This window comes from Blastomyces gilchristii (genome assembly GCF_000003855.2).
Source record: "Blastomyces gilchristii SLH14081 genomic scaffold supercont1.3, whole genome shotgun sequence".
Lineage (NCBI taxonomy): Eukaryota > Fungi > Ascomycota > Eurotiomycetes > Onygenales > Ajellomycetaceae > Blastomyces > Blastomyces gilchristii.
The window spans coordinates 2,131,353-2,257,417 of record NW_003101680.1 but is presented as its reverse complement, the minus strand read 5'-3'; the positions used below and the strand labels follow the sequence as shown (position 1 = coordinate 2,257,417).

Below are 126,065 nucleotides of genomic sequence, written 5' to 3'. Positions count from 1 at the left end.
ACGAAATGCACAGACTTCAGAGAAGTCAGATATCAGAGTATATATAATTATAGTAAAGTCTTAAGAGCTGGCTGTCTGCATATGTAATTAGATACTTCTCATAAAGCTGTATTTACTTCTTCAGTTATACTGAAGTATTCAGCTCAGAAATAATTGAGATACAGAGAGAGAGCTCATCTGTTCAGATCAACTCTTATTATGAATTCATAACATTCACATTATCTTAATTATCTGAATTTTGCAGATACTCAGAGACTTATCTCTTATTAATAATGAAATTGTGAAAATATGCTGCAGTGTGAGAATTATTAATAGAAAATCTAGATATATTTACATATATCTGATCAGAGATTATGTAGACAGAGAGAGAATGATCATAGATCTGCAGAGCTGTAGAAGACACTGATAACACTGAGAGCTTTATAAGAACTGTTAGCTAGAATCTGTAAGAAATTACTTACAAGAAGACTTACAGTAAAGAGAAGAACTGTGCTACTTAGAGTCAGAGACTGATCTGAAGAAGATATAGAGTTAACTGCTGATCTGAAGATTGAGTGTGATAACAGAGCTGAAAGAGATAAAGACACTGTTGTAAGTGATAGCATTTCTACTTCATTAGTCAGTAAAAAGTGATCAGAGAAGTTACAGAGATATCTATAAGAAGCTCAGCAGCAGTCAGACATTATTTACAAAGATATTAGAATTGAAAAAATTTTTATTCTTGAAAAGTTCTTGAATTAATATATAAATATTGTTAGAAACACTCTCTCTCTATCATCTGAGTGAAAACACTTTATGAATGAATAAGAATACTCACAGTTTATAAGAATGAGAGCTGTTATAGAAAAAGAAAAAAGAAGATGAGATTTCATAGACAGATCTGAGATATTTATACTACTCTAGAGAAGTTTACTTACACTGTAAGTGATTCTATAGAATAGTCAGATCACTCTAATAAATAAAAAGTAATTATGAATTACAGATCTGAATCTTTCTATATGACTATAAAGAGTGATTACAGACTGTGAATATCTTGATTCTACAATTTTACAAAGTTAATGAAAGAATGAAAAATTCCTCACAATTTTACAGTGTTAAAGAACAATAATTCATAAGAATAAATGAAAGATTAACTTATGAATACTTCTTTTTAATAAGAATAATCTCACAGAGAGTGATTCATCTATAAGATGAATTTATATAATAATCACATAAGAATCTTGTAAAAATGATTGAGAGTTAACTGAAATTCTTCTATATAAAAGATATGAGATGAATCTGTGTAATAGTCAGAGAAGAATCTGTAGATTATAAAGAATCTCATGAAATAAGAAACTGAGTAACAGACTCTTTTCTCTTCATAGTAATAAGAGATTTTTCCTCACTGAGATTTTTTATAGATATGAAGAATTTTTAGTAAGTATCACTACAGTGCTGAGCTGATTCTATGAAGTCACTCAGTGAAAGACTTCACAGACAAAGTCTTAGAGAGAAGAAAGTATGTAAGAAATCTCACTTCTTATAAATTCTTTATTTCTATTTCTATCTCTCATATAATCAATAGAGTTAGCAGCTCTTGACTATACACAACTATATAGACTAGAGTTCATGAATACTATTCATAACTCAGCTTGAATGCTATTATACATTTGATCTCTACATTTTATCTTTCTATTATGAATACTTCTAGTAGTTAACAGTATATATTACATCAAGCTGTAAACATCTGAATAATCGCCTGCAAGCACTTATTCTTACAATTAACTAGTCACTGCTTCGGTTTCATCACATTACAACTGAAATGATACAGACTATGTATAACTGTTTTATAGTCTGAAAGAATAGATCTCTTTCAATATTTAATAGTTTAATTATACTATTTAATAGTCTTTCTGCCTTGATAGTTCTTTGTTGAATATAATATTTAAAATTTAACTTGAAATTTAATCATACTTCTAATTATTTAACATTCAAACTGAGTTTAATCTCTTTATTCAAAAGAGTTAGATATAGTTATTTCTTATTAAATCTAGAAAAGAAATGAATTAACTCAGTTTTATTCATATTAAATTAAATTTAATTAATATCTACTCTAATAAAGATTTTCTTTACTGCTTTTTCAATTACTTCTAAATTCTCTTTGATTGTTTTTGAACTGTAAACTAGATCAATATCATTCATATAACTTGAAGATCTTACTATTTTCATATCTCTATTCTTGAATAGATATGCAGTGTATATTACAAATAAAATGAGTGAGATTGAAGATTTTTAATCATACTTCTAATTATTTAACATTCAAACTAAGTTTAATTATTTAAAAGAGTTAGATATAGTTTTTTCTCATTGAATTTAGAAAAGAAATGAATTAACTCAGTTTTATTCATATTAAATTAAATTTAATTGATATCTGCTCTAACAAAGATTTTCTTTACTACTTTTTCAATTACTTCTAAATTCTCTTTAATTGTTTTTGAACTGTAGACTAGATCAATATCATTCATATAACTTGAAGATCTTACTATTTTCATATCTCTATTCTTGAATAGATATGCAGTGTATATTACAAATAAAATGAGTGAGATTGAAGATTTTTACAGTACTTCTATTTTTATCTCAGTTCTATCTTATTTCATTTTATCAAAGAATAGCTGTATGATTCTTTTAAATATAAAACAGTTAACTCATTTTATTAGAGAAAGTGACAGTTTTAACATCTTCAAAGTCTGAATTATCTTTGACTTTAAAACATAATTAAATGCATCTTTTATATTAATAAAAACTACAGTTGAGATCAAGATCATTATACTTTATTATTTAAATATTATGAACAACTGAGAGAATAGTGTTAATTACAGAACATTGAGTTCTATTTCTCATTTATTTACTAAATAGAAGAGAATTATTAATAGAGCTTATAAAAGATAGTCTAGTAGCTATTATCTTTTCTAAAATCTTTCTCAGACAGTTCAATAGAGATATTACTCTATATAACTTAGAAATTGAAGCTTTTCTATTAGGTTTTATAAGAATCACTTCAGTGACTTCTCTTCAGCATTTAGAATGATAATCATTTTTCAGAAGATTGAAAAAGAGCTTAAAATATTTATTCTTCAAGTAGAAATATATATTTTGAATGATTAAGTGATTGATTGAATCAGACTCTGTAGCAGTTTTAATTGAACTTGAGAAGATAGCTGACTCTAATTCATCTTGTATAAGTTCAGATCATTCTCAGTTATTTTCATTAATATAGTTATAAAGTGATATATTCTCTTTCTATGAATCTGAATCTGATAAGTTTTGAAAGAGAATTTTCATAAAAGCTTGACATTTTTTCTCAAAAGAATTTGCTGTATATGATTCATTCTGAAACTTATATTTTAAGACTGAAAGTTTTACTATACTTCTTATTTTAGTATAGTTGAAAGCTTTAAAAACTTCTTTTTCTTATACTTCTTCAAGAAATTTGTTTCAACAGTCTGTTTTAGCTCTTTTAATATCTGAAAAATATTCATTTCTAACAGCTTTGAACTCTTTATAAGATATTACATCATTTTTTCAATCTCTTCTAGCAGTGATTAATTGTTTTCTTTAAATATAATATTCTCATTTCATCAAGGTTTGAAATACTCAGAAGACTTTTTCTTTATTAATATCTTCTTAAGCATGTTAATCTTTATTCAATTCTCTTAAGATTAATCACCTACTTCTAGAATCTTGATATCAAAGTCAGAAATAAATATTATAAGAGAAGTATTTCTTTATCAGATACTTTATAATTAATTTAATATCTTCTATTATATAGCAGTGTCTCTGAATAGAATATTGAAATATTTAATAATATTATCAGAGATATATAACACTGATTCATATATTTTCATTTATAAATAAAACTTCTGTTTTATATAATCTTTCAATTTAATATATTAATCTTAATTAATTAATAAACTGATGACATCTTTATTGATATTTAGTTTCATAAGTATATTCAATCTTTATAACAGATAGAGAGTAAGATCAGAAGTATTAAAATATATAAAAGTATTTAAATATTTCTTCAGTACTTATATTATATTTATATCTGATTTAGTTAATATTGAAATTATCTATACAGAGATTTCTTATTAAGTTAATTATTGAATTTCTTTGTATTAACATTATTAAGTTATATATATATCAGCTATCTGCTGTTATTATAATTTCAATATTACTCAGAGTTACTACAGTACTGTGTTGCTCTGATGACTGAATGATTAATGCAGCAATCTGATAGCACCTTAGCATGAGAAATCAAGATGTGTGAGTTTGAAACCCGCAGAGGATACATTAAATCCGGAACTCAAGCACCTCAGGTTTCTAATAAATACAGAGATGTACAAATCACTTTAATAAAATCACTCTATGTTTCTGAGCTGGGAAGTTATTATCACATGTATCTAATTGTCACTCCTTTGTATTTCCTATGTTCTTGTTATCTTGGCATGGTCTCAACACCTGTTATTATTATTATTATTCTTCTATTATACTCATATACAAGCAGCTTATGATGAGTCCTTGTGTGATGTTAAATACAGGTCAAGTGTTGATTATACAGAAGGAAATACAGGTGTTGAGACCACGCCAAGATAACAAGAACATAGGAAAATACAAAGGAGTGACAATTAGATACATGCGATAATAACTTCCCCAGCCCAGGAACATAGAGCATTCATTGGAGTGATTTGTACACCTCTGTATTTATTAGAAACCTGAGGTGCTTGAGTTTCGGGATTTAATGTATCCCCTGCGGGTTTCGGACCCACGCGCCTTGGTTTCCCACGCCAAGGTGCTACCAGGTGGCTGCATTAACCATTCAGCCACCGGGGCTCTCAACACCTGTATTTCCTCCTGTATAACCAACACTTGGCCTGTATTTAACATCACGCAAGGACTCATCATAAGCTCCGCTTGCATATGAGTATAATAGAATAATAATAATAATAATAATAATAATAATAACAGTACTGTGTCTATACTTGTATTTAAGAGTTCTCTTATATTATCAGTAGACATAGCTATATTATTCATCAGATATATAGTATCTGTGTTTAAGAGTTCTTCAGAATCAGAAGAAGTGTATATATATAAATATCTTATATATTTAAAATATCAGAACTCTCAGATCTTTCACTGATATTCTCTTTATAAGATCTTATTACAGAGTCAGAGTAGCTGGTAAGCAAGCTTATATTTAGAGACTCAGTGTTTACTTAACTGATTATTCATTTCTTTATTATTATTATACATTGTTATGTATTTAGATATCTTTTTAATGAGTAATCATTTCTAATAAGAAGATGATAAATGTTTTTCAAGTATAAGAGGCCTATGCTAAATAGATTGACATTAAGATATAGATCTTATATAACAAAAGTGGAAAACATTAGAGAAGAAAGAAAAGAGAAAGTGTGAGAATCAGTGATTAAAGCAGATATTTATACATGTATGAGGTGTAGCTTCAGAGCAGAAGAATAGAAACTCTGTGAGTTTCTCAGCTGAGAATCAGTGACTGAGAATCGGAGCTTTCAGCAGGAATCTATGGAGTGTAATGGAATAGTCTATTATGATCGGGCGCAGCCCGCCACAGTTATTCATAATTTAAATAGCTATTCTTGAGTGTCTGCAGTAGAGTTTGCAGAGATTGAAGTATATTTTTTAACAGTTACTGATTGACAGAGTTTGAAATATAAGAATAAATACTTATAGATGATTATTCAGAGATTCACAGTAGAAAGATAAAATGTAGAAATCAAATGTATAATAGTATTCAAGCTGAGTTGTGAATAGTAGTCATGAACTCCAGTCTATATAGTTGTGTGTAGCCAAGGGCCAGTGGGCCACTAACCCTATTCAATAGGTTACGTGAGAGATAGGAATAGGGGTAAAGGATCCGCGAGGAGCGGGATTTCTTACATTTACAGTGAGTAAAGCTTGTTTTTTTTTATTCATATTTGAATATCTTTATAACACTGTAATAATGTATATCAACTGATTTCATATTTTTTAGCAGTCTCAGTGTAATTAGGGATCAATTGCATGTTCAAATCATCAATTGCTACTTGTATAACTGCTTCATGATGCATGTTGTCAGTGTTTGAAGATGGATGAAAAAATGAAGATTGGGCGGGTGTTGGGTGGTTGATCACGTTAAAAGGGCCTCGACTTCTGAGAGAGTCGAATGACCTTTGCCAACCTTTTTTTTTTTTTTTTTTTTTGCTCTTTTGCTTTTTTCCTTTAAGCTATTGAAGGGGAAAATTTCTTCGCGCCGCTCAGTGGACAGAGAGGCTGTATCTTTTTTTTTTTTTTTTTTTTTTTTTTTTGGCTTAAATAGTGAATTTTCTCTTTGTGCTCACTGCACTTTTCGTCTATCCATGACTACTCTGGTTTGCCTGCGCTTAGTTGTTGGACATTCAATCATTATCAGCTGAAATGTGAGCTGCGAACAAAAAGTGCTCATGGGTACATTCAATGACACTGCTTGTTGAATCAACGTGCTGAGAAGATTCCATCCAGCCTCTCTCTGGCTATCAAGTACAAAATATCTTTCTCCTGTACTCTCTGTTTTCTTTCCACTACTGATTATCTGCTTTCTCCCGTCTGCCACTGCTGCTTCCATTGTGTTTATTTTGCCTCTCCTTATGCCATCGCTACATGTAGTTCTGAAACTTGGACATCGCCCCGCGACTCTACAGGTCTTACGAGCAATGCGAAATTCGTCTGATTCTCCAGATCATCCTGTTCCTGGAGGGCGTCTAGGAGATTTGTGGACTATAGAACAGGACCAAAGTTTGCTAAAACTCCGCGAGGAGCATGATTATATGAACTTAGAGGATTTTCAAAAGGTCGGCGCTCATTGCCAGAAAATACGAGTTGCTGTTGACACCGCCTAAACTATGCCAAATCGTTAGGCATTCTTCCATGACCGTTCTCGTTACGCGGTATCCAAGCGGTTGTCAGTGCTGAAGCGAGCAGGACAACAGGTGATTGATTCTGGACAACAATATGCATGCAGCGCGCTAATGACATGGGCAGAAGGCTTCTCTTGGCAATTCACCGTTGGCTGGTGGATCGAACAGCCCTCGCCGTCAACCAAGTACCATCGAATACATATACTCTGACGATGAGTCCCAAGCCATGTCTCTCGATAGTCGATTAGAGGCTGAGGAAGTTGGCGGAGAGTGTACATCAGAGCAAAGAACTTCTTCCCAGGCAAGTTAGAATCTTGGTATCTTGCTACTATCCCGCAGAGCATACTAACTTGTGGGTTGTTCTGCATATCCAGACGGACGACGTTTCTAATCCAGTCTTGAGTAATACACTCAAAAGGAAACCTTCAGTTGACAATGGCGCATCTCGCCCAAGTCCTTCAAAACTCTCCAGGGTTCCAACGGTGCCCATCTTCGCGTCGACGGAGCTATGCAGCACAGCGTTTCCATACCTGAATACGCCAACGACAAGCAATGCTAATACAGTTGTGGATGTCACTGATAATCCTAACAATCATAATCATAGGAATAATACCCAAGTATCCATCTTCAATTCCAGATCCACCTGGATGGACCTCAGAGATGAAGACATACTACATATGTACCACCAAGCCAAGAAGTGTACAGAGGAAACGAGGCGCGCAGAAGCGCTAGAATTAAAACTATCGAGTTCAAACGACATTCTAACCCGTTGTCGCGATGAGAACAGGGCACTCCTGGACCTACAAAAGCAGCATGATGATGAACTTGAGGAAACCATGGAAAACCTTCTCAAGGAACGGAAAGCGGAACAAAAGCAGCTGAAAGCGTATAATGAAGCCAAGCTGAAGCTGTTGGAGCAGATGGATCAGCTCAAGACAGAATTCAACAAGATTAAAGTTGGCGCTTCAAAAGTCATACACCCTGGCATGTGGAAGTCTGGTGGGATGGATGCCGCAGCTGCTCAAGTGATAAAACTTGCAGCGCAAATTGAGGAGACGCTAAAGGTCATAGTATCTTCAGAAACCAGATCGCCATCGCAAGTTCCTTCAGGAGATCACATGTTTCTAGGTACTCCGTACTTAGAACCTAGGCCTTTTCTAGAGGGAAATGGAATGAGCGGGTAAAATAAATATTGAGTACAAAGAGCTTGTGAGTTGAATGTGGGATGGTTGGTTGCAAAATGTCTCTTTTCTGCTTCTTTTATCTTATTTTTCTATTTTTAATTTGCAGTTATTTTCCCTTAATTTTTGATTACTTGTTAAATAAAAGCAATAGAATCTCACTCAGTGAGTAAATATTAAAATTTCTGTATAAAGTAATAGAGGGGGAAAAGTTTCTGATTGTAAACTGAGGAATCAAGAATCTGCTGTCACAGAAATTGAGAGATATTCCTACTTTGTGATCTCTCCCCCTATACAAATTTTTGCTTTTTCTTTCCTTCTTTGATAAAATGATAGAATGAGCTAAACTGGGATCTTGCCTTGCTAGTGTGTTTTATGAACTCTGAAAAACACATATGCTGTAGAGTACATATCTAGATACATAGTATTACATGTGTTACTTATCTTCATAAGCCTTTCCTGTGTTCTAGAGTTCAGAACTAAAATAACCTGTAGGAGAGTATTGACTTAACTATTTAAAGAGAGAGTGAAATACTCAACAGAATGAATGTATACAGTAAAGCTGCCATATTATATAGGTGTGGAGATAGTAGATACAATGTAAATTCCGGTTGATGCTGAGAAACCTCTTGAAACAAAACTATGAGAGAAAGAAAGTTCACCAATGAGACAAATCTCCTGATTTGAGTAAATATAAAGAATGATCAGTTGTCTATGTGATTCTGGTTGCTATGAAAGCAACAAAGCCTGTGTTGTTCCATCACAGATATAAAATCAAGCCCCCTTTTCTTCTTCATCTTCTCTTCTCCATTTCCTATCAACCCTTTCTCTCTAATCCTCTCCCACAACACCCATAAGGACATCTCGAAGCTACAAAGCTCTTAACTTTCAAGGGGAAAATAATAAATAGCTGGTGAGTAACTCATATGGTTTTCTTTAATTCTCTCTCTCTTTTCATTTTGTTACTTTCGATGCCTTTTGAGGGCTGATCGCTCTCCCGATCCATGTCACATACCTGTTCACTCCTCCCCCACAACACCACACCTACCTAGGGCCACACAAAGGTGTTTCCTCTAGACTCTATTGTATGCTGATCAGCCTAACAGTGATCTGTGACCAAGGCTCTCTCTCTCTAAGGTCGTGCAAGTCAAGAAATCATGAGTTGGAACGCGGGAGGCGTCGATGGTAAGTCGAACAATGCCCCTGGTTGCCTCAGCAAAACCCCGTATCATACCACACAATCCACAAACCAGAGGGATTCTTTAGCTTGCTGTTTTGTAGACGAGACCTGGAAACTGGATACTAAACATGGTCAATGTGTTAGATGCCCACTGGAACGAGGGGGGTGAAACATGGAACGGTACGGTGGAACAGATTGGATATGATGTCGGTGACTTTGGTGAAAATGAGGTTGGAGGCAAAGATGATGCTTGCCGCAAGTAAGCAGAACCTAGAATCTAACATCAGAAGAGTGCCTAATAACAAAATTTTCTACCAGTTGTGGTCAGTCTGGCCATTTCGCCCGCGACTGCACTGAGCCTCGCAAAGCCACCGGAGCGTGTTTCAACTGTGGTGAAGAAGGGTAAGTCATGGATTCTATTTTGGCAAGAATGGAGATTTGATTATTGATATCTGCTCCTTAGCCACAACAAGGCGGAATGCACGAAGCCTCGTGTTTTCAAGGGGCACTGTCGAATATGTGAGAAGGAAGGCCATCCTGCCTCTGAGTGCCCCGAAAAACCGGCGGATGTCTGCAAGAACTGCAAGGAGGAAGGTAAATTTTGTCACCCTAGCTGACTGCGAGCAAGAAGTTATGCAACTGTTAATTTCACCCTCAATCGGAAATAGGCCACAAAACTATGGAATGCACCCAGAATCGCAAGTTCGACCAGCACCATATTCCAGATAAACTCCCGGAACAGGCATGGGCGATTCTCAAGAAAGCTAGCGACGAAAAGGATCTTGAGGACTTTCGTGAGGTAAAATATTTAATACCTCTATTGCTAATCCCGCTTCTTCATTTCTGATATATCGGCGCAATAGGGTATGAAAGTATACTCCAAGGCAGTTCCGCTGGCGACGTTCGACCAAATTGAGAAGAAGATGCGAGAAGAGAACTTCAAGGTGTATCTCATTGGCCTCGTAAGATTGCCCACACAATCCTACGGGTTATTTGAAATATGAAAATGTTAATAACTGTGTCCTGTATAGGAGAAGGAGATCACCGACTGTCATACTCTGATTAATCTTCAGGGAAAGTTGAACTGCAAATACGTTGTCGGTTACTACTTCAGTGATAAACCCCAACGTCCCAGCCTCAAAGAGCGCTGGCCAGAATCACCCGAAGAGAATCTAAAGCGCCTTGTCGATGCTGGCATCCCGCTTGACCGCCAGATTCCTAAATGTGGCAACTGTGGACGTAAGTTCTCCGTCAATCCAGGTTAATCCAACAGGGTATCAAGCTGACTGTGCATTTTTCTAGAAATGGGACATGGACCGCGCGCATGCCCAGACGAGCGTTCAGTCGTCGAGAAGGTCGAGGTTAAGTGTGTTAATTGTAACGGAATAGGACATCGTGTTCGTGATTGCACGGAGAAACGCGTTGACAAGTTTAGCTGCCGTAACTGCGGGTGAGGGACCTGGTTTTGCGCTTCACAGGGAACTCGCTGATCGCTAACCGATCCTCTCCTAGTCAACCCGGTCATCGTTCGTCTGAATGTACCGAGCCCCGTTCAGCTGAAGGAGTGGAATGCAAAAAATGCAACGAAGGCAAGCCTGATGATGCCCTCCGATGCACCTGGGGGAAGCTTCTGACATTCTCGATAGTTGGCCATTTCGCTAAGGACTGCCCTCAGGGCGGCTCCAGAGCCTGTCGCAATTGCGGGTTGGTTTAGTCCCCAAAAATACCTTGCCCTAAGATAGAGACAAGACCGCTGACTAAAATACGGTTCTGCAGCGAGGAGGGTCACATTTCCAAGGAGTGTGACAAACCTCGCAATCCGGATACAGTTACCTGCCGTAACTGCGAAGAAGGTGAGGAAAATCGTCCCTACCACTTTAAATAGTATATGAAAATATCCAGTGTGGTCGTATCTAACAAATCATTCTCCCCGCAGTTGGTCATTTCAGTCGCGACTGCACCAAGAAGAAGGACTGGTCTAAGGTTCAGTGCAACAACTGCAAGGAGAGTAAGTACCCATCAACCGCAAGACATGTTCCCTCATTTTAGCAATACATCCCACTGATGAAGCTCGACCTGTTAACCTCATGATGATAGTGGGCCATACGATCCGGCGCTGCCCCAAACAAGCAGAAGAAGGCGATGGCTACGGCGACGGCGGCTTCGCCAACAACCCAGTGGACGACATGGGCTCAACCTGGCAAGATGATGATGGGGTCCAAGATAACACACCTAGCTGGATGAATGCCGGCGATGGCGGCACGACTGTCCCCGCCTGGTAGATCGGCTCAAACGGGCCGTTCCATTAGCGCGGCAAATTGAGCTGAGCAACTGCCTTTTGCTCTGATGGTGGAGGTTGGCAAGCCTGGCTAGAACCGAAGGGCCAGTGTACTTTGCTAGGGCTAATTAGAATGATGATGAAGGACAGGGAGGAGGGAGCGAGTACTGAGAGGCCTCGGAAATGTGGTTGGTGGTTAACACGAGAAAAAGAAAAAAAGAAAGAAAAAGAAAAGAAAAGAAAACAAAAAAGAAAAAGAAATTCACAGAAAAAAGCAATGAAAAGTTCAGGGGGGAAAAAAGAAAAAGGAGAAGAGAGTGAGAGGGGAAAGGATCATGTCACAAGACAAACATGCTGGGAATATATGGCTGGGTTAGTCTGACCATCTTCCAATAGAGCAATGAAAATGATTCCCTGGTCTGGAAGTGTCGCAGCACCTTCACCCATCCCCGCAATCGGCTGGGAGAGCGCGCAATTCGGCTTCAAGGCAGGGGGGGTGTGCGTTTTGAAACCGAGCTTCTCGGAAGCCATGTCCAACAATGATTCATTGATCGCTGGTTCACATTCTTCGAGAAGAACAAGTTGTTCTCCGAAGAATACCGGGAGAGCGAAATACAAAAGCTGACCACATCGTAGAAAAATGATTGGCCGTTCGTCCACAGCCGTGGCCGTGTTTCAAGTCGAAGCTCAGAACAGCAGCCAGCAAATAAAAATGTTTATTAGACTTCATTTCCCCCGCAGCTCATGCATGGATGGGCATGGCTTGAGAGTGAAGAATTGTGAATATTAACTTAACTTTTTCACTAGCTAGGATCTGGCGCCGTTAGAGTTTTTTCTTTCTTTTTTTCTGCACCGCCGAAAAAGCATATATCAATCCCGAAAGGGCTTGGGAGGATTGGCTTCTGGCAAATATATCTCAGCTCGCTAGTTGACGCTACGCTCAGCAACCATTTCTGGCTTCTCTACTCCGTACTGTGTATGTATGTTGTATCAGGTCTAATGGAACAGACAGAGTTCATCAGGACATTTGATAAATAAATAGGAGCTAAATAATGGTGCTTGGCTTATGCTAGACACGCGCGCTGCTTGCCACCGCAGTTTTATTCTCCCGCCATACGGGCCCATTTCCACCGCTTGGAATCTCCTCGCAGTGAGATCAATTCAAGTTCGTCGTCGAGCTAATCCGCTAGTGTCATAAATTAGTTATATCTGCTCTGCCGAATAAATGGCTGGACCTTCTCGGCGACATTTTTAAGTAAAGAGGCTCGCCCGAAATGGTCAGTTGCAGGGACATGGGCAAAGAATGTTAACATTTATTCAATAATGCTGACATCTCCGCGACCTTTTCTGAAATCCGAATAGCATTGACAGAGTGCGAGACGTGAGGCAGAGAAGTCGCATGTTTTGCAGAGAGAAAAGCAATTGCTCTCCAACGCGATGATAACCTATCATTTAAGTGTTTTCATTTATCATCGTCGTTTAACACGTTATCTTTACTCGTGCTGTGACAGGCAAGCTGCCCGCGGCCCAGCCACGGTGACTCCTCGATAGTCTTGTTGAAGCGGTTCGACAATTCAATTAATTGGACACACAAAACACGAATAACGCATCTAGTCAATGCAAAGTGAGTAGCGGATATATATTGGCAGAAGAAATAGCTGTACCCAGACATACATCAATTGTTCGCAAAGGAAGCAAAGCAATCCAGTCGCAGAACAAACCAATTGATCAAGCTCCTACAATATTAAACCACCATGCTATTTTCTGCGTCAATGTTGCTAATTCATTGCGCAGGCTTCAATTATCTATAATACTTCCCAAAGCACGAAGAAGTAAGTATACTGGGCACCCTTTCTCTTGTGGAGTGGCAGAGAGGAAGAAGACCTTAGTGTCGCGATTTGATTTGGATCTCTAGATTTATCGGCTTAATCAAATCGTGGTGACTCCTGTGCCTGAAAAGAAGAAGCAACTCAATTCTGTCAACTGGCCAAATCTGTCTGCCGTTCGGTGCTAGACAGTACAATTGGAAAATCTAGAATCTGCCGTCTATCGCTTTTTTCCGCAGCTCAATTGCCGGGCGCGGTGAGAAGCAACTGTGAACGGTGAATCCTGGTTAAGGGACATTCCTATCGGCCACTACTGTGTTACGATGGACAAAGTCACGCCTGAAAGGGAGGTCCACGACGACCAGGGAGAAGGAAATGTCAAAGACGACAATTCGACCAACCTACATGATGTCGAACAAGGGGATGAAGTCGATACAGAGACAATCGATCGCATCTATAAGTATGTAAATGCTCGTTCTCCTGAATCCTGATAATACACCAAACACATACTCGATGGGGATGAATGGAATGCTCTCTTGGTGGAAGGCGAGACAATAAATGCCAAAGGGGGGAAAAGAAATAATGACAGCTAACAGTACTTTCTACCTAGAAAAATTGATTGGCGAATCATCCCGCCATTTTGGACTTTGTATTTCCTTTGCGCAGCGATCCGTTCAAATATCGGGCTAGCCCAGACCATGAACATTGAACAAAAACACGACCTTGGCAACGAACTCAACATATCTCCGCAACAAGTCTCAACTAGTTTGGCTCTGTTCTATGTCTGCTACGTGCTTTTTGATCTGCCGTCTAATCTGATTATGACGAGGCTAAGCCCTCGGGTCTGGATGAGTCGCATTGTTATCAGCGTTGGTATCATTGGATGCTGCTTTGCTGCGGTCAAAGCTGCGTGGAGTTTATAGTAACTATCCCTTCCCTTTATATGCTTGCCATATTGCACATGCTATACTGTAATGGAGCGTCCCAAAGTAATTCAATTTCCCTAGTTTACTTCGGCTCCTCCTTGGAATTGTCATTGCCGGCATGTGGCCAGGAATGGCCTATTATCTCACTCTCTTCTACCCGCCCTCCCGCACCGGAAAACGGATAGGCCAATACTTCACCGCAGCGCAGGTATCTGCCGCAGTTGTCGGTCTCGTCTCTGCAGGCTTCCAGGAAATGGACGGCTTGAAGGGCCTTGTCGGATTCCAGTGGATGTTTCTTCTATACGGCATCGCAGGCACTCTCACCGGAATCAGTCTTCTCTGGTGGCTTCCAGAACGGCCCCTGCCCCCTGGACAAAAATTGCCTCCAAGACGACGATATTTAAGATGGATACCTCAAACGCGTCCGGTACTTAAGGGACGAGATGCGGAGATACATTACCATGATTTGAAACGTGTTTACCACAGCACCCAATGGACCATGCGAGATCTTGCTGGCGTGTTGATGGACTGGCGGCTGTGGCCTCTTACGCTCATGTACTTTGGCGTCGTTGGCGTGGGAATCGGCGTGCAGAATTACGGAACCGTTATTATTAGAGGGGCCAATCCGTCACTTACGGGGGTTCAACTAAGTTTACTATTCGCTCCAATTTGGATTGTACGAAGAATCCTTTTTCTTTTTTCCTTTTCCTTCTCCTCTTCCTCCTTAGCTTTGCTCGACCCCGTATCTCCAAACCCAATTAAAAAACACAAGAAAAATCCAAACCCATGAATAAGAACCATGAACAGCTGCTAACGCCATGAACAGATGGACCTCATCGCCATCGTCCTCGTAACCCCTTTCTCCGACCGCTTCCACCACCACCGCGGCATCTTCTTCATCGTCCCCGTCCTCTTCCAAATCCTCGGCTTACTCCTGACAACCTATGCCGGCTCCGTCACGAACGCCTGGCCCCGCTACGGCGGCCTGCTGATCGTCGGCTTCGGCCTCGGCCCTACCGTGCCCATAACCATGACATGGACGAACGAGCTCTTCCAACCACGCCACGGTGAGGTGGGTGTCGCCGCGGCATCCGCTCTGGTCTCTGGCTTGGGCAACTTGGGGAGTATCCTCACCACGTACGCGCTGTATACTGGCTGGGACAGCGACCGCCAGGCGACGGGGATGAAGAAGTATCGGAAGAGTAATTTGGTTATGATTGGGATTCTCTGTAGTAGTGTTGTGGCCGCGATTACGTTGGAGGTGTTGTTGAGGATATTTGGAGGGAAGAAAACAGGGGCGGGTGGGGATGTGGATGGAGTGAATGGCGATGGTGCAGCTAAGAGAGAGGTGGAGCAGAGAGGACTGAAGGGATTATGGCTTCTGAAGCTGTTCGGGAAGTAGGTGCATTTTTTTTTTTTTTTTTGTTTTGAGATCTGAAGGTATTTAAAAATAAAAATAAAAGGAGGATTGTTTGATCGATCAGAATGGCATTTTGGAACTAGGAGAAACGAACAACATTAACTATTTTGTTATTAAATTATTCAACGTAGCCAGCTTCGTTTAGTGAAAATTGTACTTATTTTTTGTACTACGGGGTATGACTGACTATATGCAATTTCGATTTCCCCGAGTGTCTTTTATCAAGCGGGCAATCATCATCTCCTTCCAACGCTCGTATCCACCACACACATACGGATAATTGCCGCGCGCTAAAGCCAACAAGTAAGTCCAAGCTGCATCCCACATTCACTCCAGAACCTCACGGGGAGATGCTGATCATGCCAATTCCAAATAATAGGATCCATATTCAAGATCTAGCTACTAGTTTTCTACATCTTTACGTCGTTTTGATCAGTTTTCCACACACATATTGCGATGCTGGCGCGCGCGTTTAAAATTGTCTCCCGTGGATGTCTGCGATAGCCTCAAAAAGTGGCCAAGACTGATATCTACATCAGGAAAAACAGCAACATGCAAAATCGGGGCATCTATATCCCTTATAACTAACCCAATCAACTTGCCCTACCCATCTCAAGAAAAGAAAAAACGAAAAGAAAAGGGTTAAACCCAACAAAAATCAAAAATGGACCGCCTACCCACTCACTATCTCAACATGCTCAGAACTCCTCTTGTTCTTCTCATCATCGCTCACTGCAGCAGCAGAAGCAGCAGCAGAAGCAACAGCATCCGGACCTTTCCGACTACTCTTCTCAGCCGACCACTTCAAGAAATCCCTCGTGGGGACATTATGCTCAAAAAGCAGATCCAATTCCGCGGGAGACCTTCCGCCCATCTCTGGCACAAGCATCCAAATCAAACCGCAGCTCAGGACAGATAGACCAAAAAATACAAACCCGGTTTTAGCTCCAAGATTACCTTTGTCGGTGTTGTAAATGTATGGCAATACAACTGCAAAGATGCATGCATATATGCCGTGCATGGCCCAGCCGACAGCTTGCGTCCGACCACGGAGTCGAAGGGAGGATGTCTCTGCCGTGGCAAGGACAGAGACGGGCCAGATTCCGTTTCCACAGACAAAAATGATGACGATCATACCTGCGGCAGTGATCCTAGGAAATCAAAAACAAAAAAAAGAAAATTCAGAGATCAGCATGCCATATCTTCAACTTTCAGGAAACGAGGGGAAAAGGAGACGATTGGCAGTTTCAACGCGGCGCGCATGATACATGAATTGCCAAAGGAGTGGAATGAAAAAGCAAAAAACGTACCATTTCGTCACCGGGCTATCAAAACATCCCGAAATCCCTATTGCGCCCCAAAACAACCCAGTGAGACCAAGCGTCCACAGCATAAGCGGCCTCCGCTTCGCAACAGATAATGTCCACACAGATATGATATTCGCGACCAGGCCCACCGCAATACCAATCTCCAACAACAGAACACTCAAGAAAGGGGGGATGCCAACAGTCTGCGCAAAGTAGCTGGCAGTCGAGAGCAAGCCCAGTCCGAAGTTCTGCGGCATCATATGGCACACCAGCACAATAATGGTTCTCCGCAGATCAATCCCTCTAAAGCAATCGATGAACCGCACCTGCGAACCCAGCCTCTTCATCATCTCCCGCTCCTGCTCCAAAATCTCAACAAGCTTATCCACCATCTTATCTGTATCAACTTCTTTCCGATGAAGACGTCGCTGCGCCTTGCGCGCTTGATCTATCTTACCCACACGGATAAGATGCGGCGGGCTCTCAGGAATGAAAATCGTAATAAAAAGCAATATTACAGAAAACAACCACTGCGACGCCACGGCAATCAAATACCCGTCCCGCCCCTTGACAGACAAGCAAGCAAACACAACCAACGCGCCGATAAGTTGCCCCGTCATCGTCATCACGGGTAGCAGCGCCTGACTGGAACCCCGCAGCGCTCGCGTCACGATTTCAGAGGTGTATATCTGCACGGTACAGACCACCTGTCCCGCCGCGAAGCCCTCCACAAGCTTGCCCACCAAGAATATGCCCCGACGGGCGTCGATGCCGGCCGCGAAGGCGGATGCAAAACAAATGGCGATGCCAATGGCGGATATCAGGGCGCCCAGCATGAGCGAAAAACGGCGGCCGAAGCGATCGCATACCCAGCCGGCGACGGCTGCGCCAGCAATGTTGCCTATGGATGGTGCGGCGGTCCATACTCCCAACCATGCGGAGGGGATAATGGGCTTTCCTCGGAGTACTTCACCAAAGTCGCGTCTGTTGTGAAGAGAAGGGAGAAAGGGAGAAAGGGAGAAAGTTGGCTTTTGATCGAGACACGGATAGTTTTGAGAGGAGTTTTGTGCGTTTGTTGAGCTAAAGGGGGATGGATGGCAATAGGAAAAGAAAGAGGGGGTGGTGGTGAAGAAGAATACCAAACTACTCACTGGAACTCAGGCATTGCAGTCAGAGTGCTGACGATGACCATGTCGAATCCATATAGCAATATACCAGGGCATGCGGCAAAGACATATCCGACGACTCTAGGGAATCGTTTGATAGACTGCAGCAAGGTCAGTTCGGCAGGATCGGCATTGTCGACCTCGTAAACGCCATCGTTGCCGTCGTCGCTGGTATCATTGATATTGGTGAGACTATTATTGCTAACGATAATACCATCATTACTATCACCTGTCGCTACCAGCACCGTCGTCGCCGTCGTCTTAGCGGGGACCTTTTCCTCGTCCACAGCCATGTGTCGGTTGTCGGTTGATAGACTACCAGGATCGAGGCACAGTGTGTTCTGCTGCTGACGGGAGCAGGAACTAAAGCTGGGAGGCGGCAGGGGATGGATCGCGCTTGCTCAATCAATTCTTCTCAGGCTTATAGTACCACTCAGGTAAGGAAGGTTCAACGGGGTATATGTGTAATACAAGCGACTGACGACTGCGCAAAAGAGCAACGGAGTAGGTCCCTGATATATATAAAAACAACACCGAGTCTATACGCTATGTATATATTTTTTTTTAAAAAAAAAAAGGAAGAGTGGATTCGATTTCAAAATTCAATTCCAATTCCAACCCCGCATATTCCCTCGTTATAAACAACGACGACCGGGAACAACCTACGGCCCTCAGTCCTTTCAATAAATGAGAGGAGGAGGAGGAAGAAGTGGAGGAGAAGTAGGCGTAGGTCACAAGCTCCCACAAGCCGCTCTCTACCAGTAATATATATATATAAAAACGAGAGAGAAGAGAAAGCAAACCCTTTCCTTTCCTCCCCAAGCAAGATCTAAAAGGGCCGGCACAGGCGATCTATTTATTAAATACTCGGACAAATAGTTAACCTGCAGAGGAAGAAAAAAGAAAGAAAAAAAAAGGAAAACCGGCGGTAGGGGTAAGGTAGGGGACCGGACCACCACCCTTTCCCTTGAGCAGTCTAGTCTAAGCAAGGGTCGCCCCGAAGAAAGGGCCTACGCAGTTAATAACCACTGCACTAATAATTGCCGGGGCTGTCGTCCTTATTATTCAGGGTCTGCGATCCCTAAACCAAACCGACAGCGCATTCCCCGCTAGCAGCAAAATTAACCTTTTTGTGGCTGGCCGGCGTAGGGCGCTCTGAACGTTGTTGGCCTTGCAATGGGACCCCCCTTTTTTTTTTCCTGTCGCGTCGCCGTTCGGGGCCGGGCCAGAGGTTCGACGCACCGCCTGCATATAAAGCGGAAAAAGAAAAAAAAAAGCAAAGGCATGTTCCGCCGCGCGGCATATGCGTAGAAATCACAAAGAAATAAAGAGGTCAGGAAAGGGAGAAAAGTCTTGTTCAGCTGCGACTCTCCTTGGAAAGATCTTAGTTAGGGGGGCCAAAACATCCCTTTGGAAAGGTGGGTTTATTTTAATTTTTCTTCACCTTTTGTTTGGCGTTGTTATGTAACTAGTTAGTTACAGTTTGGCGGCGGAATTAGATTAGATTCCTCTAGAATTCGTCAGGCTGTGGCATGAAATAACAATAGTAGTTCAAGACTATCTCTCGACGATTGCTAACTTAAATAATTATTCTTAATCCCCATGAGGCCAATTTGGCCCCCGCTGAGGAGTCAGGACAAAGTTGTTTCAAAACTTTTCATACTTGCGCGCGAGATGCACGCCGCTGACAACTCCCTGAAAGGCTGATGATAGATAGCGCTGACAACATACAAGGGGGGTGTTTTAAGCTTATTAATATGAGGTCGGTGACTTTTTGTTTTATACATTTTAGTTACACATCAGTTAACTATATAACTATAACTACGGAGTATAGCTGACTGTAAAGAATCAAAGCCAAACCTCCTCCCTCTGGTAGGTTCGGTACTTTGACATCATCCCATTTCATTCCACGGCCCTCTTTTCACATGGAATCCTCGTTTCCCGTTTCCCCCCTCCTCCCGGCCCCCCGGCAATTGTTTATTAGTAGTGATCACTGACTCCGTACTTGATTGAGAAATGCGGAGAAGTTGAGCTTTTTAAACGTGTCAAAATGGACCCATCGATTCACGCGGCCACCTGCCGAAATATGCCAACCTGCCCGACGACTTGCACAGTAGAGTAGCCTGTCCTGTCCCTAATCTGAATCCTTTCTGCTAGGTTGGTTAGTTGGATGCTGGGGTAGTTAAACGAGTTAGCTACTATAAGTTACTAGTTAAGTTAGTTACTGGGCCCGCGTGTCGCTTAACTTCAGAGCTTCGTCGTTTGTTTGAACCTGGGGCTCCCATCCCATCCCATCCCATCCCACATCCGGTGGCGGGCAGCGGCGGGGGGCTTGAATGAATTCGGAAGTTATGTATGTCATGGTCATGGTGGTCATGATTCGATTCGCTTCGGCATAAAAAAAAAAAAAAAAAAAAAAAAAAAAAAAAAAAAAAACGAGGAGCGGATGTTCCGTGTCCCCTTCTTTCTTTTACCGAGGGCGAGAATAAATCGTCTCATCACAGAGCCAAAACCTGCTCTGCTCTGCTCTGTTTTGCTCAGCTGCGCGCCCTTTTTACTCCCTTCAAAGGTTGATGCTGGATGGAAACCTCACCACATGCCTCTTGTGCTAGCAGCAGCCCGCTTTCCCTCCCCTCTCCCCTCTCCCCTCTCTCCCCTCTTTCAACCTCATGCCGAAATCCCGGATGGATATATAACATCTGTCTTCCTTTGCCTAGGCACATAAACCCGCCGACGGGCGCTGGACCGCTGCTTGGACGATGTGGGATGATGCGCGAGCGGAGATGGTGCGGGGCAAGAAAACACCGCTATACATCCATCCATCCATACATACATACATACATACGTACCATACGTGGGATGGACACGAGAGACGCGGAGGCGGGAGGGGATGTTTTGATTGCTTGTACTCTGCTGATTTTGGATGACGGAAGCGGGATTGGCCCGTCTAAGCTAAGGTAGTGAGTGAGTGAGTGAGTGAGGTGGTCTGTCAGGGTAGGGTAACTAGGTTAACCAGGCAGTCAGTCATTCGTCACTCCGGCTCTTAATAAATGACTAATAACTAGTTAACTAAGTTGGTTTGGTTTGGTTTGGTTAGTTAAATCCTGACTCATTTTGCGGGGGAATATGGCTTCGGTGGAAGTGGATTGGAGTGGATTCAATGGCGATGTTCTATCTGTCGGTCCCCGCAAGTTTCTGAGCTGAGACAGCTGTGACGGTGCAAGCGAGGAGGGGAGGGAGGGGAGGATTGGATAATAGATAGATAGACAACAGAACTCCTACTGTACTAAAAATGCCTACAAGGACTCTTGATTTACACACACACACACACACACACACACCCCTCTCTATACAGTACATACTTCTCTCCATCATCCTCTATGCGTCTTGTATACATGTACAAAATATAGACATTTACATTCACACCTATTTAAAAACAAAGCGGACCCAACCGAAGAGAATACACACACACAAAGACCGAGAGAACGAGGTTTAACAGTCCACCAAAACGAAAGGTCCCATTCTGTATCTAATTTTCAATTCGTGCCTCCTTTCTCCCAGTATTTTTTTTTTATCCGTCATGGGCCAACGCAAAACATATTTGACACCATAATCTATCCCCGTAGAACAATTTAATTAAAAAGAAAAAGAAGAAAAGAAAAAGATAGGAAGGCCCGAGCCCCATCATATCCCATTCTTAATAACATCCATTATAAACAGTGAAAAGAGGGAACAAAGTCTGCCATCAACATCGGCGGAAAGCAAAAGGAAGGGGGAGGGAAAAAAGAGAAAAAGAGAACAGGACATTCTAAAACTGAAAACCAGAGAAACGGCGCCGGAGACAACAGCAACCTATTAAATAGAATCTGTGACATTATCAACAGTTTGGAAAAGGGAAAAAGAAAGGAAAAAAACGACCAACACCGGGCCCACTGACTTCTAGTTACGTATTGATATAGTGGGATGAAAAGAAAAGAAGACAAACGAACCCAAACGAGAACCAAAAAGAGGGTAGGAATGAAAACCCCAAAACACGGAACAAACAAGACCATGTCTCATTACATATATTAATGAACGAAAAAAAAACAAAACCAAAATTAACATAGAACGAAAAAAAGGCGATTACGATGCGAAACTTTGGTGTGCGGTGCAAGGTGTGGACGGGACGGGTTGCTTGGGTTGCTGGGCTGGTGGGTGGCGCGTGCGGACAATGATGACTTAACAAGACGACACTGACGGCTTCAAATCATATACAAAAAAAAAATAGTTTTCCCCTGACGCGATTGTGGGAAAAACGACTGGGAAGCTCTCTCTCTCTCTCTTGTCTATCTTGCATCCTCTCCAAGTCCCAGTTAATTTTTTTTTCCTGTTTCATCGACATCCACACACCACCACACCACCCACTCAGACGGTTCGTCGCCCGAAGGGTATAAATAAAATATTGCGGGGAAACAACAAAGTAAATTCATCGATTTCACTTCTTCCGGCATCCTCAGACTGTTCCCAACTATGAAGCGCCGCAAAGCTATTGAGGGAATATTCGGTTAGTACTTGTTTCCCCAAACACACAGAGCCTTGGAACTGAAAACCACAAAACTTACAGTCTCAACAATAATACCCGTAATTTGATACGGGTCAGCGTTGGAAGCCGGTCTTCGGTCCTCGAAGTAGCCCTTGCCATCCTTCGCGACCTGGCGGGGGATACGGACGCTTCCGCCGCGGTCAGCGACACCATAGCTGAAGGTGTCGATGCTGCCGGTCTCGAGGCGGCCGGTGAGACGGTCCTCGTTACCCTCGCCGTAGACGGCAATGTGTTCTGAGTGGCGGGCTTCGAGTTTCTTCATGGCAGCCTCGATGACCTTCATGCCACCCTCGGAACGCATGGCCTCGGTCGAGACATTGGTGTGGAGGCCAGCACCGTTCCATTCGCCGGGGATTGGCTTGGGGGCGAAGGATATTATGGCGCCGAATTCTTCAGCGACGCGGGCAAGGAGGAATCGAGACATCCAGAGCTGGTCACCGACTGTTGTTCGAGGATGGGTTAGTCCATCCGACACAATTCAAAAAAGGGGGGGGAATTGGATAACATACGGCTAATGCCCTCACAGGGTCCAACTTGGTACTCCCACTGAGCAGGCATAACCTCAGCGTTGATGCCAGAGATGTTGATGCCAGCATACAAACAAGCCTTGTAGTGGGCCTCGACGATATCACGGCAGTGGACCTTGCCAGTTCCGACACCGCAGTAGTACGGGCCCTGAGCACCTGGGAAGCCACCCTTGGGCCAGCCATATGGCCAGCCATCAGCGCCGAGGAGGGTGTACTCCTGTTCTAGACCGAACCAAAAGTGTTCGTCTTCGTGTGCGCGCATGAGCCTGGCAGCCTCATGGCGGTAGTTGAACTTGTTGGGCGATCCATCTGAGTCCCAGGTTTCGCAGAGGACGAGGATGTTGTCACCACGGCGGAAGGGGTCTGGGAACATGGCGATGGGGCGAAGGTAGACGTCCGAGTTCTCGCCAGGGGCTTGGCCTGTTGATGAGCCGTCGAAGTTCCATTCTGGAAGCTCCTCGACTGACTTGACGGGTCCCTTGAGTGTCTGTTGTCATGAGAAAGATTGTTAGTACGTTGTTCCTACGTTGGAAATCATCTCCATTCATTGTGGCATTGTGGTGTGGTGTGCAGACATAAGGACATACCTTCGTTTTCGATCGGACACCACTGGAGGCATCAATCCAGACATACTCTGCCATAACATGGCCCCGCTGGTCAAGACTCATATACTTCATGAGCTATACAATGGCAAAAGAAAAAAAATAAAAAAAAAAGCTATCAGTCAGCTTTCTGTGGTTGTTCTCAAAATGCCATCTCAGCTGTTTATCGAACGAAGTGGCAAGAAAAAAGAAGGGTTCACAGCAACAATAACAAAAAACGTACATTCTCCGTATTGGAGAGATGTGTCGAAGGTAAAGGGTACGCCTGTTCCAAACGCAGCAGGAGCCATCGTGTTAGCCTCGATATAGCTATTAACATCGATGGCGGGTGGGAATTGAGGCTGTTCGGGCTTACCATGACTGTTGATGTGTGAGTGATCTTTTGTTGTGTGTGGGATGAAAAAAATATCAAAGTGGCGAACGAAGAGCAAATCGACTAGCTTCGAGAGTAGAAAAGCGAGTGAGTGATGGTGATGGTGATGGTGATGGTGATGGGATGGATACAGCACCGACTTGGGAGTCAATGAATGAGGATAGAAGAGGATGAGGATAGAAGGGAGAAGGGAGAAGGGAGATTGAGAAACGGGAGAAGGGAAGAGATAACGTATATAAGAAGAAGAGGAAGCAGAAAAAAGGCTGGAACGAGGAAGAAGAGCAGTAATAATATACCGCTGTACCGGGCCCGGGCCCGGGGGTGGGGGAAGGGAAGGTATTTCGTTGCGTCCTGCTGTATCGTCACGTCACGTCACCAGCGCCGTATTGTTCCGTCTGTTTTGCCGTATCGACGAGCCACACGCTTGAGTTTTTCGCATGGGGCGGTGCAAAAAACAGGTTTTCTTGTTTCTTGTTGCCTCAATAATAATAAGTAGACTGGGGGGTTTTTTTTTTTGGTGGTAAAACTCGATCAAAAGTAACTCCCTTTTTTATTCTAACTACAACAACAGCTGTAGAGGTTTACTGTTTATTTTACTGATTTTATTATTCCCCTCGGATGATTTTGTTGAAATCACATCGTGTGTGTGTTCTGTTGTCGAACAAGGGATTGGATGCAGTGCAGTACGTACAGTACGTGGTAAGGTTTTAGATACGTGTACTGCAGCGTATATAAAACAACCGCACAGTAAAAATAAATAAGCTCTTTTCTCTTATCGTAAACAAACCAAAACTTATCCATCTCATCTTGTTTGCGACAAAAACCTCAGACTTCCTGACGTTCCCCCCCGCGTGGAGGAATTGGAATTGCTGCAATCAATCAGGAATTATTATTGTTGATGAAGATATTTACTTCATCTGCATGTGAGGAACAACAATCCGATTGAAACCGGGGTAAAATGTCGATATTCTTTTTTTCCTCTTTATTATATTTTAGTGTTTTTTGTTGAGCAGCTGAAGAATTTTTTTTTTTTCCTCCCCGATGATAGGCCAGGGTTCTGCTCGTATCGTACTAATCCAATGCAAGGGGGAGGGGAGGACAAGCCCCCAAGGGAGCAAGAGAGAGAGAGAGAGAGAGAGAGAGAGAGAGAGCTTGCTTGTTCCTGGTTCGGATCCTTGACATTGTCATCTCGCCCCAGCTAGCTCTACATACACATATAGACCTCCCCCCGGGTCCCCTGCTAATTCAAACATAATAATAAGCCCGTCGTCCCGCGATTCATGCGAATTATTACTGTCATTATTTCTCATCAAACATGATTATTGCGAAGGACTTTCCCGCCCAAGTTCGTTCCTGCTAAGTACGGTGACAGTGACAAGCGCGCCGGCTCTGCACCACACACCCCGCTATGCTCGGGTGGAGTCGGGATAGAAGATAAGGGCCCGAAACAGCGGTGGCCGAGTAATCGGCGGGCTGTGGCAATTAGTAGCAACCCCCCACCTCAACCACCACCTTGTTTTCAAAGCTGGGTGCCTCTGCGTGAGGCTTCACCCAGGTATGATGTCATAATCAGAGGGAACAAGTTTTTATTATTATTTGTCTGCCTGTCTGCGGCCATTCTTCCGTAGATTTTTATTTATTATTATTATGTGATTTTATACAGAGTCAAGTCCGATGTAATCAGCTGCTTTCAAGGCCTTGATTTTTTTTTTTTTTTTTTTTTTTTTAAAAGCTTGTAAACAGTTTCAACAGGTGAAATAATCCAGAGCCAGACTGATACTAACCTTCTCAATATTAAATAACCTCTCTATATAACCTTGGAACCTACCTAATTCCCCCACGTCACGTGGAACTTAGGCTTACTTCCACTGCCCACCGCTCACCGCCCACCGCCCACCGCCCTTCTGCTCAGAAACCAGGTTCTGGCAGGTTCTATCTAGCCTTTGAGCCTGGTTTTCACTCGCCGCCAGCTGCAGGATAGAACAGTATAGTATGTATGTATATATGTATGTATATATGTATGTATATATGTATGATATCGGCCAATTGCAGCCGTTGAAAATGTCAGACACATTGCAGAAATACTCTGTATATGTATAATAATAATACCACTTGTGCAATCTGCAAATCAATGGAAGAAGGGAAATGGGATGTAGCATTTTTAGATTGAGGGTTTTGGAAATTGAATGAATCTATGTTGAAAATGCTGTTTCTCTCTTTATACTATTATTCTATCAGATATTGATGTGGTGATGTTTTCTCTAACTCACTCTCCTGCTAGAATATTTACTCAGAGCCGTTCGTTCGTTTCGTCAACTGGAGGAGAATAGTGGTTTGTTTGTTTGATTGAAGCAAAAAAAAAAGAAAAAAAAAAAAAAAAAAACAGAAATCAAACTAATGCACAACCTCTATGAATGTATGTAGTAAGCTAAACTACTCAAGCTCCACCCCCCCAGCAAGCCAAAAAAAAAAAAAAAAAAAAGGAAGGAGAGGCGGTTTGATTGAATGTGCAAAAATAACTCACTAGTACTGTTAAAAATCCCTCATCTCATATCAACGACAACGACGATTCCTATGAAACCTCCTCCTCCTCCTCCTCCTCCTCCTCCTTCTTCTTCTTCTTATCTGGGAGAAGGGAATGAATCATCCCTTTTTTCAACTGATTATTACGATAATGAAAACAAATTGTGTGTGTTAGAGTTGTTCACTGTGGTTTTTGATTATTGAGCAGAAAACTCTAGTTCCATGTAAGTTAGAGCAGAGCAGAGCAGAGCAGAGCTTGCATTTTCCCGCCGGCTAATAATCAATTCCATTGGGGGGGGGGGGGGCGCGCGGACAAGGCGGTGGACGCTAGGTTAGACCAACTTGGCTATTCCATCCTACCCTACCATTTCCCTACCTTAACCCCTACCCTACCCTACCATTGATAATTTTTATATCAATAGCAAGCATCTCAGATAACCTGATATATATCTGATATTCATAATCCATCATAATCCATAATAATATTAATCTACCATCCGAGCGTAGCAGCGAAATACTACAGTGCCTGTCACGGCCGACGAACGACCAAGGGGCTTGAAAAGATATAAAACTCTTCTTTTTTCCCAGCGCACAAGAAAGTGACAAGCCACAACACAACTTAACCCTAACTCATGCAGGTTTATTATCTTCATGTATTTATTTATTTATGTACATGTATGTACATACATACATTACTATACGGAGTATCTTATTATTCTTTAATATCTCCCCCCCCAAAAAAAAAAAAAAAGAAAAAAAAAGAAAGCAAACGCACACAAAAGAAACAATTTATATTTAGCTAACAAACTCCCCATCCATCCCCTTTCCATCCTGTCTCATCATCCATCTTCAGCTGCTGTTTCACACCCACACACACACCGCCGCCAGCCGCCAAGTCAGTTCATCCCATTCGTACATAAATACCATACTTACATACCGTACAATACATACCGTACCATACTATACCAAAAATGGCCTCCCCTCCCCGCCCGAAGAACGAACTTCCAAGGTTTGGCCTGGGCTTCCTTTTCCCCTGTTTTTTTTTCGTTACTGCCTGGTTTAGGTTAGGTTAGGTAACTTTAGGTCTCCACTTTTGTTTCTTTTTTTAGGGTTCGGTTATCTGTCGCCTTATCGGGCGGCTGTTATTGGCTGGTTGATTACGGAGTACTGGAGAACAAACAAGTGTAAACACAAAAATGATGTGAGAGTAATGGTATTGGGTATGGATGGATGGGTATTGGGTAGGTATGGGGGGGGGGGGAAGGCAAGGGAAGGGAAATTGTGGGGTTAAATAATGATATATATCTCTCCTTCCATGGGATAGATAGTTGTTGAAACACGCCTCCTTTCCCTCCCATCGGACAAAGAAATCGTGCGCTGCTTGAGGGAGTTATGATAGATAGATTAGACATATTGGAATAATGTAATAGTACAGTACAAGTAACATCTATCTTCGGCTTTCCAAAAAAAAGGCCCCCTTCCTTCGCACGGCCACCTGGGGCTGCCTACCTAGATCTTCGCGTCCGCATTATTCACGGCAAGTTTCATCGAATTCGGGGACCCCGGATTCTCTCAACCCCAACCCCACTGTTTCAGAGAAATCAAGAGCGGGTGACGCGGCTACCTCTCACTTGAGGATTGATTGCCGTTTTCGACACTAGACTAGACTGCGCGGATCCGGGAAAGTATGGGCAACAAACAAGCGTTTCATCTGCGGTTTCATCTGGGTCATAGATTCATTCATACGCCTGGCAGCAGGTGAAGGGGGGGGGGGGAAGGGGGGGTTCGCGCGTAGTTCCAGGACATCACTGTTTTGCCGATTGTGGATAGGCGGCTGCTGCCCTGTGGAATGAAGGATGAAGGAATGAGATGTGCTTGGGATAGGGATACCATAGTTACTAGACAGGCATACGCCACATCTTAATCAAAAAAGAAAATAAAAAAAAAAAAAATTACGACTTCTGCTTCCGCATCCACTTCAAGACCCATTCCACCAGCATTCCAAGATCCTCAGAAGTCTGTAGCACTCTTGCGAGTTTTCTGCTGAGGTCCCGCGGTCCTGCTCCGGGGGCGTCGTCTGTGAGGCCCCCTCCGCTGTTGCTACGATCATCGCACATCCCGGCAACCCGCGAGACCGTGATGTTGCCGTTGAGTCCGATATCTACATTGATTGTGATTGTTGTCGGGTTTTCCATGGAGATATTTGGGTTTCTGTTGGGCGCGTTGAATAATAGCAACAAGGAAGGTGGTCCTGATATTGGAGTTCGCAGAGATATGTCCACTCTCCGATCATCATTTGATGGCGAAGGGGTGGAAGATGATACGGCAAATTGAGCGTCAAAGCCGCTCCTTTTATCGTTCCTGGGTTTGGGATCGCTGGAAAGCATCGAGTTAAGTTTGGATACTACAGGCTTGATGTTGGTGATGAATGTGACGTCAGGCTTAGATGTCTGTTTTGACGTAGTCGAGCCCATCGGGTTAGGCGGGAAAGACTTGTTGCTTGACCCGACAGTTTTGTTGTCTTGATTGGCAAATACTCTGTCAAGAAGGCTAGACAACAATGCGTATTGGCGTAAGATCTAGAAATAATCGTTAATAATAATTACTCTTGGAGTATACACAAGAACAAAGGAAAGAACGTGGAAAGGGGCAAAAAATCTATGCACTCACAGGTAGAATATCAGCTAGCTGTCGTGGGTGAGAAAAGGGGAGGTCACGAATGGTGCGTCCGACAATATGCTCAAAGGGATGGAAAGTATAAATATGCCGGTGTTGTTTCGGTTGGTTATCGTCATCAAAGCTATACACGACCCTTTCTTGAACTCTTCCGTTAGATGGTGAGGAGCTATTCTCATCTTGGCCGTCTCCTGTCGAAACAACATTGGGTAGTGGAACTACAAGCCCGTCATATGTAACCGTTTTCGGCTCCGGGGGCATGTTCAACCCAAGCACCCTGTATACCTCCGCTGCTGCAATTATAGGTATATGGATGGGGGGTTCCAGGCGCGCAACAAAGCGCCGATTTGGTGTTGTGGTGCCCAAGGCGGTAGAATCAAGTGTAACGTCATTTGGGCTGGTGACGAGGGTGGCAGGAGGGTCCAGCCAGTTGATCAACAGAATCTCAGAGTCGTTTCCATTAGCAGCTGAAGACGACCCTCCAGTGTTCATAGTCGTAAATGGTTCAGCCGCGACCCATTCGTTCGACACGCGTAATGATGGGTAGCCTTCTTCACACTCGATCGCTGCGCTCCATATTTTATGCTTATTGACAGGGGTTGAATTTTGATCGTCTGGAGTGGGTTGGTCGATACTCATGGCATTCGGAATGACCTTATGGTTTGAATCCAAATTCCGTCTCTGCTCAACCCAATACTGAAGACTCAAACCGATTCTTTTGTTTTGGTGTAGACCAGGTTGGCCTACCTGACTTGTGCAAACATGTTCCCAATGGCTCTTCTCTGGATGCCGGCTTAATTCGCCTTCCCATACTCGTTTTAAACTCTCATACAGCCCTGTCACTGCTTCGAAGCAGTTGACATCACGACTGAGCTGATCCAATTTGGCTAGTCTATGCAAATTTGAATGAAACGCATCGAGGCTCTTCCAAGGCATCTCGTCATGCTCTCCAGTAGACTGCATAAGATCCTGTTTTAGAACCGCAGTGGCCTCCACTCTCCTTTCTCCCTCCACGGTGCTTGGAGTAGTATAATTTAAGCTGACATCCTTAACGTTCTCTGCGCCGTCTTCGAACTGGATCTCCAGATCCACAAAGTTCCCGGCAATGCTTAGGTCATTTTCTTGCCACAAACACTCGAATCCCTCAAACTTCCCTAGCCTCTCCATACCCTCGCGGCATACGCCTCTTCCAGAAACACGGGTTCTGAGTAGTCGGATAACTTCCTCCATTCGGCGAGTTTTCTCTTCATCAGTGTCCCGTGCGCCACTCATGCCTAGGGTCGACATCCCCATTGAATGGATGCCATTATCGTTGATCCCTGATCCAGCTAGAGCATCGTTTCCTGCTGGAGATGGCGTGATACCGCCTAAACCAAGAGCCAACAGCGCTGATGGTGAGCTGAATGCGATAGTATCCTCCACGGAGGCAGGGACAGCCATGGGGGTCGGATACTGATGCGAAGAAACACTGGGATGATGTCCATGGCCAGAAGCAGAAGGCGTCCGAATAGAAGGGGACTTGTGGGAAAGCGGACGACCCATAGGCACTGCTGATGGGTGAGGGGGTGAGGTTGGGTGAGGTGTTTGCCCAGGGTTGTGCTTGGATGAGGGGGTAGCCATGATGATAGATTCGATGCCAACAAGTAGATTTCAAAGAACGACAAATGATAGAAGTCAGTGCGACACAACAACGAACTGGTTTGAGAATATCTAGTCGCATAAAAGGGCCATAAAAGGTCCTTTTATACAGCAGCAGAAGCTGCCACGGCAAGTCACAGCTTCGATTGTGAGGTACAGCTCAATCGTAACCAGAGTCGAGACAACCCTATGCAATCATTTTTCTTTAACAAAACTAACGTCGCTCAAAAATGTGAGCGCCAAAATATCCGGTTTGGATAAGCCTTTGGATTTTGCAGTTCCATCTTGAGCTATTATTGGGGTGAATACAGATTAGTATGAAGTTGAGTGAAGCCTCAGGCTTCAGCTTTGGCGTTGAACGCGAAGTCATGTGATTTGTGATCAAACCTACAAGTGACATATAATCTACTCCGTACGGAGTACGAGCTTCACACTTTTATTAAACGCCTTTTACTCCAATTGCACAATTATCGAGCTAGCAGAAGTATATATATCTCTCTCTATCTCATGGAAACAATTATCTGGAGCGCGCGCCGCGCTATTTTCAACCCAACGCGATTTTACTTTAGATCTTTGACTACCTTGCAGGGCAACTCACATATCGTATGCTTGATATAAGCCCTTCAATTCCAGTTACGCATTAGAAGAACAATTGTGGAAAAAGTGCTGATACTAATTATTCCCACAGTTCGTTTTCCCAAATCCCCAAACCCCGAATAGCTATATACTCTCTCTTTTACCTACAGATCCTCCGAAACCCAACCTTGCGATCGGAGTGACGTCCAAACTTCCTCCAACCACTAACTCTTTGAAAGAAAATCCGGCGTTTCTAAACACGCTCCAGTCAGTCATTGCAGAGCATGCACATGAGGATCCTGAGGTAGTGTCGCAGGCGCAAGTAATGGCTTACACGAGTGGGGTAAATCTTGCTACTGGTGGCCGGGGGCAAAGGCAGCGGAGACGTGGCGCTACCAGTTCAAATGAAGGCTTTAAGGATAGCACAAATTCCACTAAGAGAGGTGGATGGATTCATATTTTCGATACGAGGAATCCCCCGGAGTTTGCTAGGATCGCATGGTAAGATTTCAATCTCGTAGCTCATGTCACCCTAAGACATTAATTTTTTCTCCCTCCCGCAGGCCAGAAGATATATTCGGCAGCCTGGAAGTTGATGGGAACGGAAATATTGAAGGGAATTACCAGCCCAGTGGTAAGTCTATAAAGCGTACCCGGTGTTCGCCCGTCGCTTTTAGTAGGACTTGCTGGTTAAAACAGTGGAATGCTAGGTACCTACCGGGTCATCACCTCGAATGGAATGTACGTGCTAATCCCTCCTACGAGATAATGTTCACCACTGACAAGCATGTGCAGCCTTGGTCTCAGTCCATTTTTGCGAGAGAAGCTTGTTCAGCGCCTTCGATCAGAGGAGAATAATTAGCGCAGCTAGACGCTAGAAATTTGCATTTAGGCAAACCACTCCACTCCTAATATATGAACCCCCATGGTGTGAAACATGGGATTGCCGAATCATTTATGGCAGGCCACTGCGGCACCACGAAGGTTTAGTGCTCTGCATATTTGGCTGCTCAATTGAAACACCTTTGCGTGGACCCTTATAAGGATCATTCTCTTATACCCTCGTTGTGTTAACAGTTGTGCCATTTTTGCCTGGATTCCTTCAATATTCATGATGGGATTGCCTGTGCATATACCGCGACAGCATCATAGGAGCAACATATAGTTTATGTCTTATAGGCTTGCATGCACAGCGCGGGAATATATCAAATATTTCTCGAATCGTGGCTCGGCTTACAAAACCTGCCAACACTGTATTGTGGACAAACCATAGCACGGTCGTATCTCGTTATGGCCCTTCTTTAAACAAGTGGCAATTGAGACAATGCACTCAATTCGCTTGTCCTTTATCCTTTCCAACACTCATCCCATGGGGAATCAATCATATCTGTGAGAAAATGTTTACATGTGAAAGGAAGGAAGAATAGCAGCTACAAAAATGACCTGTGATGTCTTTGTCAACCCACTGACAGAATGGGCCAGAGTGCAACCTGTTTAGACTACTATATAACCACTTAAGCTGCTGCTTTTGGTGGGCGCAGGCGACGAGTGGCTCAATTAGTGGATTTCTTTCATGAAACCCAGAACATAGCACGTTACCAACATAATAAAGATCATTAGAGAATTCGTGAAGAAACAAATATCCAGCGTACACATGTGAAAATGACAGCAGCGGGGGCGGGTACAAGACAACAAAGCTTAAAATCAAACGCGGGCATAAACCTGTCAACCAAGGCTAGCTCTCCTGTGTGTATTCAGCCCCTCTTCCTCCAGTGTTAGCTGGTGGTGGTTGAGCTCTTTTGCCCCAGTAGCTGACAAAACCAGGTTCTTTGCGGCAACTTTGGTCTTCTCTTCTTCCGCCATAGTGGGCAGCTATGTACGGTTTAGTCCCTGTTCCGGTTCCGCCCTTCACTTCACATATTCCGGTGATGAGAACACGCTAAAGAAGCATCCCTTTCTGCGCCATCTCCAAAAGTCCACAACTTTTATACTGAGGCTTTATGTATGTGCATTTAGAGTCAAATATCCCACGATGTCAATAAGAAAGAACTCCATCGAAGCAAATATTTGTAAAAATTTCATTGAAGTTGAAAAGAATCAGCAATATGTCGACATTAATATATGTAATTGATCCGTAGGCAGTAGAGACAAATGTACAGGTTCCAAATGGTATCATAGTAAACAAAGCGAATGAAGAAGACAACTGAGAATGCGGCCGGCCCTTTCCAGCATCGTTATTTTTTGAAGAAACTAGTAATTCGTTGCGTCCCGCTTGTCGTCCTTTTGGCACCCCCCTGCTTAGGAGTTGACCCGTTGCTTGTGGCACTCCTCATTTTTCTACCAATGGGCTTTGTGGGGGAGTGGATAACATCTTTCTTAGGAGATGGCTGCACAGAGTCTGATTGCGTTATCTTGGGGAGTTTGGCAGTCACATCAGTGTCCTCAGCAGCCTTCGGAGATCCCCGTTTTCGTTTGACCGCCGGGGTTTGCGAAGCGGATGGGGCATCGGAATCTGACTTGAACGAAGTCAAATATATTGCATCTTTGTTACCCTCTTCTTCTTCTTTCTTTACTTTGCTCTCTTGATCAAGCGCTGAAACATTCTTTGCTCCTGGTTTTTCACCGCTAGATTTGCTGATATCGCGAATTTGGGATTTCTGTCCAGGCTTGCCTTTGCTCCCAGCACTGGCGAAAAAGTTCGCAATGTTGCTTTTATTCTCCTTGCTGTTTACTGGGATAATGAAGTCTGGAGAATTGTTTCCTACTTTCCCTACTTCTTTGCTGACGGGGTAGCACTCGAGCTCCCCTTCGTACGGTTTGAGGATGGATTGGAGTTCCTTTGACCAAGTCACGCGATGGGGATCCAGCCATGTAGCCATTTCAGGGCTACCTTGATCGAGAATGACAGGCATTCGATCATGAAGAAACTTAAGATAGGGATTCGAATCAGTGGTAATTATAGTGTACGTGTAGAGTTTCTCATCAGAGCCTATGCTTGGTTGTCAGAAAGTGGCTTCTGAGTGCTATTGTATTTGAGACGCCGGAACACTGCAGAATTTAGAATGGAACCCATACCTTCATACTGAACACAGTCCCACAGACCCGCGAAACACATCAAATCGCCGTCCTTTCGTCGGACATAGTGGGGAACTTTCTCTTTCCCACCGGGTCCCTTTTTCAGCCATTCGTAAAAGCCTTGACAGACTACAACACAGCGCTTCTTTTTCTTCATTGACGTCCACATTCCCCTATCCTCGATTAAAGAATCGTCGCGACAGTTGATTGTTTTCAGCATGGAGCCGTAATCAGGGGACCTTTTGGTCCAAAATGGTATTAAACCCCATTTCATGCTTTGAAGTTTATAATGAGTTCTGCGCTCTGTTGTCTTCGTAGAGCCATCATTTGCCCCTTGATCTTCCACTTGCTCATTGCTGCCGGTGTCATCGTCCTGGGAACCAACAGCGCCACCGTGATCAGAAGCGTCTGCGCGATAAACCGCGCCGTAACTCCCAGGGGCAAAGTTGTAAGTTTGCCTCACGTCATCGTCATCTGCGGCCTCATCCACAGGATGGCCACGTTGTTGTAATTGGTTTCGGATGAACGCGAGGCGCTACACAAAAAGGATCATCATTAGACGGCCAGAAAGAGCCTGAAGGGAGGTAGAATGACTTGACACTCCGTAAAGGTGGCGGGTTACATACAATACCCATGGCATACCGGCCACACATCTTGAATGTAGTTTTCCTTATATACCAATGTGCGTAGTATAAAAAAGCTGGAAACGGTCTTGAGGTTTTGCACTGGAAATAGCAGTTGCCGTTGAGACATGATATTGCCAAGACGTCATTGCCTTGGGGTGGAGCGGAGTGGAAGGGAGCTCGGACCATTATGCCAAGAACGGACAAACAGAGCAAACAGACCTGATATCAATCTATTTTCCCGCAGCTCTTCCACCCTGAATTCTTCAAAAAAAAGCTTCGATGCATCTGGCGAGTTATTTCCGTTGAGCCCTGCCATTGATGCTGCATTCTGCGTATGGAAACACATCTGCGTCGTCTATGCTGAATGGTTTCAAGAAATTCGTCTTAAAAATTCAATTTACAGTACGCAGCCTATCGGCCATGTTCCGGCTGATACCAAAGCGCATCAGCGCCTCTCCGCCCCTCCGCCAACCACAAACCCTCCCCTCCGCCGTACGATTCCTCTCCACCACACCTCGATCTCATCCTAGGCCTCAAATAGCCCCGTTACCGAAATATCGACTGATTTCCAACCCGCCGATACAAGTCCGGTTCAACAGCACCTCGCGCTTCCAAAAATTCAGGCAAGATTACAAGGAAGCGTGGGGTAAAATATGGCAAACAAACCCAATTGGCTTCCCGCTCACTCTATTATTCGTGGCGGTGAATGCGGGGTTACTTGTATACATCATATACGACCGGGTTACTCGGGTAGACCCATACCTTAACAGATTTCCGCCAGAGGTGGCTGCACCCCTTCGCAAAGCGCTTCACCATTCTGAAATCCGACCAGATCCTATCTTGGCACTGCAGCTGTTTAGGGAGGCACTTGTTGTTGCCGAACATGTTCAGATGCACCCATTCTCTGACGAAGTCCTGGGTATAAGAATCGCAGCCGCTGAAATGTTGGAGAAAAATGGGCTGATCAAAGCATCCATTGACATGCTTGAGAAGACTCTAGCAGACTGCAAAGAGTGGGTAACCAATGGGAGGAGAAGGCAAATGATAATTGATAAACAAAGAGTCCACAATCCCCCCGTTGTACCTGTTGACCCTGAAGCTGCGGAAGCAGCAAAAAAGGCACTCGAAAAGGAAGGAATGGAGGCGAAGCTTCGTGACCAAGTTATGAAAAAGGTCATTGGCATTAAAATTAAACTAGCAGATTTATACTCGAGTAATTCCGTGCAGGATATGGACAAAGCGGAGAATTCCCTCATTGGTGCGGTTAACGAGAGTGCTGGGGAGGTCCGAAGGCGCAGAGAATTGAATCTGCCGGTTTCGCGCGACGATGGAGATGACTATGTTAACCTCACTGAGATTGCTGCGTCGTGCAATGACCTGGCTGATTTATATGCCAAAAAGGGCAAACACCACCTCGCTGCGACCTTATACATACAGAGTCTAGGTTTGATCAAAGAAGAGGAGGGCCAGTCGACGACGTGCGCGCAGGTTGTTCTCCTTAACAACATCTCTTCCCAGATGGCAGAGGAAGCTCAAAGGGCAACTGGAAAATCAGCATCGATACCGAGGTCAGACGGCTCACCGATATCTAAACCGGAGCTATTAGATGCTGCCGCACAGTGGGCAAAGAAGGCTTTGGATGTTGCAGCACATATCAAACCGCCAGTCCGGAACGAAGATTGCGATCAATCGTGTCTGGCTGCGCTGTATAATTTGGGCGAGATTTCGGAGATGCAGAAGAAATTCGCAGAAGCCCGTGGTTACTATGAGAAGGGCAGGCAATTGGCCTCTGAGCTACAGTTTGAGGAGGGAATTAAGGTATCAGATGATGCTATAAGGAGACTTAACAAATTGAAATAGGCCTGTTTACTTCTATGGAAAATTTTTTGTCTTACTTTTTGTACTATATATTTATACAATGATACCCTGCTACATTGCTAGATTGGTCTTCGATGAAAATACTATGCCACCTCTATTTACTTTTAATCAACAGTGACAGGGGAACAATGCAAATATGACACAGCTAAAGATGGAATCGTTTCTAGCTTCACATGTCCTCTTAGTAGGTCAAGCACTGGACTCAGGCTTCTGCGTGAGTCTGATTGACCTGGAGGATTTCTGGGACTATGATGGTGGAGAAAACTGGTTGATTCATTCTAAGATGTGAAGTAGAGATTCAGTAAAAGTCCAACCAAAATCGAGCAACGTTAATAAACCAAAGCCAAGGCGTTGTTGTGAAGCATGGGGAAATGTAAGTCTACATCTATCACTAGAAAGAAAATCGACACGGGAGCAGCGTGGCGCCGAGAGCACGACCATCCATCTTCTGGTTAATAGGCACTTTGGTTAGATCTTGGATTTCTTTCCGGCCAAACTTAATGAAGTCTACTGTGACTCGATAAAATAATCCAGCAGTAACAGCGAGTCTTCCGGCACTAATAGAAGAAGCGACGGTTCGAGAGACACAGCGAAATAGGCCTTTGGAACTCAAGTGTTTTCGCGGGATATTAAGGTGATGGTTAACAAGAGTTGAAGGAAAATATTGTGGGAGAAAGCTCTTCCCGATGTACAGCAGTGACCAAAGCTGGTAGACGCATGGAGGATTCTCTCAAAAAAGATATGTATCTACGATCATAGAAAAAAAGTCGACCATAATTCGAGGAGGAATTTAAGAACATAGAAAAATTAGTTGGTATTTTTTTTTTTGTTCGGCTTTGCATTTCGCATTCCTTGCTTCTAGATTAGTAAGGGCATGCACGGTATGGAAATCATGTTTTGATTCGAAACAGTGGCATGAGACAATTTCTTCCTCAGCGTGGAAGGGATTTGTTTTTTTCGACAGAACTTAACTTTCTTTCTTTGGTCCTCTTTTTATCTCGATAAAAGGGTGGGAAAAAAAGGCAAGTCAACTCTATCAAAAAACACAGAAAACTCCCGTTCCAGTCCACCGAAGAAAGAAAATGGGAGAGAGAGAGATATAATAAAGAAAAGGGGTAGGTGGTTTTTGTCATTTGCTCATTGCTCATCCATCGCAACCCAGCCATCCAGCCTGTAATTTCCACAACAGCTCCGTTTTTCTATTTGCTTCCGCCCCAGAGACAAACATATTACACATAAACGGGCACACACAGAGATCCCTCCTACGTTCTCGACATAACACCCCAGGCTCGGATCTTATTATCAGTGTATCCAGCAAACAGAGTCTGGCCATCAGCGCTCCAAGCCAAGCTTATGCACTCAGGCTCACGGCTCTTCTTTCCCTTCTCAACGAATTCAGGCTTGAGCTCGTCGACCTTGCTCTTCTTCTCCAGATCGAAAATGGTGATGCTGCTGGAGGTGGCAGCGCAGAGCCAGTAGCGGTTGGGGGAGAAGACGAGGGCGTGGATCTCGTCACCGGCTTGGAGGGAGTAGAGGTGCTTGGACTCGTTAAGATCCCAGAGCATGGTGGTGCCATCCTTGCCACCGGAGGCACAGAGGGATCCGTCGGGGGAGATGGTGACGGTGTTGATGTAGCCAGTGTGGCCGATGTGGTCGGTTTGGATACGGCAGGATGAGAGTTCCCAGACCTTTTTCAAGTTTCGTGATATTAGCCAAAACGAAATCTACTGGAAATATGGTATTCATTTGTGCCTTCTTTTTCAACCGTATGAAAAATTGTAAGGGTTTTCCATCAGGGCAATTGGTGAAGTTTGTCTCATGGCCTCTTAAGGGCTCTGAAGTAGCAAATACGTAAATGCAAAACATCATTTGGGCATATATAATCGTAAATCCGACACATATGCAACTGGGGGGGGTTAGGGGGTCGCAATTGAGCGATATGTCAAATATTTATTTCGTACCTTGACGAGTTTGTCCCAGCCAGCAGAAACGATGACGGGGTTCTGGGGGTTGGGGCTGAAACGAACGCAGGAGACCCATTCGGTGTGTCCCTTGTCGGTGATGGTGAACTTGCAGTCACCCAGGGTGTTCCACAGCTTGATGGTCCGGTCGCGGGATCCGGACACGATCTGGCGGTTGTCGGCAGAGAAGGAGACGGACAAAACATCATTGGTGTGGCCAACGAAAGTTCTGGTGGTGTTGCCAGTAGCCAATTCCCAGAGACGAAGGGTTTTATCCCACGAAGAAGAAAGCGCGTAAGCACCGTCGGACGAGATCACCTAATTCACGAGAAGAGGGAAAAAGCAATGCACAAGAATCAGCCGATATTGCTCCCTCAGAAGACCCTTTTTAACAACTCCTTTTTGTTTTTTCAAAGCTTCTGGGATGGTATTCTTTTTTGCATACACAGTCGGAGACAATGTGCGAGTGGCCATGAAGGCTCCGCTTGGGATATCCGTATGCGGTATCATCACGAGTCAAGTTCCAGATGATCAGGGTCTTATCGCGACTGGCGGAAAGGAGCATATCGGGGCTAACATAGTGATTTTGCCAGTCAGAATTCCACTGTGTTCTTTTTGGCAAGCTTCGAGATATATTTATATAAGAAAAAAAAATTGGTTGTAGCTTACTTCTCCAACGAAGTGGCCAGGGAGGTGACCCAGCCATTGTGGCCTTCGAGGGTCCCGCGGTGGACAAGCTGCTCAGCCATAGTGTGCAGGCTCTCGGTCGAAGTCTGAGAATATCAGGGAAATCCTCGTGGGGGGGGAGGGTTGGAAGGAGGAGGATGGATGGCGAGCAAAGCAATGTCTGTCGTTGAGCTGGTGGTTCTTCGTCGTCGTCTCTTCTCCCAGATGGAGCGAGGTTCCGGCGCCCAGACGAGCCCTAAGCGCAATTTGGTGGCCGGCTTTTTTGTGTGTGCGCCAGAGCCCTAGCGGACCTAAGCGAGAGGGGTGGGGGTCACGTGGATCTACACGCCGTATCAGACATACAAAAAAACACACACCCACCAGGGTGAAATGATCTAGCTACAAGGAGTATATATACACGTTTTACATTAAAGCAAGGCAAATGACAGCGCCAAGAACAAATCTCATGCGTTGACTCTATGCAGGTCAGGCATCTGTCCTAACCCTCCTCCACTCCGGCTCTGCCCCTTCGCCCCCTTTACTCCAAGAGCACTCTTCTCATGCACATGCTGTCTCAATTGAGCAAGGATCTCAGAGTCCTTCCACCGCTGCGGAACAGGTCTATATGCAGGTTTGAATGCCCCTACAGTCTGCGCCCATTCTCCACTCTTTGCAGCGCCGCTTTTCCACGTCTCTGTCGGGGTATCCTGGGCTTGATTGTCGGATATGTTTGTTGCGGAAGGCGAATTGGCGCCATCTGTCACGGATGGGTCCTCTGCCTCTTGAGTCGCCCAGTAGTAGATATCCCAATCATTCTCATCCAGGAATTTGTCGTATTCTTGCAGTTGTCGTTCTGTCATCGTCGGGAGATGCTGGGATGCAAACGTCGAGAGGAGAAGGTCGGATTCTAGGATGCCTCGCTTTCGGCTTTGATCTACTTGTCTGTTAGTTTGGCTTTCTGTAATAAGGGGATTATGCCACTATAAGTATAATGGCATGGGTGTAGTAAGACACGTACACAGCAACCTAGCCCTCATCGTCGTAATATCTTCCCCTTGCCGCCTCAAAGGCTCAACCTTAAAAGTAATCCCCTCCATCTCCCCAACGCCCAACTCAGGTTTCCTCCCCCCGTCCGTTTTCACACTTGTGCCTGTCATATGCTCCATCTTACCCGGGACCGCATTGCGCGGCTGGTAGTCGGGATCCGCTCCTGTGATCAAGTCTGGGGGCGGTGATTTCGCGCCAACTTTGGGAAAGTCATCGGTGCTTGTCGGCGTGGTATTTGTCAGATGTGGGTTCAGAGGCTTAGACTTCTGGGTTTCGCGGTGTAAGGGAGCAGTCGAGTGGCCGCGTTCATTCAGGTTGCTGGCTCGGAATGTTGTTGAGCTCAGCGATCGATGGGATGCGGCTCCGGCTTGGCGTTGGAAAAATGAAGACACTGCTCTGGCATTGGAAGGGCGCAGAGCGCGCATGAAGAATTGTGGAGTACCTAGAGTTGACATTCTGTAACAGCCCAAGCGCGCTATTAAGGATGAATGAATCGATAGTAAACAAAGGTGTACGGAGTGTAGAAGGATGAATTTATATCGGGACAGGATTACCGAGCTTCCTAGGTTGACATCATCCCGGTGGTCTGTTTGCCGTGTTTGCATTCAGAAACAGGATTCGCGAAACCGGGCCCCTGAGCCGATCAGGGCGCTGAAGTCCCCTCTATATATATTTACAAGATATGGGCTAAAGTCAATCGGGATTTCCTTTTAGCAGGTTCATTTACCTCTGGACGTCATCTGCTAAATCCACACATCCTCATTACCCTTAACATAGTTACTGGGCGGGTGATTGAGTAGCAGGGGATACTGCGCTAAACAATACAAGAGATAGATTCGGTATTTCATAATAACAACAATTACGGAAAAATCTGGAAAGCTCTGCCAAAAAGAAATAATAATGCATATGTTCTCCATCATCCTTCATTACAGATGCCATTGAAAATCCCAATGTAAGACGTCTGCAGAGGGAAATAAAGCAGTGCGCAGGTAAAATTAAATCGTCACGCCTTTAGATAAGATGCTTCGACCTGGTAGAATTTAAAACAAAAATCATTAACCCATAAAGCTCCTGACATACAAACAGAGAATGCTGATAAGGAGAAGGGAAAGAAGGGGAATCCCTCTTCCAGTCCCGAAGGATCGGAATTTATCAGAGCAAATAAAAAAAAAGGGGGGAAGGAAAAACACACCTGAAATACGCTCTCAGATAAACAACCTGCCACGCGCCCAATCCTATCAGCATACCAATAGTCCCAAAGGCAAACCATTTAACTCGTTCGTTCGTGCTCTCATTCGTATCTCTCAATTTCTGCTCGCGAGTCCGCATGTATTCCATCTCTGTCACGATCTCGGCGACCATCGCTTCAATACGGCGCAGATCAGCCTCGACCGGTCGTAGCTTCTCTTGTACCTGAATGGCCGACCAGTCGCGGGCGTCGGCTCCAATATCAATGTCAAGTTCGACGGAGCGGGAAAGGGCGCCAGTAGCTATTCAGTTTGAAGATGCAGCGTTAGGTTACTTTGAATCGTAGCACGGGGTAGAGTATGAGCTGGGGAAGTAGGAACGGTCAAATGTTTTCACTTACGTCGGCCAACGAGGATGTTCTCAAAGCACACGTCGAATGCAGTATCTGCCCCGGAGGTAAACGCTTGTCGTTTCTCGCCGACGACGTCCTTGGGCCTGCCGTAATCATTACCCATCGAGTCTTTAATCTATATTCCCCCAGACAAACCGACCTGTTAGTTAAATGGCAGACTGGAAATTGAATACAAATAATGTGGACTTTGCAAAACCATTTTGTCCCGGAGCACGAGAAAAATAAAAAAGCTCCAGGTGAACCCAAAGAAGACAAAAAAAGGGCTTCCAGGAGCCTAGAAAAACATACATGCATGTTAACAACCTGTCCATCACCTTTGGATCCACCCACAATCGCCGTCACAACAACCAGCTGATCCTTATTCACAAAGTTTCGTATACATCTCTCCTGATTTGTGTTGGCAGGGAGATCGAATTTCAGGGCCGTGGAGAGCTGGGTTATGCAGAGGAGGAGGAGCATGAGAGGCCGCAGGAGCCCAGTTAAGGGCGACGTACACGAGCTGCCCATTTTGTGTATCCCCCCCTTTTTCTTCTTTCTATTTTCTGAAGCAATGTGCGGGTGAGCCCGTTCTACCGACCACGGCCAAAGGGGAAAGGAAAAGTCAATGGAATGGTGTTGTATTGCTTCTTTTGCATATAGCAGAGCAAAATAGCTGAGGCCAGGGAGGTGTTGCGGAATGCCACGATTTAGTTAGAGTTGGCTCGGACACGGAAAAACATTTCTGCGCGGCGATATACTCCAACTTCGGGAAGCTTCATGCACGAATACTTGAGAGACAACGGAAATTTTGGCGTTACTAGAGGTGTATATTGCAGCAAGATTAGAGGGTAGAGGCCTTCGAGATTTTGCCCTCTGGCAATGTTCATATATCGTTTCTACAACAAATAGAATATGGAAACAATCTACACCATATACCCTCTGAATGGACAGAAATAGATAATAAAAGACTAAATTAAATAAATACTAAGATTACTCTCCACGTAGTAACCGTACAGATCACTAGCTAAATAAGTAGTCCATCGTGTTACGGAATGGGATATCGCAGTGGTTTCTAGGACGGACTAAAAGAAGGGATCAAAAGGGATATTGAGCAGTAGAGCACCGGTTAATACAGAAGAAATTTGCACATTAAATCATATTACCACCTAGAGGAAAATCATTTAGAGTACGAGTACACAATTGAGCAAGTGACGCGACGCGGAAAAAAGAGAGAAAAAAAAAGAAAAAAAAGGAGGGACACGGTATCGTACGGGGCAAATAGGTTAAAGAGACATAAGCGAAAAGCGGGGAATACATACAACGTACATTCAAACCGCCGGAGAAGTAATTTCCGAAGGAATCAGAGAAGTAAGAAAGATGACAAAGGAAAAGTTAAAACGTACAAATGGGTTGGTGGGTGAAGATAGCTCTAGAGAAGCGCGGCTAACAAGTAAACGCCAATACTCGTCGTCTCCGCAAAGAGGAAAGGGGAGATCTTAGGATTGAAATACACCAAGATGTCCTGAGACGAACATGGGCATGGAAAATGGAACAAACGATCACACATAGTGGCCACATGAGAGTGCCAAGTAGAAGAGTAACACGGGAAAGGTACAGAAGGCATTATTAGGAAATGTATCATCATCCTCGCTGAAAAGCGGACCGTTTTGAGGTGCTCAAAACCATAGTCGTCTCGTAAAAAGCAGGCAGAGGTAGGTAGGGACAATTGGGGTAAAAAGCGTGGATATCCAAATATACAAAAAAAGAAAGAGAAAGAAGCTGACCAACATAAATAATAGCTATACATAAAAGGCATTTAAATGGGGCCGAATAATCCAACTCTTTAGTAATGAAGAAGAAAATTGGGGACAGGTAGATCATAGGAAAGCAAGAACAGGTTTAAACCGCCTGTTTCTTTATCCGCGAGAACATCCTGCTAAAGGAGCTGCCGTTCCCTTTCTCTCTTTCCGCGCCAAAGGATGCCCCTGAAGCCGGGCGAGTAATGGGCTCGGGCGGTCCAGTGCTCTTTAAAAAGTCTGCAAGCTCCGCAGTCGAACTTTGATAAGCCGTCGGCTGACTTTGCTGCGGGCGTTGAGCCCCATTGGCTCTACCATCAGAGTTGCTCTCTACGTAAGCTCTGTAAGATGAAGGGGGTGAATAGCTCCTATTGATATGAGAATTTGAGCGAGAGAGTTTGAGTCGAGTTGTCTCCAGAGTCGGGGCTGTAGGGCCTGGTGGGGACGAAACGGTGGTGGTATTTGACTTATAGGAACGAAGAGATGATCGTGACAGCTTAGTCGACGGTACTTTGTCCACGGATGTAGCGCGCATTAGCCGGGTCCTCATGGAGGCAGTACTCTTCATTCTCGCTTTACTTGCCGCATTCATATTGACAGATAGAAGCTGGGGAGGTTGGTCTAATTCGGGAGGTGGAGGAGCATGGCGTAAAAAGTCAGCCAAGCTCTCTTCCTCTTCTTTATGGGCCTTGAGGCCTCCAAAGGAGATCCCGATCTCAAACTCATCGTTGTCACTATCAAAATCGATGGCATAGGGATCTTTCACTCGCCGCTGTTTTCTGGCTGGCATAGAACTTTCGGATGTGTCAGTGGCGTTACCAGAAGCGGACGGACCAGGCTGTGTTCGAATATTGGCGCGGTTTGGGGAATCGAGCAAGCCGGTACGCGAGTTGAATGAGGAAGGGACGGATTTCGTCGTGGTTGAGTCGGCATGTGAGCTCGGAGTGTAGCTCTGTCGTCCAGAATCTCGATGAACACCCCTAGGACTTAGCAGGAATTCATCCGAATCCATCGTTGAACGGAACGGGGCGACCGTCCTTGGAATTCGATGGGAGCCGTCTGGGGGCCCTTCTCTTATGAAGTCGATGAGATCCGACGTGCCATTGTCCTTTGGTGCCACCGCTGGCCTGGCTTCTAGGCGCGGAGCTGACTTTTTTGGTAGTTCTTTGGTAAGAACGTGTGAGGGGCGAGACGATGTTACTGATGAAGTCCCGCTGCTAGTCAAACTCAGCTTCCGGTTGCCCGAGCCACTGCTCCCGTTGACAAAACTGGTCGTGCGACGCCGGTGATTCATTGGAGCTGCTGTAGTTTGCTCGGGACCGGTAGATCTAATGAATTCGGCAAAGTCTCTCAGTGACTCTCTTTCTACCCTCGCATCCCGTGCTTGTGGTGTAGCTGTCTTGTGTACTGATGACTGGGGGCGGCTAGAATGGGCAAGCGAAGCCTCTACAAACTTGGACTTGTTCGGCGAAGCAGTGGACGGAGTGTGTATGCGCATCGCATTTAGTCTGGAGGAAGCCACACTTGGTCTCCTACCTTCCGATGTCTCTCCTGCGGGGCTGGTAGTTTTCAACGGCTCGTCCATGTCAGCTATCTCGTTTCGCGTGGCTCCCCATCGAGGGGAATTGGAATCCTATAAAGTAGATTAACATCAAGCTCGGGGTACAGGCCGAAGCTAAAACTTACCTCCATCTCTCTCATGTTCCGCGGTGTCAGTGTGAAATGGATAGTTTCATCGCTTTGAATCAGTTGGTCCAAGTCCGTAGGGTCCGGAACGGCTTCCACGAATTTAGACAGAGTTGAGTTTGTTTCAGTGGAAGTGCGTATTGGAAAAGGAATCCTGGAATCATGGTCACTAGGTTGTCGTCCTACCAGGCCCTTTAACAATTTGTTAGAAACCTGTGAGGTAGTGGATCCTGACGTTATCGGCCGCTTATCCCGATGGCTGCCGATACTCAGGGACCGACGAGGTTTTGAACCTGTATCACGAGGGGTCGCAGGCGGCGGAGGAGAAACTCGTTGAACTGCAGCACGCTCAGATCCAACCGAAACAGAGGAACTCGGTGGATACCGGGGAGTTGTATTCCCGCCGTTAGAGGCTTTCATATGTTTCCGCGAATTACTCCGGGAGACAGATTGTCCACTTTGGGTGGTACAAGTCGACTGGGCACCGAAAAACGAATGTGGAGAATCTCGGTCAGGGATGCCACTAGAAACGTTATCAACCTCCTGATGTGGACTGAGCCGAGTAGACTGGAACGGAGCTCTGTTTGATTCGGTAACAAAAGATGTCTCCACGATTGAATCTTGAGAAGATGCGTACTGTGCATGAGCCTGTTGGATATTAGATTGGTCCGAATGCCTGGAGGCACCATCTTCACCAACGGTACATTCCGGAGAATGTTTCTGAACGGTTGTAACGACACGTGCCCTATATTGATATTTGGGTTCCCGGTTATCTTGAATATTTTCATTGTTCATACGCTCGCGGTGGGCCCTGGGGACTTCAGACGGTTGGTTATTTTCTTGTTTAGGGCCTTGGGTTTGGGGGATGGGCTTTTCTTGGCTCCTTTGCGAATGAAGCTCCGCATGGTGGAGTATTCCATTCGAAAACTTTGGACTATGCAACTGAGTCGTAGGCGCAGAGCTTAGGATTTCAGAATGGCCACTGCTCTCAGCATCGTCTTCAGTATCTGCAGGTTCTTGACGTTGTTTGCTACGAGGAGGAATTTCAGGTGGGCTAGATCTAACTCCCGACAATCTGTCCGAGAGCTCGTCGTCTTCAATCATAGTCTCGAGGTGATTCTGTTCATCTCTCGCTGAATGAGTGGCCGAATTGGGGCCAAAATAGAAACACCCGTTTGGCTGCAGCGGCCAGCTTGGTGAGGAAGGCAACGACTGGGAACGAGAATGAATACCCTGAGGATCATTCATACCGCTTCGCAGCCTCGCGGAGTGTGAAGCAGATCGATCCCATGTTGGGGAGGCGGAATCAGATCCGGATAGGAGGAGGCTTCGAGGGCGTAATGATCGTGCTTGAACGGCAATGGAAAGTTTGGTTGTAAATCCAGGGACCTCGATTTCATCCACGTCATTTTCAGATACTGGGATTGGTATATCCGCCGGATTTATATCTTCCTCCAACGAAGCCTTAGTGGATTTCTGCAATGTTTCACTTGCGGATGGCTCTTCTATTGTCCCGATACTGCTTGCTCTACTGGTGCCTCTCAAAGGGAAGAGGCCCCGCCGTATCATTGACTCTCTGGAAAGTGTTCTGGAGAGCATGGGAGTCCTCACGTTTCTTCTCCACATGCGCCACAGCCGCCCAAGGGTTGGGTTTAGTGCTAGCTTCTCCATGTCCATATCTTCGACTACTAATATCTCGACATCTGGTGTATCAGAATGCTCGTCCCGTGCCCTGCTAGACCTGCCCGATCCCACCCGAGTAGAAGCTGCCTCGCCGGCGATGATTAGGGAGTGTTCACCAATATATTCCAAAATTGAGGTAAGAAATATGGCAGCGGCGGGTGTAATGTGGCCAATACAATTGGAAAAGCGAGCGGGACCAACATCCGTTTCATTTAGCCCCTCTCGAAATAGATGTTCTTCCTCATCCTCCTCCTCCATGTCGCCCAATCGCGTATAAACCATGCATCGTAAGCGGGTAAGTTTCCATGATCGCTCGAGCTCAAATTGCCCAGCAGGCTCGCGGCCACCACGAAAGTCAGATAGCTCCTCATCTTCTCCGCCACCCATATATTCACTCAGTTCCTCATCCGCCGCAGAAACAACCTCCTTAGCAAGTCTTGGTTTCAGTACTTCAGCTAATGCTGGTCTGATGGCATTCAATTTCGTAGATTTAGCGGTCATAAGGATGTTGAACAGTAGGTTGTCCAGAAAACGGTTAAGGAGAGTAAGGGACGACCGAGTGACGGAGGCACCAATGGTGCCAGCTGCTGGATTTGCACCATTGAGATTTTGGTCTGCGGACACGATCTGGGCTGCAGCTGTGGCCGCGATGAATTGAGGCTCTGGGTTAACCGGGGGCGGTGACAGCATGCTTTGCGACGGCAAGGGAGTGTCGCCAGACAGGCTCACGCTGCGGCCGTGGCGGCCAGAGACTGCACCGAACGAGTCGGTCAAGGGATCGCACTGCATTGTGCCAGGAAATTCTCACATCAATCCTACATGAACATCCGCCTGGGGGGGGGGGGGGGGGGGGGGGATTGAAAGATGGATGGAGGGTGAAGGAGGGAAAGCCGAAAGGTCGAAGGGAGGGAGTTTGTTAACAAGCGAACCTGGACAAGACCTATTGTAAAGCCGACAACGGGCAGAGCTCCAAAAATTTCAAATCACAAAACAATGAGAATCTGCAAAAGAGAGACAAATGGGAGAGAGGTCAGCATACAGAACTGCAATGAGTTTCATGTGAGGATTTATTTTTATTTTTTCTTTCCCCTGCAGCTCTTGATGGCACTAACTCCCAGTTACGTTTCGCTGGGAGGCCAAAAAGGCAGAATGTGGACCAGTAATGGGGCCGGAAAGGAGAACAGGTCAGAGAAAACAGGAGCAGCGCCAGAACAACGACTCCAAGCAGTCCAAGGAAGAATGGGGCGGCGGTGGTGGGAGGAATGGGGCTGTTTGCCTGTCAACGCGGAGAGGAGAGGCTGCGAATGACGACAAGTGGGTTTGACAAAAAAGCAATTCAGCCCGCTAGACGAACACAAGAGCGAGCTGGGCTAACGAAGGGATTCCCATTATTGGTATTGATTGGAGAGGGAAACCTACTTTTAAACAAAACATGTGCCCTCGTCTGAGGCGCAAGAACTTGGGCTGGCGAGATGGGCCTTACGGGAGAGGTGGATGAAGAATGGCGGCGACTGGAGAGAGGAGAGAGACAAAGCTGACCAAGACGCAAGCCATCCAATGGGCGCGGATGGATAAATTGGCAAAATGAAGAAGAGGAGAGTAGTGTGGAGACGGCGAGCCTGGTAGCACTTGAAACTGGGGAGGAGTCAGTCTAGTCTGGTTGTCTAGTAGTGCTGTTTAGCTCTATGAAGAGGTTGGACCAGCGATTCAGCGACAGCCGTTGATTGAAGTTCCAGGACTCAGGAGGCGAAGAAAGATTTCGGGGCTAAATTAGTCGGCCACACGAAGTACGAAAAACACAGGGGGCGTACAAACGACGGACAGCCTACGGAGTACAGGACAAGGACCAGACGCCAGGCTCAACGTAAGCAGCCCAAGGAAACTGAGCAGCGGAAATCATAAGCAGTAGTTAACCATCAGTCGGCGTAGGACGCTAGAGCTCAGGAGAAGTGGAGAGCACTAAATAATAACTAGCAGCAACACCACACCGGTTTGCAGACTAGTGGCAAGCGGGGAGAGGAGAGAGATGAATGGATGAAAGAGAATAATAATAACGAAGAAGCAGCACCAGCATTCGGAGACATTTTTGACAATCTCAATCATGCAGCGAGAGGAAGAGGTCAATTCAGCCGAACGATTAAAGGGCTTGGATGGGCAAAAGACAAAGCTTCCCGGCCAGACAGAGTATTAGCATTCAAGGTGCAGACCACCCACCCAGACCAAGCAATCGGTGATCCCAGCCATTATTCGAGCTGGGTATTCTTTTATTATTATTGTTATCATCCAGGCCGTGTTTTGTTTTCGCATGTTATTATATTATATTATTAGTGTTATAGACGGAGAAAAGGCTGCCATCTCAAGCCCGGCTGCGGCATACCGTGTGCTTCTCTGCCCTGCCATGGCATGACTTTTTCGCTTCAAGGGCGTGGGCGCCATCACCCACGCCAATCAGTCTCTTTGACCTATTTATTATTGGCGTCCAGAGCTCAACTATCGCCCAGCTGATGAAACCAAAAAAAAAAAAAGAAAAAAGAAAGAAAAAAGAAAAAAGAATCCAGAAAGAAGGAATTATCATTCAAACGGCGGAGAAGCACGTAATAATTTAGTAGTAAAATGCCTCTGATCCGCAACCCCCGCAGTTGGGACAAAATAACTTAGACAAACGCCATCGATTATTTAAGTTTTATTATTCATTATTTGGTGGCAACTGTGTCAGAGTCAGAGGTTGTGTCCGTCCATAACTACACCATGGAAAGTTAACAAAAAAAGTCGAAGCCAAAGGACAAGGGGAAAAAAAAAAAAAAAAAAGCAAAAATGTGAGCAGCAAAAAGCAAATACTCCAACAGAAACAGGGCTCGCTAGAATGTTCGTCGAATGACCGTGGAAGGGGCAGAATAATAATAAATAGTTCTCTACAAGGCATGGATGGAGATATATCATCTTATGGCTGGCTAGGATAAATGATCCCGACACGTAACGCTAGGCAGATTCAGGCTAACCAGATAATTAATCGCTCAAAACCTCATGCATGTGGCTGGCCAGCCAGACCCGTAACTACTCTACCTACTGTGTCTCGTTCTGCTAGATGTTTTTCTATTATTTGGGGTTTTTTTCCTCAACCTAGCTTCGAGACTTGGCCACTCGAGAAAAAATAAAAAAAATAAAAAGGGCAAAAAAAAAGGCAGACGAAGAATATCACTTGCAATGTAACAGCGTGGAACATCTCGACTTCTGAGGCCTGATAAAATCCATTCAAATCAAACCTGATACAAACTATCAAGAATATATAATATGCTTCTGGAACCACTATAACTAGTTATATAACAAATCCATGTGAATATTGTTGGCAGTTGCTCCGGCTACTGAAGTCACGTGTCTTACATTCTACAAGGTTGGAGAACATCACTCAGTAAACAGCTTTATTCTTTATTTCAGATATGAGATATATGTTCTTCTTTATGTTCTCATTATCTTCATTATCTTCATTATTTCCTCACATCATTCCATAACCTTGATTACATTACACTTTGAAGGGAGCGATGAATAACAAGGGGGTTGGCCACCCGCATAAAAAAGCAACCTCATACTTCAACTAAATCATTCAATCTGACGGGCCAAGAAGCTAGCCCCTCAACGAACTCCATGATGATTGCAAAGAAAATTAAATTTCGTAGCAGTGGCATAGACTCATTATTATTGCAAAGCGTCTCGCAACTGTTGAGCAGCGATTTCGTTCGTTCCTCTCTACGCTGTGTAGTAACATCTACGGAGTACTCCTGTCTCGATGATGAAGACCCTCAGCTGAGCTCTTCAGCACGTGACTCTAACATTCATCATCCATCTCCCTCCATTCAAGAAATGGCTTCTCTATCAGAAGCCGATTGTGAGGTTATTAAGAACCATCCCTTGGATGATTGTCTCGACCGGCTACAAAAGTCGGAGCGTTTGTATTCCACAGTCAGTTCTCTTGATGGGGCTGATGACAAGATCTGAAAAACTCCCAAGACACGGTATCACATCTTCTAATCACCTTAATGGGGACAAAAGCTGTCTTCAGTCTTCGTTCAAGGCCTCCGAGTTAGCAAATTGCTTCGCACGTATTCGACAGGGAGACTTCAGGTACATTGTGAAGATCACGACATCTGGAACGCGATTCTCGATCTAGTAACGCCAATCCCACAGACAGGCGTTTCCTCCGCATTTGACAGGACACCGGTCACGCATTCCTCCGCATCACACCAAGGCAGTGAACAGACTCGACAGCTGATTGAGGCAAGAATTTTTGAAGAGATCGAACCTGCACGTATCAGGATGTACAGGGTTTCTTTGAGAAATACTTTGAGGGAAGAGACTGGACAGACCATGCTCAGGACGTCTACGTGTCAATAAAAGACCAATAGGTTGATTGCGAATGAGCCAATCTTCGGGTCTGCCCACCCAAGACAAAGTGCTGAGCTGGTTGTTCCGGCTCCAAGATGATTTTCTCTCAAAAGAGCAACAACACTACTACACAATAAATGTCCCAAAAGAGCTATTTATCAGCAGTGAGGCTCAGCAGCAAGTCGATCTGATTTCTCAAACAAAAGAGTGGAATGACATCAGACACTGAGCATGACTGGAGAGACATTGAGGTGATAGGTGAACTCAAGGCATCTGACAACAGTGTGAAGGGGCTATTGATTCAGCTCGCCAGATATGTGTGAGATGTGTTCGCCTGGCAGCTGACACACTACTACCTTCACGTGTTTACTATCTGTGGATCTTCTATGACATTGTGGGTCTTTGACCGGTCAGGATGCTACAGCCCAGGTTCATTTGATATTCACAAAGAACTAGAAAAGTTCATACAGGTCCTTGCCAGCTATACAATGATGAATGATGATGAACTGAGTTTGAACACATTCACAGAGCTGGACAGTGACTGCTGCTTTATACATGTTGAGCATGAGAAAACTGAAATAAAGCTGCTGCTGAAGTCAGAGCCTCTTACTCATCAATAAGCAATTATCTGCTGTGGAACATTCTGCTATCTGACAAAGACTCCAGACTCAGATGAAGATTGAAGCCATGTCATCAAGTTCTCTTGAACATCTCACAGACAGAAGTCTGAAGCTGAGCTTCTCAGATTGACCAACCAGAGAGAAGCTAAAGACATTGCAAGACTGATTGATCATCACACTATCACAAGTATCAAAGAAATGCACTTCAACATAACATCTACAAATCCCTACTCTTTTCATGATGGTCTCAGTGTGATGTCATCCTCTTCACAGTCACAACTGCTCAGTGCTCTTTCACCATCATTTAGTGATATTCATGGCCTATCTATTGCAGAAACTATAGGAGACAAATCAGCTGATGCTGGCACAAAATCATCAAAGTGATCCAGGTCTGCCAGTAACCAGTCAAACCCTTTATGGAACGAGGTTACATACGATGTGGATGAAGCCCGGGCCAGTCTGCTTGTTCCCAGCAGCAGCCTATATGATAACCGCATTCTTCGCTGTCTTGTTATATTTCCTGCCGGCCGGCCAATTCATCAATACAGTTCACTTCTGGAGCTGTTGGAAGCGCTCCGCGACGCCATCAAGGCACACAGATCCTTTTATATTGAGGGACACATTCTTCATCGAGATATATCTGAGAACAACATAATCATCACCGATTTAAACTGGCTTCACTGGGATGTTGATTGACATGGACCTTGCGAAGGAGCGCACATTGTCACACTGGAATCATGGAGTTCATGGCCATTGAGGTGTTGCTCAACATTTACCATACATATCAGCATGATCTCAAGTCATTCTTTTATGTTCTTCTCTGGAAGTGTGGTCATCACGGCTGGGTGTTTGTCTGCAATTCAAAGAGACAACGTATACTGAGTCTGCTGACAAAGTGGTACACTGGAAGTTATGAAGAGATTGCCACTGCAAAAGAAGGTGTCATTGGCGCTAATAGATTTGAGCTCATTTTGGCGGAGTTTCCATGTGAGTTTGACTGTGTCAAACCACTTTGCAGGGAGTTGCGCGGAATCTTGATTCCAATACAGGGAAATGCAATTTTTACTGGAACACCCACAGATCCGGAGATTCTCTATAGGCCGGCCATCAAGGCTTTTGACAAGGCCATTGACAGCGTCATAGCTACATAATTCTTTTGGTTTACTACTTCTTAGATACCCCATGTCGCATTATATTCATTTATTGCTAGTATTAACATAATCGGTAAGCGAAACGCGCATGTAAGCCTGCCGCGCACCCAACTCAAAACGCGTCCATGAATTAGCACTTAATTCATTCAACCACCTACCATGCCACCAATTCTAACCCGAAGCTCTAGAAATTCAGCGGAGCAAGAGGGTAGGATCTTATTAGCTCTCCAAGCTATTAAAATCCAAGAAATATATTTTTTTTCGCAAAGCACCGCGTATTTCCAATAATGTGCCTGAAACCACGCTTCGCGAACGTCGTCACAGCATCATAAACCACGCGATTTCTCGCGCCAATTCCCATAAATTAACAGAAATCGAATAACAAACGCAATGTGGTGAGACAACATTTCGTACACCAAGAGTTGCTTGTATCACATCCGACTAGAAAGCGGGAAGCACAGGCACACAAAGAATAACTCTACACCGGAGCCCAAAACGCCGTGGAGACCGGTGGGAGATCAAGGATAAGTCCCAACGGCTTCCCGCTTCCCGCTAACCCAACGGCCCACTCGGCGGTGCTAATCGCCATTCGTCATCGGGATATGGAGGAGAACGGAAGTGCAGAATCAAAATTATTAATTCTAACTAACCTTTAGAAATATAATACGGGGCCGTTTGAAGAACTAGTTAACTCCCTGTTCCGTGTTTCGAGATTGCTTATTTCAGGATTGCGCGTCGAGCTCCAAAATGATGTTCGTTGGCTGCGAAAGTTACCAATGATCCATGGAGATATCAGATTCATGTTTTTGTTGGCCGCTGGTTTGCGTCAGACTTTCAGCTCCGGCTGAGGTTCATTTTGATACTTATTTGGGAAATATTTTGAGTTGGGAGCAACCGTTTTCTCTGCAGACGTCCGTGGGCTCATGAGGACCAAGATAGTCTGAGTTCATACCAAGTCGTTTGCGCTCTTGAGTCAAATATGGGTGGCTGGGTACCATCAATACCTTCAGTCTTATTCCAGGTGTTCTCCCTCATCTCTTTTCTTAATTGAAATGTATTTTTTCCTGATCCCTCATACCTCTTCGAATTATTACCTTTTTAGCAGGAACCTGACTTTTACTACTTTTTTTGAGGATCATCAGGATTCTCAGAGGGCAGTATTACATGTCTTTCTCTCCTATTTTTCATGCGAATATCCAAGAAGATATATACCTTCTCAAGTTCATTTAAGTTAGAAATGTCTTATCGAATCGATCAATTTTTGTTGGGATCTGATAACATTCGTTGCTCGCTACTCAAAAGGCGAACGATTTGAATAATAATATATATGATAAGACGAGTGAAAAACTAGTGGCAGACGGCGATGAAAAACAAACTATCACGGAAACCTTGCAAAGCAAGAGAAAACTTGGACATCACAAGTGGATTATCGGTGCAGTGTTTCAAACGTTAACAGTCAATTGCTATAGAGGCTATCACAGCTCCAGGCTTGGGCTTCGGAACCGTTACTCTTATAGCCTCTCACTTAACTCCTATACCCATCAGGATGAAATGTAACTGTAGGTGGGTGCCGGGCGCGACTGGATAGGAACCAGCCGTTTTATGGTCTGTTTGGCCTAGTGGTTAGGGGCGAGGGCCCGGCAGCTCTATTCTATAACCATGACAATTCAGCCTTACACTTGAGCTGCATGTGCATGTGTTGCCGCTAAAAGGCACACTGACTGCAATCAGGGACAACGGTACTGCATTCCCGAGGGCAAAATTCTGCAGTAGCTGGATGTGATGAGAGCCCGCGATTTACGATTTGAAAAATTGATTGCGTACCATATCGGTCAAGTCATGATTCCCCTATATACAGTGCACATTTCAGAGGGTACTTCTCGTCACCTGCTTGAGCCTCCATTACTCCAAAAGCTTCATCGTTGAATGAATGGTATTGGAAAGAAGCCCTGAGTAGCCCACATGGTGCGTGGATGATCCTTGGAGTGTGGTATAGCTCCAAATGCAACATAGAAGAAAGAGGAGATAGATGCTTGTCCTTTTAAAAGGATGGGTTTATACAGGCGTACTCTGTCATCTACCTCCCAATGTGCCAGCCATATACGACAGATCCACCAAGTGTCAATCCCTCCTTGTGATCGCTGAGGAGGTTTTGTCATTCGTCAGGTAGGTTTTGACGAGCACTTGTGGACATTAGTTATGTGTCTCATCGAGGCAAATGGTAAAATTTGAACCTCTTAAGATCCACAAACTTTATCTCGCTGAGAGCGGTTCAAGTTGATACACACAATATGTGGTCTAAGGGGTTAAGAGATCCACCGCTAATTGGTTAAACACCAAGGGCGCTCCTTGTCTGCTTTAGCTGCGAGAAAATATGAATGGGGGCCGGGAAAGAAGATATATGGCCATATGGTCCAATGCGAATGTGGCAATGAGAGGATGGCTATACAATAACTACTCAAGACCTACTTACTCTCTGATCGCATTGTCAACACCTGTTCCGCGGCCGAGCTTCTCATTTCTTTTCAGATGTCTCTGTTCGCAAGCTTGGCTGACGCCAGAGGCCGGACGGTATACAGCACTGAAGATGACCAATTTAAACTCTGGATAAGATATGATAACTATTATGTATGACTTTGCTAATCTGTCCGGAGTTAACGGTCCGCCTTGCTTATATGCGAGTTTGAGCTCGAAGTTACTTGGGCGGTTTTGGGCGCTAACAATATTTTTCCGCGGGGCCATCCTTAAGATCTGATACTGACTTTTAAAGTATACTACCCAAGGGGGAAGTTTTACTCCTTCAAGGGGTAAGGTGATTGTGTTTGTTATCCTGCTACTAGTGAAGGATGATGATGGTGATATGTGCATTAAAGGTTCAACTGGACCTTGTTCATTTCACTTGCTAATTTGGTGCTATAGCCCTGACGCGAAACTCCAAGATGAGAGAACACGTCTGGTCAGGGGCCTGCGGGAAGATGATGAAGGGTGATACTGGTCTTGAAGAGCGCATAGGGATTAGGGATAGGATAGTTAAGTATAGTTCACCGCTAAATTCGACGTCCAGGAACCCTTCCCCAAAACTTCCATTGCTCTGATATATTGTGGCGGACATATTACTTGCGAAAACAGAATTTTCCCAGCCCCCTCTGAAAATTAGTAGCAAAACACCACCAAAAAATCAAAATATCTGCATTTCTCTAGAATCATTCAATATCATCCAATACACGTCTTTTTCAATCAAATATCATTCAAATACGCGTCTTTCTTACCTTTATCATCAATATGTTACCTCAACTCTGTGATTTCACCACCAACAAGATTGTACACCTTCTTAAGAATGATTATATGCCTGCTGAGATCGCGCGAAGCATTGAGTATCACCTGTGTATATTGAATTCAATGAAATCTTCACTGTTTTGAAACTGCTAGAGAACTCTGTTCAACATGTGATATAAAGTCAAAGATCATATCAGATATCTCTTCAATTCTGAAGAGATTTGATGGAGATATTGAAGCTTTTTTGCATCATGCAGTTGAGAACTTCATAAGAGAAAAAGATATAAAAGAATATTTCAGATCTACTTATATAGAATAGTATTGTAATAATTAGAAAGATTCAGATTACAATTCATTATAATATAAATTTAGAAGTGAAAGCAGTATGAGATCTGTTCTTATCACTATAAATAGTGAATAAAGATGATTTGAATTTCTGCAATTTTGTCTGTTATAATGGACTTTTTAACCCATCTCTTATAATTTGAAATATACTCTTGTCAATATTCATATGAAGCAACTGTCCCCTTGTCAATCAATTGAAGTATTCATCAAATTGAGGTATTGGACTGCTTTGAATTGGAGATGGAACAGCGGATTCGATGGAAGATTCAACGGCGGATTCGATGGAAGATTTCAACGGCGGATTCGATGGAAGATTTCAACAGTGTATTCGATGGAAGATTCAACGGCGGATTCGATGGAATATTCAACGGCGGATTCGATGGAAGATTCAACGGCGGATTCGATGGAAGATTTCAACGGTGGATTCGATGGAAGATTTCAACAGTGGATTCGATGGAAGATTTCAACAGTGTATTCGATGGAAGATTCAACGGTGGATTCGATGGAAGATTTCAACAGTGGATTCGATGGAAGATTCAACGGCGGATTCGATGGAAGATTTCAACAGTGGATTTTGATGGAAGATTCAACGGTGGATTCGATGGAAGATTTCAAGGGCGTATTCGATGGAAGATTCAACGGTGGATTCGATGGAAGATTCAACAGTGTATTCGATGGAAGATTTCAAGGGCGGATTCGATGGAAGATTCAACGGCGGATTCGATGGAAGATTTCAAGGGCGTATTCGATGGAAGATTCAACGGTGGATTCAATGGAAGATTCAAAACAGTGTATTCGATGGAAGATTCAACAGTGTATTCGATGGAAGATTTCAAGGGCGGATTCAATGGAAGATTTCAACAGTGTATTCGATGGAAGATTCAACGGTGGATTCGATGGAAGATTTCAACAGTGTATTCGATGGAAGATTCAAAACAGTGTATTTGATGGAAGATTCAACAGTGTATTCGATGGAAGATTCAACGGCGGATTTGATGGAAGATTCAACAGCAGATCTGGATGTGGATGATAATGAGATTGTGAATTCAGTTCTTCTATTCCTTTCATCATATATTTCATCATCATCACATTGATTATCTCACTTGAGAATGCCATATTGAATGAAGTTGAAGCTGCCAGAGCTGAAGGAGGGAATATAATCACTGACATTTGAGAGATCTGTATAGAAGAATTGATTGTAGAAATTATAGATTCATTCTTCTAATTCTTCTTCTTCTTTCTACTCATTAATCATTTTGTCATCTCTCTTGTTCTTTATCTCATTGATAATCACCCATTCATACAATCTGTATGAGATGTCAGGCTCAGGTGTAGGGATTCGCAGATATCAAGGATCCTCAGACTGAGTCTCTATATCCTCCTCATCCATCTGCTCCTCCATCTCATCATTGACCGGATCCTCTCCATTATCCAGAACTTCTGGAACAGGTAGTTTGGGGAGACTGAGGCGCAGGGTAGGAGTCTCTGTACAGGCTTGCGAAGCAGCAGAACAGCGGGCGTTGCGAGGCATATTGAAAAAAGGGTTGATTGATATATGTGGATTTGATGATAAAGGTAAGAAAGACGTGTATTTGGATGATATTTGATTGAAAAAGACGTGTATTGGATGATATTGAATGATTCTAGAGAAATGCAGATATTTTGATTTTTTGGTGGTGTTTTGCTACTAATTTTCAGAGGGGGCTGGGAAAATTCTGTTTTCGCAAGTAATATGTCCGCCACAATATCTGATATCTTAGAGACACCATCTACGCAGCGTACTTAGAATGCGATTCTTTTGCTAATACTAACCAGACCTGGACGACCTTACTGTGCCACAGACAGTATACAACGGTTGACTATCCCTGAGTTCACTCCATCTACTCTATGTAGCGTCTGCGGGAGAGAGGGGGAAACCATGTTGTTCTTCTTGCTTCAATAGGGTGCAACCAACTGGAGCTAAAAGCTGACAGAAAGAAGCATTCACACCATGGACACGAGGAATGTCCTGTCAGTAGTCATCCATGCGCATTGGCTCGAAGGGACACAAAACCTTATCGAGGCCGATCCGAGACCAGCGCGAACTTAAAAGCTGCTGCTGAAGCTGGCCAGTTTCCGTACTGCAACAGGTTCTGATTTGCAGGTCCGGTCAGCTCCGTTCGTGTTTGCCTTTGCCTGTTGGCGATCGTTTTTTCGTTCAATCTGGAGTTGAAAGTCTCAGCCCCGCTTCGCGGTCAAGCTGCGATACACTCCTGATCGCAGCCTCCAAGGAAACAAAACTCCTGGGAAATGCCATATAGTTAAGTCAATGACAGCTAGAGCAAGGGACGAAGCCGAAGCTGCACTGTCTGACATTTCACGCCAGAGCTCGGAAGCATTACCATGCCCGAATTGAACAAGAAGTTCTTCAGGCAGATATATCTATCCTTTTAATTTGATTTATTTTCCTGAGATTGAAACCCGATGCTGCAGGTAATGGAATGGCCTTTTCGGAAACCCTGGAGCCACAAATGGGATTCGGTCTCGGAAAACGAGGCGCGAGTCAGCTTGAGAGAGGATTTGCATCAGTTGTATTTTGATGAAATCTAGCTACCAAGCGGGAAGAAACACGGCACTCTACTAGGAGTAAAACCAAAGGTCCAACATTCTCCGGCATGCTCATGCAAGTGCGCTCTCTGGAAACTTGGATTGCCCTGGGGAGGAGTTTTTGGGGGGGGAGGGGGGGGGAGGGGGGTGATTGGTAACAGCCCATCCCAACACCCCTCGCCCTTGATAATTCTTCCCTCCACTCCTTTCAAAACGAGAGAGTTTAAATTAAACGGTACCTGGGCCACAAAATGAATGGGCGAAAATCCATAGTCGCAAGGCAGGGGTGATGTGATGGGTGCGTTGAAACGAATATGTGAAGTGTGAATAAAATACCGTGAGGAACATTAGAAGAGTCTAGCTATCGACATGGAGGATTAAAGCCATGATCAGATCTCAGAACCAAGGAACGACTGGAGTATGCTGCAGGTAAGTCCGAAAAGAACACGCCGGCGGGGATTTTGAAAGACAGCGCAAAGAACAGCATTGAGTGACGTCTCCCCTGTGCTAAATAGGGCCCCGGACTGCGCTATCGCGTCGCGCATAACAGATATCGTCAAGATCGAATTAGGCATGCTGGCCGAGAGGACAGGAAAGAAGGTAGAAAGAGGGGGTTTTCATTCTGTTCTGGCAGATTTGGACGGCAGTTGGAGAACAAGGTAGGCATTATAAGTTGAAAGAAACAAAAGCCAAAAGAGCTATCTGGACAAAGACAATAATCATATCAACGCATGTAAAATAGACGGGACATTCTGGGTATTCATTCGGATTTGGGAAAATGCCCGTTAATCACCACCATCATCCACGGCCGGTTGGGGATTTGGTCCCCCTGGAGATACTCTATCAAACTGTGGTACTGGTGCGGGCAAAGTTCTTGAGAGGGCAACGCCTTGGACATGTCGCGGAAAACGCCATATTCGGTCAGGCATACTTTGGGGTCGAGCCTTCGCACAAGGGTAAGCAGGGTCCATGAGATATCGGTGCGTGGAAAGTCAATGGTTCATCTGTCAATGGGGCCGTGAGCCTCAACTTCTCCTCCACCAGTGGTAACTTGGGGGCCAGAATCTAGAGGATATATGTAGAGTAAATAGATTTACACGCAACTGAAAGAAGCCCCCGCATGACTTGAGCCAAAGCAAGAAGATACCACGTACTTGAAGGGACGAACCTGGTTGAAATCATGTCTTTTATCGATTGTCTCTCCTGTCTCCCCCTTCATTTCTGCCCTCTTTCTCCCCCATGTTACTTTGATTATTGTTCATATTCATATTCCTTTTATGGCAGCTGCATAGATCAGGACACCAGAACCAGAAAAAGGCGGGCGGCCATGGGTTCTCCCTGTTTTGCAACAAGCATGTCCTAAAGCAGGGGGTCGCTGTATGGCCTTGCGAGGTCCTTCACCTCCCACGTTTCGGTGCATTTTCCGCCATGAATATAGGGTATGTATACTCGGTACTGGCTTCTTTGTTTGTTTATAACTGTCCATCACCGGGGTTTGATCGACCAGTTTGCCTGTTGATAGAGTGGTTTTTGGACAATGTGGGGCTCTGTAATCCTGCCATAGGCTCTAGACATATAGGGACACGGACTTTACATGTACAGTACATGAGGAAAATGCGAGCTGGCGTCAATGTTTGGGGGTCGGGGAGGTTGAGTTTGGGTTTGGGTTTCTGGCTGCAATGAATGCTTGCAATCGTGCAGGCGATGACGACTTGTGCATGAAGTATTCGAGCTCCCATTCAATGTACTCCGTACTGGAGTAGTAGAATAACTACGCCAAGGCATTTAAGGCTCTAACAGAAGGATACAGGGATTCTGGATTCAAAAATATGCAAGGACGGCAGTCCACGGCATTAGTACTACCGATTGGCAGTTGAAGATCAATAATGAAAACAAACAAGAATCTACATTCAGGCCATGGTCCGAACCGAACCATAGGGGAAAATGCGTGAGAAAAATGGCTGGAAGCTGACTGATGAGAGTTCTAACTATCTAGTATGAAACACGGCGACCTTTCTAATATGTAATATGACTTTTAATCGCGAGGTCCCGAAAACGCTCTCTGGGAATTTTGTCTATCCTTTGAAACATGGTATCCATCTCTTTTTCGTGGCCCCCTCCCTCGAAACACCCTTACAAGAAACCATTAGAAAGAAGGAGGAAATTTGGAAAAGCACACACGCAGACAGAGGACGAAAAGAAAGAACTGAGTGAATGGGGGGGGAAAAAAGGACAATGACAAGGCACAGAAAACTGCGTCAAGGGAATAGCAAATAAAATTAGATACATCTAGAATCCACGATGCTACCCCCAACGGAATGACGCGCGGCGACCGAGGGGCTCGATGAGTTCTCCAGCAACCCAGTCGAGAATATTGTTATCGATTATCACGGCGGTATCAGTCAGTTTTCTCGCTAATTGGCGCGTGATTGCTTGCTGGAACAGGCCAGAATCTGGTTCATAAAGGACGTTGTTGTGATCATCGAAGGAAGTAACAACCTCGGCGATATCCAGTAAGCGGTTATACTCATCTTTTTCAAATAGATATGGGAAGAACCCGAGAAGTGATTCGACGACGCGGTCAAGGTATGCATTTACTTGATGTTCCGTGACTGGCAAAACCGCAATGTCACACGGAGTAGCATTCAGTGTGCGCGAAAGGACAACAGGCTGATAGTCCTCCGCATTCATGTTACGAATACCATTGACATAGGCCATGAAAAGTTGTTTGTCAAGATCGATAACGTCATGGCTATGTTCATCAGGGTCATAGTCTTTTTTGTTGACGCTGTATGGTTCGAACGATACGCGTTTAGAGCTTTGCATACGAAGGGCTTGTTCGTGAAACGTCATTTCACTTTCTGCACGGTCGTCCCCAATTTCATCCCTGCTGGGAATGATGCAGATATCGTCCTGGGCGCTAAAGTGAACGGAATTGACGAAACAAACGAAGGAACCTTCTTGGTCCGAATCTAGTTTCATAAGAATGATGTTAGCAGCTTCCCAAAGTCTTGGGTAATCGCATTTGGTAACTAGGCCTTACATTCACACTCATCGTATTCATCAGACCAGTTTGAGTCATAGGTTCCTGTTTCAGAATCTCCACTAGCATCGTCCTCATACTCGTCCTCGTCCATATCAGAATCAGCATCATACCCCATGCTGTCTTCCAAGTTGAAATCCATTAGTTCCAAGCCATGTGGACTTTGTGGTTCTGTGGGTTTTTTTAGAATTGATTTTAGGTTTGTAACTGGCGCTTGCGATGAACATGATGATGATAACGAAGTATCAATATCATCTATTTCCGACGGAGGGGAGGATGCGATCGGACTTTCAGAGCATGTAGAGGCCTTGTAAGTCAGGGGTTCAGCGTGAACGGGAAGTTTACCGGCCAGATTGACGGGAAGTAACGCCTTAACATCAACGGTATCAAGTATATGAGGGCCTCCATAGACCTTCTGTTTCGTTTCGTGGGTTGCGCAAGAGATTATCCAATCCGTGGATTGGAAAGCGATTTCAGATGTGCATTGAATGACAGTTGCGGGCGAGCTCAGGGCAGTCATAGTTTCAATGGATGCATGTCTGTCTGCTCGAAGAGTAGCCATATCTGATAACGTTGAATCGACAGATGGATTTCGATAGGCCGCTCTACAACTTTCGTGTTGAACAAGGAATGCCTGAGTTGAAACTCGCGTCTAGTTTCTCCCCTGTAAAATAAAATGTTTAAATGGCGACTTGCGATAGGGGCCAGGAAGAGCGACAGAAACGAACGGATGGATGGCACAGCAAGGATATACAATGCCAAACGGCTATAGAAATATGAGGCTGATTCTATGCAAAACAACACAGAGATAACAGACAGATGAGGGGTGTCTTGAGAAAAACCGTGCGGCTGGGAGAGGTGAGGTACAAGCGATCTCAGGAAATTGAAGAAGGTGAATGATGCCGGTGGGGACTTCCCCCAACCTGTTGAGAGGACATCTTTTCGGAGTGAGAACTCCGCAACATTCACAGCAGGGCAACTGGGCCAGAGAAGGCCAAGTTGCAGTACATATTCATTCGCATTATTTAACTTGGTATCTTTTAGTTGTTTAAATAAGGTTGTTGGGCTCGCGAATGCTGATATTTAGGTGTGAATGTCTCGAACGAATGCTGAATGCTGATGGTAAGAGAACGAACCGGTTCTGGCTCCTGACTTCCCGGGGGGGGGGGGGGGAATGTATTTATATTCCTTCTCTTTCAACCACCTGCAAAGTATTTTCAGTCTGGTGTCACAACGGTCGTGGTAGGTAGCTTCGTTCCGGTTCTCTCCCTGGAATGAAAGTGCGATATCGTAGCGTCGTCTAGGTTGTCTGTCTCTGCGAAGATGCGAGCAGTCGCCATTCACTATGTCTTTAAAACACGGTGCGTCACAGAGTTTACGCTGCGAGGAAGCAGATCGTTCGGGCTCCCAAACTTCGGATTCTTCTCGGTAGCTGGGCTAAGTTCCGGCCGGATGGGCGCGACGGGAATATCCAAATTGCGGCTCGGTCAGTCTCAGCGTGCGAGACGATTGCAGGTTGGGATAGGTAGATGAGCTTTATGGCAGCAGCGTCGACAGCGTAAAACGCATCGTTTTGTGGGGAGGAGCAGGGTGTTATTTGGCCATGAGTTCAAACTCCGGTTGCTTGCGATATTGACCCGACGTTGATTGATGATTGTTGCTGAGATTCGGCTTGGGCGCCAAAGTCACAAATAAATCGCTATTACGGACGCCGTACCAATTGTCCAATACGGAATACATCAATGAGGATTGGCTCAGCGGATTTTGCCCGGTGTTAGGGCTTGGCACGAGAATCTCCGCGTAATGACCGCGTATTTTAAGCAACGCGGGTTGTGCCTGATTTGAAATCTATTCCTCTGTGCTACGTCATTGCTCCCTCTTTTTTTTCCTGGATTTTCATGTATGATGAACTGAATTGACAACATATATGATGGAAGTGGGATCTATTTTTACTTTTGTTCTAAAAAAGTTGGCTAGGTAACTACGTATTTGGCGCATGTCATATTGAGCACGAAAATCCAAGGCAATCGGAATAGCGTGCTGCTGCTATGTATCTTACCTCGAGATTGAGACTTCTCTACGGAGTAGTGCAGAATCAAAACCTGATCAAAATTCTAATACTGCTTTTTGCTTCCTGGCAATTCCTTTGATATAAAATGTGCCAGTGCGCCGCTTGATATGAAATCAGGGGAAACCGAACACATATATGAATAAATTTAACAATTCTGGGTATAATCTCAAAATACTAAAAATTTAGCATTTAATCAATAATTAGCAGATGTATGTCCATGGAGTCTCTCGGCTGGGAGCAGTATTGTTTCGCGGGACTCCTATTCGTGCCGTGTTCTTCCTGGCTATATACAACACTGCCAATTCTCACATGGTGTTTAACTGATGCTGTGATTTAATGGCCCATGTACGAGGTATTATCGACTTATTTTAATTTTAAAATAAGTTATTGTTATGCTGTTTGAGCTCTGCTCTGTAATAATGTCCGAGTGCAATATACATATATATATATATATATATATATATATATATATATATATATATACGCACATATAGAGGCCATTTTATTTGGTATTGAAGGTTTTGTGGATCCATCCTGCGTTTGTTTCTGCGGCCTAGAAAAATAAGTAGGTATTGAATATTAGCTATTTTCTAGAGGTAAAGCACACAGAAGAAACTGCAGGGAATAATTTCTTCCCCTTCTGTTGCATTTGATAAAGTTGAATCCGACTGGTTGGCTCTGGCGCACTGCGTCTGTATTGCCAACGATGCAACAGTGCCTTAAATGGAAACTCGAACTTGTCTAAGATCACTCGGGTTTGCGCAGGAGAGGGGCAAGGCATGCAACTTTGCAGCACGTCCATATACCATATATAGCGGCGGAATGAATGCGCAATGCACAATGTGCCTGTACATGCCGAGGAGACGGACAGGGAGACCATCTTCCCCGCCGGAATTGGATGTGTCTGAGCCTAAAAATGGCGGGGGCGGGGACAAGCGTTAGGTTAGGCTCTGGATTATGTAAGCACCAGAACAAAGAGGAGCCTCCAACCTCAAAAAAGCTTTCATCTTTCACAAAGACCACACCCCAAAACGCTATTGCTATAGTTCCTATCCTTACCGCCTGTCTTCGAATCCGTACTATTATCGCCAGATCGCAGCTGACATCATAATCAGGTTTCTCTTTACCGGCAATGTGGTACCATTGTTGGCTGAGAAGGCTGCATCCCGGTCATGGCTGGCTCATCGGGGATATGTCCCCTCTTCCAATATCAAGCCCAACGACGTCCCTGCATGGTTTTTTTCCTTTTTTTTTTAAAAAAAAAGGCCTGGTCAGTGTGGCTTGTGCTTCTGAGCTTGAATGGTCTATTCATGGGCATCGTTGCCAAGTACATACGATATATAAGTACTATGTACTCAAAATTTTATTTTCCGCCCTGGAAAAGATCGTCTACGCCCCGCTCGCCCCCTGGTCATTGAGACAAAGGATCGACGTAGCGGCGAATCCTGACAGTCTTTGTTAATTGTTGAACTGGATAGCAACCTCATTACCCCGTAAAATGAAGGGCGCCTGTGCCAAAAACGTGGAATTGTTCCAAGTCATGGGCTTCAAGTGCATCCTTCGACCACGAGTCTGTAGCCGTGGGTTCCAGAAAACGTGCTCTCATCCTCCATGCAGCGCTTCTAGCCGCGCGAACGTGGACGGCGTGTACAGTGTGAATGCCGAACTGTCGCCTTATGCTTACATCTACCCAACGTCTGCGGATGAGGATCCTATGGGGTCGCTGTTTTTGGGCCGGAAGATTTCAAGTGAAAATCCCCCCGGAATCAACTCCCGCATAGGTACGATTGATCAGGCACCATTAGCCTGGGATTTACCCATATTTTAACGCTTTCCCTGTGGAGAAGAGAGAGGACATTTGGGCGTTTTTATTACGCATCATAATAATCCCCTCCGCAAATCACATCGATGACCAGGCGAGTTTACTGGAAGTTTATCTCGAACTCCCCCCCTCTGTCCTCGTCGTAACCACACTTTAGTACCTATCAACAATTACCTCATATTGGTCCAATTACCTTTGCATTGCAGGCGCGATTTACCTACCTGCGGTGTATAAGCCAGCGGCCGTTGGATATATCTCAGTTTCAACCAAAGACATGCTAGTTCTGGAACATGTCGAGGAATTTCAAACCTGCGTAAGGCTTCTATTATTTCTGCATGGACCCCATCCTGTGCAACTGTGGTAGTTCCTTTTCCATGCTGTATCTGCATTTTTCTTACGTTTGATGGGCATTCTTACCCATGAGATCAGGAGATCTCATTTAGAGTTTTTTAGGGGGCTTAGTTTTTTTTTCTTTTCTTTTCTACTAATCTGTTATTTTAGTCCTACTAGACTCCATTTCCTTTGTCTTCACTGCTTCAAACCCTAACGGCTTTTTCTATCCACGGTAGTGGTCTTGCTTCGGGGTCTCGATTTTACTGCAAGTGTTATCTAGCATGCCCACAACTATTTCACTCATGGCCTGAGCAAAATGCTGGGTCCACGGCGGTGCCACAGCGACGGTGGATGACTGACCATCTTTGAATTATTCTGATCGTAAATCATTTCTGGCAATTCTTAACTTCTTTTTTCTTAATTAGCCTGGATCATAAAAAGCGCACCCCCCTTTCTCTCTCGCAGGCTTCCTTTTATTTTTAGTTTTATTTTTTATTTTTTTCCCTACTTTTTTCTTTTTCTCCCGGAAAACGAGATTCAGCTGCCCCTCGAATGAAGCATATTGTCATACTGAGGGGGACCCTTTTGAATATGTTATCTGGAGCCTGATTTGACTTTTCCAAACACTCGTCGTTGGCGCGTTGCCTTGGTGCTTTGTTTGTTTTACTCTCTGCTATATGAGCGTTATTCTCCCACAGTTATCAATTACCTGGGGGGATCCTTTGTCAAAGCCAGTAGGTCCAGTTGCGGGGGAAAATCCCTGAGTCCTTATTGCTGAGCGTATGATTCCCCCCCCCTCCCCCCCCCCCATCCTCTTCTTTAAATTATAAAGGTGCCTTCTCTGCCCCTCCTCCATAGCTAATTATCACGTCAAGCAGGTGGAAAAAATCTGATGAAAACGGTCGACAAAGCCCCCGCCAATTATTTCTCCAAACAGCACTCGCTCCGTGCTATGTTTACTCAGCACATTAATATGCAACCATTGCATGATGTTACCGACAAAGAGGCACAAGATGCACCCTTTTCCAGTGATGTCAACACCCTCTTTGATGCAGGAACACCCTGTAAGGAGTTGCAGGCTCGTAATCTGCGCAATGGCCTGTTATCCTTTCATTCTGACCAACCGTTGGAAATGCATGATAAACATAATTTTGGCTCCAGTCATAGCTATTCAGAATTTGGAGACCCTGGCCCTGGTTTGGAGGCTATGTTTCATGATCACAAGGATCCCAGTCTATATACATCCTCACCACCTTCGCCTCCCCAGCATATATACAAGAACAACCCCTCATCACCAAGTGGAACTCGCCATCATGAATTAAATAACTTCAGAGAATCGATCCGCAGACACACCTCACACTTGGACTTGACGCACTCCTCAGGGCACGCGAGCCTTGCAATGGCATACCACACATCATGGCCAAACCGTTTCCAGGGCTTCGGCATACACGCTCATGATTACCGCACCCCGCTCCCTCCAACATCATCACCGAGACCAGGGCAACCCGAAAACATATCACGTTTGGCTGGGCAAGATAGTGGATTGCAACACGACTACGTCGCAAAGCCTGCTTACCTACTTACCATGAGTAACGAACCGCAAAGTACACCAATCCCAGGCCCTTGTACGGATCAAGACATGAGGCATATTTATGTCAACCAACAGAGACCAGCAACATCTACTAGCCCGAGTCACTCTCCTCCTAGCCATCATATTTTACGTTCCCAACCATCCGAGCCGTCGTCTATGTCATGGAATAGCGAGTCCATTGATGCACCTTCCTTCCATTACTCGACGCCGGACCTTCAAACACCTGATAACCAAAATTGGTGGCAGCCATCAGACATCAATTCTTACTCTCAGAGTACCTACCAACCCATAGTCATGGCACCAACCCCTCAAAGGCCACGAACCCACCAGACGCGAGTACTGCAAGGTACCAACATGATGCACCTAGGGCAATCTCCAGATATGGGATCAGTGGGAGAACCTCCTCTTTCCGCCTCTGCAATATCTTGTCCAGAAGATATGGCTCGTACACCTTATACGCCTCTTGCACTGACACGAGATAATATCTCCCGGACTTCACCATTAGGGGCCCCGAACCAACGACAATATGCACCGCCCCGTAATAGCCAACCCGTTTCTCCAGCCCTAGCCAACATCAAATCCCCAGGCTTACCTCTTCGATCAACATCCACCAACCTAACCAACCGGCTGCCAAAGCCAAAGCCAGAAATACGTCCTCACGACCAACAACATCAACGCAGGACTCATATCCGCAAAGCCTCTAATCTTCCCACGAATTCGCAGAGGGGTATTAAAGGAGCACATATAACTCCAAACAGCAATTCAAATCCAACCGCCAAACGCCCAATGAGTGTTTCTTTTGTGAATTTTACCCCTGAGGATAGCCAAAAGCTTCTAACAGGCGTGGCACCAAGCGGAAGCTCCAAGACCAAGGCAAGAAGAGAGCAGGAAGCACGCGAAAAACAACGCAAACTCAGCGAGGCGGCCATGCTGGCAATTAAAAGAGCTGGCGGCGATGTTGAGGCGCTTGAAGCAGTTTTCTGTTGAAGACAAGGGAAGAACATCAAACTGCCGCCAACCATACCTTACAACGTATAATGATTATCTGCACATGAAAGCTAAGATGGAAACGAAGCTAGTTACATAATAGAGGGATCATAAAAATTTATTTGAATTCTTTTTGCTCTGCTTCTTTTTTTCTATTTGTGATTAACAAGTGTTTTCGCCCTGCTGCATACCTGGGTCACTTCGAGTACCTAGATTGATCTCTGTTTTGGTTACACTTTGCTCCTTGTTGAAGAATTACATTCTGTATTGCAGATACAAGGACCTCCTACGCTGCTATATCCCTTGATTGATTCCCCCACCGCTCCTACAATTGCTATTTTGCCTTGATTTTTCTTAGCGACAAAGGTATTCTTATTCCACGGCTCTCACCAGCGCCGCTCTGATACCTCTAGCCTCCAACAGCACAATTAATACGAATGCCAACGTTCAAATAAGATACAAAGGCCAAGTAAACCAACAACCAACTTACAATCAATGGTTATTATCCATTGGTTGTCTTTCTTTCTTTCTTCCACCTTTGCCCCCTGTCTTTCCCATTCTCCTAATGCTGCATAACCCCGTGCACTTGAAACAAGCAACGGTTGTTGTAACCATATATATATATATATATATATCACGACCTAATGTTAGGTGGGAAACACTTCCGACTCGAGGTTTGCAAGACATACCTGATAAATATTCCGATGCATATAGCCGACCTCGCCTCCTTTCTCTCCCCTTCTCCCAAGGCGTACTACGATTTTGCGCAGGTGCGGAGTACAGGACGTTATGTTGTGTAGATTGTATATCATGCCGTGGCATCTGGTTCGAGCGGTCGGTGCCCAACCCACACTTGTTGGAAAATGTACCTATGGACACATTCGATGTATGTTGGCGCTAAGGTGTTATGTGTATTTTGTTATTAGTATTTGCTTATCCGAATGGTTTACAGAACTGAAAAGATACCCAGTAGAAAATTATGAGTGAAACAAAAATCATATAGAATTTTGTTTAAATATAATAAAAAAGTGAAACTTTAATTTTAATGATTTATAAGTGTGGATGTATGATTCACTCTCCTTTGTAAAGCATGATAATTTTATAAGCACATATATATCTGTCACTCCAGGCAACTGTATGTAAGACAGAATGGCTCGGATGTATTGTTGAAACATTTGCAATAACCACTCCTGCAAGAGAGCATTGAAGAGTAAAATATTTGTAACTTCATTAATATGAGTATCAATAATGTACAGGATAATGAGCATTTCTTATTCAATACTCTTAGTGAAAGGGGAGATAAATCTCTTAGACCTGACGCCACAGATTTCATGCCAGTCAAGTCAAATTATCAGAGTAGCAGCAACCATGTCGCATGTTGGGTGCGAATTTGACCCATTCCTTTTGGCATCCTACCTCTATTACCTTTCAGCCTATTTATTTTACATATGTATTCCGAAAATCGCCACCAGTGTATTGTACAAGAATTCGGTTGTAGGGTGTGTGAGTGCCTGACGGGATTGGTGTCGAATTTTATCCAACGATAACTTTAGGCATCCACAAGTTTTGTCCGGAAAGCAGAGGGACCCAATGTTCGTTCTGTCGTGCGCAATGGAGAGGGTCTTTTTTTTTTTTTTTTTTTTTTTTTTTTTTTTTTTTTTTTTTGAAATATGTCTTCTCCAGCCCAACCGTTGGCGAAATCCCATGTTAGTTTGATATCCCAACCATCAGATGTTCAAATTTATCTGCCTTTTGGAGTTGGATTCCACGATTCAGGTTGCCATTTCTCACTTGGTCCACCGGTTTCTCGAGCCCAGGGGGATTTATTTTTGTTACCTTGACCATTGGGTACTGGCTGTTTCTCGATGGTGTTTTGTACCCCTGCCGGTTGGTCAGGTTGGGCGGCGGAGTGATGGGGTTCGTGGGAGGGTTTCGTTGTGGGACCGGACTGCTGTCCCTGTGGCCTGTCCAGGAACGAGGGCTTGCTAGCCCATCGCTCATCTGCGAGTTTGGCGAGATGTTTCATGCGCTCTTGCCGGAGAAGGTCGTTTTGCTGTTCTTGTATGGTTGGGGGCTCCTGGCGAGTGTACCGAAGCCACTGATGCCATTGCGCTACGGATGCCAGTACTGTTAGCAGCATATCTGTAGAAGATAGATGGACTATGGATTTGTAATGATTAACTGCAGGTTTGAGACGAGGGATAGTTATGGCGAATGACTCACGGGAAACCTTCACATCCGCAAGGTGGGTTTTCGGGTTGTACTTCACGATGCGCCGGAGTCGCTTGGAATTGAGAGCGTCCTTAAATTCCCAGAAAGTATTTCCATTCAGGTCCTTTCCTGTGAATTATTAGAAGAGCTCTTTATATTATTCCAATAAAGCAGTCACCAAGCTAGAGGGAGCATCTATGACGGAGTTTCGTCTGTGAACTTACCGGCGAGAAAGGTTCTGCGCCAGGGAAGCTTCAGGCTCTTCCACTTGAACCACAAGCTATTTATCGGGCTCATATTTATGGTCTGGGTAGAACATATGTATTCTAGCCCTAGAACACCCCAATACACCCCTGCACTGTTATCGTAGCATGGCCGTGAGAGAAATGGTTGATTTTCAGAGAGCGTTTGCGAGTGTTCGCCGCAAACAAATTTAGCGCGTGCTGACTATTTATGTCAACCATACCCGCTTGTCGTCATCCATCCTTCGCCTTCACTCCCGACCACCCGCCAACTCCCCATCAATGGGCAACACACCTAGCGCACAAAACTATAGCCAGTTTTATATGCTTTATGGGCCTATTCTCCTTTGATTCATTTGAGATAATCGTGCAGAGCGCGAGTTCCTACCGCCTGGATGCCTGTGCGCTAGCAACCGTTTACACTTCTCCTGAGTTCCGAATACCGCATTGATTCCTGAACGGAAAATCCCCAGCTTTCATCATGGCATCGGTTTCGTCGTTAGACAGAGACCTTCGCAGTCTGCGGCTGTCACGATATACACCGGAGGCAGCCAATGAAATCCGGGAGTGGATAGAGGAGGTACTGCATGAGAAATTACCTAGGGGAGATTTATTAGAATTGTTGAAGAGTGGAGTAATTCTTTGTCGGTAAGTTGACTATGCATATTTGAATTTTGTTTGATTTGCGTAGGACTTTCTATTAACGTAACTATGCAAGGCTTGTTAATCTCGCCGTTTCTCCGGGCGTAAAATACAGAGACTCAACCATGCCTTTCGTTCAAATGGAAAACATATCGCATTTCCTCCGCGCATGCCAAGTCGCGCCTCTGAGCCTCCAGCCGCACGACGTATTTCTTACCGTCGATCTCTACGAATCCAAAGATCCCGCGCAGGTGCTACAATGCATCCGATCCTTTAGCAGGCGAGCCAATGCACTTCAACCGGGGAAGTTTCCGCGAGCGATTGGCATTAAGAATAAGGGCGACGCCATGAGTCCTCAACTTACTGGGTCTAGCCAAGGTGCTGGTCTTGGCCGGCCGTCTTACACTCGGGGCAGAGGTGCTAGTAACGCTAGTGAATCGCGTTCGGCCACTTTTAACCCCATTGGAAAGACTTCAACTTCTGGACAAAACAGCCCTTCCAAACCCTCCTCTAATACCACATCACCAAAGCATGCTGTTAGTGCTTGGTCCAATAAAGAAGAGGAAAACACGACCATACCAGCTTGGAATATACACCAATATGGATACATGGGAGGGGCAAATCAGGGCAACCTTGGAATATCATTTGGTGCCAGAAGGCAAATTACAAGTGCCGCGCCACATGTGCCTAGCCTAGCGGATAAAGAGAGGAGGAGGCGAGAAAGAGAAGCGGAAGAAGAAAAGCTAAGGTTGCAACGAGAAGACGAAGAGCGCCAACGACGAGCAGCGCTTGAAGAAGAAGAAATCCGAGCCAAGGCAGAAGAGGAACGCTTGTGGCAGGAGAAAACCCTGCAGCTGAGGGAGAAAGAACGGAGGGAAGCAGAAGAAGAGAAGAGCCGATGGGCAGAGCAGCAACGCAAGTGGGAGGAAGAAGAGCGTCGTCGAAGCCTGGAGGAGAAAGAGACGGAAGAACGCCTGGAAAAGGAACGACTACGGAAAAAAGAGCTCAGTAATTCCCGACTGAACGGCCAATTTCTCAGCCAGTATCAAGCCTCTCAGGCCAAAACGCCCACGGCTGCATCTGGTGAAAGTGAACGCATAAAAGAACTCGAGCGGCAACTTGAGCTTGCCAAGGAAAGAGAGCGTCAGTACGAGCGCGAGCGCGAGGAACTCGCTCGGTCTCGCGGGATCAATCAAGGAGTCGTGGAGTCGCGGAAGAACCAATCTCGTAGCCGTAGCCACCCCCGCCCTACCCCGGTGAAGCCTAGCTACGATGCATCTTCCCTAGCGGAAGAGCGCAAGCTACTTAGATCCGAGTGGCAAGCTTCCCAGGATAGCGCTCCTGCTGACGAGCCTACCCCACCCTCTCTACCTCCGCAGTCACTCCCTAAGCCACCGGTAGTACTACCTAAAAATACGAATCTACCATCGCCATCCCGCCCTCTACCAGACCCCGCGAACTACACTAATAAAAGTCGCACAGACCGTTTCTTAGATAAAAATCAAGCCCCCGAACCCGCGCACCCGGCTTCTCATAGGCCTCCTGAATTTTCATCAACTTTAGAAGTTGACGAGGAGAATGCCAGGCGTGCCGCTTCAACTCAGAAAACTCGAGCTGGAGGCTGGGCCTCCAAATCGCTACTTGAGCGCGAAATGGAACGGGAACGCGAACGTCAGCGCGAATGGGAAGAGAACCAGAAGCAAACAAAGGAAGCCGTGAAACGAGGGGTTAGTACAGCGGGCACGGCGCCGGGTGAGGGCGCGTGGGACGTGAACCAATATGGTTATATGGGCGGAGATAACCAGAATAGAGGTGGTCCCGGGCTGTTTGATGGTGTCAGGAGACAAATCATTGGACCACGCCCACCACCTTAATGTCTAAATCCCAAATGTTATGTTTTATATTGATTGCTATACGATTTCGATGCCCCCGGCAATATATACAGCGTTGTTTCACCTCTATTAAACTCTTCTTTTTGCAAATATTGACTAACTATCCCACCTGCCCAGTTGTTTCTTCTCTCTTCCCTTTTCCTTGAACGTTTTCACAGATTTTGACTCTATGTAAATGTTTCTTTCTATTTACCTTCAGTCCAACCTCATTTGCTTGGGTACATTTCTAACTAGCATTTTTTATAATGCTAGCTGGATAGAAAATGTACCTTCGATATTTACGTGCGCCAGTTCTTTGACTTCAAAATTAAAAATGCCATCCCTTCATGTATTTACGTTCCCTTATCTCGCGATCTACCTCGATGATGGGAGCCAATGACATTTGTAGCAGGCGACGATGGTTGGGTGTGTGTGTACGTATTTAACAAAATAAACAAGAAATAATGAGCAAAATAACGGATTTTCCATATGTCAAGGCCATACATAGCGAAGTTGTAATAGGCTCAGACATAGGAACATATCACTCGTCAATCCATCGCGGCGTCGTAATTCCCCCGATCACACAATCATGCTCAAAAAGGTATGACATGGCACAATATGCAAGTATCCCGGTTTCATTTTAGATTCACGAGGTACAACGTCCTAGTTTCGTGGATCAAGGGTGAAAACTTGCAGCAAGGTTGGACGCGAAAAAAAAAAAGGCAATGATGAACGGTTTTACTCCCTTGGGCACAGGCGATACAGATGAATGGACAGCTGACACTGTTGTTTCTCTTTGACTGGATGTGACAATATCATACCTACACACCGCTTGCTCCGTTATCGATGTAGGTCAATAATATAGTTTTTTTGTCTGTGATGAGCAACGATTGTTTCAAGTTTACATGTTTAAATTGGATTATAGACTTTATAATGTTTACTACAAGCTTGGCCGAGATTATTAGTCTATCTAAAATTCGAAGGGAAAGAAGAGTATCAATGATACCTGGCCACTTATGTTCTGCTACCTGCTACCAATCGGTTAATAATATTCACGGCTCAACGGGTAAAATAGTCATTCTTGTTGGAAGTTAACTTAATAATAAGTCTCCAATAACCACATGTTTGGTGCTACCGACAGGTAAATTCTTCTTATCGGATGAACCATCACATTTAGTAGTGCAATATTTACCATACCAACGACGGTTTGTTTTCTCGGCTTTTAAAAGCGATACTTACCTGGCTTGATGAAAGATCGGGATATTAGGATACAGGAACCATCACGATGAGATTCCAAGTCACCTTATTTTTCTTTAACAGGGGGACGACTAGCATAAATCATTCTGGAGTCACGGCCGTAACAATCCGAATCGCCGTACTCCATAATTTCTACGAACTTGCCCGCTGGTGATGAATCTCTTATTGGGAGCGTATTGGAATTGTAGAGGCTAGTGGAAAATTGAGGAAGTACTTGTGATAGGCCGGGCTTGACATACATTATCCACAGATGATGGCCTCTGATATTGGACCAACGGCTCTGCACCAATTGTTGTTGCATGAAGGTGACAACACCCTTGCAGATGGAGCCAACCCTGAAACCCTGTTATCCGCGTGGAAAAGAAGAAGATACATTTTGAGCCTTTTGCGAACGGAAGATTATAATTACTGCTTTGCAACAGTTTGCATCAGATTCAGTTGGAATGATTGTATGTGTTTTCAGAGGAACTTGATTTCAAAGTATGGTGAGGTTGGGTTTAGCTATTGATCTAATTAATCTAAACTAGGCTAGCGTCTTGAGTTGGAAACGAGCCTCAACCTCTCGAGTTCAGCCAAACACTGAACAAAGGTGTGTAATTCTTTAACCCCTACACCTCCTATTTCCACGGCCTCTATGAACTACGCCTGATGAACTCATAGTCAAAAGGTTTTTACATGGATACAGCTGAACAGAAGTTGCTTGTTGGTTGGGACTTCGATCTTGACATCGTCATGGATTTAACCATCATGGTCGAACTCATACATGTCGGCTTTCCTGTCCCTGAACGTGACGCAAAATTTCACAGTTTCATTGGGAGAATCTGGCCTTACGCACAATGGAAGATTACTACCGCCGACCGCTACGCAGGACATTTCAAGGCCAAAAACAAAATTTCCCAATTCTGTTTATCAACGGGAAATATGACCCCTGTACCCCATTTAGCTCCGCGCAGTCTGCCAGCGAATGCTGCTCACCCGTGGTGGACATGGCATAAATTCTTCCGTCATCCTAGTACCTGTACGGCGAAGGCCGTAAGGTCAGATTTTGTCGACGGGAAGTTGCCCAAGAAGAGGACGGTTTATAGAGCTGATCTAGGGGCGTTTGAAGTTTTAGGGTTTGGCGGTGTGGGCGCAGGTAGCCATTTGGAAGACGAGTTATGAGCTAGGGTGATAGAAGATGAGAACGATAGAAGTTTATTGACACGGATTCTGGAATACAGCGCCTTGGATAATTGAAGGAGAATTGAATGAGGGCGTATTGACAAGACACCCCTTCGCAAACTGCCTTCCTACCCGACCTGTCCTACTTGCATTTCTTTGAGCTATTATAGAATGGATTATGGAGTTTCTATCGCCTTGTCGCCAACAGGCTGTGCTGGCGTCCTCGATGAAATTGTACAGGGAATGGGTATTTGATTGAGAAGAGAGCTGAGTTGGATTGTATTCTACCTAACTACTGTACTCCGGTTACATAAAACAAAATCACGTGGTATAGGCGGTGCACAATTTGATGGGCCATCGATCCACACCTCACTCAGCCGCCAACAGGAGAAAGAAAGTTCAGCGTTTACCATAAGTGTACTACTCCCTTCACGAGATCAAAGTTCTATTCTACCGTTGTGCAATCCTCCGGTGACAGGTATGTCTGCCCCTGTGGTGTATGAAGCCCCTTCGCTCAACAGGTATGCGACTGCCATGGTGAGATCGTCCCGCTGGCCAATTCGTCCCATCGGCGGGATCCGGTTGACAATTTGCTCAAGTTCTGTGAGGCCTTCTGTCATTTCAGTCGCAATGTACCCTGGAGAGAGGGTATTGACCCTGATGTTGTGTGGTGCCATTTCTACCCCTAGGGACTTTCCTAGCAACTTGATTGCTGCTTTCGATGCACCATACATGGAAACCCTCTGCGACGGTATGGCGCAGTGGCCTGCCATGGACGAGATCATTACGATCGAGCCACCAGTGCCTTGTTGCATCATTTGGCGTGCTGCCAGTTGAGCAGAAAAGAAGGAACCAATAACCTGTGGCGGTTAGCTCCCTGCTTCCAGGCTGCCGTTTATCGAAGAGATAAACGGGATATCAGCATGTAGAGACTCACATTGATATCAAGAATGCGCCTGGATTCCTCCCACCCGTATTCTAAGAAGGGTTTGTCCAATGCAAGCCCCGCAGCGGTCACGCTATATCACAAAGCAGTCAGCCAAATGCACATGGTTCGAGACCGACTGGGCATATTTACCAATTATCGATGTGGCCAAATTCTTTCGCTGCCGCTGAAAACGCGTTTTCTAGACTTCCCTTTTGCGTCACATCGGCTCTACCCCAAGCTCAATTGTCAGTATCTATTCGGAGGCTAATGAAACAGTATGGGTTCTAACGGACTTAAAGTATTTTATTCTCGTCCCAAACTGGCTCTGCAGCTTGTTTATGTCCACCTGAGGCTCCATAATATCAAGAAGGGCCACTTCGCTACCGAGGCCAGCCGTTGTTTCAGCAAGCGCCAACCCAACTCCCCTGGTCCCTCCTACAAGAAAGTTAATGATTTTCGAATGGATTCTATGAGGATGTCTCCACTGATGCTTACCTGTGATGACCGTGACCTTTCCGTCAAGGGACAGTTTTGAAGCGATGGATGCACTGAGGTTTACAGGCTGCTTTGTCGATGTCGAAGCCTCCCGTTTACTACCTAAGCCTTTATCGCCAAATGGCGTTGTTGACCTCCCAAGACATCCTGGAAATCGCGATACTGCACTTTGCGGTGCCATTCTATAAGTGGTCTGGAGCGGGATTGTACCCCATCTCATTTTTGCAAGGGAGGCCATATCGGAATAGAGAACTCGTTTTGTTCGTTGCGCTGATTGCTTTATGTTTATTTGAGCCCTGGAGTCGATGTTTGTTTTCTTCTACTACAATGGATGCGAAACTGACTTCTTAAGGGCCCGCCGTATGCTAGGAAATGCGGGGATAGATCCCATGAGCTTCCCCGCAAATACAAGGGGTTTGAGGGGCAAGTGGTATGCCGATTGAACCGTCCTGGGCATCTCCAAATCGCTCCAAAGTGGGCTACCACTAGGAGATATATTCCGGAACCTGCATTCAATTTCAACCCAGGCACTTATCCAAAAGCTATTGGACCAAGGTGCGCCGATTGTAATGTTTGTCTGTGTTATGCAGTATAGTTTTGCAGCAAGGGATTTATAAATACGGGGCACTTTCCCATTGCTGGATGCAACAGAAGATGGTCACCATTTTTCTCATTTTGGGGGTTTCTCTAACAGTTATACGGGCAAGTACGTGGCTCTTGCAGGAACTCAATCGAAAGAAATACTGTGCTTCGCTGCCTGCAATAGGGACTATTCATAGATGGGCTAGTTGCTAACAGCCGTCAACAGAAGGCATCGATAAGCGGGTTTGTGATTCGTAGATGATAAACGAGATACCTAATTGGCATCATGCACCCCCAAGATCCAGAGATGTCACAGAGCTTCTTCGATTGGTTCTGGATATCTCTTCAAAGAAAGTGGTACCTACTGTATGGACAGGTAGAAATGTCATACCCGCTTGATCTGAGTTGGCGTGTTACATGTGGTCTGGCTACTTGCCGTCCATTCCGGGATAAGATGTTGCTTCTTTTGGCATTTGAATATTTGGATTCCCGCAAAACGCTACAGGGTGGATTCCATACATATTCCATTGCTCTGCCAGATGAAGGTTGGTTGTGACACATATTATGATCTAGGAAACTGATATTACAATTTACAAAAACGGAGGGAGCGCCTTTTCCGCACAAAATACAAAATTGGCATTCCTCCCAAAGTCGAAGATCAACTAAACCACGTTCAGGCGCTAAAATCGAGAACTTGAGGAGACTAAAAGCTGCGCTGCGTAAGTGCCCGAATGGTGGTGGTGGGGTGGGATAGTTAGCTTGTGGAAAATCTCCGGACCGGCAGATTCTCAATATAACTACCAACCAGCGTAAGGGTAAGTAACTACAGAGTATAAGGTGGGTTGGAGATATGTTTCAACAAGACTCTTGATCCAAGTCAGATGACCAGGGGAAGAAGGTCTCTCTCCGCTAGTTACATCATGAGCATACATTGCGCGTCTCATGAGATACACCTTACAATGTACGGGGTACTCATTTCCATGCTGTCCACGTTAGTGTGAAAATTGTCATGTTCACAATATCCCGCCTCCGGTTTCTTTCATCCTACCCTACCCTACCATGATGGGTTCATGATCCTGTTGCTGAAAACGCTCCTTGTATAAGTTAGCGGCAACGCCTAGCCCTACCTAGCGGCTGTCGCTCTTTGGAGGAGGAAAAGGAGGGTGCTTTAAAATAGGTCGAAAGAGATGCACATAACATGAACTTACAGTAATACTTCTTCTCTATTTCCTTCTGTCGCCTTTTTTTTCGTTTCTAGAGTATACGCTCCCTTACTACCAACATATAACCTCCTACAACTATATTGATTTCTCCATATCTCTACTATACAATCACTAATACTCGACGTAACTTCTTAACCAGCCGGGAATGACAGTGAGTGCTGCGACAGATATGAACCACGTGGCGCGAGAACCCTCAAGGAGTTGCTGACCCCAATTCCAACGACAGCAGACGTGTGTATGCACCAGCAGCGAGCGACCTGGTGGCTCTTCTTAGGCGGGCGGATGTCAACCACTACTCAAGGAGCAGCTTGATTTATCTATTATTCAAGAGATCCAATCCTGCAACACTGCATCCGGGAGCTCCATTAGTGGGTTTGGCTCGTTTCTTCTAGCAAGAAGGGGCCACGATTTTTCTAGAGTAAATTCCACGTGGTTATATACTCTTAACTACCCTTGAAAGCCCTATGGATTCCTATTTAAAGCTCCCTTCCCCTTCACATCCGCAAAAAGGATTATATGCCTGCTGCTCAGCATTGGAAAATTGAAGAGGACGGCAGCTTATTTGTTAGAGGATAAATCTGCTTTGAAATCAAGATGGGTGGCCCCACCCCAAGGATTAATCCTTCCGGTGCAAGCGGTGAAAGCGCACCCCATGCTCTATTTGTTTGCCACGAGTGCCAGATTTCACGTAACGTTGTTCAAAGTTTCGACGTTGATCATTACTCTACTCTGGTGGGTGAAATCTGAACCACTTCTCTACTCTTCTACGCAGAACATATATGCATCAGCGGTAAAATCGGCGAAACAGGCTCCTGACATTCTTTCGCTCTCGGTCAATCCAAAATATGGAGAATATACAAAGTCCACTCCAGATCGGCAATATTACTTTGCAACATCGTATCGTTCTGGCGCCATTAACTAGATTTCGCGCGGATGACAATCATGTCCCTCTTTCATTCGTTAAGGAGTATTACGCAGACCGCGCTTCGGTTCCAGGAACGTTGCTAATCACGGAAGGCACTTTTATTTCGCCCCGCGCGGGAGGTTTCGACAATGTACCTGGGATATATAACGATGAGCAAATCAGAGCATGGAAAGAGATCACCGATGCAGTCCATGCCAAAAGCAGTTTTATCTTCTGTCAATTGTGGGCTTTGGGAAGGGCGGCAGACTCGCGAGTCTTGACTGCAGATGGCCATCCAGTGGTCTCTAGCAGTGACATCCCCATTTCTAAGGAAAGCGCTGTTCCTACGCCACTAGATGAAAACGGAATCCAAGAGTTCATCGGAGACTATGTTCAAGCGGCAAAGAATGCCATGGAAGCTGGCTTTGACGGAGTGGAGATTCACGGAGCCAATGGATACCTTTGCGATCAGTTCTTGCAGGATACATGTAACAACCGCAATGACCGTTGGGGTGGAAGCATCGAGAATCGATCAAGATTCGGCATCGAAGTGGCTAAGGCAGTTTCAGAAGCCATTGGATGTGAGAAAACTGCATATCGAATCAGTCCATGGAGCCCGTTCCAGGCCATGGGAATGGCAGATCCGAAGCCACAGTTTACCCACCTTGTTCAAAACCTAGCAAAGATCAAATTGGCGTATTTGCACGTGGTGGAGAGCCGGGTCAGCGGTCCGGAATCGTGTGAAGGAGCTTATCAGAGCACGGATTTTGTCGTCGACGCATACGCGAATTCCGGGCCAGTAATCCTCGCTGGAGGGTTCCGCCCCGAGACTGCTAATCGAAGAATTGAAAATCTCAAGGGTCAACGCATCGCCATCGCATTCGGCCGATTTTATACATCGAACCCAGACCTGCCCTTCCGTGCTTTCAATCACATACCTTTCACGCCGTACAACCGAAGAACGCTTTATACGCCAAAATCCCCAGTTGGATATATCGACTTCCTTAACAGCTCACAGTATGAAGCTTGGGCTAGCACAAAATCAGAGGCGTCGCCGACGCTAAACTAGCGAGTAGCCAGTCGTTAGGATTATTCTGAGGATTGGTAATCTTTGCCATTGATCGCATTGCCTGTCGTGTCGCGCATCATATTGTATCCGTTATGATCAACTTCTTGCAATTACTAGTACATGTATGTACATACATAGATCGATAGAAGCTCGTATATATGCGATGTTGAACCTTCCGTTCCATGCAGAGTACCCAACCATTATTAATTGCTCAGGCAGAAGTCCCAATTTTATTACAGAGTAAAACATCCAAGCACTACGGAGTATTCCTGACGAGAAATAACCAAATTCCTCAACTGGATCGACGCCATACATACATACTCTGTATTGGGCAATATTAAATGCATAAGTCACAGTCACATCGGAGACTTTGTCCACACCCCACCCAACGCCAACGGCCAATCCGCTGTTACATCGGATTAGATAACGCTGCGGCGGGGTTCAAGCCAATGCTGACGAATACTAATAAGAAGCCTTGCAAGCGGGCAGTGAAAATCGGGACGTGATCGGTTGTGGTGGCGTGAAGGAGTATAAATAAATCCCTGTCCCCATGGCGGTAAGAACTCGAGATAGCCTCGTATGTGATGATTCTCCGCTTTGCAATGGCTGCCATAGATCCGTTAGATCCGAATGAAGAATGAACATTATAAAGCCTATGGAAGTCATGTTGCCGGTAACGTCGCATTTACGATTACCAACAGAACGCGCCACTGATGGCACGCGCTCGAGTTGGCTCCAGAATTGGGAATTCTGTTCGTGTATGTGCCCTTGGGGCCCGAAAGCAATACCTTTTGCACCGTGGTTTTTCGAAGGGTTAATTTTCGCCTGTAGGGAGAGTAGTTAATCGCTTTATGGGATTCGAATGCGAATGACATGCGCTGGGAAGTGACGTTTGATGGGCTAGGAGCAAACCAGACTGCATGTTGGGTATGTATCGTACGGAGTATTGGATTTATCAATAGATCTATCTTACCAACCCCATCTTTCGATTATCCTCTGGACCTGCACTAGCTGGAATAAGGCTAAGTAGCATGCGTTAGCCGCCGTTCATATGGCCCGGCCTTGGTCGCAGGAGGGTAAGTGCACGGTAATGGTGGCATCAGATGCAGATCTTGACCTGTCAGTTGCAGGATCTGCGGAGATCCCGTGTTGATATCGTATTGAGATTCCTTATCAAAATCGCAAAGCCGCCGATCGCTGGGTGAGGGGCTCGAATGATGATTCCCTTGGCTGTTGCCTCGGGGTTTTCTAGATGGATTCTCTCTGGATGCAGTCCGGCAGTTCGAACGTCTATGTCGATACCTGATTTAAGATTTTGGCCAGAGTTTGCCTCAGGACATGGTAAATTGTTCCGGAAAAAATGTATTTACTATGCCCAGGCGCAACATCTCGATGGGTAATAGCGGTCTCCGATTTGATTCAAGCGGCTAAATTGCATCAAAAGCGATCTCTAGCTCATCCTCTAAGCTTTGAAGGTCGTTGTCCCGTCGCTAAGGCTGAGCGCTGAGCTTGTGGCTAGAATAGTTAGTTACCGGATTTCACCGGGCTCATGGAGCATGCGCAAAATCTATCGTTGCCTTCATTGCTGCACTTGTAGACATAGAAGAAGCTGCTCTTATCTGTATTGCTCGTCCTCTTGTCTTGTGACTAGCACGTTTTCTTTCTGTCCGCGTACTTTCATTCGCGGATCCAGTGGGAATGTCTCTTGACCTCGTTTCCTTCAAATCGTTACTACATATTCGATGCGATGGGTGTTCTATCAGCATCATGCCGGAGTCATCGCATATTGAATGAATCGATGTTTCAAAGACGACTTTCGGATGAACAGTCAAACTGTTTTCTCAAGTTGTAGACGAAGAGGCGGCGGGGGAAAAAAGCCCCTTGCCGTATATTTCGTGAATTCGGTCAATGGACCTGATCCGCATGGTCGCAAAAGGATGGCCAAGTCATCCGGGAGCAGCTTTCTTAAACCAACGAGTCAGTAACATGCGGATAACTTTCTAGTTGCGGAATATGATGAGCTGTCGCTGCTGAAATGCTTACTGGTTAAGGATTTCAAGAAAATTCAGACAAGGAAAATTCTTTCGAGTTCATCAATTTATTCATGACCTTTCTTTGTAAACAAAAAGGATCGCTTCGATAACTACCGTTTTTCTTGTTGACAGATTTATGAAGGCTGCATGGTTTCTTTAACCTGAACCTTGCTAGCCAAGCATGAAACTCAACTGAAGAGCGGAGGAGTAATCTTCGGAAATTGGTTAGTTATCTATTCCAGACCAGATCTTAACAGAAAGAATAGTTCAGTTAGTGGGACCTGGTCAGCTCTTCATGTTAATCAACAAGGATGTTCGGCTTTTTGACGTTCCTATCAGTTATCCAAGGTGTTCTTGGAGGGAACTCCCAGCTTTAAAAACTCTTTCTTCGCGAAATATGAAGTAGATGCTTCATTGACCGTATCCCGGCCCCCAAGCTTGATCGCAGTTCACACCAATTGGAGTAAAAGACAGGTCCCTTTGTCGAACTGACGGGTCCTCTTGTATAAGAGAGTGCTTGTTATGTTGGCCAACTCATTCTTGCTTCAACCAACTAGGCGTTGGAAGGTAAGTAAAGAACATTCGCACCGGGGACTTTTTCTTTGTTTTAACCAATGGGGCCTGGCATTGTACTGTCCTGGCTGGGAAGAAGAGAAACAAGTAGGACGGCTCAAATACATCGATAAGCACTGTAGTCTCCCTTTGAATAATGTACTATGTATATGCGAGTATTATTTATATGCGAGTGGAAGTCCTCAATTTGAAATACATCGCCAGGTACTTTTATATCAACGTATATTAAGACTTGCAATATCCTTTACTTTCCACCGTATACCTGGTATGTTCTTCCTGCATTCCAGAAGGGATTGTTTCTCAGGATTTTTCCGTCCAGCAACTAACGATCTCAGTGGTAACAACACAAGATCTCTCCGCGATCCCTGACATTATATTCGGTTATTAAGGCACAAATTTAATTACCGACAAGGTCTCCGACTGGCGCCCGCAGTTGAAACCGTTTGCTGCTTGCTCATCTCTAAGGGAAAGTATTGTCATTGTCGAAAGTCGCGTAAAAATGCCAATGTTTGGCAATATCGAACAACTAAGAGCGTCTCGGAGGCGCGAAGCACAGCTGACGAATAGGGAGCTCCAAGATGAGGTGGCAGCTAATTGTCGCCTCAGCAGGCTGCCAGCCGACATAAAAATCCATATCCTCGCATTCGCGGACATTTCAGGCATTAGGACTTTGCTGCGATACCTCCCTCTCTCCGCAACAAGCTTCCAACGATTGTTCGATGAGCGCAAACGAGCAATTCTAGCAGCCATAGTTCAGGAGAAACTGTCGTGGGAATGGAGCATCATAGCTGGTAGCGACCCGTATGTCCCATTAGCATCGCTTAAACCTAGATACTTCAACCAAATCGCACTGGTGGTCTGCGCGCATTTCGACCACACCAGGTTCGGAGAAATGAAGCCAGGAACCGGCTTTAGATGGCTTCCGACTGGACAAGATTTCCCTAATACCCTGCAAGATCTGCGGATGAAGATATATAAAAACGCCACACGTAACGCATTCGACCTGCTTGAATTGCTTGAGGAGGTACAGAAAGAGATGAAGGCCAGAGAGAAGGTCACCCTGGAGCACTGGAAGAAAACCTCCGGAGATCAACGACGAGAAAGTTGGATTGTTTCTTGGGGTAGGAACAACCTGTATAGGGCCTTACTCATCGAGTGGAAGCTGCAACTCCCCGACATCTCAAAGCCGGCTGATGTTACGCATGCTCCAGACACTCGCGGAATTAAACTAAATAGTCCGGCGAGCCAAGCAGTACGTTCCCGATTGACATACGAGGAATGGACGACTCTGGTGGATCTCATGGAAGCCAGAGCCTCGCATCGCAGCCGGAAAATAGAAACTGTCAAGCCTGAGAAGCCATCGGCGCCGAGGGAAGAAATGTGGGGAATTTTCCTTGCTCAGTTGGAAGAAGCTCAATCGAATCTTATTTCTAGTTTGGAAAAAGGGATATCAGCTCTTCCTTGCTTTCTGGATATCTCACCCTAGGAACGCATATATTTGGATAAAAAGTTTCCATCGCCGCGATGAACGACCCAGGAGAAAAATGTACCTTTGTTCATGGAGTTAGGAGGCGGAGGTATAGTTTGCCTACTTAAGATATGTAGTTTAAATATTTGACCCAAGCCTGAAGGTTATGGCCATAGATAGAATTGAAAATGACGCAGTTTATTCAGTATCGGTCTGCCCTTCCATCTCTGACGATAATAACTTGTCCACCAGGTAGGTGATTCGTTCGCCGCTTTCAATCAGCCAAGCCCAACCAATTTCGTCTAATTTCCTTTTATCTTGGCTCTTTTTGGCATCACTCTGCGCTTTATCAGCTCTTGCAATAATTCCCTTTTGGATTGCGGCTCTCAAGGATGGCTGGACTTGTAACATGTCATTAGAGGCTAATAGCAGTAGTAAGGTCTCGAGAAGTATCGATACTTTCGCATTTTCAATGGCATCGTTCGTGTTAGCGGCAAATTGCAGGTAATATTTCTCTAGTGTAGATTGGTTGATGTACGTCTGTTCTGAATTAGGGTGTTGGTGAAGTAAAAGTGAAAGAATCGTCTTGCACAAAGTAGTTCGCGCGTTATCGGCAAAATTAGACAACATCGGACATGATACCAGGAGCTGAAATGTGGGGAGGGACAGTGGACGGACAAACTCCCCAAAGAGCTGATACAAGTCTTCGACTGTCATATAATCCTCCGGGAGAGCATCTGAAACTCGGGACAAAATCTGCATAAGGCGCTGCCGAAGACCAATAGCCGATACGTCACCCAGCAGTGTTTCCTGGCCCGAATGTGTGCTACTTGATGACTTGTACGACGGATGCATATCGAGATTCTCGGCCGACCTCGAAAATGGAGTTGGTGCTGTAGTTCTCGATCGTTTCGGACGCGATGGCCTGGTATCCCCCGTGTAAACGGCGTCATTTTCTTCGTCAACGTCATCTTCGTCTCTTGCAAGGTAGTCCCCAAATATACCTTCGTCAACGTTCACATCCGCTTCACGCCGCTTCAGATGATCCTTGTCCTTTTCTGGTTCCTTTAGTTCGTTGCGGAATATCATCTTAAATTCGTTCAGCGACGCCTGATTCCCGTCCGCGAAAATAGCTCGAACGATTCTTCGATGCTGGCTGGACACTCCCGACGTACCCGAGATATACTTAAAAATTAAGCTCTGGCGGAGAGTATCATCAGAAGATAGTGCTCCTACCCCATTTTTCGAGCTATCGATCAACTTTTCTCTCTCTGCCCAGTCGTCTTCCAACACGTCACACATAAACTCCAGCCAGACCCTCCATCTAGACCAGCGCTTGGGATAAAGAACGGCACAATTAAAGGCCCATCCAACAGCAGACCAGAAATCTTCAGATTGAAACCAGATAGACCCACGACGAGCAATATCCATGTTAATAAGGCCCGGGTACGAATCCATACCTGGAGCGCCGGCTCCCTCGCTCCCATCGTTTTTGCGACGCGACCCCCTATGGCGCGAGGAAGCGTAACGCGTAAAAGCAAATGCACTCCCGAATTGTGCAGCCAAAGGTCCCACTAGCTTATTGGTAAGGCGCAAAAGTTGCAAAGCAGTAGTAGACGCGTGCGCAGCTTCCCGCGACTTTGCGAGAGTTGTGGTGGAGGGATGAACGACTAGAGTTGCCGCAACCGCAAGCTGCTGGGTGGTTGGTACGAACGCAGGGCCTGACGCGATAGTACCTGATGAGAGAAGGCTTAGGAGAAGATGGAGAGCTTGATGGTCTACAAGACACGGATATTATATCAGTTACTTGCTATTATTGGGATCTCTTGCAAAGGAGGGACATGGGAAGCTTACACAGTTTTTCTTCGAAGTAAATGTTGCAGTGTCGGCTCAATTCGAAGGGGAGAGGCTTTGCGCGCCGGTATTTCGGGGCCACAGAGTCCTCCAGCACCTCCTCTTGGGGTTCCATGGCCTGGATAGCTGAGTGGTATTTATATATTTCTTACGTCTCCATGGACACGCGTGATGAAAAAGAATAAGCGGGGATAGTCTAGTCAATCGTTGTGGGCTTTTGTAGGTGATGAACTACTGCTGGGTATTAAGGTTTGGACAGAGCCGCGGAACTCCCTAGTTAATCTTATCAATCAATCAGCCAGTAACTACAAGTACGACTCACGATCCCCGCCAATTCGCCGAAATATTTAATCCCAGATCTCATCGTCTTCAATCAGCATTATTCCCTACGTCTAAAAGGCGAAGTTATCTGCTTTCTTTCTTCGACCCATGCTCCTTCCACGCGCCATGTCCGTGGCAGTCAGCTCATCCCTGCGTAGCTGGCGGTTTGCCCCGCTTCATCCTGACGCAAGTAAAGACAATAACAAGTTGAAGTTGAAAGGCGTTGTGTTTGATGTTGATGGGACATTATGGTACTCGAATTCTTTCGTGAAGGAGCTCCCTACGGTTATATACCGCCAAAGCTAATTATTATTACCAGTCTACCGCAGAACTATATGTTCCAAGAGATGCGGTATGTCCATCCTATCCTCTTTCTCAAAGATACAAAGAATGACAATATCACAATCTCTCCGACTAACAAATGGCAAATTCCAGCTCCGTACTTGGGATTGATAAGTCTATCGATATCATCACGCACATCCGCAGCTTGCCAACGCTAGAGGACCGCACCACAGCTATCAAGAAAGTCAGAGATATCGAACGGAAAGCTATGGTAAAGCAAGAGCCTCAACCCGGTCTTCTAAAATTGATGGATTATCTGCAATCAAAGGGATTAAAGCGAGCGTTATGCACACGGAATTTCGAGTACGTTTATTGATCCCCAGGCGCGCCGCCGCCAACATCTTCAGCATCAAATACCTCCTTTTCACTAAATCAATCATGTTTCTGTGATATTTGCTAATAGCCCTTCTTATAGAACCCCTGTAAACCACCTTCTAACAACTCACCTCCCAACGCATGAATTCCTCCCAATCATAACCCGCGACACTCCAGACATACTCCCAAAGCCAGATCCGGCAGGGATTTTACATATAGCTAAAGAATGGGGCATAAAATCAGAAGAGCTGATCATGGTACGTAAACTATACAAGCTTAATTTTTCCAATAATGGTGGATTTTATTCCTCCCTTGAAACATATCCCAGCTATATAGCGTCATCGGCATCTGAATTCAATTATACAAGAAATACACAAAACTTAAAATGCGACAATTATACATATATAGGTCGGCGATAGTCTTGACGACATGACAGCTGGTCACCTAGCAGGGGCTGCTACGATCCTCCTACTAAACGACCACAATCAAGCCGTGAAGGAGCATGAGCATACGCACTTCTGCGTTGAGCGCCTAGATGACATAATTTCCATCTTGGAGGATGGGGTTGCGGATTCTGTGGAGAATCTCTAGGATTATGCAGACATGGGTACGGTGATGTATATTTCCGACATTACAGATAGAAGACCGTGGAGAGGCCTTGGTGTTCAGTCCCATGGTATTTAGGGTAAAGGAAGTGGTATGTCCGTTTGGTTGTCAGTGCCCTGGAGAATATCTACGACGATGTTGAAATTATCCAATTAGAGTCTGATAGTCGCCATTGTTTTGGCATCATTTTGTCATATGTGATAATATCACTGAAAACCCGGAGATAAATATAGCATAGTATCAAAACATAAATCCGCATGATTGTTACCAGATAGGTATCTCAACAGAAGAAGCAGAATGGCATCTAATATACGCAGAAACGCCAAGATGCAGTCAGCTAAACGTCCATGCAGTATTTCAATTCTTCCATGTCATTTCAGAGTCTATGTTGGTCCCATGCTTTCTGAGCCGCGCTGGGCATAGGTCGATATGTTTCCCTATTTGAACCCCTTTTGACCCCTCTTCCACGACCTCGAGATCCACCTCCACCACCATTACCACCACCTCTAGCCCTAGGTTGCCAACTGCTTGCCCCGTTGCCTTGACGGGTTGAAGGTCGGATAGGCGACAGAGAGCGTTGACGCGTATTGTTACCGAAATATTGGTCTCGTTCTCTATAATCACGGCGATAATCATTAGGGTTTTGCGGTCCCTTCCCGGAGCCTTGGGGCCGACGTGTATCATCATCAAGATTCCTGCCACGCCCAATTCCATTGCTGAAGCGTATGCGTCCACGTGGAGGTGAACGGTGTGTTGTTGGGTTCCAACTATCTGGTTGTCCGAAAGCTCCATCGCTCTCGGGAGATGGTGAATGGCCTCTCGCGCGGCCTCTGATCTTGTATCCAGAATTTCTCTGGTTACTAGTTCCCTTGCCAGAAATGGTAACAGGGAAGGTGTTTAGGTTGGAGAACATTGAGGGGTCAAAATGTTTAAGACTGAAGGAAGAAGAGTTCATTGGAAAGTTGCGAGTAGGACAATCTCCGACCAGATGGCGATTACTCGTGCAGTGACAGCAGGATATGGAAATAAATATGCGGCCTGAGGTTGGGTTTCGCTTGGGGAGCTTCCATATCAAGTCACATTCGCACTCGGTATGGTCGCCGGAACCACAAAAGTCACAGGGTTCTTCCGCGGCTGAGCCTTTCAAAAGAGAAGAGCACGCTTCTGCGTCGTGACCCCGTTCTCTGCAACGTTGGCATCTTCGCCGGGAAGGACAAAATCGACTTTCATGAACAGACCATGCTCCGCAATGTTCACACTACGTACGATGTCAGAAATTTAACTAGAGCTGCTTTCGTGGTGCACAGAAACGGAATCACAACTGCGCCCGATAAAAATGAGACGTCTAGATAACATACCTCCTTATTGGGACAGATATCCGCCAGATGACCTTCCTTCATACAATCAATACATGTTATGGGCAGGCTGAGGTCAAGATCTTCTGGCTCCAAATCGAGAAATATATACCTAGCCTGAGTCTCCAAATCAACACGAGTGAGATCAGCAAGGGTAGTGGGATCTGAAGGGTACTTTGCGCGAAACAAACGAATCGCCTCGGCCTTTGGGCCTCCAGACAAGGCGTTTCCTCTATTACCATCACAATAAATCTCGTCTTCTGGTAGTTTGTTTTCAGTTTGCACAGAGAGGTTCGAGCCATGTGGTTCGCTGAGAATCTCCCCATTAAGTTTTTGAACGCCTGGCACGTCGCTACCTTGGTGGGCCATTTCACGGCCAGGACCATGTAGCTCCCCAGTGGCCTCAATCCTCTCATCTGTTTTAGGCAAACCACTCAGGTTAAGAACGATGTCATTATTGCCATCCGTGTCATCTCCAGAATCCATATCAGAGAACTCTGCAGTGAAAGTCTTTTGGCCTACATTCGTTCCGACATGAGCCTTACTCCGACAAGCATCTGTTTCGGAGTCGCTTTGGCCTTGTCCGTGCATTCGGCGATGATGCTCACCATCGCCACTTCCGGCAGACGAAGCAGACGCACTCCGACTGCGCCAGTATTTCCCATTGACAGCCTCAAATGAATTTGCTGCAGATGAATCAGGCGTGTCCGCTTGGCGTCGCCCACGAAGAGCGGTCCTGACAGTGCCTTTACTGAGTTTGTTCCAATTCATTGCGGGTGCCATTCCTCGAGATGCGGGCGGCGAAACGGATGATGGCACGAGGTCCGTGGTGGTGTCATCACTGCTTTTATTCTCCATGGCCGTATCGGGACTCGAGCTAGATGAGCTATCAACTTCTAGCAGTGTAGAGGTAAATGATGTGCCTTTGGGGACAAAGTCTTGAATGTCGCGACGACCTAACGTGAGATTCTTTCCTGATCGGCGTTTCTCAGATGTCCCTATAGAGGATATTTTCTTAGATTCAGAGAAGGCGTGCTTTTTTCGGGTCCTCAGCAAACCAACAGAGGCTGTACGCGAGTCGCAATCATCCTCATACATGTTCCGCCGGGTAGACCTGCGGGAGGAGTGCAAGCTTTATATTGTTGGAATTAGGCGTAGGCCAGCATGCGTAGCTAGTTATATATGTCGCAGCTGTGACACCCCGGACTGTCGTACAGTGAAGAAGGGAAACCTGAAGTTGGACTGAGGGGGCACGGATCGTGTATGGTGATTTGAGAAGCTGTTTTTAATTAAAGAGTTGCCAACGCAAAGCCCAACCAGGAAGCTAAATCCTAACTTAAATCTTCCAGGTTGGAACGAATCCAGGTCACATGACCCTCAATAACGTCCACGGGTTATTTTATTAATCGCGACGTTGTCTTGGCCCATGTGGCGATTCTTGGCATGTCTCGGGGGCTTCGGTGGAATATTTTTCCGCAAATCAGATGACGAAGCTTCCTGCTCTGGGCCGTGTTCGGTGGCCTTCAACCTTTGGATGCTCGCCAGTGGAAGTTCAAACAACGCCCAAAACACTTCCTTCAATGTTCGCTGTCTTTTTCTCGCCGGTTTGCAGCACCCCTCTTCTTCGATAATGCCTTCCTGAGTTTCCCTTAGTGCTGTGCTGTGTTGTTCAACTCCTTTGCCCGCTGGTGCAGCTAAACTCCGAAGTTCTCCGCAGTTCCGGACAACTCTCCTCCTCCTCCTCCTCCTCCTCCCACCGGTTCACAGCTCCCGCCTCACTCGTTCCTCTAGATACTCTTAATTAGCTGTGCATTCACCGGTATACGGAGCTCTTCGTTGCGACCCTCGGCTCAGACTGCATAAACGCCATATTGTTACGCGAAAACTTTCGATCCGTCCTTATATATATCCCCAGGCGACAACACCAGAGAGACAGCTATCCTTTTGCTCGTATATTTCCCTCCTGTCTTCGCATGCATTCTTCACCCATATTTTAGCAAGCGACCCTATACAATACCGCCAAGCTGTCTTCCCTTCTGGTTCCCAGGACTGTCTCCTTTGCTCCCGATCTCGACTCCGGCCCCAAACCTGATTCCACAATGAGCGAGACCAAAACAGGACGGAGGAGACGGTCGAGCAGCATTATCTACCAGGAGCCTCCGGAGTCGATTGAGCATACAAGTGATCAGGCTGCCCTGCCTAACCTAAACGCCAATTGGGTTAACGCAAAAGGTAAGGATCCGCATACTTCCTTCCTTCTTGACAACCGGGATTTCGGAATTTGTGGAGCTAAGAAGCCGGAGAGGGACAATCAACGACTTGAGGAGGACATGTGCCATATACTGTGTTACTATGAAACGCAAGCTGACTCAAATTTTGATTTCCAGGTGCATGGACTATCCATTTCGTTCTAATCGTCGCTCTTAAGATTTTCTACGACATCATCCCTGGTGTATCGCAAGAGACTTCATGGACCCTCACTAATATCAGCTATATGTTTGGCTCGTTTCTCATGTTTCACTGGGTTCGAGGAGTACCGTTCGAATTCAATGCCGGAGCATATGACAACCTTAACATGTGGGAGCAAATCGACAATGGAGACCAATATACACCAGCCAAAAAGTTCCTTCTCAGCGTTCCGATTATTCTCTTCCTACTCAGTACTCACTACACCCACTACGACTTGACCTACTTCATAATAAACTTCTTGGCAGTCCTAGGAGTGGTCATTCCGAAGTTACCGATCGTAAGTTACTGAAGCTGACAAACGTACCCAAAAATGGAACTCTAGGCTAACCTTTCCCCTCCTCCAGTCTCACCGAATGCGAATAGGCCTATTTTCAGAGCGTCGTGATGATCCTTGATAAAATTATGGGCGTCTTAAGAGAAAGGCGGCAAAAAGAAAACAAAAAAGAAAGAAAGAAAAGAAAAGAAGAAAATTCTCAACTTTGGCTTGATTTAGATTGACAACTTTTCCCTTTCCTTTTTGCTACTCCCGCCCGCCCGCCTATATATTTTTCTTTTCTTTTTTAATATCATCCGTTACTGGATTGGGCGCTGCGTTCCATCTTAGTAGATTCGCAATGGAACAATTGTTTTTTTTTTTTTTTTTTTTTTTTTTTTTTTTTTTTTTGATAGCTTGCTCTCTCTCTGTGGATTTCTAGTGTTTTGCCGGAAACAACTATTTTATTTACTTGCTTTGCCTCTCTTTTTCTCCTTATTAGCGCCTCTGATCATTCCTTAGGAAGTTCTACTTTGAGAAGTAGAGGGGGAAACAAAAATTAAGGCGACTGCGCTTGTGTTGGAAAACGACACCGGAAGAAAATACCCATATTTCTTTTGTCATTGTCCTGTACCTACTTCGCGAGATATTTGGAGCTTTTGGGCGTCGGATTCTGAGCTATTTCGTTTTGCTCACTTTCTCTCTCTCTCTTCTTTTTGAAAAGGGGGAAATGTCAAGGAGGATTCAAATGAGGAAGCCAAAAAATGGTTGTATATAATATAGTCTCCTGTTTTCTAGGTATCTCGGGCATGGTACCACGCCACCAACCATCTATTGCCTTTCCTACATTTCATCCCTCCAGCTTCTTCTCTGGTTATTCAATAGGTGATACGATATATGGCTAATTTGCATACCTTACGCGTACTGGGAGCTGTTGGCGTTGCATAATTGGGCGATCCTCCGTTGCATGGCGACTCAAGTGTTACGAGGTACTGTGCAATCCAGGAGGTTTTAGCTCTTCCAAGGTTCATCCTATCACCCCTAAGGTGGGCTGGCTGGCTGGCTACTTGCCTGTCTACCTGTGTGAAACACGCCGGCCAGCATGACATGGCTATAGCCTGATTGTTTACCTGGAAGACAAGAACACCACGGATACATGTTTAGTTTCCGCCCGCTTGGACTTCGTGCGTATATTGCATACATAGAACCCATTCTCTCAGCACAGATTGAGGACATCAGCGTCAGTTTTTCCCATTTTATGTTCCTGCTTTTTTAATATTAAAACTTCAGTTTGGTTGTTAATATTATATTGAGTTTGGGCGGGAGGAGCCAGAGGATTTGATTTATCTCGTATCATTTCTCTTTCCTGGCTGAGATCGTAGGTAATTGGCGAGCAAATGGCAGCAGCCGGGGCATGAAGGCTTTGGAGCAAGAACGAAAAATAAATGGATAGTAACAGAAATCATTTTAACATTTGGGTTCCGCACATATGATAGACAAAGAGGTATGTCAAGGGGAGGGATCTGCCAGCCGAAAAGAAGTAGGAAAAAAGGTAGAAAAAAGGGAGAAAAAATAATATCGAGACAATAAGCAAGTAATGTTTGGAAGAAAGTCGCACAATATCAGCATGAATTAAAAAGGGAATAAAAAAAGGCAAGTTACATGGCAAGTATAACAGGAGTAAAAAAACGTAGAAAAGGCAAAAGCTTCAAAGCTGTGTCATTTCCGTATCATCATTCATATCAAACACAACGACAACATAAATGAAATGAAAGAGCCGGAAAAAACTCCACATGGAAACCCTTCGTCGCTATAAAACACTGAGATACAAAAACAACCCAGAGAAAAAAAGCAATAACCCATGCATGCCCCAGGAAAGGCCACGCCCTTTTAGACATCAATGTGAAAACGAGAAAAGCAAATAGGTGGGTGGGATAGAACATTGAGGAAATAGAATCCAATATCTATCATTTTAATAGTCGTCGTCATCAACTTGTTGTGGGCTCCCTCTATACTGCCGTCGTCTAGGGTATCCAGAGCTAGTGATAGGGCGCGGACCTGTGGGTTTTCGCTGGGGAGTGTTGCTCTTAGGCGAAGACCTAATTGGAGATCCACCGGCCTATATATCAAAAAAACTCGCGGTTAGCTGCTTCATGCTTCACAAATCGTGGGGGGGGGGGAATCAATAGTATTGAGTCGTACAGGATCGTAATTTGAGTGACGAGAGCCACGCGTAGCCATGCGTTCTGCATAAGTGAGCTGTCCATCCCCCTTTCCCTGAGGCGGTCGTTGGGGAACCAACGGACCTTCATCTCTGATTTTTGGCGGGCGCGGAGGCGCGTTTCGTCTCCCAGAAGCTGACGACCTATCGGAATATCCGCCGTCCGAACCGGGAGCTTTTGGGTTAGGGGTCATCCGTCCCAGGCTAGCATTGGATGCCCAAGCATCCGAGTTAAGAGCTACTGGAGTTACAAAGGTTTGAGCTTGCGATTCCAGTTGGGATTGATAACGATCTGTGGGTCCCTGGCGCGGTTGAGGATGTTGTAGATTCAAGCTATCCCTATGTGCCTGATACTTCGGATACTCCGAAAGCTGCGAGGGTACTAGAGGGGACGGGGGGCGGTTCTCCTGCCGTTGATCTAAGCTCGTGTTTGATCGTAGTCTGTCATCCCCGCGATGATCGTAATAGTCACCAGTATTGTATCCGTCCTGTCCTAGGTCCGAGCCTGATCGGGATAGCTCTGAGGAGTGTCGATCCTTGCGACCGGTTTGGATGCTATTCCGGATGTTCTCACCCATGGAGGAAGCTGTCGTTTTCGACCACCGCGAAATTTTTGGGAAAAACGACGAGCTACTTGATTTGTGTTTTCGAGACTTTTCGTTGGACGTTTTAGGGGTTGTATCTGTGCTCAGTGCCCCGGACACAAGAGGGACTCGCGGAGGAGTGCCCAATGGGGCAGAACCACCCCGTTTATGGCAGCCCATGAGCTGGGCGTCAGTGGCTACTTGCTGGTCAAGCAAATCCTGCTCATCCGGTGTTAATGGTTCTAAATCTTCGTCATCCTCCATAACAGGGCTAATTCGGTGGTCCGATCCACGCCGGATACTTGCAGCTTTCATATCTCCAGCCATACGAGGGGAATTCGAATAGCCGGACCTATCACCTCCTCCTGTTGATGAAGTATCAGCTTGATCTTCAGGCTCATAGCCATCTTGACCAGGGTCATATAAATTTTCTTTCGAGTTAGCGCCTCCAGTCCCCGGTGCTCGGCCCTCTTGAGCAGCTCTTAAAGCCTCAACTTCTAGAAGGAGATGAACGAGCATGTCCTCGACCCTGGAAAGATCGTTAGATCCTTTGAGACTCAAGCCCTTCAACGCCCGTTTGAAGACATTTTTCCTCTTTGATCGCTCATCGTCATCGTCGGCAGTTGTGTGCCGAGGGGTTCGTGAAATACCGAGCGGTTGAGGTCGAGGTCCTCCAACGAGCTTCTGGGTCCGATCATGTTGTTTATCACTCGCATCCATAAGCATTTCATCTTGCTGCGCAATGAACTTTTTCATGTTCTCGAAGGAATTACGCATTTCCGCGGCACTTCGCACAAGAGTCACAAGGATTTCGGTATCTCGAGCATTTCGTTGTGCATCACGAACGGTGAGCTAAGTAAAACGTCAGCATTAGAACTATTAAAGACACGTAAAAAAAGAAAAAAAGAATTAACAAGTATACTCACATGGTCCATAAGTGCAACAATGTCCTTCGATTGAATCCGATCAATTCCGTGACCAGTGGAACTATCGTAAAGTGGGGAGGGCATGCCGTGGGAATAACCACTCAAATGTCGTTTATGTGTTTCAGTGAACGGATCGTCGCGGCCTGATGAAATAGTAAGTCCCAGTATTCTATTATCAAATAATTCAAATGGCTCACCTCTTGGCTCAGGAGTAGCGAGACTTGGCGAACGGGGATTTGCCCCTGATATGTAGCCTTCATCCTTTACTCCTGGCGGAGTTAATAAATGGTCTGGATAGGAATCTCTTGTTTGCCCCTGGTCAATTTTGTTTCCAGAAGGGTATCCATCTCCATATCCATTCCCATAAAATGGTTCGTTAAAATTGGTGTTGGTATAAGGGGGCCGGTGGCCTGTGTCAGGATTAGGGCTCTCATGATCCGCGAGGGGGGCTTGGGGCTCTATTTCATCAGCGTTCGGTTCCATGTGCATGGCATTTCCCTTCGGTCGCGGGGGTGTTGGGTTGTAGGGCCAATGGTCTGTATTTTCATGAGGGATCCCGCCGATAGGACCTTGGATAATCGAAGGATTTGTGTTTATTTCTGACTCTTCAGAATCAGGGAAATGACCGATTTCTGGGATCGGGCTTCCAGCTCCGGGCAATGCTGTTGCTCCTAAGTGCGGCTGGTCGTCGGAAGAATCTTCGACGCTTTGAGGTGGTGATGTAGCACCCATCCGCTTTTGGAATGATGTCTCTTCAGGACTTGATGCATCTTGTCGTTGTTTTAATGGGCTTCCAAGGTTAACTTCTGCAAAACCTCGCTGCGCTCCTGTGTATGATCCCGGGCTTCCACTCTGATATCTACTCGGTGATCCAGAGGCGGAGTTCCTACCAGATTGGAGAGAGCCCATGTCAACCACCGATGGGTCAAGGAGGGAGGCAACGGCTGACTCAACCGCAACAGGTGTGTGGACATATTCCGCATTGGCTGCAGCGCCCTGTGCAACTTGTTGGCCGGGAGTAAAAGGATCTTCTAAACTGTCTTCCGTAGAGTTCGTCAGACGGCGGGTATCAACTCGATCGTCACTCAAACTATCCTGCTCTAGCGAATGTCTATATTCATCACTTTCATCGAGATGACTATCGGCCCAGTAGTCATGTTTGGACGTTCGTGGGGTTGGTTCGTACCCAAGGTCTACGCCAGACTCGTCTTTTTGAGCTAGGAATGCCTTTCTCTTTTCTTCGTAGTCAGCGGGACGTGTAGATCTAGCCAAATTCGTGCTTGGGGCAGACGACAGAGAATCGATGGATAGCCTGTGACCTGGTTCGGGAAAGTCCCTACTTACTGATCCAGAACTATCAGCTTGTTGTCCCGTTTCCTCTCCAATATCTGAGTCATCATCCCGGTAGCTTGCGACGCTCTGGATCGGGCTGAGAGCATGACCGGTGTAGTCGTTGGGGTGTTCGTCAAAGTGATCTATATATGTTTGGTCTGCAGGGTGGGTTTCTGCCTTGGTTGGGGTGATATTCTCATCATCAAAGGTTGGGCTTCTGGGCTGACTTTGGGCACTCAGGCCTTTCGCCGACAAACCATCACTAGATTTAGGCTCGTTCGCTAATCCACGGGGAGTTTGAGTTGGTGTTCGGGAAATAGGTGACTCAACTTCGTGCGGTGACCGGCGTGCCACCTCACCATGACGAGGAGTTTCCGTACCAGTGGTCCGTTGGGACAAGAGCGATTCTCTTGTCAATTCTGAATCAATTTCACTGCGTAGGGGCATTGGGGGCACTCCATGCTTCTGGAACATCAATTCAGTTTCATTGATGCTTCCACTTCGACTTCGGCTCTTGCTGCGCTTCTTCCTCCGCTCCCGCTTGTCTAGGCTTGACTTGGAATCGTGATGTTTAAGAGCAGCAGATGTCAGAGCCGTGCCGACAATTGCTGCAGCTTCAGCATCGCGAAGTCCTTTGGACTTTTTTCTCTGTATGGGTTCATCCGAGGGGTAAGAATCTTCGGAAAACCTTCGCGTATACGATTTAACGTATTGTGACTCCCGTGGTTTCTCCCGTCTGGATTCCCTGGGTCTCCCCGAATATCCGTCAGAAATGACTAATGGATCTTTGCTGCCACTACTGACGATCACACGCGGTTTGGTGACATCTGGAGCACTTGCGTGTTTAGACAGGCGCCGTCCCAGCTCATCCCTAGAGCCAATACTCCCCGAACCGAGAGAACCGTTCGTATCGCGCTCAAATTGGGTTCGATTCGCGTGTACTTTTTGATCTTTCTTCAATTCTTTGAGTTCTGGCAGGATGAGTCGTCGAATAGCATCCTCAACAGTTTCCAGCAACCTTGGGTTGTTTATTGACGATTTGGATGTCCCTGAACGGAAAGAATATTGATCTCCAGATTTGAGTTGGGGGGAGAGAGAATTGCTTAACAGACTCGATTCTGTGCTGGTCAAGTCCTTCTCTCGGTGTTTGCCTGAACGTCGACGCGAGGATTTCCCTTCAGGTTGTAGGAATTCTTTGCTTACACTTCGACTTCGGCTCTTTTCGCTACGTCTGTGTTTCGAGCGAGTGGCATCCCGCGGGACAGCACCAAGTTTCTCTGCCGCCTTATACGCAATCCTTTCTCTGCTTAAACTTCGACTTCTCCTTCTGGAAGGAGTTTTCAACATACCCGGAGAGCGGGGTTGCTCATGACCGTCGCCACTGCTTAAGCTATGGCTTCGTTGGCGGCGAACGTGAGACATAGAGCTCGAACCTTCCAACATGCTGTCCTGGGGCATGGAGGATATATCAGATGTTGGCTGAATATACCTGGCCGACACCTCACTGTCCCTAGAAAACTCTATCTCCAATGGTGAACGGCGAGTAGCACCGGCTTCGTCCGCCAGAGATCCAATTGAGCTGATACTTAGATCATCTGCTGCACCTTCAGTAATTTCCCTAGTTCGAGTTGGCGTTCCTAAAGAAATGCGCCTCGTATATGTAGGCTTTCTTCCCCCTCCAGATTCACTAATCTGGATGTGGTCGTTTTGGTCTCTGAGCTTGCGAGCAGCAGATGGCGTTACTTTTACTCTGACACTGGGTCGAGAATTAAGGCCCCCGCCCTTCTTTCCCCCCTCAAAATATTCGATTAAAAGAGAAGTTTGCGACTGGTGAGAGGTTCTAGAGAGTTTGGAGTCTTCTCGATTTTGAGATCGACGGCGGGTAGAGATAGTAATGGGGCTGCCGTCATCCGGGATGGAGTACGACGTCTTATCGGTACGTCGAGAAAGATCAGTTGCGAGGTCTGTCCCTGTCGCACTGCCTCCTGTTGTATCAAGGAACGAGGAGTCGGTAGGAGCTGGAAGCGTCGGTTTGCGGGTGTTAACACCCATCATGAGACGGCTAGCCGAGCAATGGCATACTCAAAAAGGGGAAAGAAAAAAGGGAGATGCGGGATATCAGGGGTATAAAAAATGTGAGGAAACAAAGCTTTTAGTGTAGCTATTAAGTGTAAACTCCGGAGTCGAACAAAGGGCTATTATTGGAAAAAGCTGGCACAAATGGTCGCCTCCTTGTCCCTAGCAACAAGCTAACTGTAGTCAAAGAGGTGGAGCCATCTAAGTAAGAGGACGACAGCCCTTGAAGATAGCCACGGATCGGTAGCGATGGCAGTAGCTGGCTGGTGGTAGTTGGTCGATACAGCTCTCAGAAGGCGGGTGGGGTGGTTGAAGGAGGTTGGTTGAGGTGAGGTGAGGATAGTGTTGTTGGTCTTGCTCACCTTGGGACAGCTTGAAGGAGCCTCACTCAACACGCAAACACCTCTTGTTTGTTTGCCAGGATACGAGAATGGCCAAAAGACAACTCACAGAGTCACCGAACCCCTATATTGCGAAAAGCTAAGAATTAGGGTTATTATTATAGCAGAAGAGGAAAAATGAAAGTGGTTGATGAGGAGTGAAGTTCAAGATTTGACAAGACTGGAGGGTGAAAGGTGACAACAACAGCCAAGCCCTGGCTGGGGGGGGGCGCGGAAAAAGAAGAGGCTGACAATCCCCTAGCGTGGGCTGTTGCTGCAGAGCACAACACTTACACCTCCCTCCCTCACGCCAAAGCCCATCTCCCTCTTCCCAGCCTTTTACTACGTACACATCGCCAAACATGCCAGTCCTTTAACGTCTATAACTGGACAGCCGGTAGTTCTGTTTACTACTTGTTCGAGAAAAAACACACCCGACAATTCTCACCCAGGCGCTGATTTTCTCCAACTCAGGAGCCAACGGGCCAAGTGGAGCATGCCAAATCTACAGCACATAACGGCGCAGCCAGTATCCAGACGGGAACCCATTGGGCCATGGCCCATGGAACGCTTTTCCACTACTCTGTACGGTTGAATGATTCCCTGGGCCGAAATATACCTCCCGAAACTCTCGCGGAAACCCAACTTCACAAACTTCCAAACCCACCAAAACCCTGTTGAAAATACTCCGTAGTCCGTAACAAGTTGGACAGAAAAATATACCAAGTTTCGCAGCTCTGATTTGATCACGTTATCATTCCTCCCGGGTATTCTCTCTTCTTTTGACACCTGTCTGGCGCCTGGCACTTGTAAAGCAGGGCTCTTCGTGGATCCAGATTGTGTACCCAGCATCAGGGAAACCTCCTGGAATGCTTGCTTCCAACGTCACCCAAAACAACTTGCACAGGGTCCCTCGCCTGTTCCAGCAGGCGGCGCAGGGCCTTTGAGGATATCACACCACACCGTCTATGATTGAAGTTTGTGCAGGATGGCCAGACAACAAGAAGAAGAGACATCTCTCTCATTTGGTTAATTTCAACTTCTCATCATCGATCGACAAATGCTACGGGCTCCCGTCGTCCACGGGTTGTATGAAAAGCGCTCTTTTTGTTCATTTCTTTTTGCGCCCATCCCATCGCATCGGCGATGCTCCACTCTTCTTTCCCAGCCACAGTCACCATGCCTCTCGAAGCCTCAACAGCTAAAGTGTAGCGGGCTTGCTGGTCTCCCTAGCGACAAGGCCCAATTCCACAAGCCAATTGGCTACTACTCCTACCCTTGTTCTGATTTCAGTTTTTTCGCGCTTGCCAACACATCACCCCACACCACCACATCCTTGAGCAATGGCTGCCTTCAATCCAAACCGCCACAGACCTTCCGTCATCGCTGTTCCTGTTGCCCCTCGTCCAAGAGCCGTGGACGAACAAGAGGTAAATGGAGGGTAAACATGGTAAAGCGAATGTTCATTGTTCAGTTGCCCGAGCAAATCATTACCGTCCAAGAAGCGTCCAGCTCAATGGGCAAACGCCCAGCCATCCCGCTTGTGTCTCAAGGTGCGCGATGTTGTGAACCCCGATCATTCCCAACCTCCGTGATTCTCTCCTATCAATAAGTTAAGATATGTTGATCATGGAAATTGTGCCCAGCCACTTGGGCAACTCCTCGAAGCCTTCCTAACTGTGTATGCATTCCACGTGACACTAAGGGGACTTCCTACGGAGTACATAGGAAAATTTCAGGATTTAGAAACCAGCCATGAATTGAGCACTTGAAGATATCCATTCTCCCTTCACGACTGGTATGTACATAAGAGGGAATGATCCTGCATATTTTGCTATTGGGAGGGTGCCGCAGCAGCCGTCAAATTTCGCTCGCAAAATCATGGAATTTGGCTAATCGATGATCAATGAGTGTGGTACTAAATCAAGGGGCTCAAGCAAAGTGCTATCAAATCTAATTGAAATCAAAAGGTCGACGGATCGTACATACATTTATCAGTCAAGGTTCTTTTGACGCAACATTGAATTCTGTGAAGCTCCTCGGAAAATTTTGTCTAATTGAACAGGAAGCCCTCTTGATCTCCTGGTCAAATTGGGAGTGGACGGAGAATGGATGCAAGGGAAAGAAATATGACAAGGAACTAATCAATCTCGCTAAGATGATTATTCAATAAACAGCGAATAGGGATACACAAAGCCATGGCACTAATACCTAACAGTCAAACAAAAGGAGAAAGACTACATGGATAAGTTTGGCCAAGCGTATTCTATCACCGCGATAATCAAGGCCACACCTCCCTTCCCCTTCCAACCATACTTCAGGCTCGGGAAAATAGAATTACATCTGCCTTTACTCGGTTCTCTTATGCTGTAACTCGGTCTTGAACCCGTTGTTTATGCTAACACTGACGGGGACAACCCCTCCGCAACTCAGCCTCCTGGCCCATCACATATGCCCTCGTACCTCGACTTGCTGTCAACATTTCCATTTGGATCTCTCCCACTAGAATGTATTATCTCGTGCCTTGTAGGTCGATGTGATAATGATTCTATGGGAAGTTTGAGGTAAGTGGGATGTCTGATCTTATTAAAAATTCTTTGTTTCGATTCACTAAACTTGCCGTAGGATTTACTTTTGATATTCAGCTTCCTCCCAATTTTCTTCGATTAGTATCGCAACATCACTATTCCCACGCAAGATTTGGCCTTAAACAACGCATTCCTATCTTACCATTCCTGAAACTCTCATTGAGAGCTAAAGGTATCGTATCGAGCATTTGCGTCCGAAATTGGTGAGAGAAAATCCCGAGGCCGAGCAAGTGAGCCCTCTCACCGATATGTCCGGGTGCTCTCCAACAATATGGCAAGTGAAATAAAATGGAATAAATATGCTTGATTTGCTTGAAGAGCGACATAGCTCCAGGGGAAGAAAAGAGGAGAAAGTTTGACAGCTTTGAAACGGGCGAAAGAGGTTCAGTCATATAGTGTCCTGTCACTACCGCTAAGTCCTTCGATACTTTCTATGCCCCTTATGACCGCCCTTTGACAATAGTCGGGTCTGCGTTGCCTCCAAAATATTCGCCTGGTCTTACAGACTTTATGGCGAAGTTGAAAATTACTCGCCAAAGGAGTCTTTTGCGAGTTTAAACTAGCGGAGGAGTGGCGGAAAAATATCCAGCAAAAGATCCTTGGTTATATCAAGCGAACTTATACTCCACCTTACACAGCACGCAGCGTAAACCACCCTGCGAAAGAAATAAAAGCCCAATGAAATAGGATATACACGCTTTCCAATTATCAAAGCCAACACCCGCCCGGTTGGACGACTACTATTGGCGAAAGGCCGGAACGCTAGGTATCTCAACTAACAATAAAGAAAACGCATACAATGCAATTAACGTCCATAAAATATATGTAACCAGACAGGAATACAATATGTTAGGGCGGCTGATACCCTTGAACAAAGCGGATTCGCACGAAAGGCGGCCAAACTAGGACGAACTCGGACACTTCCACCGGACAACCTGTCTCCGTAAGATGGTTGGCTAGAAAAGATTATCTTCGGGGTATCCGACTCTAATATCGATCGCGTCATGTTACACTCCATTTGAAAACTAATAAAACGACAATTTGGCTAGAGACCAGGGCCATTTGCGTTGAGACCTTAACCCCACGGCGTGGAAGATATCACTAACGAGGAAAACTGGCAAATTTCACGTCAGTGCTTCAAGGTTCTGGAGGGTTTTCGGTCCAATTATATAGTCATATCATCTTCTCCCACATTCCGCACTGGCTGTGGGTCCACGTGGGACAAAGGAAAGGGATCAGATTCAGTGAGCTTCTTGAGAAGTATGCATCACTACTAGTGCAGATCTCTTCTCAGAGCCGCGCGATAGAGTATTGTCTTGATACATAGGTGAGTACTGACCGGGTTGTCAATAGCTCAAGTATAGTAGGTAGATCGAAGGCGATGAATCGAAGCACCCCGCATAATAATGATTTATTGGTTTAACGTTATTCATTGGATACACATTCGGTTTAGCCGGTGAGGTGGGTAGCGCATTTCTCGGTATAAAACAACAATAGCTCGATGTTAGTATCTCTATCGTAACTAATTTTCTGTATTTTTTTTTATTCTTTTATATCTTGTATAGGACTTCTACTCACTCTATCAGCAGGCTCATCGCATTCATAACGCATACCAGCGATATCTCGGTCGTTGTACCAACGACCTAGGCACAGCTGCGGAGCTTTCCATCTTCATCATTTAGCACGCCCGTTTCCGTTCCCGTTGGGACGAATCCAGCTCATACCCAATCGCCAAGTGCGAAGAGATAACATCGCAGTGTTACAGTTGTCCACGGCTTCTAGCTAGCTTGGAAATGGATGTACACGTTACACTAGCACCTCCCGTGAGGTTGAGCTCTGTGGCCATGGCATGCCGGGTTGCTGGAAGGCATAGCACGTTCAGCACCCGCCATGCCGAGAGGACTCTCAACACAGCCATATATCTCAATGTTATGGCATTCGGCACCGAGACCGAGAAGATTGCTTTCCGTAACTTCGTCACAACCACACTTAAACCCGTCAACGACAATAAGACCAACCAGAGCTATGACGCCATGGATCCCCAGCTGCAGCTTTGGATCGCTGTAGTTGCTTATGTGACCATGATAGAAAAATACGAGACCATCGTTGGCCCATTCTCCGAAGAAGAGCGTGATCAAGTCTACCAACAATTCTCTATATTCCCCCACCGCCCTTCAAGTCCCACCATCCATGTGGCCGGAAAACGGCTCAGCTTTCAAACAGTACTGGAATAGAGAGCTTGCAAAGAATCCGTCCACCCAAAGAAGCCGTTCGCATTGCTCAGGGCCTCTTTCAACCCAAATATACCAGCCTTTCATGCGCTCTCGCCGTAATCGCGTTCTTTAGACACTCACTCGACATGGCAATAGCGACGGAAGAACTGCCCGCCGATGCTACGGACTCAAGAGCACGTGGTGGTTAAGAGCTCGGTACGCGATTCTCATTGTGTTCTATAGATTGATGTATCCTCTTTACCCGAAACTGGTCAGGACATGGCAGAGGGGTTGTCACCTCTGGCTGATGAGGCAGAGGTTCTTGAAGAGCGGGCTGGCGCAAAATGGAAAGCTGTCTCTGGAAGCTTTAGCGGGAAAAAAGACAAAAAGAACGTGAAAATAGAGTCGTGAACGTCAGTCTAAAATTGTGCGTTGAGTTACGGATTGAATTGTCCTACTTTAAACAAAACGGAATCCCCATTGCTGTTGACATCACGGTTAAGGAGTCAGGAGGGCTCACATTATGCTATTTCACTTTCCTCTCCTTTTCGTTCTCATTTTCACTTTCCTTTTGCCTTCCGTACATTACAAGGAAAGGAAATATGGGGAAGCGCGGCCGGGTTTGATTGGTGTTGGATCGTGAGCGACAAACAAGAAGAATGAAAATGCGAATTGCTAGGCTTGCCCCACTCTTAACTAAATGTGCCCTGGTATACTTTGTAGTTTGAAGCGTATCATCTTCCATGGAATTTTAACAAATGGAAAGGAAATTAAACAACCGTTCAATAGATGCTGATGGGCCTAAAGCACTGAATATTTATTTTCTAGTAACGTAAATGTAGGAAAATGCTCCAACGCCTAACTAATCTAGTGCCCTGTTGTCCACAGGCGTATCAAGAAGTAAAACCCAATAACTAATAAAATACACTAGGGGATATTTTGGAATAATTTTAGTATAGGGAGGCAGGTAGGTATACATAAACCTTTATGCCACGACCCTCTTTCTATACCAATTTCAACTTTAACTTCTTCAATCACCTTCCGATCGATGATCCCTACACATACAGAACTAATCCCCTAATCCTCCACCTTTCGTTTAAACTTTGGCGCATGTTTAGGTTGGCTGCCATAATTCCGTCGGCCCTGTTGCTTCTTATCCCGGCTCATGCTGGCTGCTAGGGTAATGTCGACGCGCGGCGGGGTTGGGAAGCCAAAGCTCTTGGCTACTTTAACGAGATCAAGCTTGTGGACGTCAAACACGGAGCGGAGGGAATGGGAGGCGTAAGCTTGCAAGTATGATCTGTACCCGTCTTTGGCGGACTGATTTTTTCAAGCATATGGTTAGCGAGTGGCTAGTTAAAGGCAAATCGCTCGGAGAACTGTATATAAGCATACCTTATTCAAGTAATAATTCTGTCCAATAAGTTTCTCCAACTGAGATTGAACATTGACGATCTTTTTAGCTGGGAAATCGAACTCGACTACAGGAACTCGAGCCTCCTTCAGGTGCTTGAGGAAGCCCACTTCGGACGGCTGCAGGAACATCAAGCTTCGTCCCTTGCCATTTGCGCCACGGGCTGTTCGGCCAACACGGTGGATGTAGTCTCGAGGATCATCTGGAGGATCAAACTGAACGATCCAATCAACAGCGGGGATCTAGACGTGAGTACATGTTAGATTTAGATCCTTCTGCTGTCATAATCCCCTGAACTTTTATTAAAAAATATCGTGGCCATAGAAAAACTTACATCTAAGCCTCTCGCAGCAACATCCGTGCAAATCAATGTTCCTTGAGTAGCATTGCAAAACTCGAAGAACGTATTCGTGCGCTTCTGTTGCTTCTGTTTGCCATGGAGGTCAAGGACGGGGAGATCGATATAGTTCAGTAACTCCGCATGGTACTTGACGCAGTTGCAGCTAGAGAAGAAAACAATAATCTTCTTCTTCAAATTCCGCTTCAGGAATGAGAATAGTAGAAGGAATCGCTTATCGGAATCGCAGATGACGTAGCCCTGTTCCAGGCCCTCGACTGTGCTGTGTTCCTTGCGGTGGTCGACATTGATATACAGCGGTCCCTGCCGGAGGGAAATCCGGGCCAGGTCTTCCACTTTTGTTGTCTGGGTGGCTGAGAATAGCATCGTCTGCCTATCTTCAGAAGGCAGGATCTTAACAATCTGGCGCATCTCGTCCTCGAAGCCGACTTCCAGAATCCGGTCTGCCTCATCGATTACGAGAGCTTTGAGATTTTTAAACACGAACCCTGGCGTGTCTCGAAGGTGATCAAGCAGACGGCCGGGGGTTGCGATTAGTAGATTGACACCTTTTACAAGCTTCTCTGCCTCAGCCCTCCTGTTGGCTCCTCCAATAACGATACCGTATGTCTGTGAGTGGTGAGCCATGAGCTCCCGCGCGACACCAAAGATCTGCAGCGCAAGTTCTCGAGTTGGGGAGATAACGATAACACCAGTTCCTAAATCAAACCCGGTCATGATCGTTAACGAAAATCTTTCCGTAAAAATTAACAAAACATAGACGGAAGAGGAACCACGGTGCGACAATACCATTCCTAGGCTTAAACCTCAATGCACTCAACATCTCCACAGCGGGTATTAAGAATGCCAAGGTCTTCCCCGACCCCGTCTTCGCCGCACCCAAAACATCCCTCCCGGCCAAGAGCGGTGGTATACCCCTACGCTGAATCTCCGTCATTGTCTCGAACTTCATATCTGCAATCGCCTTCATGGTCTTGTCGGAGAGGTCCAACTCTGAAAACTTCTGCGGCTCAGACTCTGTTTGTGGCAGCGACACGGCATTTACAGAGGGAAGTTCCAGCTGGTCTCCGTTCGACTGTCCGTTTGTTTGCTTTTCTTCGTCCTCATCCTCTTCTACTTCTTCTTCTTCTTCTTCTTCGTCCGCATTGCCGTCTTCTTCCCCGGCAGAACTCTGCGACAACTCTGCCTGCTCATCCTCCTTCTCAACATCATCCGCATCCTTCATCTTGGCCATCTCCTCAAGATCCCCGTCCTCCTCCTGCTTCTTCTTCTTCTTTTCTCCATTACTGACAGCGACGTGTCCTGTCTTACGTTTCTTCGACCTTATCGCCTTCCTCGACTCTGTGGGGGGAGCAGCGTTTGGTGAATCGGCTTCTAGTGGAGTCGCAGACTTGTCTTTTTTCCGAATGCCTTCGCCGGAACTGGCATGCTTTCTCTTCCTCTTTTTAGAGGATTCCTTGGCCGTTTCCATTGCCATTGGCATATTCTTTACCTTTTTTATTCCTTTTCTTTTCCCTTTGGTTTTCCTCTTTGCACTTCGATATTGAATTTGTCGAGTTGAAATAAATTAAGATGATTTTTCTGCTGCTGTTTCGCTTAGCGTTGAACTCGAACAAAAAACTTTAGAGTTCATAGGTCACGTGGTGATAATAGCACTGCTGGAAATCTGTTGGTGCAGCTTCAAAAACATCCCAGAAAATGCGATGCAGGTGAAATTCAATAATAATGTATATACATGTAATAATCCCTCGGAAGCTTTTGTAAAAACTATGTCCATGACAGAAAAATGAATGGGAGTTCATCTTAGTTCTGCAGGCTCGCATTTTTTAATAGATTTTGGTAAGTTATATCACGTGATATTGCCAAGCATTTTCTCGCCGGTGAAGCAAAAGATTGATCGGGGCAGAAAAACCTTAGCTATTTTATTCTTTATTCCACCTCCGCCGATATCTATGTCACCGACGACAACGACACGTTGGCCTCCCTCTCACGTACATTCTCTTGCTTGGGCCCCCTTTCGCCGGTCCTTTTATTGCCGCGATTTAGCAGAGTCCGGAATATTGTCCAACATTGATTTTACTATCCTTTCGAGGCTGGAAGCTTGAAGTGTTCGCTGAGTTGAAACGGATAGCCGCAGACTGGACGAAGGACGGGACGGACAGATACTTCGCTTTATTTTTCGTTCCAATAGCTGCTTTTTCGGGCTCACTTTTTCCTCCGAATCGACCTCCTTGGGCTAATCGTCGGATATATTATCGTCGATAGCTGTGTGAAGATTTTCCATCCGCCCTCGCCAAAGCTATCCGTCACGATGGATCACACAAGAGATCCCTGCCCCTGGGTCGCGCTGAGTGATTTCGGTGGAGCGTTTAGTATGGGTGTACGTTATTTCTTGCTCCCTTCTTCAGACCCGTGGCTGTCCCGTTTTGCTGAGCCTAGTTTGTTTTCTGCTTTTGCTGTAGGCCATCGGAGGTGCAGTCTGGCACGGCGTGAAAGGGTTCCGAAACAGCCCTTATGGTGAACGGCGGATAGGTGCTCTGACTGCAATCAAGGCTCGGGCGCCGGTTGTCGGTGGAAATTTCGGTGTATGGGGTGGCATGTTCTCAACATTTGACTGTGCGGTTAAGGGGATAAGAAAGAAGGAGGATCCGTATAATGCCAGTATGTGCAGAGCCTCCATTTTCTCTGAGTTCCCGGCCCCTTTGTGCATCATCTCCCAAGAGCGGGAGATAAGCCCATGAGGATGAGAGTTCGGAAGTGTTTTGGGGAAAGCATTGTCGTCTTGGAGAATGACTCTTTTTTTTGGATATCTGACAGTTTTACTCTAGTTATTGCGGGCTTTTTTACGGGAGGTGCACTCGCTATTCGCGGTGGTATGAGAGCTGCCAGAAACTCAGCCATCATGTGCGGCTGCTTCTTGGCTGTGATTGAGGGCGTCGGAATCGGGTTCCAAAGAATGATGGCGGAAAATACAAGATTAGACGTACGTCAAGAATTCATCCCCCCTTTTATTAACCAAAAATTTCCCATGTTTCTAATGTACGTCCTGCTCTTATTAGGTACCACCACCGCCCCCTCCAGCAACAGACAAATCATCATCAGCCCCAATGCTAGCCTAACCGTCGGGTATACATTATTTTGCCCTCTTTATTGCTATGCTAAGAATCAAATCCTATCCTCTTAATCTCTCCTCTTCTCTGCGGGAGTTCGGTCGTGGGCTCATATCATTTGTCTCTGGAGGCGTGGGCATAGATGATTTTCTTCTGTCACATCTGTCTGTCTATGACTATTGTCCCCTTTTTACCTTCTGATTTGTTCTTTTTTTCTTCATGTAATTTTTCACTTTACGTTCCTCTTTTCTATGTTTCTACTTTTTCTCCTACCCTCCTTTTTTTAATGTTGCATCTCCCTTATCTATTCTATGCGGAATAGGCCCTCGCCCGAATCACTACCCATCTCTCCCCGGTGAATTTCCCCCTTACGCATGCTCTGTGTTTATTAGGGCGGTGATTTCTGGTTTACTGTTTTTTACTACTGCTTCTGGCGATATTTTGGACTGGGTCAGTGAAAGAGCGGTAACATTACCTACCGCTTTTGTGTACAGTATCTTGGCATTAACAAAAAGAAACAGCATATATATATGAAGTTCATTTTTCGCAGATATTCGAGCTTGCCTGGGAACAATTGGGTGCTGACTGAACAGCAGATCTCCCCTCGGCCACTTTGGAACCTTTTGAAGCAGATGACCGACACGTGACTTGCACCATGCCCAGGACTATAACCTACGACCCCAGCTTGAACAGACTAACGCCGACCCATCCACAGTCGGGAGCAGCTAATATTTGATCTAGGGCCTGTTCTTCAGAGACCACTCAACATACCCTCACCTCCATATACGCTTGCACCCAGCAAGTAAATAATGTCACCTCCAATCCCCCAACCACGCCAACGGACTCGCAGCCAGCCCCTCTTCAAGCCAGCTGTGATCCTCCATGGTGGTGCAGGGAACATCCAACACTCACGTCTCCCTCCAGAGCTATATAAGCAATACCGCACATCACTCCTCACCTACCTCCGTTCCACCACCGCCCTGCTAAATGCGGATATAGAAGAGGAGGAACCATCTATTAATGCCAAGAATGATGCTGTCGATGACAACATGCGCATCTCTCCTGCAAGCGCGCTAAATGCTGCAGTGCACGCCGTTTCACTCATGGAAGACAACGAGCTCTTCAACTGCGGCCGCGGTAGCGTGTTTACGTCTGCGGGCACGATTGAGATGGAGGCTTCCGTTATGGTTGCATCATTGCTCAACGATGAGGACAGTGTTGATGATTTTAATAATAGTGAGGTCAATTGCTTAGCATCGGAGAAAACACCAGGATCTATAAAGCGCGGGGCCGGCGTGATGCTTGTTCGCAATGTGAGGCATCCGATTCAGTTGGCAAAAGAAGTGTTGCTTAGGACAGGCTATGCGAGTGATGGTGATGGTGATGGAGGTAACATGCACTCGCAGCTTAGTGGAGAGTATGTTGAAGGTTTGGCGAGAGATTGGGGGATGGAGTTTTGTCCGGATGATTGGTTTTGGACGAAGAAGAGGTGGGATGAGCATCGACGGGGGTTGAAGAAGGGGAAGACAAGAGGAAGGATGACTGATGGTAGGAATATGGGAGCTGACGTAGAGGTGAGAGGCGAGGGGGAAGCTGATGATGGCGATGGGCTGTATCTGAGCCAGGGAACAGTTGGGTGTGTCTGTCTCGATCGTTGGGGTAATATTGCTGTCGCAACTAGTACGGGTGGTTTGACGAATAAATGCCCTGGTCGGATTGGGGATACTCCAACATTGGGAGCGGGATTCTGGGCGGAGGCGTGGGATGTTGAAGGGGTGGAGGGGCTATCAAATATGAGTGACAGCTCTAATAGTGTGTGCGCTAGTGGCAGGGATAGGTCGAAAGGCTGTATCCAACTGAAAAGGGACACGATGAATTATCAAACCCAAGATGGGCGTGACAATCTGCTTGCATATCAAGCTAGCTCTTCTACCACTACCACCACTTCTTCGTATCGGATGGGATCCCAATGGCGATCTGATTTCGATTCAAATAGCGCCTTCACTTTAATCCGCGACTGTTTCTCTTCTTCCCCACCCCCACCAGGATATGCCGCTTTAGAACCATCTAAGTATCCTGTTGAAAAGTTTCCACTGGGAAAATCCACTTCCAGCCCGCACACAGACTTCAACCCTCATCGCTACAGTCAACCTCAACGCCGACGAATCCTTGCCCTTTCAGGTACAGGGAACGGTGACTCTTTCCTCCGCACAGCTGCCACACGCACTGCAGCTGCGATGGTCCGCTTTGGATCTGCTCAAAACTCTATCTCGCTGGCACAGGCAGTCACTGCTGTCGCAGGGCCCGGTGGGGAGCTCCAGCGTTCGGCGGGGAGGCGGTGGGGGAAGACTGGAGAGGGGGAGGGAGGAATTATTGGGATTGAAGCAGAGGTGGAAACCGATGAGCAGACATTGGGCGAAGGAAAGTTGCGGAGGGGAAAAGTCGTGTTTGATTTTAATTCAACGGGGATGTTTCGGGCTTGGATGGAGGAGAAGGATGGGAAAGACGTGGAGAGGATGATGGTGTTTCGGGATGACTATGAGTGATTTTATGACTGGATGGGTGTGTGCATGCATGAGGAGCAATATGGAATATACTTGTCCTTCGTGGTCCATCATATTGGATTCATGAAACGAGAAATGCCCGCCATGTTCTGCTAATCGCTACATCCACGACGCTTGAACTATTAAGAAGGAAAAAGAAATTCACATTCTTCTTCCTCGATCTCGATCTCCGCCACTATGGGTTTATGAACGCAAAAAATTCATTCGGAACTGAACTTCTGCTAAACGGCATTGCCGTGTTATCTCTGCTGTCGGTGGGTCGCAACACAGGCGTATCGTCTTGAAAATAAATGGCAATGGGGATATAAAGGAAGCGCAGAAGCCAAGGAATTTTTCACTTTATCAACTGCCCCAACTACATACATGAGATGGCTCCAAAACCGGTCCAGCATCCCTTGCGAACAGGTTTTCCCTCCTGACAGGGCTGCTGAAAGCATCAGTTTGGTTTCCACTCCGTACAGCCATCCCATTCTAGCAGATATTGACTCTACTTGAAGTGCCTTGCATAGTGGCCATTCATCCTCGACTTCTTCTCGGTGTGGTTGGCCCGCCAAATTCCATGTCCCATCTCGTTGTGGGCGGACTAAACAGTAGTGTCGGATATATTGGAAATTGTCATGGATGAGGCGGCTCTGTCGGCTCTGCTACCTTGTATGTACCAGAGTTAGGGAGGGACATGATGCAGCCTCAAGTCTTAAACGCACCTTGCGGAAGTCGACAACGGGCGAACTATCCTTAGCGATGGCATTAACTCACCCCGCGTAAAGCCATGCTGACCATCCATATCTCTCCTCTGAGGTAACCTGACGTCCTATGCATATCAGGGATATAAACCAATATCAATATCACTAACGAAGGTGTGGAGCCGCAAGTCTGCTGCTCAGTTTCCTATCAGGTCTTCAGAGTGAAGTGCCACGTCCCCATAAGGCTTTATCGTATGCCTTTGCGCTCGTCCAGTTCTAGCAGATTGGGCGATTCATTGGGCGATGGCGATGTTTTTGGGCATCTCGGATGGAGGTTGAGGCAATGTGGAATGCATACTAACATGTAACATGTACATTTTGTGCGCTATCGCGCATATAACCAGACAGAATGTCCAAGCCTACAATTCTGCCGCCTTCGCCACGGCCCGAAGTGAGATAAATTCAAATCAACATTGAAGGATTGGAAATTACGCTCGGTAAACCTGACTTTTTGCACACGACCAAGAGTCCACCTTTTGTCTTAAAGATTGAGAGTGTACGCTATGATACATACAACATAACCGTCACATCAGAGTAACTCAATTCCTTTACAGAATATTAAGAGGGAAATTTCACACCGCCTATCCGTACGGGTAGTCAGGTATTTAAAGTCTTATTTAAAATTATACGCTATAGCAGCCGCCAGCTGATTGTTGAAATGCTACGGCTCAATTTCTAATGCTCAGATACTCAGTGATATAGATCTAGAGAACTCTGAAATACATGTAGTAGATCTCTGCCGTACGATCCCGAATTCACAACTACCCCATCCTCGGGCACTCCGAGAGGCCCATGCCTGATCCTAAGCTCCTTTCCTGGATCCAACAACTCCATTTCAAATCTCCAAACCGTAACCGCCACCAAACAGGCCAACTCTGCCTGTCCAAATGCTGCTCCGATACAGCTCCGCGGTCCATGAAAAAGTGTAACAAATACATAGTTGCTAGTTGCTCCGCCTGAATTGGCATTTCCAGGGCCCATCCAGCGCTCTGGATTAAATATTCCCGCATCTGGTCCCCACAGTTCGGGATCGTGGTCCGTGACTGCAGGTGAAATAGAAATGATGGTTCACTTTGGAATGAAAGTGTCAACACCGTGTCTCTGACCGCCTCACGTTGTAAATAGGGAGAGGGGGGTAGAAGAGGAGTGTTTCATTGCAAACAGCATGTATTTAGGGGAGGGAGTCAATGAGGGAGGCGGAAATAGGTGCCGGGGAGTCAAATGAAATCGATGGCGGGGAGGACCGAACTTCTTCTCGAAGGCGAGTTTGGATTGCAGGATACTTGCAGAGGGCATAAATAACAGGTTGAAAAGTAGCAGATGTTGACTGATGCCCGGCAGCAAGAAACGTCATGATTTGGTGGATAAATTCCCCACTTTCCATCGCAACAGAAATTATATCTATGTATCCAGCTTCTTTATTCTCTATCTTCTGCTGCTTATCGTGGAGAAGGCGTTCGCAGAAGTTTCAGACGTATCGACCACCTTCTTGAACATCGCGGTTGTGTTTTATTGGTAAGCGGGTGAAAAGTCTTGGGCTAATACGAGAGAAAAAAAACTGGGCAAACAATGTGAAAGTTGATACCAGTGGGAAAATCTTTCCACATTCGATACTAAGCCTGCTTGTCGGGTTCTGGATGGAGCTGAAATCATAGCCCATTCCAGCAAGTCCGATAACACTCGGAGTAGTATTGTGGCGGACATATTACTTGCGAAAACAGAATTTTCCCAGCCCCCCCTGAAAATTAGTAGCAAAACACCACCAAAAAATCAAAATATCCGCATTTCTCTAGAATCATTCAATATCATCCAATACACGTCTTTTTCAATCAAATATCATCCAAATACATGTCTTTCTTACCTTTATCATCAAATCCACATATATCAATCAACCCTTTTTTCAATATGCCTCACAATGCCCGCTGTCCTGCTGCTTTGCAAGCCTGTACAAAGACTCCTACCCTGCGCCTCAGTCTCCCCAAACTACCTGTTCCAGAAGTTCTGGATAATGGAGAGGATCCGGTCAATGATGAGATGAAGAAGCAGGTGGATGAGAAGGATATAGAGACTCAGTCTGAGGATTCTTGATATTCACAAATCTCTACACCTGAGTCTGACATCTCATACAGATTGTATGAATGGGTGATTATCAATGAGATAAAGAATTCTGTCAAGATCAAATATCAGACTGTCTCAGTAAATGATTCAACTATCAGCTTCTTTCATATTCAATATACTGCAGAAAAGATGACTAAGGAGTATATTGTAAAGTAGATCTGTAAGAAGATGAAAGTTGTAGATTATACAGCTGTTATCATATCATATAAATATGAATTTCAGGTCAACAAAATCATCATTAAGAAGAAGAAGAATTAAAAGAAGATAATTAATCTTTTGAAGAAGTTGTATAAGAAGAAGATGAGTGATCTTATTATTAAAGTCATCTCTTCTTTCAATCTTCTTGATATCTTAATACTATCTTCAAATACATCTATAATACACAGTTCTGCAGCTTTTATTGAAGTGTCAGATTCACAATTAACAACTCAGGCATTGATATTAAAAAGAGCTCTTGATGTTAAAGAAGATACAATCTTATTATTCTGTAATTCTCATCACTATTCTGTCAAATCCTCTTAAATTCATGAAATATTCAATGATGAAAAGTTATCTACTGTAATGTGATAAAACTGAAGCAGTGACTAGTCAGCAGCATTATGTAGAGATAGTTGTTTAAGAAGTCATATAAGTAAGCTTAACTATCTTGCTTAAATAGTGAGCTTGTAGGCTACAGAGTTATTGTGAGAATATCACAGATATAATACTTAGTATACTAAGAAGATTGTATAAAATATACAGTAACTCTTATATATATTTTAGTAGAAGAAAAATGAATCACTGACTTCTTTGATAAGAAGTCAGCATCTAGCTATTCTATATAAATAATAAGTGAATACTCTTCTCTCATTTTATAAGTAAGAATAGCTGAAGTAATATCTCAGTAGTATCTTACTATCAAGAAAAAGTAATCTGCTAATCTTATATAGAAGTGAGATTCTTATATTCATTAATTAAATCTTTCTATAATATATCTGAATAATGTTATAGAGTGATTGAAAACTAGTTCAGATAGAATGAAATCATCTGTATGAAAGTAATAAGTTATATAAAACTGTAACAGAGTCTTGACACAGTTGAGAGTATGATAATGCTCTTCTCTTTAAGAGTATAGTCTTAATACTCTCAAGATTACTGAATTAGAAATTATCTTTATTATATAGCAATAATTATCAATCAATTGACAGTATATATACAGTATAAAGAAATAGATGAGTTATTCTACTAACTGTGTAGATCTTTCTTTTCTCATCTTTATTCAAATTAAATATGTGATAAGTGAGTTTCTTATATATTAATTTGAAATATGAAAAATGTAGTTAATAAGTGACTTGTAGATCTCTCAATATATTTCATTCTATATATGAAATTCTCTGCAAAAGTAGTGTATTTTAGAGACAAAGCTAATAGTAGTGACAGGATTTTTTTAAAAAGATCTTCTCTCTCTGTGACACATTTTTCTTCCCTCTCTCCATCTGTAATAGTGAGTGCATGAGAGTATCATTCTTAAGAGACAATGAGAGACTTATTCTGATGTTTTCTAGTGAGTAATAAACATCTTTGTGATGCAGCTGCAGCCTCTGTGACTGTCAAGAAAGCCAGGTTGAAGGTGAAGATAGTGTCAATGAGCCGCGGGAGCACTGCTCTCATTGTCACACCTTCTCTCTCTTCTGCATCTCTTGCAGCCGCGGTGGTAGTAGCCACGCTGTACAGTGAGGTGTCATTCCTTCTGCCAGCTGATGCATCTGTGTCCAGTCCGTCCCCTGTTCTTCTCACTGCTGTCACGACGCCGCCCCCCCCCCCCAGCCAATACAGTGATGTATGACTCTGTGTGATCATTCAGAGAGGAACCTGGAGAGAGCTTGATTCTGAGAACAGTGACTTTGAGAAGCTCAATTCATAGTTCCTCTCTCACATGCTTAAGCCCTGCTCAGAATGCTGCTGAGTTGAGTCTGCAGAGTTCTGCAGTTTCTTCATCTTCTCTCTGTGAGAAGGCTCTGATATAATCTCTGATCAGCACTGTTACTTGTCTGCACTATGCTAAGCAGCTGAAGAAGAGAAGAATCTTATATACTTATCTCTTCTCTTACTTCTGTTATTTCTGTTGCATCTGTAACAATAACTTCTATCTCTCTGTAAGTATTATCTACTCTATAAGAAGGCATCATATCAGCTCTGATAAGAAGCTCAGATGCTTAAGCAGTACAGAGTAAGAGTCTCAGAGCTTTAAGTATTGATAGATTCTATTAAGACTGAAGAGATCTCTCTTACTTATCTATAAAAGAAGATAAAAGCATAAGTCTTTAAGATGAAAAAACATCTCAGAATAACTGATCTCAAGAAAGAGTCAGTCAGTACTATTATTAAAAGTGTCACAGAGATTAATCACTGATTAAAGAGAATCTCACTTTAATTGAAATAGATAACTGAGATACTTTATAAATTAATAAGTTAATACTTTAAGTATTTCTTATACTCTTCTATAGCATGCTTCTCTGTAGTATCACAGTACTAACTTCTCAGCAGATAAAGATATCAGTATCAGAGACTTTATATAATATAATAAAACTGAAGTGATGACTAGTCAGTGATATTATATAGAAATAGTTGTTTAAAAAGCTATATAAGTGAGCTTAACTATCTTGCTTAAATAGTGAGCTTGTAAGCTACAGAGTTATTATGAGAATATCATAGATATGATACTTAGTATACTAAGAAAATTGTATAAGATATGCAGTAACTCTTATATATATTTCAATAGAAGAAAAATGAATTACTGACTTCTTTTATAAGAAGCCAGTATCTAGTTATTCTATATAGATAATGAGTAGATATCTTCTCTCATTTTATAAGTGAGAATAGCTGAAGTGATATCTTAGCAGTATCTCACTATTAAGAAAAAGTAATCTACTAATCTTATATAGAAGTAGAGTTCTTATATTCATTAATCAGATCTTTCTATAATATATTTAAATAATATTATAGAGTAATTGAAAACTAATTTAAATAGAATGAAATCATCTATATAAAAGTGATAGACTGTGTGAAACTGTAATAGAGTCTTAATATAACTGAGAGTATAATAATACTCTTCTCTTTAAGAGTATAGTCTCTATATTCTCAAGATTACTGAATTAGAAATTATCTTTATTATATAGTAACAGTTATCAACTGATTAACAGTATATATGCTGTATATAGTATAAAGAAATAGATGAGTTTTTCTGCTGACTATATAGATCTTTCTTTATTCATCTTTATTCAAACTAAACATGTGATAAATGAGTTTCTTATATATCAATTTAAAATGTGAAAAACATAGTTAATAAGTGACTTACAGATCTCTTATTATATTTCATCTTATATATGAAATTCTCTGTAAAAGTGATGTATTTTAGAGACAAAGCTAACAGTAGTAATAGGATTTTTTAAAAAGATTCTCTCTCTCTATGAAATATTTTTCTTTCTCTTCTCTCAATTGTAATAGTGAGTGCATGAGAGTATCATTCTTAAAGAATAATAAAGGGCTTATTCTGACATTTTCTAGTGAGTAAATGTCTTCATGATGTGGCAGTGGTCTCCGTGACTGTCAAGAAAGCCAGGTTGAAGACAGAGATGATGATGTCAATGAGTTATGAAAGCACTGCTCTCATTGTCACACCTTCTTCTTCTGCTTCTCTTACAGCTGTAGTAGTAGTCACTGTGCCTTGCAGTGAGATGTCATTCTCTCTGCCAGTCAGTTCATCTGTGTTCAGTCTGTTCTCTGCCTCTCTCACTGCTGTTGTAATACTACTCCTTCTCTCAGTCAATACAGTGATGTATGACCCTGTGTGATCATTCAGAGAGAAATCTGAAAAGAGCTTGATTCTGAGAACAGTGACTCTGAGAAGCTTAATCTGTAGTTCTTCTTCTACAGCATATCTGAGCCCTGCTCAGAATACTGCTAAATTAAGTCTGCAGAATTCTGCAGTTTCTTTATCTTCTCTCTGTGAGAAGGCTCTGATACAGTCTCTGATCAGTATTACTACTTGTCTGCACTGCATTAAGCAGCTGAAGAAAGAGAGAATTTTATATATCTGTCTCTTCTCTCACTCTCATTATTTCTGTTATATCTATAACAATGACTTCTATCTCTCTGTAAGTATTATCTCACAGAAAGATGTCATGTCAGCTCTGATAAGAAGTCTAGATGCTTAAGTAGTACAGAGTGAGAGTCTCAGAGCTTTAAGTATTAATAGATTCTATTAAAACTGAAGAGATTTCTCTTACTTATCTATAAAAGAAGATAAAAGCATGAGTCTCTGAGATGAAAAAACATCTCAGAATAACTGATCTTAAGAAGAGATTAGTCAGTGCTGTTATTGAAAGTATTACAGAGATTAATCACTGATTAAAGAGAATCTCACTTCAGTTGAAGCAGATGACTGAGATGCTTTATAAATTGATAAATTAATACTTTCAGTATCTCTTATACTCTTCTACAGCATACTTCTCTACAGTGCTGCAGTACTAACTTCTCAGCAGACAAAGATATCAGTACTGAAGACTTTAACAGTGAAGAATGAGTTTAATGAAGATGTGATTATTAGTAAGTAGACTCTGATTTCTCTTTTTACTTTTTCAGTGAGCTGCAGCTTTATTAGAATAGTAGTGATCTATGAGTTAATAATATTAATCTTTTTATTGATTTCAAATATCTCTTTTCTTTTAACTGTTTCAGAAATGTTACACTTGTGTAGTCTTATTAAACTTCTAAAAACTCTTTGAGAGAAAATAGAAGAAGAGTACTACAGAGTCTATAAGATATCAGCTTATCACTATAAGATTATCTCTAAAAAATTCTTTAAGAAAAATAAGAAGTCTTAAGTAGTATTTCTTATTTAATATCTTTAATATGTAACAGAGTAATCTTTACTAATCATCTCATAGATTACAATCTCTTTCTCAGTATTTTTCAAATGCTCAAGTGATTTTCATGAATTCTCTGATAATAAATAATCTTCTCATTTAATAAGATATTGAAGCTTGCTGTAATATATTTACTTATTCAATATTTTCTTCACAAGATATTCAGTATCATTCTTAATCTCAATACTATTTAGCTGAGACAGCTCTGTCTCAGAGCATTGCTTATAGAGCTTTAAATAGAAAATGTGAAAAACAGAATAAATTGATTTCAATTCTGTGAGTAATTTCAACTCATATATCTGCTTACTCATCACTCTTATTACTGAAAAAGATTCTAGTCATCACTCACTGAGCTTCTTACACAGTCTCATTATCTTGATATTCTTTACTGAAAGTAGTACTTGATTCTCTATTAAGAACTTCATTGAAAGATGTTTTTAATTATAGTATTTTATCTGCTACTTCTGAATGTGATAAATACTTTTCACTGTCTTCTTATAAATTTTGTTCAAAAGTTTCAATCTTGCTTTTATTTCTAGCACTGAGAGATACTCTGTTCTCTGTATCTGTCTGACATTCTGACTGCTTATTTCTCTCTTCAGAATGTTATTTACAATGTCACTGAGTAATAAAGAATTATATTTATAATAAGCATAGAAGAAAGATATCTTTAAGATTGCATTCTTTATATTATTATATACAAATTCAGCAGTCAGAAGATGTTTGAGTCAATTATTCTGATAATATAAATAGAATACTTAAAGATGCTATTCTAGTGTCTGATTCTAGTATTCAGTCTAGTCATCAGTCTGCAGATGAAATGTAATACTGAGAAGATGTCTTATTATAAGATAATAACAAAAAGCTAATCAGTATTTACTAATGAAGAGAGATTCTCAATCTGTTATCAATAATTTCAGAGCACTGTGATTATAAATAATAATATCTAAAAACAGGTCAGTCAATTCAGAGGCTTTAATCTTTTTATAAGTAGAAATATATCTGATCATCTTTATAAAGTGATTAACAATGATTAAAATCAAGTCATATTCTTTAACTCTTGTTAACTTTGACAGATCAACTATGAAATTCATTGATAGATTCTGTCATAAGCTCTTTGAAACAGACAGTGATATCAACTCACTGTATTACTTATACTACAGAATCTTTATTCTTTGACAGATATTATAAGTCTTAATATACTCTTTGATATCTGTCTGAAGCTTGTCTTAAGTATATTTATATTTTAAAAGCTTCTCAGTCTTCTCTAATTCAAAGTGCTCTGTATGAGAATCATTATAGTGAATTCTTAATAACTTCTGACACATCACTCTACTATAAGAAATGAAGACTGAATTATTCAGCAGTAGAAGTTCATATTCTTCTAGTTATCAGTGACTTGATTTCTTAACAGTACTGTTCTACTCAGAGTCTGTCTCTTTCAAGTTCAAATCAGATTCTTTCTTCTTCAACTTCTGAATTCAAGCTGCAGTAGAGATATTTCTCTTCTGTAACTTATCAATGAATTTCAAAAGTAGTTGAATTGAAAGATTGTAGACTGTTTCATTCTTTGTTAATTCAATAATTATAAAATGTGATATAAGAAGCTTATGATCTTCAGTGTTAGTTCTCTGTAAGAATCTGGGTTTTCTTTCATCTTCTATACTGAGTTGTATAACTGTCTCTTCAGTGCTGTTTCTAAGCTTCAGAGAATCTTAATTCTCTGCAGCCAGCTTCTTCTGCAGTGATAACAGAGATTCTTTTATAGAATTCTTCTCTGTATCAATGATATTATAATCAGACTGTCTAGACAGTATATTAGCAGAGTTAAGCTGATCTGAATAGTATCAGATATAGAAATCATACTCTGAAAGCAGCTTCACTCACCTGACTTAATATTCTGTCAAGCTCTTTATTGTCAAGAAGTAATACAGATTTGTATAATCAGTGAGAACTTGCACTGAGTACTTACTATTCTGAAGATAATGTCATCAGATCTTAAAGAATTTGATAATTACTAACATTTTCTTGTGATTCAAAGGTTGCTTAAGCCAGCGTATGATTACGGGCGTACGCCGGCTTCTTATATATTGAATCTTGTACGTTAAATTAATTAGTGGCTGCTATGGCCCCTTCTTTACATTCATATGCTAGTAGTTCGGAAGCGGCCGTGTTATTATTCAACAGTTGTATGTTCTTCCGAATCACATTCTCTCTCATCAGATTCAGTCATGCTCATATGACCATGTCATACACTCTAGCTTCATGCGGATTAGCTCGCCACTAGTGTTTTGTGATTGTGTGATCTATTTCTGATTCAGCTAGCATTCTGTGTACACTCTCACAAAGAAACTTTCACTATATTATATCACTCATTTATTAACTTTTTTCATTCTTCAATTATCTTCTCTATCATTATCATCATTGAATATCACTATCTCATTCAAGATTTCTATTCCTTCTTCTGTTCAACTCTTTTCATCTGTTTATCTATCATATTATATGCATTTCTGGTGATGATCTCTCATTCTCATAACAAGTATTATTATAGTGCTCATACTGAGCAGTTCATTAGCAGTAAGTGTAATGCATTGTGAAATGTATATGATTAGAACTTGTTTATCTTCTAACAATTATCAGAATATACTATTATAAATGACACATCTTCTTCATCTTCTTATACATCTCTGATTGTTTTCTTCAGCAGGTTTCTGATCATGTTTTCTGACATGATTTTGTATAAATGCAGATGCTGATATGTTTGTTTTTATTTGCATAGAATCTTCACATGTTGACAGATTCACATCTGCTGATGATAGTGAATTCAATATTGAATCATTGATTGAGAACCTGAAGAACATGATAATGAAGAAATTACTCATGTTATGTGTGACTGAGTCTTCTGTGTTCTTCTCTGTCTCTTCTGTTTCTTTCTCTGCCACTTCTTCTTAATCTTCTACATCTATCTCTGTGTCTGATTCTCCCGCTCCTGCTATCTCTGTTTCTGTGACTCTCACTTCTGCTACTTCTGCTCTCTCTGATTTTATCACCTCTGCTTTTGTTATCAGCTCTTCTCATTTCAAGGAGATGTTGTATAGACTTGATGAACTATGTTTCTCAGTACATACACTCTCACCCTTCTTATCAACTTCTAGAATAATCTATTGTACAAAGACAGTGTATGACACAACTATCTGAAGCTCAGTCATGAACACTGATTATTATATTCATTTTAAATATTTGTGATGAGACAATTGTTCATTTATCTCAGAGAATCACTTCTCTTCTCAACAGTATCAAGATTGTAAGTCTTTTTCTTTTTCATCTTTTCTTTCTGATGCTGATTTTTCTGTTCTTAGAAGAAATCATTATGAGTTTTACTGTGTATAAAGTCATAGTATTCACAGACACTAAGAAACTTTTTACAACTGTAAAGTTTAATATCACAGAGATATCTGCTCTGATGAATTTCTTTGAGATGATAGATCTGTATCAGTCTATTCTCTGACATCTGTCATCTGACTTCATGATGCAGGCAAAAGATATCTGTGTTTTCAGAAATAGAAACACAGATGTTATACTCTTTTACACCTGCAGGCATGAGGCTTATATATCTTGTCTGAGATGTTATTATGAGAATGAGCTGTTCACACACTGCATTCTGCTTCCTGCATTTTCTCATGTCTCTCTTTCTCTTTCTGAGAAGCCTTGTGCATGTTGTAATTGCATGTACAATTCTAAGATCAGTGAGTGTTCATTCAGTAATTGTTATTCCTGCTTTTATAATTTTTGTACACTAATAATGATTCTTAGTTGCTTCAGTGTCAGAGATCATTCTAATTGAAGATGATAATGCTGCTGAGACTATCTCTCTCTGTTTTCAAGCTTCTCTTATTGCTTTCTCTCTCTTCTCTGTGAGAAAGATTGTGTGCATATCAGATTATAAGTGTTCAGTATCAGATGACTTCTGCTGTTATTTATTCAGTTCTGCATCTTCTTCTTCTTCTGTTTCTTCTGTCTTCACTTTCTCTGTTCTGACTTCTGATTCTGTGAGTTCTGCACTCTTCTTCAATTTCTCTACATGTACATGTACACATTTCTATATTGACATTTCAGTCAATCTTGTGATAAATGACATTAATGTTGTACACAGAGCAGTAGAGAAATCAGAGATATGTGTAATATTATTGTAAGAGTAACTTGTGACTCTCAAGTCTCTTGCAGATCTTGAGTTTTGAGATTTTCTTTGTTTTTAGTATTTTTCAGATGATGTGATGTTGAAAATAGATTAAACATGTAATGTATGAAAATAAATGAGATGTGTATAATAACATTTGTCTTTTACAGCTGACTCTTACAGTTAATAATCAATTCATTATTTCTTTTCTTATGCTTTTTCTTTATCTGCTAGTCACTACTCTTAC

The 126,065-nt window shown here is 44.5% G+C and overlaps 38 protein-coding genes across 49 annotated transcripts; 20 read left to right on the top strand and 18 right to left on the bottom strand.

Moving 5' to 3' along the window:
* The first annotated feature begins 6,363 nt into the window (after window positions 1-6,363).
* Window positions 6,364-8,391, top strand: BDBG_02221. Of its 2 annotated transcripts, XM_031720701.1 has the most exons (4): window positions 6,364-6,884; window positions 6,951-7,022; window positions 7,075-7,251; window positions 7,325-8,391. In XM_031720701.1, the coding sequence occupies exons 1-4, from the start codon at window positions 6,681-6,683 to the stop codon at window positions 8,132-8,134; spliced, it is 1,263 nt and encodes a 420-aa protein (XP_031576944.1). In that variant the 5' UTR covers window positions 6,364-6,680; the 3' UTR covers window positions 8,135-8,391. The 2 variants fall into 2 exon arrangements, with proteins under 2 accessions (XP_031576944.1, XP_031576945.1); XM_031720702.1 differs by having other exon boundaries at window positions 6,364-7,251.
* Window positions 8,392-8,967: 576 nt separating this feature from the next.
* BDBG_02220 (zinc knuckle transcription factor) lies at window positions 8,968-12,127 on the top strand. Its single transcript, XM_031720700.1, has 14 exons — window positions 8,968-9,044; window positions 9,238-9,316; window positions 9,456-9,570; window positions 9,630-9,713; window positions 9,775-9,905; window positions 9,980-10,110; window positions 10,175-10,273; window positions 10,343-10,550; window positions 10,614-10,761; window positions 10,824-10,900; window positions 10,958-11,015; window positions 11,088-11,164; window positions 11,248-11,319; window positions 11,409-12,127. The coding sequence occupies exons 2-14, from the start codon at window positions 9,289-9,291 to the stop codon at window positions 11,591-11,593; spliced, it is 1,413 nt and encodes a 470-aa protein (XP_031576943.1). The 5' UTR covers window positions 8,968-9,044; window positions 9,238-9,288; the 3' UTR covers window positions 11,594-12,127.
* Window positions 12,128-12,332: 205 nt separating this feature from the next.
* Window positions 12,333-19,490, top strand: BDBG_02218 (MFS transporter). The gene is made up of 8 exons (XM_002627501.2): window positions 12,333-12,569; window positions 12,663-12,866; window positions 12,952-13,213; window positions 13,384-13,875; window positions 14,026-14,337; window positions 14,423-15,017; window positions 15,168-16,064; window positions 16,141-19,490. The coding sequence occupies exons 4-7, from the start codon at window positions 13,739-13,741 to the stop codon at window positions 15,741-15,743; spliced, it is 1,620 nt and encodes a 539-aa protein (XP_002627547.1). The 5' UTR covers window positions 12,333-12,569; window positions 12,663-12,866; window positions 12,952-13,213; window positions 13,384-13,738; the 3' UTR covers window positions 15,744-16,064; window positions 16,141-19,490.
* BDBG_02217 (maltose permease) lies at window positions 16,014-21,448 on the bottom strand. 3 transcript variants are annotated; one of them, XM_031720698.1, is made up of 5 exons: window positions 20,481-21,448; window positions 19,679-20,407; window positions 18,220-19,595; window positions 17,072-18,052; window positions 16,045-16,912 (listed from the first exon to the last, which is right to left on the bottom strand). In XM_031720698.1, the coding sequence occupies exons 3-5, from the start codon at window positions 18,525-18,527 to the stop codon at window positions 16,435-16,437; spliced, it is 1,767 nt and encodes a 588-aa protein (XP_031576941.1). In that variant the 5' UTR covers window positions 18,528-19,595; window positions 19,679-20,407; window positions 20,481-21,448; the 3' UTR covers window positions 16,045-16,434. The 3 variants fall into 3 exon arrangements, with proteins under 3 accessions (XP_002627546.1, XP_031576942.1, XP_031576941.1); XM_002627500.2 differs by lacking the exon at window positions 20,481-21,448 and having other exon boundaries at window positions 16,014-16,912; window positions 18,220-19,586; window positions 19,679-19,935; XM_031720699.1 differs by lacking the exon at window positions 20,481-21,448 and having other exon boundaries at window positions 16,014-16,912; window positions 17,072-19,786.
* A 682-nt stretch (window positions 21,449-22,130) lies between these two features.
* BDBG_02216 (glutamine synthetase) lies at window positions 22,131-24,637 on the bottom strand. The gene is made up of 6 exons (XM_031720697.1): window positions 24,301-24,637; window positions 24,169-24,210; window positions 23,931-24,023; window positions 23,326-23,830; window positions 22,836-23,257; window positions 22,131-22,759 (listed from the first exon to the last, which is right to left on the bottom strand). Exons 1-6 carry the CDS (start codon window positions 24,301-24,303, stop codon window positions 22,742-22,744), a joined length of 1,083 nt encoding a protein of 360 aa, XP_031576940.1. The 5' UTR covers window positions 24,304-24,637; the 3' UTR covers window positions 22,131-22,741.
* Window positions 24,638-27,380: 2,743 nt separating this feature from the next.
* On the bottom strand, window positions 27,381-31,467 carry BDBG_02215 (uncharacterized protein). Its single transcript, XM_002627498.2, has 2 exons — window positions 29,512-31,467; window positions 27,381-29,420 (listed from the first exon to the last, which is right to left on the bottom strand). Exons 1-2 carry the CDS (start codon window positions 31,135-31,137, stop codon window positions 28,794-28,796), a joined length of 2,253 nt encoding a protein of 750 aa, XP_002627544.2. The 5' UTR covers window positions 31,138-31,467; the 3' UTR covers window positions 27,381-28,793.
* A 112-nt stretch (window positions 31,468-31,579) lies between these two features.
* Window positions 31,580-33,829, top strand: BDBG_02214. Of its 2 annotated transcripts, XM_031720696.1 has the most exons (6): window positions 31,580-31,758; window positions 31,844-32,232; window positions 32,295-32,365; window positions 32,442-32,472; window positions 32,527-33,477; window positions 33,556-33,829. In XM_031720696.1, exons 1-5 carry the CDS (start codon window positions 31,663-31,665, stop codon window positions 32,591-32,593), a joined length of 654 nt encoding a protein of 217 aa, XP_031576939.1. In that variant the 5' UTR covers window positions 31,580-31,662; the 3' UTR covers window positions 32,594-33,477; window positions 33,556-33,829. The 2 variants fall into 2 exon arrangements, with proteins under 2 accessions (XP_031576939.1, XP_002627543.1); XM_002627497.2 differs by lacking the exon at window positions 33,556-33,829 and having other exon boundaries at window positions 32,527-33,548.
* BDBG_02213 (DUF159 domain-containing protein) lies at window positions 33,174-35,685 on the bottom strand. Its single transcript, XM_002627496.2, has 3 exons — window positions 35,433-35,685; window positions 34,807-35,341; window positions 33,174-34,720 (listed from the first exon to the last, which is right to left on the bottom strand). Exons 1-3 carry the CDS (start codon window positions 35,616-35,618, stop codon window positions 33,966-33,968), a joined length of 1,476 nt encoding a protein of 491 aa, XP_002627542.2. The 5' UTR covers window positions 35,619-35,685; the 3' UTR covers window positions 33,174-33,965.
* Window positions 35,686-37,469, top strand: BDBG_02212 (TPR domain-containing protein). Its single transcript, XM_002627495.2, has one exon. It carries the CDS (start codon window positions 35,751-35,753, stop codon window positions 37,290-37,292), a length of 1,542 nt encoding a protein of 513 aa, XP_002627541.2. The 5' UTR covers window positions 35,686-35,750; the 3' UTR covers window positions 37,293-37,469.
* Window positions 37,470-38,572: 1,103 nt separating this feature from the next.
* Window positions 38,573-40,020, bottom strand: BDBG_02210 (guanine nucleotide-binding protein subunit beta-like protein; the record flags this gene model as incomplete). The annotated part of the gene is made up of 4 exons (XM_002627493.2): window positions 38,573-38,998; window positions 39,272-39,589; window positions 39,717-39,843; window positions 39,941-40,020. The coding sequence occupies 4 exons, from the start codon at window positions 40,018-40,020 to the stop codon at window positions 38,573-38,575; spliced, it is 951 nt and encodes a 316-aa protein (XP_002627539.1).
* Window positions 40,021-40,401: 381 nt separating this feature from the next.
* BDBG_02209 (TPR repeat protein) lies at window positions 40,402-41,589 on the bottom strand (the record flags this gene model as incomplete). Its single annotated transcript, XM_002627492.2, has 2 exons — window positions 40,402-40,871; window positions 40,956-41,589. The coding sequence occupies 2 exons, from the start codon at window positions 41,587-41,589 to the stop codon at window positions 40,402-40,404; spliced, it is 1,104 nt and encodes a 367-aa protein (XP_002627538.2).
* Window positions 41,590-41,995: 406 nt separating this feature from the next.
* BDBG_02208 (endoplasmic reticulum vesicle protein 25) lies at window positions 41,996-43,091 on the bottom strand (the record flags this gene model as incomplete). The annotated part of the gene is made up of 4 exons (XM_002627491.1): window positions 41,996-42,014; window positions 42,177-42,474; window positions 42,573-42,699; window positions 42,873-43,091. The coding sequence occupies 4 exons, from the start codon at window positions 43,089-43,091 to the stop codon at window positions 41,996-41,998; spliced, it is 663 nt and encodes a 220-aa protein (XP_002627537.1).
* A 405-nt stretch (window positions 43,092-43,496) lies between these two features.
* Window positions 43,497-50,991, bottom strand: BDBG_02207. 4 transcript variants are annotated; one of them, XM_031720695.1, is made up of 4 exons: window positions 49,540-50,752; window positions 49,148-49,363; window positions 46,046-48,729; window positions 43,541-45,992 (listed from the first exon to the last, which is right to left on the bottom strand). In XM_031720695.1, the coding sequence occupies exons 3-4, from the start codon at window positions 48,515-48,517 to the stop codon at window positions 44,463-44,465; spliced, it is 4,002 nt and encodes a 1,333-aa protein (XP_031576938.1). In that variant the 5' UTR covers window positions 48,518-48,729; window positions 49,148-49,363; window positions 49,540-50,752; the 3' UTR covers window positions 43,541-44,462. The 4 variants fall into 4 exon arrangements, with proteins under 4 accessions (XP_031576937.1, XP_031576936.1, XP_002627536.1 ...); XM_031720694.1 differs by having other exon boundaries at window positions 43,497-45,992; window positions 49,148-50,991; XM_031720693.1 differs by having other exon boundaries at window positions 43,518-45,992; window positions 46,046-49,026; window positions 49,148-50,752.
* A 4,965-nt stretch (window positions 50,992-55,956) lies between these two features.
* On the bottom strand, window positions 55,957-56,629 carry BDBG_02205 (uncharacterized protein; the record flags this gene model as incomplete). Its single annotated transcript, XM_002627488.2, has 2 exons — window positions 56,353-56,629; window positions 55,957-56,020 (listed from the first exon to the last, which is right to left on the bottom strand). Exons 1-2 carry the CDS (start codon window positions 56,619-56,621, stop codon window positions 55,957-55,959), a joined length of 333 nt encoding a protein of 110 aa, XP_002627534.1. The 5' UTR covers window positions 56,622-56,629.
* A 455-nt stretch (window positions 56,630-57,084) lies between these two features.
* Window positions 57,085-59,144, top strand: BDBG_16507 (uncharacterized protein). Its single transcript, XM_031724451.1, has one exon. The coding sequence runs from the start codon at window positions 57,667-57,669 to the stop codon at window positions 58,528-58,530; it is 864 nt and encodes a 287-aa protein (XP_031576935.1). The 5' UTR covers window positions 57,085-57,666; the 3' UTR covers window positions 58,531-59,144.
* Window positions 58,092-59,315, bottom strand: BDBG_16506 (uncharacterized protein). The gene is made up of 2 exons (XM_031724450.1): window positions 58,669-59,315; window positions 58,092-58,516 (listed from the first exon to the last, which is right to left on the bottom strand). Exon 1 carries the CDS (start codon window positions 59,029-59,031, stop codon window positions 58,849-58,851), a length of 183 nt encoding a protein of 60 aa, XP_031576934.1. The 5' UTR covers window positions 59,032-59,315; the 3' UTR covers window positions 58,092-58,516; window positions 58,669-58,848.
* Window positions 59,316-59,612: 297 nt separating this feature from the next.
* BDBG_02204 (uncharacterized protein) lies at window positions 59,613-61,704 on the top strand. Its single transcript, XM_031720692.1, has 3 exons — window positions 59,613-59,799; window positions 59,866-60,515; window positions 60,602-61,704. The coding sequence occupies exon 3, from the start codon at window positions 60,865-60,867 to the stop codon at window positions 61,057-61,059; it is 195 nt and encodes a 64-aa protein (XP_031576933.1). The 5' UTR covers window positions 59,613-59,799; window positions 59,866-60,515; window positions 60,602-60,864; the 3' UTR covers window positions 61,060-61,704.
* A 686-nt stretch (window positions 61,705-62,390) lies between these two features.
* On the bottom strand, window positions 62,391-63,691 carry BDBG_02203 (uncharacterized protein; the record flags this gene model as incomplete). The annotated part of the gene is made up of 2 exons (XM_002627486.2): window positions 62,391-63,058; window positions 63,130-63,691. The coding sequence occupies 2 exons, from the start codon at window positions 63,689-63,691 to the stop codon at window positions 62,391-62,393; spliced, it is 1,230 nt and encodes a 409-aa protein (XP_002627532.1).
* A 1,366-nt stretch (window positions 63,692-65,057) lies between these two features.
* Window positions 65,058-66,091, bottom strand: BDBG_16505 (uncharacterized protein). The gene has a single exon (XM_031724449.1). It carries the CDS (start codon window positions 66,078-66,080, stop codon window positions 65,784-65,786), a length of 297 nt encoding a protein of 98 aa, XP_031576932.1. The 5' UTR covers window positions 66,081-66,091; the 3' UTR covers window positions 65,058-65,783.
* A 607-nt stretch (window positions 66,092-66,698) lies between these two features.
* Window positions 66,699-67,028, top strand: BDBG_02202 (uncharacterized protein; the record flags this gene model as incomplete). The annotated part of the gene is made up of 1 exon (XM_002627485.1): window positions 66,699-67,028. One exon carries the CDS (start codon window positions 66,699-66,701, stop codon window positions 67,026-67,028), a length of 330 nt encoding a protein of 109 aa, XP_002627531.1.
* A 1,219-nt stretch (window positions 67,029-68,247) lies between these two features.
* On the top strand, window positions 68,248-69,933 carry BDBG_02201 (Wet1-IV; the record flags this gene model as incomplete). Its single annotated transcript, XM_002627484.2, has 1 exon — window positions 68,248-69,933. The coding sequence occupies one exon, from the start codon at window positions 68,248-68,250 to the stop codon at window positions 69,931-69,933; it is 1,686 nt and encodes a 561-aa protein (XP_002627530.2).
* A 1,040-nt stretch (window positions 69,934-70,973) lies between these two features.
* Window positions 70,974-72,606, bottom strand: BDBG_02200. Of its 2 annotated transcripts, none has more exons than XM_002627483.2 (3): window positions 72,369-72,606; window positions 72,157-72,273; window positions 70,974-72,045 (listed from the first exon to the last, which is right to left on the bottom strand). In XM_002627483.2, exons 1-3 carry the CDS (start codon window positions 72,439-72,441, stop codon window positions 71,675-71,677), a joined length of 561 nt encoding a protein of 186 aa, XP_002627529.1. In that variant the 5' UTR covers window positions 72,442-72,606; the 3' UTR covers window positions 70,974-71,674. The 2 variants fall into 2 exon arrangements, with proteins under 2 accessions (XP_002627529.1, XP_031576931.1); XM_031720691.1 differs by having other exon boundaries at window positions 70,974-72,093; window positions 72,369-72,557.
* On the top strand, window positions 72,209-76,373 carry BDBG_02199 (calponin like domain-containing protein). Its single transcript, XM_002627482.2, has 2 exons — window positions 72,209-73,034; window positions 73,105-76,373. The coding sequence occupies exons 1-2, from the start codon at window positions 72,868-72,870 to the stop codon at window positions 74,900-74,902; spliced, it is 1,965 nt and encodes a 654-aa protein (XP_002627528.1). The 5' UTR covers window positions 72,209-72,867; the 3' UTR covers window positions 74,903-76,373.
* Window positions 76,374-76,831: 458 nt separating this feature from the next.
* On the top strand, window positions 76,832-77,317 carry BDBG_02198 (uncharacterized protein; the record flags this gene model as incomplete). The annotated part of the gene is made up of 1 exon (XM_002627481.1): window positions 76,832-77,317. One exon carries the CDS (start codon window positions 76,832-76,834, stop codon window positions 77,315-77,317), a length of 486 nt encoding a protein of 161 aa, XP_002627527.1.
* A 255-nt stretch (window positions 77,318-77,572) lies between these two features.
* On the bottom strand, window positions 77,573-79,300 carry BDBG_02197 (short-chain dehydrogenase/reductase SDR). Its single transcript, XM_002627480.2, has 5 exons — window positions 78,741-79,300; window positions 78,539-78,680; window positions 78,396-78,473; window positions 78,255-78,336; window positions 77,573-78,177 (listed from the first exon to the last, which is right to left on the bottom strand). Exons 1-5 carry the CDS (start codon window positions 78,976-78,978, stop codon window positions 77,755-77,757), a joined length of 963 nt encoding a protein of 320 aa, XP_002627526.2. The 5' UTR covers window positions 78,979-79,300; the 3' UTR covers window positions 77,573-77,754.
* Window positions 79,301-80,942: 1,642 nt separating this feature from the next.
* On the bottom strand, window positions 80,943-88,942 carry BDBG_02192. Of its 2 annotated transcripts, none has more exons than XM_031720689.1 (4): window positions 88,447-88,942; window positions 84,562-88,370; window positions 82,114-84,482; window positions 80,943-82,039 (listed from the first exon to the last, which is right to left on the bottom strand). In XM_031720689.1, the coding sequence occupies exons 1-2, from the start codon at window positions 88,559-88,561 to the stop codon at window positions 86,791-86,793; spliced, it is 1,695 nt and encodes a 564-aa protein (XP_031576929.1). In that variant the 5' UTR covers window positions 88,562-88,942; the 3' UTR covers window positions 80,943-82,039; window positions 82,114-84,482; window positions 84,562-86,790. The 2 variants fall into 2 exon arrangements, with proteins under 2 accessions (XP_031576929.1, XP_002627521.1); XM_002627475.2 differs by having other exon boundaries at window positions 81,869-84,482; window positions 84,562-86,554; window positions 86,717-88,370; window positions 88,447-88,666.
* On the top strand, window positions 81,391-82,518 carry BDBG_02195 (NADPH dehydrogenase; the record flags this gene model as incomplete). The annotated part of the gene is made up of 1 exon (XM_002627478.1): window positions 81,391-82,518. One exon carries the CDS (start codon window positions 81,391-81,393, stop codon window positions 82,516-82,518), a length of 1,128 nt encoding a protein of 375 aa, XP_002627524.1.
* On the top strand, window positions 82,992-86,785 carry BDBG_02193. Of its 2 annotated transcripts, XM_031720690.1 has the most exons (3): window positions 82,992-84,495; window positions 84,579-85,389; window positions 85,460-86,785. In XM_031720690.1, the coding sequence occupies exon 3, from the start codon at window positions 85,624-85,626 to the stop codon at window positions 86,608-86,610; it is 987 nt and encodes a 328-aa protein (XP_031576930.1). In that variant the 5' UTR covers window positions 82,992-84,495; window positions 84,579-85,389; window positions 85,460-85,623; the 3' UTR covers window positions 86,611-86,785. The 2 variants fall into 2 exon arrangements, with proteins under 2 accessions (XP_031576930.1, XP_002627522.2); XM_002627476.2 differs by having other exon boundaries at window positions 82,992-85,389; window positions 85,460-86,768.
* Window positions 88,755-91,934, top strand: BDBG_02191 (HAD superfamily hydrolase). The gene is made up of 5 exons (XM_002627474.2): window positions 88,755-89,018; window positions 89,087-89,119; window positions 89,203-89,412; window positions 89,525-89,681; window positions 89,833-91,934. Exons 1-5 carry the CDS (start codon window positions 88,876-88,878, stop codon window positions 90,013-90,015), a joined length of 726 nt encoding a protein of 241 aa, XP_002627520.2. The 5' UTR covers window positions 88,755-88,875; the 3' UTR covers window positions 90,016-91,934.
* BDBG_02190 lies at window positions 89,501-92,732 on the bottom strand. 2 transcript variants are annotated; one of them, XM_031720688.1, is made up of 3 exons: window positions 92,448-92,692; window positions 91,389-92,383; window positions 89,567-91,288 (listed from the first exon to the last, which is right to left on the bottom strand). In XM_031720688.1, exons 2-3 carry the CDS (start codon window positions 92,241-92,243, stop codon window positions 90,407-90,409), a joined length of 1,737 nt encoding a protein of 578 aa, XP_031576928.1. In that variant the 5' UTR covers window positions 92,244-92,383; window positions 92,448-92,692; the 3' UTR covers window positions 89,567-90,406. The 2 variants fall into 2 exon arrangements, with proteins under 2 accessions (XP_002627519.1, XP_031576928.1); XM_002627473.2 differs by having other exon boundaries at window positions 89,501-91,288; window positions 91,389-92,732.
* Window positions 91,942-95,593, top strand: BDBG_02189 (ORM1 protein). The gene is made up of 3 exons (XM_002627472.2): window positions 91,942-93,617; window positions 93,773-94,131; window positions 94,199-95,593. Exons 1-3 carry the CDS (start codon window positions 93,485-93,487, stop codon window positions 94,247-94,249), a joined length of 543 nt encoding a protein of 180 aa, XP_002627518.1. The 5' UTR covers window positions 91,942-93,484; the 3' UTR covers window positions 94,250-95,593.
* On the bottom strand, window positions 95,335-102,050 carry BDBG_02188 (uncharacterized protein). The gene is made up of 5 exons (XM_031720687.1): window positions 99,183-102,050; window positions 98,036-99,071; window positions 97,839-97,981; window positions 96,310-97,764; window positions 95,335-96,226 (listed from the first exon to the last, which is right to left on the bottom strand). The coding sequence occupies exons 1-5, from the start codon at window positions 101,223-101,225 to the stop codon at window positions 96,080-96,082; spliced, it is 4,824 nt and encodes a 1,607-aa protein (XP_031576927.1). The 5' UTR covers window positions 101,226-102,050; the 3' UTR covers window positions 95,335-96,079.
* Window positions 102,051-102,291: 241 nt separating this feature from the next.
* BDBG_16504 (uncharacterized protein) lies at window positions 102,292-103,839 on the top strand. Its single transcript, XM_031724448.1, has one exon. It carries the CDS (start codon window positions 102,687-102,689, stop codon window positions 103,236-103,238), a length of 552 nt encoding a protein of 183 aa, XP_031576926.1. The 5' UTR covers window positions 102,292-102,686; the 3' UTR covers window positions 103,239-103,839.
* A 4-nt stretch (window positions 103,840-103,843) lies between these two features.
* Window positions 103,844-106,838, top strand: BDBG_02187 (uncharacterized protein; the record flags this gene model as incomplete). Its single annotated transcript, XM_002627470.2, has 5 exons — window positions 103,844-104,190; window positions 104,252-105,717; window positions 105,804-106,436; window positions 106,584-106,643; window positions 106,671-106,838. Exons 3-5 carry the CDS (start codon window positions 106,008-106,010, stop codon window positions 106,836-106,838), a joined length of 657 nt encoding a protein of 218 aa, XP_002627516.1. The 5' UTR covers window positions 103,844-104,190; window positions 104,252-105,717; window positions 105,804-106,007.
* Window positions 106,065-116,309, bottom strand: BDBG_02186 (ATP-dependent RNA helicase HAS1). The gene is made up of 6 exons (XM_031720686.1): window positions 114,578-116,309; window positions 108,989-114,514; window positions 108,176-108,897; window positions 107,823-108,083; window positions 106,948-107,747; window positions 106,065-106,792 (listed from the first exon to the last, which is right to left on the bottom strand). The coding sequence occupies exons 2-5, from the start codon at window positions 109,680-109,682 to the stop codon at window positions 107,505-107,507; spliced, it is 1,920 nt and encodes a 639-aa protein (XP_031576925.1). The 5' UTR covers window positions 109,683-114,514; window positions 114,578-116,309; the 3' UTR covers window positions 106,065-106,792; window positions 106,948-107,504.
* Window positions 110,121-111,862, top strand: BDBG_02185 (mitochondrial import inner membrane translocase subunit tim-17). The gene is made up of 4 exons (XM_002627468.2): window positions 110,121-110,579; window positions 110,662-110,860; window positions 111,028-111,182; window positions 111,259-111,862. Exons 1-4 carry the CDS (start codon window positions 110,511-110,513, stop codon window positions 111,316-111,318), a joined length of 483 nt encoding a protein of 160 aa, XP_002627514.1. The 5' UTR covers window positions 110,121-110,510; the 3' UTR covers window positions 111,319-111,862.
* Window positions 111,999-116,246, top strand: BDBG_02184 (asparaginase). The gene has a single exon (XM_002627467.2). The coding sequence runs from the start codon at window positions 112,119-112,121 to the stop codon at window positions 113,853-113,855; it is 1,737 nt and encodes a 578-aa protein (XP_002627513.1). The 5' UTR covers window positions 111,999-112,118; the 3' UTR covers window positions 113,856-116,246.
* Window positions 116,310-116,440: 131 nt separating the features above from the next.
* BDBG_16503 (uncharacterized protein) lies at window positions 116,441-116,969 on the top strand. Its single transcript, XM_031724447.1, has one exon. It carries the CDS (start codon window positions 116,465-116,467, stop codon window positions 116,702-116,704), a length of 240 nt encoding a protein of 79 aa, XP_031576924.1. The 5' UTR covers window positions 116,441-116,464; the 3' UTR covers window positions 116,705-116,969.
* Window positions 116,970-126,065: the final 9,096 nt, after the last annotated feature.

Coding starts and splice junctions, on each gene's coding strand:
- BDBG_02192 (XM_031720689.1), bottom strand. CDS start 88,561: ATGGAACCCCAAGAGGAGGTGCTGGAGGACTCTGTGGCCCCGAAATAC. Junction 88,371..88,446: donor TTACTTCGAAGAAAAACTGT/GTAAGCTTCCCA, acceptor CGTGTCTTGTAG/ACCATCAAGCTCTCCATCTT.
- BDBG_02188 (XM_031720687.1), bottom strand. CDS start 101,225: ATGATGGGTGTTAACACCCGCAAACCGACGCTTCCAGCTCCTACCGAC. Junction 97,765..97,838: donor TTGTTGCACTTATGGACCAT/GTGAGTATACTT, acceptor CGTTTTACTTAG/CTCACCGTTCGTGATGCACA. Junction 96,227..96,309: donor GTCACTCAAATTACGATCCT/GTACGACTCAAT, acceptor TTTGATATATAG/GCCGGTGGATCTCCAATTAG.
- BDBG_02186 (XM_031720686.1), bottom strand. CDS start 109,682: ATGCCAATGGCAATGGAAACGGCCAAGGAATCCTCTAAAAAGAGGAAG. Junction 108,898..108,988: donor GAGGTTTAAGCCTAGGAATG/GTATTGTCGCAC, acceptor GGTTTGATTTAG/GAACTGGTGTTATCGTTATC. Junction 107,748..107,822: donor AGAATTATTACTTGAATAAG/GTATGCTTATAT, acceptor TGAAAAAATCAG/TCCGCCAAAGACGGGTACAG.
- BDBG_02214 (XM_031720696.1), top strand. CDS start 31,663: ATGGAAACAATTATCTGGAGCGCGCGCCGCGCTATTTTCAACCCAACG. Junction 32,366..32,441: donor AGGGAATTACCAGCCCAGTG/GTAAGTCTATAA, acceptor GTGGAATGCTAG/GTACCTACCGGGTCATCACC. Junction 32,473..32,526: donor GTCATCACCTCGAATGGAAT/GTACGTGCTAAT, acceptor AAGCATGTGCAG/CCTTGGTCTCAGTCCATTTT.
- BDBG_02191 (XM_002627474.2), top strand. CDS start 88,876: ATGCTCCTTCCACGCGCCATGTCCGTGGCAGTCAGCTCATCCCTGCGT. Junction 89,019..89,086: donor GATGTTGATGGGACATTATG/GTACTCGAATTC, acceptor TATTATTACCAG/TCTACCGCAGAACTATATGT. Junction 89,413..89,524: donor TTATGCACACGGAATTTCGA/GTACGTTTATTG, acceptor CCCTTCTTATAG/AACCCCTGTAAACCACCTTC.
- BDBG_02215 (XM_002627498.2), bottom strand. CDS start 31,137: ATGGCTACCCCCTCATCCAAGCACAACCCTGGGCAAACACCTCACCCA. Junction 29,421..29,511: donor AGCTAGCTGATATTCTACCT/GTGAGTGCATAG, acceptor GATTATTTCTAG/ATCTTACGCCAATACGCATT.
- BDBG_02212 (XM_002627495.2), top strand. CDS start 35,751: ATGCTGCATTCTGCGTATGGAAACACATCTGCGTCGTCTATGCTGAAT.
- BDBG_02193 (XM_031720690.1), top strand. CDS start 85,624: ATGCCAATGTTTGGCAATATCGAACAACTAAGAGCGTCTCGGAGGCGC.
- BDBG_02197 (XM_002627480.2), bottom strand. CDS start 78,978: ATGGCCTCCCTTGCAAAAATGAGATGGGGTACAATCCCGCTCCAGACC. Junction 78,337..78,395: donor TTTGGCCACATCGATAATTG/GTAAATATGCCC, acceptor TTTGTGATATAG/CGTGACCGCTGCGGGGCTTG. Junction 78,178..78,254: donor GGCGCATTCTTGATATCAAT/GTGAGTCTCTAC, acceptor TAACCGCCACAG/GTTATTGGTTCCTTCTTTTC.
- BDBG_02204 (XM_031720692.1), top strand. CDS start 60,865: ATGCCCGTTAATCACCACCATCATCCACGGCCGGTTGGGGATTTGGTC.
- BDBG_16503 (XM_031724447.1), top strand. CDS start 116,465: ATGTCTTTCTTACCTTTATCATCAAATCCACATATATCAATCAACCCT.
- BDBG_02199 (XM_002627482.2), top strand. CDS start 72,868: ATGGCATCGGTTTCGTCGTTAGACAGAGACCTTCGCAGTCTGCGGCTG. Junction 73,035..73,104: donor AGTGGAGTAATTCTTTGTCG/GTAAGTTGACTA, acceptor TAACTATGCAAG/GCTTGTTAATCTCGCCGTTT.
- BDBG_02207 (XM_031720694.1), bottom strand. CDS start 48,517: ATGCAGTGCGATCCCTTGACCGACTCGTTCGGTGCAGTCTCTGGCCGC. Junction 45,993..46,045: donor GGAACATGAGAGAGATGGAG/GTAAGTTTTAGC, acceptor TCTACTTTATAG/GATTCCAATTCCCCTCGATG.
- BDBG_02216 (XM_031720697.1), bottom strand. Junction 24,024..24,168: donor ATCTCTCCAATACGGAGAAT/GTACGTTTTTTG, acceptor GCCATTGTATAG/CTCATGAAGTATATGAGTCT. Junction 23,258..23,325: donor ACCCTGTGAGGGCATTAGCC/GTATGTTATCCA, acceptor CTCGAACAACAG/TCGGTGACCAGCTCTGGATG.
- BDBG_16504 (XM_031724448.1), top strand. CDS start 102,687: ATGCTACGGGCTCCCGTCGTCCACGGGTTGTATGAAAAGCGCTCTTTT.
- BDBG_02200 (XM_031720691.1), bottom strand. CDS start 72,441: ATGAGCCCGATAAATAGCTTGTGGTTCAAGTGGAAGAGCCTGAAGCTT. Junction 72,274..72,368: donor GCGCAGAACCTTTCTCGCCG/GTAAGTTCACAG, acceptor AATAATTCACAG/GAAAGGACCTGAATGGAAAT. Junction 72,094..72,156: donor TGCGGATGTGAAGGTTTCCC/GTGAGTCATTCG, acceptor ACAAATCCATAG/TCCATCTATCTTCTACAGAT.
- BDBG_16505 (XM_031724449.1), bottom strand. CDS start 66,080: ATGGTCTCCCTGTCCGTCTCCTCGGCATGTACAGGCACATTGTGCATT.
- BDBG_16507 (XM_031724451.1), top strand. CDS start 57,667: ATGAAGCAACTGTCCCCTTGTCAATCAATTGAAGTATTCATCAAATTG.
- BDBG_16506 (XM_031724450.1), bottom strand. CDS start 59,031: ATGCCTCGCAACGCCCGCTGTTCTGCTGCTTCGCAAGCCTGTACAGAG.
- BDBG_02185 (XM_002627468.2), top strand. CDS start 110,511: ATGGATCACACAAGAGATCCCTGCCCCTGGGTCGCGCTGAGTGATTTC. Junction 110,580..110,661: donor GTGGAGCGTTTAGTATGGGT/GTACGTTATTTC, acceptor CTTTTGCTGTAG/GCCATCGGAGGTGCAGTCTG. Junction 111,183..111,258: donor CGGAAAATACAAGATTAGAC/GTACGTCAAGAA, acceptor TGCTCTTATTAG/GTACCACCACCGCCCCCTCC.
- BDBG_02217 (XM_031720698.1), bottom strand. CDS start 18,527: ATGGCTGTGGACGAGGAAAAGGTCCCCGCTAAGACGACGGCGACGACG. Junction 18,053..18,219: donor ACTGCAATGCCTGAGTTCCA/GTGAGTAGTTTG, acceptor TCTTCACAACAG/ACGCGACTTTGGTGAAGTAC. Junction 16,913..17,071: donor GATAGCCCGGTGACGAAATG/GTACGTTTTTTG, acceptor TTGATTTCCTAG/GATCACTGCCGCAGGTATGA.
- BDBG_02221 (XM_031720701.1), top strand. CDS start 6,681: ATGCCATCGCTACATGTAGTTCTGAAACTTGGACATCGCCCCGCGACT. Junction 6,885..6,950: donor ACTTAGAGGATTTTCAAAAG/GTCGGCGCTCAT, acceptor CCAAATCGTTAG/GCATTCTTCCATGACCGTTC. Junction 7,023..7,074: donor TGAAGCGAGCAGGACAACAG/GTGATTGATTCT, acceptor TGACATGGGCAG/AAGGCTTCTCTTGGCAATTC.
- BDBG_02190 (XM_002627473.2), bottom strand. CDS start 92,483: ATGTATGAGGATGATTGCGACTCGCGTACAGCCTCTGTTGGTTTGCTG. Junction 91,289..91,388: donor ATATCTGTCCCAATAAGGAG/GTATGTTATCTA, acceptor CATCGTACGTAG/TGTGAACATTGCGGAGCATG.
- BDBG_02189 (XM_002627472.2), top strand. CDS start 93,485: ATGAGCGAGACCAAAACAGGACGGAGGAGACGGTCGAGCAGCATTATC. Junction 93,618..93,772: donor CAATTGGGTTAACGCAAAAG/GTAAGGATCCGC, acceptor TTTGATTTCCAG/GTGCATGGACTATCCATTTC. Junction 94,132..94,198: donor TCATTCCGAAGTTACCGATC/GTAAGTTACTGA, acceptor CCCCTCCTCCAG/TCTCACCGAATGCGAATAGG.
- BDBG_02213 (XM_002627496.2), bottom strand. CDS start 35,618: ATGGTCCGAGCTCCCTTCCACTCCGCTCCACCCCAAGGCAATGACGTC. Junction 35,342..35,432: donor GCCGGTATGCCATGGGTATT/GTATGTAACCCG, acceptor CTTTTTGTGTAG/CGCCTCGCGTTCATCCGAAA. Junction 34,721..34,806: donor GGACTGTGTTCAGTATGAAG/GTATGGGTTCCA, acceptor AACCAAGCATAG/GCTCTGATGAGAAACTCTAC.
- BDBG_02184 (XM_002627467.2), top strand. CDS start 112,119: ATGTCACCTCCAATCCCCCAACCACGCCAACGGACTCGCAGCCAGCCC.
- BDBG_02218 (XM_002627501.2), top strand. CDS start 13,739: ATGGACAAAGTCACGCCTGAAAGGGAGGTCCACGACGACCAGGGAGAA. Junction 14,338..14,422: donor AAAGCTGCGTGGAGTTTATA/GTAACTATCCCT, acceptor CAATTTCCCTAG/TTTACTTCGGCTCCTCCTTG. Junction 15,018..15,167: donor TATTCGCTCCAATTTGGATT/GTACGAAGAATC, acceptor CGCCATGAACAG/ATGGACCTCATCGCCATCGT.
- BDBG_02220 (XM_031720700.1), top strand. CDS start 9,289: ATGAGTTGGAACGCGGGAGGCGTCGATG. Junction 9,571..9,629: donor AAAGATGATGCTTGCCGCAA/GTAAGCAGAACC, acceptor ATTTTCTACCAG/TTGTGGTCAGTCTGGCCATT. Junction 11,016..11,087: donor AGAGCCTGTCGCAATTGCGG/GTTGGTTTAGTC, acceptor ACGGTTCTGCAG/CGAGGAGGGTCACATTTCCA.